Source organism: Oncorhynchus kisutch, linkage group LG3 (genome assembly GCF_002021735.2).
Source record: "Oncorhynchus kisutch isolate 150728-3 linkage group LG3, Okis_V2, whole genome shotgun sequence".
In the NCBI taxonomy this organism is placed as follows: domain Eukaryota; kingdom Metazoa; phylum Chordata; class Actinopteri; order Salmoniformes; family Salmonidae; genus Oncorhynchus; species Oncorhynchus kisutch.
This window is the reverse complement of record NC_034176.2, coordinates 44,830,419-44,944,925: the sequence shown is the minus strand read 5'-3', so window position 1 is coordinate 44,944,925 and position 114,507 is coordinate 44,830,419. Positions and strand designations below refer to the sequence as shown.

General features: G+C 42.8%; 1 protein-coding gene across 3 annotated transcripts; it reads left to right on the top strand.

Moving 5' to 3' along the window:
- The first annotated feature begins 5,896 nt into the window (after positions 1–5,896).
- Positions 5,897–114,194, top strand: taok3a (TAO kinase 3a). Of its 3 annotated transcripts, none has more exons than XM_020475689.2 (21): positions 5,897–6,037; positions 70,197–70,293; positions 81,297–81,524; positions 83,411–83,482; positions 84,116–84,217; positions 84,576–84,621; positions 85,345–85,441; positions 88,983–89,096; positions 90,790–90,881; positions 92,624–92,717; positions 95,278–95,359; positions 97,676–97,843; positions 98,346–98,540; positions 99,736–99,867; positions 103,788–104,024; positions 104,451–104,579; positions 108,293–108,496; positions 109,481–109,720; positions 110,134–110,346; positions 110,828–111,010; positions 112,670–114,194. In XM_020475689.2, exons 3-21 carry the CDS (start codon positions 81,393–81,395, stop codon positions 112,829–112,831), a joined length of 2,694 nt encoding a protein of 897 aa, XP_020331278.1. In that variant the 5' UTR covers positions 5,897–6,037; positions 70,197–70,293; positions 81,297–81,392; the 3' UTR covers positions 112,832–114,194. The 3 variants fall into 3 exon arrangements, with proteins under 3 accessions (XP_020331278.1, XP_020331284.1, XP_031662809.1); XM_020475695.2 differs by lacking the exon at positions 5,897–6,037 and adding an exon at positions 6,368–6,551; XM_031806949.1 differs by lacking the exons at positions 5,897–6,037; positions 70,197–70,293; positions 81,297–81,524; ... (9 more) ...; positions 98,346–98,540; positions 99,736–99,867 and adding an exon at positions 102,633–103,031.
- The last annotated feature ends 313 nt before the right edge of the window (positions 114,195–114,507 follow it).

The following is a 114,507-nucleotide window of genomic DNA, read 5'->3' as shown; positions in this document are numbered from 1 at the left end:
TAATTACGTAAAAATCTGGCAAATTAGTTCGCAATGCGACAGCCGGCCCAAACTGTTGCATATACCATGACTCTGCGTGCAATGAAATTCATGTTATCAGGCAATATTAACTAAATATGTAGGTTTAAAATATATACTTGTGTGTTGATTTTAAGGAAGGTGTTGATGTTTATGGTTAGGTACTCATTGGTGCAACAACTGTGCTTTTTTGCGAATGCGCTTGTTAAATAAACGTTTGGCGAAGTAGGCTATGATTCAATGATAAATTAACAGGCTCCGCATCGATTATATGCGACGCAGGACAAGCTAGATAAACTAGTGATATCATCAACCATGTGTAGTTAACTAGTGATTTATGTTAATATTAATTGTATTTTACAAGATACGTTAAATGCTAGCTAGCATCTTACCTTGGCTCCTGGCTGCACTCGCATAAATAGGTAGTCAGCCTGCCACAGTCTCCTCGTGGAGTGCGATGTAATTGGCCATAATCGGTGCCCCAAAAATGCCAATTTACTGATTGTTATGAAAACTTGAAATTGTCCCTAATTAATCGGCCTTTCTGATTAATCGGCGACCTCTATGTACGTACAGTCCCTGTGGGGATGACGTCATCAATGCACTTATTGATGAAGCCAGTGACTGATGTGGTGTACTCCTCAATGCCATCGGAAGAATCCCGGAACATATTCCAGTCTGTGCTAGCAAAACAGTCCTGTAGCTTAACATCTGCTTCATCTGACCACTTTTTTTTTTATTGACTGGTGCTTCCTGCTTTAATTTTTGCTTGTAAGCAGGAATCAGGAGGATAGATTCATGTTCAGATTTGCCTAATGGAGGGAGAGCTTTGTACATGCTCTTGTCCCCGTGCCTGGATGGGCCAACGTCCTCAACCAGTAATCATCTGTTGTCACAGTTTCAAGACCAAGAATCTTATCCTGCATGAGGCTTGAATGAGGGGTAACTTGTTACATAAAGGACATTCCTTCCGTGTCTATGATTACACGCCCGGTGTGGCAAAGCAGCTTGCTGGCTACAGGGATGTCATGACCAGTGGCGACCCGTCATTCAGGGCAAGTGGGGCAGGGCCCCACCTGTTTGAGCCCCACATTTTTAGGTAAAATAAAAACAAAATAATATTTTTGAGGTGGGTTTGCCTGTTTTGCTTGTTAATTTGGCATTAATACGTGTTACACATCAGTTTGCCCAAAAAAATACATATATTGTCACGGTCGTCATAATGAGGAGACCAGGGTGGTAAGCGTGGTAAGCGTACATAACTCTTTAATGAAAGAGAGAACACTGAACTAAACGAACCGTGAAGCTATATGGCTAGTGCAGAACAGGCAACTAAACACAGAATATAACCCACAAAATACCCAAGGAATATGGCTACCCAATCAGAGACCACGATAAACAGCTGCCTCTGATTGGGAACCAATCCAGGCAACCATAGACATATAAACACCTAGATATACCAAAACCCCTAGACAATACAAAAACTACACAAACCAACCTCGTCACACCATGACCTAACCAAAATTATAAAGAAAACAAAGATAACTAAGGTCAGGGCATTACATATATATATTTCATAAAGTTAATAAAGCCGCATACAAACATGGTCTCATTTTTGCTTTCTTGAGTAACACCGTACCCAAACTGGCCATGCGCATCCACACCAAACCTGATCACGACACGCAGGTTGAAATATCAAAACAAACTCTGAACCAATTATATTAATTTGGGGACAGGTCAAAAAGCATTAAACATTTATGGCAATTTAGTTAGCAAGCTTGCAGTTGCTAGCTAATTTGTCCTATTTAGCTAGCTTGCTGTTGCTAGCTAATTTGTCCTGGGATGTAAACGTTGAGTTGTTATTTTACCTGAAATGAAAGGCCCTCTACTGCGACAATTAATCCACACATAAAACGGTCAACCGAATCATTTCTAGTCATCTCTCCCCCTTCCAGGCTTTTTCTTCTTTGGACTTTATATGGCGATTGGCATCTAACTTTCATAGTTACCACGACGACCAAACAAACTCAGTTCATCTTTCAATCACCCATATGGGTATCTGCTTCTATAAACCAATGAGGAGGCAGGACTTGCACGGCGCTCAGCATCACAAATAGAACTGACTTCTATTTTAGCACTTGGTAACGCAGACACTCGTTGGCACACACACAAGCAAAATTGAATAACATTTATATTTAAATGTATTTTGCAACGCTCGCGCACGCGACACGAGCGGTGTGGTCAGTATGTAAGGCAGCTCCAAAATGCAAGTGTTTCAGACTAGATCAGTGTTTTCTGTAGTGGTGGTCAAGTCAGCAGAAAATACCAAGCATTGTGCCTGATTGACAGAACTGAGCCACTTATGGGACAGTATATCACTAAGTCTAAGGTTAGAGTTAGAAAATGTTAGCCCCTTGGGTTCTGCCATAGAGTTTTATTATAAGTGCCCATCCAAGAAGTTCTAAGGTCATTGGCCACAGATTGACATCAAATCACGTTATATCTACAGTAGCTTTGATAGTACTTTCAAAGTCTTAGCTAGCAATCAAACATTATTGGTCAAATACACATGGTTAGCAGATGTTAATGCAAGGGTAGCGAAATGCTTGTGCTTCTAGTACCGACCATGCAGTAATATCTAACAAGTAATCAAACAATTTCACGACTACTACCTTATACAGACACAAGTGTAAAGGAATGAAGTAAGAGGTGGACCCATAGAGTAGCTGGTGAAAGGAACAACTGCACTACTAGGTCCAGTTAGAGGGGGTGATGACTCAGTGGAAACAGGGAAAAATACAGGTTTATTGCCAGCCTCATACACCAGAATTACAGGAGAAACAGGAAGTAGTGATATAGGAAGTGTGACATGGTATCTATAGAAGACAGGAATATGTATTACACAGTGGTATAGCTAAAGATATACCAATAGTAAGAGTATTAGCAGATAACATGGAATACAATAACAAGGCTATACCAATAGAAATGTCAAGTGTACAGCAGGAGGATATTAATAGGTATGTGTAATGGCAGGCTATAAATGTGATTTAACACATAACATTGATAAAATCTAGCAAGGAATAGGAAGCAAGCTAACATGGTAAACAACTTAACATCCTATACCGTTAACAATTTAGCTTAGCATGTTATAATTCCGGATATCATGAGGGGCCGCCATCTTGGAATGGTCACATTATAATAACTGGAAGTGGCGGGTACTGTAACGCATGTTGGCCAGAGGCCATATTGAATAAGGAAAAATAACCTTGCGGCCATCTTGAACCTATAGGTTTCAATGGCAAGTATAGTAAATAATAACGCGACCATAAGGGGATAAACTGGCTATGTAACATGATATACTACAGCAACATGATATTGATATCGCTACCAACTAAGTTACATCAAGTAACAATAATGACTAGTAACAGCACATACAGAAAGTAACTATAAAAGCACTCTGGCTGCAAAGTCCATTTACTCTGGGCAGTGATACACACACACACACACACACACACACTAAAGTAGTCCAGAGGTTGTAGCACAAAAGGTGTTCACCAGTTGTAGTCCTTGGATGTGGAAGTCCAGATGTGAAGGGTGCAGTTTGGATGTGCCTGTGTCTCTAATCTCCCTGTGCAGCTGGAGTAGGCTGAGGTTAGAGCAGCCTAAACTGGTCCAAACCAGATCCCTCCTTAATGGTGATTGGTTGCATCAGTCTGATGATCTGTGATATTTTCCCGGCTAAATGGCAACCAATCAGAGGTCAGTTGACCAAGGTCAGGGGAGGTGAGAGATCTTCAGCCAGACACATCGGCACTGGAATGAGGAGAGGTGTCAATGAGGAGAGGTCTCGGTATGCATCTGGACCCTGACACCTCTTTTGATGAACATATCAAAAATATTTCAAAAGCAGCCTTTTTCCATCTTTGTAACATTGCAAAAATCTGATATTATTATTATTTTTTGTCCAACAATGATGCAGAAAAGCTAATCCATGCTTTTGTCACTTCAAGATTAGACTACTGCAATGCTCTACTCCCCAGATACCTTGACAAGGCACTACACAAGCTTTAGCTAGTGCAAAATACTGCTAGAATCTTGACTAGGACCCAAACATGTGATCATATTACTCCAGTGCTAGCCTGGCTTCCTGTTAAGACTAGGGCTGATTTCAAGGTTTTACTGCTAACCTGGTAACAAAGCATTACCTGGACTTGCTCCTAAATATCTCACCAATTTGTTCCTGCTGTACATACCTACACATACGGTATGGTCACAAGATGCAGGCCTCCTTATTGTTCCTAGAATTTCTAAGCAAACAGCTGGAGGCAGGGCTTTCTCATATAGAGCTAAATTTTTATGGAATGGTTTGCCAATCCATGTGCGAGACGCAGACTCAGTCAGTCAATAAAGCCTTTAAGTCTTTATTGAAGACTCATCTCTTCAGTACGTCCTATGATTGAGTGTAGTCTGGCACAGGGGTGCGAAGCAGCACGGGCCTGACACTAGAGTGACGAACCACCCTTGCTGTCTCTGGCAGGCTTGCGCTTCGTTCGGCGGTGGGGGCCTTCGTGGGCTATACACGGCCTTGGCTCAGGGTAGTAAGTTCATGGTTTGTTTTATATCACTTTGATGTTGTGGGGGATGTGCTTTGGCAAAGTGGGTGTGGTTATATCCTGCCTGGTTGGCCCTGTCCGGGGGTAAATTTGGACAGGGCCACAGTGTCGTCGCTTCCTCTTCACACCAAGACCTGAGCCCTAAGGACCATGACTCAGGAATACCTGGCCTGACGACTCCTGGATGTCCCCGTCCCCAGTCAACCTGGTCGTGCTGCTGATCCCGTTTCTGCTGTTCTGCCTGCGACTATGGAACCCTGACCTGTTCACGGGATTTGCTACCTGGAAGTGCTGCTGATCCAGTTTCTGCTGTTCTGCCTGCAGCTATGGAACCCTGACTTGTTCACCGGACGTGCTGCTGATCCAGTTTCTGCTGTTCTGCCTGCAGCTATGGAACCCTGACCTGTTCACCGGTTGTGCTATCTCGCCCGGGACCTGCTGTTTCGTCTCTCTCGCTAACCAAAGCATAGGTATTAGCTTGGCAGCCAATGCAAGTCTAAAGGTCCGTCAAGGAGCTTATGCAAACTTGGTTCCGAACCACCCCCAGACCATAATACACATGCACTATGGGATGCATCTCTGCCTGGTGCGCATACATTTTCACTTAAAAAAGCCTGTCAAAAAGCATCACTGCTGCCCTGGCCCCCTGGACTGCAAGGGAGCCATGAGGCATATTCATTTAATTTGTTGCCTGTTTTTGGATCTATCATTGTCAGGTATAACACCAGATGGCAGTGTCGCCTCAGATTTTATGAACACTGCCACGTGACACATTCGGTCAGAATTGACATATTTCTGTGACCGACATTCACGATTTCAGTGTTCAATTAACATGTTCGTTTGATGTGGGCATGAATAATGGACTGAGATCTCATACAGTCTGCCCAAGTATTCATGATCGTTTTTAACATTTTATATTTATTTAAAGCAAAGGAAGGATGTCTGATGATCGCCTATAGCAGATAACCGATTAAATTGTTGTCCTCTTCTGTGACTCTGAACTCGATTGTTTTGCCTTGTAATACATTGCACATAATATTATGTCAAATTGTGTCGAGTTAAATGTCAAATTTGACAAGAAGCGATCTGATCAGTGCACTTTATTGATCAATAATCAATGGACATTATCTACACAATTGTGGCACATATAGGGGAAGAAAGGTTGAATGCTTGTTTTTGTGCCAAACCATAACATTTCTGGAGGTGCATCGAACTGCTTCTTGACACAATCTACGAATTTATTTTTCAGCCTGTCAAACTAGCTGTCAGTGACGAGGGGCTGTACTCGTGTGTTAGCAGAGGACTCTCGAGCCCTCATTCAGGAAGTCCTGACAACTCTTCAGAAAGTCAAGTCATCTCCTCCGGAGTTGGACTAAATGTTATTGGAGACGTGGGATTCATCACTGGTCAGTTTTTACATTGGTTTATTCATGATGTGTATATCTTATTGATTTAAACGTTTTACTGTTGTAATTTGCTGACTTCATGCAGTACGAGAGACACTTAAGTTCCTACAACGCTGCCATCGTGCCTTAGTTTCCACAAGCTGAAGTCGAAGTATGTTACTGTGAATTGAGTATTTCCTAGTCATGCTACCAGGCTAATGTAGATTCGTCTTCATCATGACTCATAGCTTGCCAGATAACATGACTTACTGCCAAAGTTAAGATTTGAACGCATCTGTTGTATTAACGTCAGTCTGTGACCAGATAGGCAGCCAGTGGAGTGCGTATGGTAGTTAAACTGTGCAAGCCAGTTAATAACTGTTCTGTTGGTTGGTTACACCTGCTCGCAAAACAATTCTCACTATCGGTTTCATTGAATATTGTTTGTACATACAAGGCTATTTAATCGATGAAAGTATTGCTTGGCAAATGAGGAACAGAGGACGCGTTTTCATAAAAGCACCTGAGCTCATGGGTAAGTGTATTGCCAACAAATGACAAGCCAGTGTGGTACGCAAACTGAATCGCTCGATAAATAGTACACCATGTTGTCAAACCTGTATTCAGTTGCTCAAAAGCATTTAAACTTTATTTTGCTGTCAATTTTGAAAATTGTCAAATGCCATAGACGTTTTACTTGATCATTGGCGAGTTGTCACTAGACAGATGGGTCTACAGTGTAGCCAGACTGTCTGGCTGTGACAGACTGTTTTCCAGCAGACACATTGTTGCGAGTGAACGCTCTACAACCATCTACTTGATCATTTTCTGGACATTCTACGATTGATTGATTGCCATACATCGACGACGATGGCATAGCGCAATGCACATGATAGACGATGTCAATGGAATGAGCCGATATAGGCAATACAGTAACTGACAGACAGAAAAAAAAGTACAGTACGCGAGTCTAGTGCGCCTATTCTATTTGTGCTCGAAGCAAATGTTGGACTTGTGTACACTGGGTAGGCTAGTTTAATGACATTGACGGCTACATTCAAAACATTATTCTGTTTTCATTTCCCGTCTTTTGTCATTCGTTCAATGATTTCAAGCAGAGCTTAGCCACTAATACAGAGCTTTTGTTTCCGTAATCTGCATAAAAGTAAATGTAGGTTAACATGACCCGCTTGAAATGAATGATTTTAAATGGCTAAAATAGCAGCCAGTGGAACAGCCTACAAAAAGCAACCTGACTTCATGATGTCATCTCTTTATGTATACAGCTTGAGTAGCAAACTAACATATGTTTTTAATGAACATGCAATAGCTTGCAATTTCACAAGATATTGCCTTAGCCATGTGAGGTCATGAACTACCATATTTAGCATATTGGTATTCAGAGCTTGTCTTGTTTATTCTGGTTGCCAGGTGTATGTTGAAACCATAGTCTTTTAGAGGGATTTGTTTATTTTATTTATAAAAAATATAAAAAACTTGAGTTAAGGAAACAAATGAATTCATAAATAAACATATTCTTTCATTACATAAATTGCATAAGCCTATGCTTTCCCATACAGTAACCTCAAGTAGGCCATCTAGGTCATCAGTAAGTCTCTGGTTCTGAGAGAGAAGTAGCTATGAACCAAAAGTTAGTGCCAGGCCTACTTTTCGTTCCATAAGGATGCCTGCATCGCCTGGCTATCTAGCTGATAATACTGGTATCTAGGCCAGTTAAATGTTTATTGTATCAGGATGAATGTTTAATTGAAGACAATAGCCTGAAATAGGTGTGTGTGGCCAAAGTTCAACTGAACTTGCCCTTTCAAATAAAATTGTATTTGTCACATGCGCTGAATACAACTTTACCGGGAATTGTTTGCTTCAGAGCCCTTACCAACGATTCAGAGTATAAAAAAAACACACAAGGAATAAAATGCATAAGAATGAAGCTAAATATTTGTATTTTACCATTATTTAACTAGGCAAGTCAGTTAAGAACAAATTCTTATTTACAATGATGGCCAAATCCGGACGATGCTGGGCCCAATTGTGCACCGCCCTATGGGACTCCCGATCACGGCCGGATTTGATTCAGCCTGGATTCGAATTATATACAGGGAGTACCAGATCAGTGTGCAGGGGTACAAGGTATTTGAGGTAGATATGTACATTAAGGCATGGTAAAGAGACTAGGCATTAGTATGGATAATGAAAGTAAGAATTAAGAACAGAGTATATGATGAGTGTGAAAGAGTCTTGGTGGTGTGTTTTATATAGTGCCTTCAGAAAGTATTCATACCCTTGACTTGGTCCACATTTAGTTGTGTTACAGCCTGAATTCAAAATGGATTAAATATATATTTTTCTCACCCATCTACACACACAACCAAATAATGGCAACGTGAAAACAAGTTTTTATAAAATTTGGCAAATGTACAGAAATATGATTTACATAATTATTCACACTGAGTCAATACATGTTAGAATCACCTTTGGCAGCGATTACAGCTGTGACTATTTCTGGGTAAGTCTCTAAGAGCTTTGCACACCTGGATTGTACAATGTTCGCACATTATTCTTTGAAAAATTATTCATGCTCTGTCAAGTTGGTTGTTAATCATTGCTAGAGAGCCTTTTTCAAGTCTTGCCATAGATTTTCAAGCAGATTTTAAGTCCTATGTAACTAGGTCACTTAGGAACATTCAGTGTTGTCTTTGGTAAGCAACTGCAACTATATGGGTCCTTGTATTTTAGGTTATTGTCCTGCTGAAATTTGTCTCCCAGTGTCTGTTGGAAAGCCACCTGAACCAGGTTTTCCTCTAGGATTTTGCCTGTGCTTAAACTCTATTGTTTTTCTATTTATCCTAAAAAAACTCCCTAGTCCTTCCGATGACAAGCATTATCCATAACATGATGCAGCCATGCTTGAGAATATGAAGAGTGGTACTCAGTGATGTGTTGTTGGATTTGCCACAAACAATGCTTTGTATTCAGGACACAAAGTACATTTCTTTGCCACATTATTTGCATTATTACTTTAGTGCCTTATTGAAAACAGTATGCATGTTTTTGGAATATTTTTATTCATTACAGGCTTCTTTCTTTTCATAATGTCATTTAGGTTAGTTTTAGGGATGCACAATGTAGCGGTGAACATATCGGAATCGGCCGATGTCTGTTTAATTTAACGCCGATGTGCAAAACCGATGTCAAAGCTGACATGCATACCTAATAAAACGTAGGTACATGACTAATGACGCCACGTAAAATGTTGTGCAACACAGCATTCCTAACCTAGCCCACAGTCTGCTGTGTGGATCAAGCAGTCAACAAGTCAAGCAGTCATTTGAAAGAGGAAGAACATTTCAGCGAGACAACTCAAAGGTGAAATCCATTACAGCCAAGATAATGGAATTCATTGCCCTTGACAATCAACCGTTCTCTGTCGTGGATGATGTTGGCTTTCGCCGACTGGTGGAGCACCGGTACACACTACCAAGTGCGCTATTTTTCAGATGTTGCCCTACCAGAGTAACACATTAATTGCGTCACTGTTTTTAGCTTCATGACATACTGTCATATTATGGAACGCCGTTTGGATCTTTGCGTGTCAAAAAAGATACAGTAGCGCTGTGAAGCTGTACAAAACAATCTGCAAACACCAGCCACAAACGATGTGTTTACAATACCGCGTTGGTAATAAAGCATAATTTGTTCGACCGCAACTTGTAGGGTAGCTAGTTTTAGGTTAGTACCTAGCTTGCACCAATACAACTAGCCTGAAAACAATGACCAGTAGAAACTGCAGTCATTTTCATTACTCTTAGCAATGATTTAGGAATCCTTATGAGTAAGTATTTGCTTGGTTGCCACTTGGTGTTCTCCTATTGAAATGGAACTTCAGTTCATGAAAATAAATAGCTAGCCAGCTACTTAACCCTGTTGCCCAGAGCTAGCCTTATAAGCCGCCAGCTAGCTTCATCTGGCTAGTGAGGCTCAACCGGACCGGGTTATGTGTTGTGAAGCTAGCCACAATAAGGATTAGGCACAATAGTGGAATTTGTGGTTTACCTTCAAAATAAAATAACGTCATTGACAGAGATGCGAATACAATTTTATTTTGAAGGCTAAAGCTCACTGTTGTGGCTAATCCTTATTGTGGCTAGCTTCACAGATGGGTCTGACCACCATTAATCAAATAAGAACTGTCTTATAAATTAGGGTTATTTTAGATGACACCTAGCTATATAGTTTGCTAGCTAGCTATAGCTGCTGAAACAGATTTGTCGTTTTGCCATGTTTTGGGGGAAGAACATTGACAGCACTGTAGGTGCACGAGACAACATTACCAGCATCATAGCATATGTATCGGTGAATCGTTGTGACATGAAATACGAGTGATTGTGTAAGAACTATGTAAAAAATTCAAGAACGTGTTTAATTATTATGTGACGTGCAGTCATATTCAGGTCCTGATTGGTCAACAACTGTTATTTGACATGCAAAGACCCAAACGGCGTTCCATAAGTCCTGGTTGAGAATGAAACGACTGATCAAATGCACAATGAAACGGCACAGCAAGTAAGTGAAATAAATAGTTTTTGATTATGTTTTACTGGTATTGGAGACATACGTAAATGCCAACAAAATAACTTTTTTTGTGTGTGTAACCTTTTATTTAACTAGGCAAGTCGGTTAAGAACAAATTCTTATTTACAATGATGGCCTAACCCAGACAAAGCTGGGCCAATTGTGTGCTGCCCTATGGGACTCCCAATCACAGCAGGATGTGATACAGCCTGGATTTGAACCAAAGACTGTAGTGACGCCTCTTGCACTGAGATGCAGTGCCTTAGACCGCTGCGTCCGTGTGTGTGTGTGTGTTTTAACTATTTAACTGTACTAGAATGCTTAAAAGGTCCCCAAAAAACGTTTATCGATCAGTTTTTTTTTTTTTTTTTTGGCAAGGAAAATATTGGATATCGGTATCGGCCAAAAATGTAATATCGGTGCATCACTAGTTAGTATTGTGTTGTAACTACAATGTTGTTGATCCAGCCTCAGTTTTCTCCTATCACAGACATTCAACTCTGTAACTGTTTAAAGTCACCATTGGCCTCTTGGTGGGTTACTGGGTTAAGAACGCCTGTATCTTTGTGGCGACTGGGTGTATTAATACACCGTCCAAATTATAATTAATAACTTCAAAATGGTCAAAGGGATATTCAATGCGTTCTTTTTTATTTTTACCCATCTACCAATAGGTGCCCCTCTTTGTGAGGCATTGCAAAACCTGGTTTTGTGGTTGAATCTGTGTTTGAAATTCACTGCTCGACCGTACGATTGCATGTGTGGGGTACAGCGATGAGGTAGTCATTCAAAAATCATGTTAGCCACTATTATTACACACAGTGAGTCCATGCATTTTATTATGTGACTTGTTAAGCACATTTTTACTCATGAACGTATTTAGGCTTGCCATAACAAAGGGGTTGAATACTTATTGACTCAAAACATTTCAGCTTTAAATGTTTTAATAATTTGTAAACAATTCCACTGACATTATGGGGTATTGTGTGTAGGCCAGTGACACAAAATCTCAAATTAATACATTTTAAATTCAGGCTGTAATACAACAAAATTTGGAAAAAGTCAAGAGGTATGAATACTTTCTGAGCTCACTGTAGTGTGTGTGGTACCAGTCATGAGTTTGGACATCTACTCATTCAAGGGGTTATCTTTATTTGAACTATTTTCTACATTGTAGAATAATAGTGAATACATAACTTTGAAATAACACACATGAAATCATGTAGTAACCAAAAAAGTGTTAAATAAAGCAAAATACATTTGAGATTATTTAAAGTAGCCACCCTTTGCCTTTATCAGCTTTGCTCACTCTTGGTATTCTCTCAACCAGCTTCACCTGGAATGCTTTTCCAACAGTCTTGAAGGAATTCCCATATATGTGACCGACCGGCTCAAATCGGTCTTATGTAGTAACATTTGAAATTGTGTTTTTTACATTGGATAAAATTATCGACTTAGAGCTACCAAATGGTTTATCATATACTACAGTTAAGAAACAATGGGAAAGTAATTTTGCTTTTAAACTTGTAACTTTAAACTTTTGAGAAAATGTCCTCCTGACTCTTTTAGTACTACTACTGGAGAGCCCTTCTTTGTCTACAGCCATTCAACATCGTTCTCACCCTCTTAAGCTTTAGCCCCACCCATCTCTTTAAGGGTTGATCCGAGCGTTCAGTACTAACAGAAGTCAAGCACCCAAGCTAACTTGTTAGCTACTTCCAGACACAAATGACAGAACAGCTCACTGAACATTACTCGTCCTAGCAGAGCTGGTTAGGCTGTTATGTTATCCAGAGCGTTGGTGACTGCAACTGTGCTGTCAGATTGTTTGTTCATATATTCAAAATGTGTGGCTCTCGGAGCGTGCAGAGAGCACACAGGACGCTCTAACCGATGAGTTGGGTTGATCCGAAATTTCTGACCTCACAACGGCAGTCAAGCACTCAAGCTGACATTGGCTAGCTTGCTAGCTACTTACAGACACATAATGAGAGAACTCCCCACTCTGACCATTTTACTCGCCCTAGCAGAGCTGTTTAGGCATCAAGAGTGTTGGTGACTGTGCTGCTGGCAACAATTTAATAACTTTTTTTTTTGACAACGTTTACGGACACCGGCTATATTCAACGGGTGTTGTGTTCATAAATTCATCAGTTATTCTGCACTCTGGCACACTCAGAAGAGAGTGCTCTGAAGTCAGTAGATGGCCAGACTGAATTTACAAACGCACCCGAAATGGTTACTTGCATAGGAGTCTTAAGTTCTTATGGTATAAGGGATGCTTGCGTCCCACTTGGCCAAAAGCCAGGGAAAATTCAGCACGGCAAATTCAAATAAATTTATATAAAAATCGAACTTTCATTAAATCACACATGTAAGATACTAAATTAAAGCTACACTCATTGGGAATCCAGCCAACGTGTCAGATTTTAAAAAGCCTTTTCGGCGAAAGCATAAGAAGCTATTATCTGATGATTGCACAACAGTAAACAGAGGGTAGCATATTACAACCCTGCAGGCGCTACACAAAACGCAGAAATAAAATATAAAACATACCTTACCTTTTAACGAGCTTCTTTTGTTGGCACTCAATATGTCCCATAAACATCACAATTGGTCCTTTTGTTCAATTAATTCCATCCATATATATCCAAAATGTCAATTTATTTGGCGCGTTTGATCCAGAAAGAAACAGCTTCCAAATTGTGCAACGTCACTACAAAATATTTCAAACTACTTTTGTAATACAACTTTGGGTATTTTTAAACGTTAATAATCGATCAAATTGAAGACTGGTCTATCTCTGTTCAATACAGGAAGACAAACCAAGCTACTTTTCAAGTCTAGCGCAACTCTCAACAGTGTTACGCAGTTCCTAGATGGCCATACTTCATTGCACAAAGGAATAACCTCAACCAAATTCCAAAGACTGGTGACATCCAGTGGAAGCGGTAGGAACTGAAAACAAGTTCCTAAGAAATATCGTTTCCCAAAGAGAACTCACTGAACAGACGGAGACCTAAACATTTTTTTATTCTGAACAGTTAGTCCTCTGGGTTTTGCCTGCTACATAAGTCCTGTTATACTCACAGACATGATTCAAACAGTTTTAGAAACTTCAGTGTTTTCTATCCACATCTACTAATAATATGCATATATTATATTATATTCTTGGCATGAGTAGCAGGAAGTTGAAATTGGGCACGCTATTTATCCGAAAGTGAAAATGCTGCCCCCTATACCTTCAGAAGTTAAGAGAGCTAGCTAGGTAAACAAGGAACCATAATCACAACTAATGTTACTAACCTGCATGAATCTGCAGGTAGCTAACCTACCAGGTTCAATGCTAACTAGCTAACATTAGGCTATAGCTAGCTATGCACATGGCTCTTTCTGTCAAAATTAGAAATGTGTAATATCTGAAAATTTAGTTAGCTAGACTGTTTTACATCATTCATGGATGGACGTGTCTCCTGTTGCCATGGTTGCCCTTAGTTTGAAGATGTAATCCGGAGACAGGTGTTTTCTCCATCTCCTTAGTTATCATAATCTAATTCCACAGATTTTCAAAACTTGGTCCTCCAGAAAGTGGAGAGCAAAATTTATGCTGTTTTGATACACGATACATAAAACAAAAAAAGCTGCGTTAGACAGAATTACCTAGACTTACTGACCAGCTCATATAGTCAAACATGCTACATGGCAGACTGATCTCCCAGCATGTCAAGCCCACTCATGATCTCTGCCAATCATGGCTGGCTGGAAGGTTGGTGTCTTTTTATGTGGCTAAACCAACTAGGCTCGTAATACATTTTCTTTGCCTTTTTCTGCCCAATTTCATGGTATCCAAATTGGTAGTTACAGTCCTGTCCCATCGCTGCAACACCCGTATGACTGACTCGGGAGAGGCGACGGTTGAGAGCCGTGCATCCTTCGAAACACAACCCAGCCAATCCTCATGAGTCCTCACGAGAGCCAGTTTCATCATAGAGCTTGATGGTTTTTGCGACTGCACTTGAAGAAACTTTCAAAGTTCTTGAAATGTTCCGGATTGACTGACCTTCATGTCTTAAAGTAATGATGGACTGTCGTTTCTCTTTGCTTATTTGAAATGTTCTTGCCATAATATGGACTTGGTCTTTTACCAAATAGGGCTATCTTCTGTATACCTTTCCTACCTTGTCAGAACACAACTGATTGGCTCAAACGCATTAAGAAGGCACACCTGTTAATTGAAATGCAGTCCATGTGAATACCTCATAAAGCTGTATCAGAGAATGCCAAGAGTGTGCAAAGCTGTCAAAGGGTAGCTACTTTGAAGAATCTCACATTTAAATAGATTTTGATTCGTTTTACACTTTTGGTTACTACATGATTCCATATGTTATTTCACAGTTTTGATGTCTTCACTATTTTACAATGTATACAATAGTAAAAATAACGAAAAACCCTTGAATAAGTAGACGTGTCCAATCTTTTGACTGGTACTGTATGTCTTGTGAGTGTGTGTATAGTCAGTACAAGATAATTAGATGTTTACACTGACTAACAATTCAGTAGTTTTATGGCTTGGGATAGAAGCTATGTCGGAGCCTGTTCTTCCAAGAGCCAATGTTCCGTTACCGTTTGCTTGACAGTAGCAGGGTGAACAGTTTATGGCTTTGGTGGCTGAAGTCTTTGACAATTTCCTCTGACACTGCCTGATATAGAGGTCCTGGATGGCAGGGAGCTGTCCCCGTCATGTACCGGGCCGTCCGCACCACCATCTGTAGCTCTTGAAGGCGGTGCATTTGCCATACTAAGCGGTGATGCAGCCAGTCAAGATGCTCTCGATGGTGCAGCTGTAGAACTTTCTTCCATTCACCGCCCCCTGTCATCTGAACACTGTTAGTTTAGCTTGTCTGTTGAATATTCCGATGTGACATCCTCTCTGCCTCCCAAATGGCTCTGTATGTAGTGTTCTACTTTTGACAAAGGCCCATAGTGCACTACATAGGGAATAGGGTGCCATTTGGGATGCACACCCTGTCACTGACATATTGTGTATCCATGATCTTTTGGCTGGTTCAATGGTTGTGAGTATATGGTATGTGTGCATTACATACAAGTAGCTGTCGGAGAGAGGGAGAGAAAGACTGAGCTTGTGTCTCAAATGGACTACTACTGACTACTACTTTTGACCAATGCCCAAATGGAATTGGGTGCCATTTGGGACAATGGCAGGCCCAGCCTCCAGGTCTCTCTCACAGGCAGGCATACTCTATTTCAGGGGGAGGTTTATACACTGGCAACAAAAAATAAAATACAAAAAAAGTATTGCTCTGAAACTCGAAATTGAGCTAAGCATCCCGTTTCCATTGGTCATCCTTGAGATGGTTCTACAAACTGATTGGAGTCCAGCTGTGGTAAATGCAATTGAATGGACATGATTTGGAAAGGCACACACCTGTCTATATAAGCTCCCACAGTTGACAGTGCATGTCAGACCAAAAACCAATCCATGAGGTCGAGACAGGCTTGTGTCGAGGCACAGATCTGGCAAAGGGTAACACAATATTTCTGCAGCATTGAAGGTCCCCACGAACACAGTGGCCTCCATTCTTAAATAGAAGAAGTTTGGAACCACCAAGACTCACCAATCACAAAGACAACCTGACACAGCTTGAGAGAATCTGCAGAGAAGAATGGGAGAAACTCTCCAAATACTTATGTAAATGTGATATTTCTGTTTTTATTTTTTTAATGTATTTTTCCTTTGTCATTAGGGAGTATTGTGTGTAGATTGATGAGGGGAAAATAAAACAATTGAATCCATTTTATAATGAGACGAACGTAACAATGTGGAAAAAGTGAAGGGGTCTGAATTCTTTCCGAATGCACTGTATGTCAAACAGCGGTTAAGGTTAACGGCAAATCACTTTTAGTGTAATCCTGAATAGGCTAATTTAAGAGCAGTGAGCAGTCAGCCACTAAGCAGGTGAGCAGAGCTACAAGGGCCAGCATGTGGCCTGAGAGGACCTGGGCCCATTCTAATTAGCACTGATAACAGTGCTCCAAGGAAAGCTCTCTCTCTTTCTCACCTTATGTCTTTCTTTCCTCCCACTGTCACTCTACCCCACCAGGGATATACATATTCCCTTTCAAGACGATTCAATACGTATCTAGATACATGGGCTCCAATACGGTGCAGGAACGATCCATTTTAGTTTGAAACGATTCGATGCGATACTGTTTAGAGGAACGAATCGATCTGACGATTGTTCCGTTACAAATAAAAATCTGCTGCTGATGGAGCTTGTGAGCTGAATGGGCAATACAAAATATTTAAGTGCCTTTTTGAATGGGGTATGGAAGTATTAAAGTGACTATGCATAGATGGATAATAAACAGACTAGTAGCAGCAGCGTAAATGGGGGGGGGGGGTGCAAATAGTCTGGGAAGCCATTTGATTAGCTGTTCAGGAGTCTAATGGCTTGTGCATCGGTTTGAGTGTGTTAAGAACTGCAATGCTGCTGGGTTTTTCATGCTCAACAGTTTCCCGTGTGTATAAAGAAGGGTCCACCACCCAAAAGACATCCAGCCAACTTGACACGACTCCATTGCGTCCCACAGTTAACATGGGCCAGCATCCCTGTGGAACTCTTTTGACACCTTGTAGAGTCCATGCCCTGACAAATTGAGGCTGTTCTGAGGGCAAAAGGGGGTGCAACTCAATATTAGGAAGTTATTCCTAATGTTTTGTACACTCTGTGTATGTAGTCACCTGAGCTGTAATGGAGGCAGACTAGTGGTCATCTACCACCTCACTAACAGATTTTTTATAAAAAAAATTATTTCACCTTTATTTAACCAGGTAGGCTAGTTGAGAACAAGTTCTCATTTGCAACTGCGACCTGGCCAAGATAAAGCATAGCAGTGTGAACAGACAACAACACAGAGTTACACATGGAGTAAATAATTAACAAGGCAATAACACAGTAGGAAAAAAAAGGGGAGTCTATATACATTGTGTGTAAAAGGCATGAGGAGGTAGGTGAATAATTACAATTTTGCAGATTAACACTGGAGTGATAAATGATCAGATGGTCATGTACAGGTAGAGATATTGGTGTGCAAAAGAGCAGAAAAGTAAATAAATAAAAACAGTATGGGGATGAGGTAGGTAAAAATGGGTGGGCTATTTACCGATAGACTATGTACAGCTGCAGCGATCGGTTAGCTGCTCAAATAGCAGATGTTTGAAGTTGGTGAGGGAGATAAGTCTCCAACTTCAGCGATTTTTTTTTTTTTTTTTTGCAATTCGTTCCAGTCACAGGCAGCAGAGAACTGGAACGAAAGGCGGCCAAATGAGGTGTTGGCTTTAGGGATGATCAGTGAGATACACCTGCTGGAGCGTGTGCTACGGATGGGTGTTGCCATCGTGACCAGTGAACTGAGATAAGCCGGAGCTTTTTCTAGCATGGACTTGTAGATGACCTGGAGCCAGTGGGTCTGGCGACGAATATGTAGCGAGGGCCAGCCGACTAGAGCATACAAGTCGCAGTGGTGGGTGGTATAAGGTGCTTTAGTGACAAAACGGATGGCACTGTGATAAACTGCATCCAGTTTGCTGAGTAGAGTGTTGGAAGCAATTTTGTAGATGACATTGCCGAAGTCGAGGATCGGTAGGATAGTCAGTTTTACTAGGGTAAGTTTGGCGGCGTGAGTGAAGGAGGCTTTGTTGCGGAATAGAAAGCAGACGATTTGATTTTCGATTGGAGATGTTTGATATGAGTCTGGAAGGAGAGTTTACAGTCTAGCCAGACACCTAGGTACTTATAGATGTCCACATATTCAAGGTCGGAACCATCCAGGGTGGTGATGCTGGTCAGGTGTGCGGGTGCAGGCAGCGAACGGTTGAAAAGCATGCATTTGGTTTTACTAGCGTTTAAGAGCAGTTGGAGGCCACGGAAGGAGTGTTGTATGGCATTGAAGCTCGTTTGGAGGTTAGATAGGACAGTGTCCAGGGACGGGACGGAAGTATATAGAATGGTGTCGTCTGTGTAGAGGTGGATCAGGGAATCGCCCGCAGCAAGAAAAACATCATTGATATATACAGAGAAAAGAGTCAGCCCGAGGATTGAACCCTGTGGCACCCCCATAGAGACTGCCAGAGGACCGGACAGCATGCCCTCCGATTTGACACACTGAACTCTGTCTGCAAAGTAATTGGTGAACCAGGCAAGGCAGTCATCCGAAAAACCGAGGCTACTGAGTCTGCCGATAAGAATATGGTGATTGACAGAGTTGAAAGCCTTGGCAAGGTCGATGAAGACGGCTGCACAGTACTGTCTTTTATCGATGGCGGTTATGATATCGTTTAGTACCTTGAGCGTGGCTGAGATGCACCCGTGACCGGCTCGGAAACCAGATTGCACAGCGGAGAAGGTACGGTGGGATTCGAGATGTTCAGTGACCTGTTTGTTGACTTGGCTTTCGAAGACCTTAGGCAGGGCAGGATGGATATAGGTCTGTAACAGTTTCGGTCCAGGGTGTCTCCCCCTTTGAAGAGGGGGATGACTGCGGCAGCTTTCCAATCCTTGGGGATCTCAGACGATATGAAAGGGAGGTTGAACAGGCTGGTAATAGGGGTTGCGACAATGGCGGCGGATAGTTTCAGAAATAGAGGGTCCAGATTGTCAAGCGCAGCTAATTTGTACTGGTCCAGGTTTTGCAGCTCTTTCAGAACTGCTATCTGGATTTGGGTAAAGGAGAACCTGGAGAGGCTTGGGCGAGTAGCTGTGGGGGGGGGGCGGAGCTGTTGGCCGATGTTGGAGTAGCCAGGCGGAAGGCATGGCCAGCCGTTGAGAAATGCTTGTTGAAGTTTTCGATAATCATGGATTTATCGGTGGTGACCGTGTTACCTAGCCTCAGTGCAGTGGGCAGCTGGGAGGAGGTGCTCTTGTTCTCCATGGACTTCACAGTGTCCCAGAACTTTTTAGAGTTGGAGCTACAGGATGCAAATTTCTGCCGGAAGAAGCTGGCCTTAGCTTTCCTGACTGACTGCGTGTATTGGTTCCTGACTTCCCTGAACAGTTTCATATCGCGGGGACTATTCGATGCTATTGCAGTCCGCCACAGGATGTTTTTGTGCTGGTCGAGGGCAGTCAGGTCTGGAGTGAACCAAGGGCTATATCTGTTCTTAGTTCTGCATTTTTGAACGGAGTGGGTGATGGTGATTTTGGATCAAGATAAGAGGGGGGGACAAATGTAGTCTATGCTTTTTTTCTCCTCATACTTTTGATCCAAAATCACCATCACCCACTTGTCTTTTTTCCAGATGTAAGAGTTTCAACTGGTAATGTATCAATATTTACAGTGGGGCAAAAAAGTATTTAGTCAGCCACCAATTGTGCAAGTTCTCCCACTTAAAAAGATGAGGCCTGTAATTTTCATCATAAGTACACTTCAACTATGACAGACAAAAATAAAAAAATTCCAGAAAATCACATTGTAAGATTTTTTTATGAATTTATTTGCAAATTATGGTGGAAAAGGATTTGGTCAATAACAAAAGTTTATCTCAATACTTTGTTATATACCCTTTGTTGGCAATGACAGAGGTCAAACGTTTTCTGTAAGTCTTCACAAGGTTCTCACACACCGTTGCTGGTATTTTGGCCCATTCCTCCTTGCAGATCTCCTCTAGAGCAGTGATGTTTTTGGGCTGTTGCTGGGCAACACAGACTTTCAACTCCCTCCAAAGATTTTCTATAGGGTTTGAGATCTGGAGACTGGCTAGGCCACTCCAGGACCTTGAAATGCTTCTTATGAAACCACTCCTTTGTTGCCCGGGCGGTGTGTTTGGGATCATTGTCATGCTGAAAGACCCAGCCACGTTTCATCTTCAATGCCCTTGCTGATGGAAGGAGGTTTTCACTCAAAATCTCACGATACATGGCCCCATTCATTCTTTCCTTTACACGGATCAGTCGTCCTGGTCCCTTTGCAGAAAAACAGCCCCAAAGCATGATGTTTCCACCCCCATGCTTCACAGTAGGTATGGTGTTCTTTGGATGCAACTCAGCAATTCTTTGTCCACCAAACACGACGAGTTGTTTTACCAAAAAGTAATATTTTGGTTTCATCTGACCATATGACATTCTCCCAATATTCTCCTGGATCATCCAAATGCTCTCTAGCAAACTTCAGACGGGCCTGGTTCTGGGATTTTTGCTCACCGTTCTTGTGATCATTTTGACCCCACGGGGTGAGATCTTGCGTGGAGCCCCAGATCGAGGGAGATTATCAGTGGTCTTGTATGTCTTCCATTTCCTAATAATTGCTCCCACAGTTGATTTCTTCAAACCAAGCTGCTTACCTATTGCAGATTCAGTCTTCCCAGCCTGGTGCAGGTCTACAATTTTGTTTCTGGTGTCCTTTGACAGCTCTTTGGTCTTGGTCATAGTGGAGGTTGGAGTGTGACTGTTTGAGGTTGCGGACAGGTGTCTTTTATACTGATAACAAGTTCAAACAGGTGCCATTAATACAGGTAACGAGTGGTGGACAGAGGAGCCTCTTAAAGAGGAAGTTACAGGTCTGTGAGAGCCAGAAATCTTGCTTGTTTGTAGGTGACCAAATACTTATTTTCCACCATAATTTGCAAATAAATAAATAAAAAATCCTACAATGTGATTTTCTGGATTTTTTTTCTCATTTTGTCTGTCATAGTTGAAGTGTACCTATGAAAATTACAGGCCTCTCATCTTTTTAAGTGGGAGAACTTGCACAATTGGTGGCTGACTAAATACTTTTTTGCCCCACTGTGTGTGTGTATAATTTTCTCTAATTTATTATGCTGTGTTTAAGTTTAGCGCCATCGTGCTTATCTGTGTTAGACAAGGGCTGATGGAATGACCCTATACACTTTTATTAACAGTGAGAAGCACACATTTTGATAAATGAGACTCAGTATGTGCAATGCAATATAACTGGCAAAGGCCTGCCTCCCTTCCCCCATGCCTATAAACTGACATCCTGTGTACTTCCTGTGTATAGGGCACTGTAGGCCTCCCTGAGTTGGTGGCGGGGGCAACCTGTTGCGAGTGAGTCCCTGCTAGTGCATTGCATTCACATTTCCTCCTCCCCCTCTTCTGCTGATGCGCAACACAACTCTGTCATGCGTCTCAGCCTTGAACTTGTTTCTCTTCTTTCCTTCTCCGCCTCCTCCCTTCTGCCATGTGCGAGAAGCCTTACGTTTGAAAAAATATATAATAAGGGGATGGTATATAATAAGAGAATTGTCAGTTATAGCCGTGTGTGTGTGTGTGTGTGTGTGTGTGTGTGTGTGCATACAGTGCCTTCAGAAAGTATTCAGACCCCTTGACTTTTTTCACATGTTATGTTACAGCCTTATTGTAAAATTGATTACATTGAGAATAATGACAAAGCAAAAACAGGTTAGACATTTTTGCTAATTTATACAAATTAAAAACCCAAAATATCACATTTACATAAGTATTCAGACCCTTTACACAGTACTTTGTTGAATCACCTTTGGCAGTAATTACAGCATTGAGTGTTCTTGGGTATTACGCTGCAAGCTTGACACACCACATCTAGTCTCCCAGTCCCTGCCTCTGAAAAACATCCCCATAGCATTATGCTGCCACCACCGTGTGTCACTGTAGGGATGGTGCCAGGTTACCTCCAGCCGTGACCTTTGACATTAAGTCCAAAGAGTTCAATCTTGGTTTCATCAGACCAGAGAACCTTGTTTCTCATGTTCTGGGTCTTTAGGTGACTTGGCAAACTCCAAGTGGGCTGTCATATGCCTTTTACAGAGGAGAGGCTTCCATCCTGCCACTCTACCATAAAGGCCTGATTGGTGGAGTGCTGCATATATGGTTTTCCTTCTGAAAGGTTCTTCCATCTCCACAGAGAGATCTGTAGAGATCTATCAGAGTGACCATCGGGTTCTTGGTAACCTCCCTGACCAAGGCTCTTCTCCCCTGATTGCTCAGTTTTGCCTGGCAGCCAGCTCTTGATGGTTCCAAACATCTTCCATTTTGGAATGATGGAGGCCACTGTGTTCTTGCGGACTTTCAATGCTGCATAATGGTTTTTTTTGGACCCTTCCCCAGATCTGTGCCTCGACACAATCCTGTCTTGAAGAGCTACGGACAGTTTCTTCGACCTCATGCCTTGGTTTTTGCTCTAACATACACTGTCAACTGTGGGACCTTTATAAAGACAGGCGTGTGCCTTTCCAAATCATGTCCAATCAATTGAATCTACCACAGGTGGACTCCAATCAAGTTGTAGAAACATCAAGGATGATCAATGGAAACAGGATACACCTGAGCTCAATTTCGAGTCATAGCAAAGGGTCTTAATACTTATGTAAATAAGGTCATTGTTTATTTTTAATAAATTAGCAACAATTTCTAAAAACCTGTTTATGGGCATATTGTGTGTAGATTGCTGAGGCTTTTTATTTTTTATTTTTTAATCCATTTTAGAATGAGGCTGTAACATAACAAAATGTGGAAAAAGTCAAGGGGTCTGAATACTTTCCGAAGGCACTGTGTGTGTGTGTATGTATATATATATATATATATATATATATATATATATATATATATATATATATATATATATATATATATATATATATATATATATATATATATATATATATATATATATATATATATATATATATAGCTCAAAAAAATAAAGGGAACACTAAAATAATACATCCTAGATCTGAATTAAATATTTTTGTTAAATACTTTTTTCTTTACATGGTTGAATGTGCTGACAACAAATTCACATGTATCAACCCATTGAGGTCTTGATTTGGAGTCACACTCAAAATTAAAGTAGAAAACCACACTACAGGCTGATTCAACTTTGATGTAATGTCCTTAAAACAAGTCCAAATGAGGCTCAGTAGTGTGTGTGGCCTCCACGTGCCTGTATGACCTCCCTACAACGCCTGGGCATGCTCCTGATGAGGTGGCGGATGGTCTCCTGAGAGATCTCCTCCCAGACCTGGACTAAAGCATCCGCCAACTCCTGGACAGTCTGTGGTGCAACGTGGCGTTGGTGGATGGAGCGAGACATGATGTCCCAGATGTGCTCAATTGGATTCAGGTCTGGGGAACGGGCGGGCCAGTCCATAGCATCAATGCATTCCTCTTGCAGGAACTGCTGACATACTCCAGCCACATGAGGTCTAGCATTGTCTTGCATTAGGAGGAACCCAGGGCCAACCGCACCAGCATATGGTCTCACAAGGGGTCTGAGGATCTCATCTCGGTACCTAATGGCAGTCAGGCACCATGACTGACCCACCGCCAAACCGGTCATGCTGGAGGATGTTGCAGGCAGCAGAACGTTCTCCACGGCGTCTCCAGACTGTCACATGTGCTCAGTGTGAACCTGCTTTCATCTGTGAAGAGCACAGGGTGCCAGTGGCGAATTTGCCAATCTTGGTGTTCTCTGGCTAATGCCAAACGTCCTGCACCTGTGGACGTCGGGCCCTCATACCACCCTCATGAAGTCTGTTTCTGACCGTTTGAGAAGACACATGCACATTTGTGGCCTGCTGGAGATCATTTTGCAGGGCTCTGGCAGTGCTCCTCCTTGCACAAAGGCGGAGGTAGTGGTCCTGCTGCTGGGTTGTTGGCCTCCTCCACGTCTCCTGATGTACTGGCCTGTCTCCTGGTAGCGCCTCCATGCTCTGGACACTACGCTGACAGACACAGCAAACCTTCTTGCCACAGCTCGCATTGATGTGCCATCCTGGATGAGCTGCACTACCTGAGCCACTTGTGTGGGTTGTAGACTCCGTCTCATGCTACCGCTAGAGTGAAGGCACCGCCAGCATTAAAAAGTGACCAAAACATCAGCCAGGAAGCATAGGAACTGAGAAGTGGTCTGTGGTCACCACCTGCAGAACCACTCCTTTATTGGGGGTGTCTTGCTAATTGCCTATAATTTGTCTATTCCATTTGCACAACAGCATGTGACATTTATTGTCAATCGGTGTTGCTTCCTAAGTGGACAGTTTGATTTCACAGAAGTGTGATTGACTTGGAGTTACATTGTGTTGTTTAAGTGTTCACTTTAATTTTTTGAGCCGTATGTATGTATATATGTATGTATATATGTATGTATATATATATATGTATATATGTGTATATATATATGTATATATGTATATATGTATATATGTATATATGTATATATGTATTATATGTATATATATATATATATATATGTATATATATATATGTATTATATGTGTATTATATATATATATATATATATATATATAATATACATATAATACATATATATATATATATAATATACATATAATACATATATATATATATATATATATATATATATATATATATATGCCAAGACAGTAGCAAAGCACATCAAATATTAAAGCGTTGCGCTGTCAAGCTTAATGTTCTGCACTGATCTGGGCTATCTCCCAAATGGCACCATATTCCCTTTATAGTGTACTATTGTTGACCAGATTCCATAGAGCTCTGGTTTAAAGTAGTGTACTATATAGGGAATAGATTGCCATTTGGGATGTAGGTCGGGTTTAACTATAAGAATGCTTTCTCGGATGACTAGGAAAATTATGCTTCTCCAATATAAGTACCCTACTTTTTCCTTTCTTTTAACCCTCTAGGCCTCTAGAATGCTGCTGTAGATTACTAAGAGTTTAAGAACTCATTTTCTCACACATTTCAAACAGACATGGCTCAAAAACAAATGACAATTACAAGTTAACTTTGTTTTAAAGAGCACAACCTCTTCTATAATATGGCACCAAAATCATGGTAATAAGAATACCATAATTTTGCCAAAACTCACACAAAGTAGGCTATTTGATTGACAATGATTACTTCTGTAAAAATGCACAAAAAAAAATCAAATGTCTCAGGATTTAGTACAAAATATAGAAATAGTTGCCTACTTTGACAATTCAGTGAATGCAAAACGTTTTAGATGGAGAAATATTCAGAAAAACTCAATGTACCAAGTATTAGATCTGTTCAGAGACCATTTTAGTATACAATTTCCCTAATAATATATGTAGGATAAATTCATATTTCACACTCACTTTTTAGTGTTTGCATTTCACCTAAAACATGCCATGGAACTTCTGGAAGCATGGCCTTACATGATCTGCAAACCATTTCACACCATTTCACACATTTCACACTTCTCTGGAGCTTGATCTCCATAATGGCCTTGGAAGTTCTTTCGACTGGCCCTTACTGTGGCTCAATAATAGATGTTGGCGTCAAGCAAGCCTCTCACCAGAGGAATGGAGGAAAAATAGTTGTCTGCGTAAAGCTGGTGGTGTGACAATAGGTAGCCTCTTATGAGCTCCATTACAACTCTGTAGGCTAAGCTGAGCTCTTTTGCTTCATCCCCGCATGTACCTACTTAGCTGCTCAAAGCGTTTGTGTGGCATTTTGCTAGCTATATATGGAACCCTGAGGGCTGCATCAGTAGATCAGTAGCCGATGAGAGGGTAAGCAGTGGATGCCCACGAGAATATTGATGCCTATGAAGCATTTAATCTCCTCTTAAAACGTGCCAAACCATGATGGGGAGGCATTCGATGTGTTGGCGGACAGGTTTGTGTTAAGAAAAAACGGACTCCTACCACTGTTTTAAAAACAACTCCAAAACCCCTGCCACTGTCACTTTAGGCCAATGCTGTGTGGTACAAGGGTGAATGGTGGGACTTGGGGCAGAAGCACTTCATGGAAACTTAGTCTCCCCTCTGATGTGCTCTTGCTCCTCCACTTCCTGTGCTTCTTGCTCTCACTCTTCCCCCTCTCACTCTCCTTTCCCTCTCAACTCTACTCTCCCTCCTCTTCACTCTCCACTCTCCTCTCTCTCCCCTTCCTCTCTCCACCCCTCCCTGCGCCTCATCTCTAACTCCTCTTCTTCCCTGCCTTCTGCTGCTGAGCCCTGACTCTCCACATCACTTCCCTCGGTTTCACTGACCAAGGAGGAGAGAGTGGGAGGAACAAAAAGGATACAATTGTGGTCCGGATCATAATCTCTCTTTCACTCACACACACTCTCTCCTTACCTTTCTTTTTCTCAGCTGCACACATACTATCTAATAATCAACACTTAGGGCAGTGTTTCACAAACTCTGTCCACGGGACCCCAAGGGGTGCACGTTTTATTTTTTGCCCTAACACTACACAACAAAGCTTGATGATTATTTGAGTCAGCTGTGTAGTGCTAGGGCAAAAACCAAAACATGCACCCCTAGGGGTCCACAGGACCGAGTTTGGGAGACCATGTCTTAAATTGTTAGTTACAACACACCATAACACAACCATGTGGTACCCCAGGAAGAGTCGCTGCTGCATTTGCAATAGCTAATGGTAATCCTAATAAACTAAATCATGATGCTATACAGCACTTTCATTCAACCAATCAATCATCAATGAAAAATTATATTATTAAGCCCTTAGTGGCCAGATTGTTTCTCAGTTCATTGTGTGCACACAAAACGATGTTCATAGATTATAACCGTAAAGGCGATTTATATGGCACACACACTTCAAGACCCATGGTCAGATGACTTAGTTAGCTGGTTGTCTTTGTGGAGGGGAGTGAGATGATCATGTGACAGCGTTCGAGAGTGAAGCACAATGTTGCCGCCTCCACCTGACAGCCAACTACAGAGTTAGCTGATTAGTTACAAAGCTGGGACAGTTTCCAAATGAATAGCATCAGTAGAAACATGACAAAACCATCAACTTGTTAGCTGGCTATGTAAACAAATATCACTGCAACTCAATATCATTGGAGCTCCACTGCACAGGCTTCTACCATAACGCGATAGCTAATCAAGCTGTCAAATACAGTGGCTTGAGAAAGTATTCGCCCCTCCTGGCATTTTTCATATTTTGTTACCTGGAATTTAAATAAATATATATATATAAAAATATATATATAAAAATATATATATATATATATGGTACACAACCTACCTACCACTTTGAAGATCCAAATATTTTTTTATTGTGTAACAAACAAGAAATAAGACAAAAGAACTGAACTTGAGGGTGCATAACTATTCACCCCCCCCCCCCCTCCAAGTCAATACTTTGTAGATACACCTTTTGCAGCAATTACAGCTGCCAGTCTCTTGGGGTATGTCTCTAAGCTTGGCACATCTAGCCACTGGGATTTTTGCCCATTCTTCAAGGCAAAACTGCTCCAGCTCCTTCAAGTTTGATGGGTTCCACTGGTGTACAGCTATCTTTAAGTCATACCACAGATTCTCAATTGGATTGAGGTCTGGCCTTTGACTGTGCCATTCCAAGACATTTAAATGTTTCCCCTTAAACCACTAGAGTGTTGCTTTAGCCGTATGCTTAGGGTCATTGTCCTGCTGGAAGGTGAATCTCCGTCCCAGTCTCAAATCTCTGGATGACTGAAACACGTTTCCCTCAAGAATTTCCCTGTATTTAGCGCCATCCATCATTCCTTAAATTCTGACCAGTTTTCCAGTCCCTGCCAATGAAAAACGTCCCCACAGCATGATGCTGCCACCACCATGCTTCACTGTGGGGATGGTGTTCTCATGGTGATGGGAAAAGTTGGGTTTGCGCCAGACATAGCATTTCTCTTGATAGCCAAAAAGCTCAATTTTAGTCTCATCTGACCAGAGTACTTTCTTCCATATGTTTGGGGAGTCTCCCACATGCCTTTTGGCTAACACCAAATGTGTTTGCTTATTTTTTTCATTAAGCAATGTTTTTTTTCTGGCCACTCTTCTGTAAAGCCCAGATCTGTGGAGCATACGGATTAAAGTGGTCCTATGGACAGATACTCCAATCTTCGCTGTGGAGCTTTGCAGCTCCTTCAGGGTTATCTTTGGTCTCTTTGTTGCCTCTGATTAATGCCCTTTTTGCCTGGTTCGTGAGTTTTGGTAGGCGGCCCTCTCTTGGCAGGTTTGTTGTGGTGCCATATTCTTTTAATAAAAAAAAAAATGTTTAGAATATTTTTTTCTAACCCAACCCTGATCTGTACTTCTCCACAACATTGTCCCTGACCTGTTTGGAGAGCTCCTTGGTCTTCATGGTGCCGCTTGCTTAGTGGTGTTGCACCCTCTGGGGCCTTTCAGATCGGCCTTTCAGAACCGGTGTGTGTGTGTATATATACTGAGATCATGTGACACTTAAATAAAGTCCACCTGTGTGCAATCTAACTAATTATGTAACTTCTGAAGGTAATTGGTTGCACCTAATCGTATTTAGGGGCTTCATAGCAAAGTGGGTAAATACAGAAGCACACACCACTTTTCTGTTTATTTGTAATAATTTTTTGGAAACAAGTAGTTTTTTTCATTTCACTTCACCAATTTTTACTATTTTGTGTTTGTCCATTACATAAAAATCCATTTAAATTACAGGTTGTAATGCAACAAAGTAGGAAAAACGCCAAGGGGGATGAATACTTTAGCAAGGCACTGTAAAAGGAAATCAAGGCAATGTATAGATTTTATGAATGTCTGTAATTTGCAAAGATGACAAACCATCAGATAAACACATTATTCTAATCTCTATTTTTTGTCTAGTTAGCTGGTTGTCTGTATGGCTAACGTTAGGTAGGGAAAGTGACAGCTTGACACTTTGAGCGCGGCACACATTTACAGCTACACAACTTTTCTTGCTTGACAGATTATCCTGACGGTTCCCTAGCTAGTTAGCTAGCTATAGCAAGCAGCCTGGGTCGTTTCCATGTGAATTACTTTGGTAAAAACAAGACGAAACAACCAACTAGTTAACTGACTATACTGGACCTACAGCTAAACACTGTTCCACTGCTGATGTACTCACCTGTATCAACCCGGTCGGTGATTACGACAGGATTTGCTAATCTGAGTGCTACTCCCTAAATTACACAGCATCAAACATCGACAACACCAAACGCATATCTGCAGTTCACTTATTTCACTCACCTCTACGTCATCACTTCTGAAGTCCAAGGACGTGTCCAAATCATTTTCACCAACCAACATAAACACAGCATCTTGCACAGTGAATGTCGAGTCCGCTTCGGGCCTTTCAATTTGAGTAATGAAGTGGGACAAAATAGTAAAAAGTAATGACGGCATACCTTGTTTCTGGTTGATGACAACAGCCATGCGAATAAGACAGGTTGTTGGCAAGTTAATTTTGCAATATTGACCAAGATATGTTAGAAAAACCAGACCTTACGCGGCTGCTATAGTAATTTAAAGAATGTCCATCGAAGGCCGATATGGGTTCTAAAGGGTTATTAATTATGATTTGAAAAGACCGCAAACCCTGCGTACTCTGGGGGTTTGAGGCGAGAGGTCTGGTCGTGCAAAAGCAGACAGGTTGTCCCAAATGGCACCCTATTCCCTATATAGTCCACTACTTTTGACCAGGTCCCATAGGATCTGGTTAAAAATGGTTCACTGTATAGGGAATAGCCAGGGTGCCGTTTCGGATGCTGAGTGGGTACAGATGTTGGGTAACGGGTACTCTGCCAGCACCACTATATTTAATTACCAATATTGACCTCATCCTACTACCACCTCACAATAGACACCCTATTCAGAACGGGTGTTACACTAGGTCACTGTACGGGTGCCATGAAGGCAACATTTGTTTTGTAACGAGGTGATCTGCTACACACCCGACCAGTTTGTTAGGAAACGTGCAGGAGATACACAAGTGAAAAAGGTGTCTCTGAACACAGATGCAATTTCAGTATGTAATATCCAAGAGATGCAATTTCAGTCTCGCTTAAACATTTAGTCAGAATGTCTAATGACCTTCGTCGGAGCATACCCTATTGTTTGTTTGAACACCAGACCAGAAAGCTTGCCAGCCATACTGTCAGCCTAATCAAAGGGGGGTGTGTGTGTGGAAGATTGGATGCTCTGTCTGCTCTGGTTTCATGCCTAGCTTCTTCTCCGTCTCTCCTAATGTGCTGCTCCACTGTTTGTTTCAATGCCTGGAGGCCTAGCTGTCGCTCCGAGACATCCCTTCCCCTAGTTCTCTCTTCATCGTCTGGTGGAAAGTGTGCATTTGCCTCTTGGATGGATGACTGTGGAAAGAAGGAAGGAGTCACTGGGACATGTGAATGTGTCTGCTTATGGCTCATCATGGTCCACCAGTTGCCCCATTCAAACATAAATCACATGCAGGGGCTAGTTGAGCACACTCATGGGGAGAATTTCAATTGTATTTCCTTGTGTCCTCTTCTCGACTCCTCAAAAGACATTGGATGAGAAGGTTTGAGGGTGAGGAGAGTGGATGTGACTCATGCGGAATCAAATAAATACATTTGAGATTCACCCTATGGTCACTAAGGAAGGTATGGTCTGTGTCTAGTGATTGGGAATGCTGTCCCAGTGACTGTACTCCCACCCAACCCACACTCCAGAGGATCCATCCATTCTCAGTGTCTTTCTGAACTGACCATTTTAATCTGAAATACTTGGTTGGAACTTCGGGTGCAGCTGTCATCAGACAGGAACACAGAGCTGTGGAGCAGATATATTCAGTAGAGCAGCAGAGAAGCAGCCATTGAGACTCTAATGTAGGCTAACCAACGGCTATGTACATATGCCGACCTATTTGCGCCAGGCAAATGTCATAATTTTCTTCCACACCAATGTAGACTCTAGCCAGTATCCTGGCTGGCTTGACATTTAATTCACCTTACCTACCCCCTGTCTTTACAGATATAGAACAGATTTTCTGCCGGGGGAAAAGAAATGCTCTGTGAATCTGTCCCCCCTCTGCCACGAAGCTGCCTGTGACTGAGCCTACATGTGGGAATGTGCATCTCCCCCTTCATGACCGATTCGATACGCATCTAGATACATGGGCCCCAATACGATACAGGAACGATACTTTTACTTTGAAATGATTCAGTTTGATTAGGGGAGCAAATTGATACAATTCGATACACTAAAATGTTTTGCATGAACTGATTCAATTTCCATTTAAAATGAATATCTGCTGCTGATGGGAGCTCAGGAGCTGGGCCTCTCTGAGCTGGATCTGTCTGAGAACTGCTCTAAACTGTGTGTTTGTGTGTGTGCGCGCGCATGCATCAATTGTGTGTGTGTGTGTGTGTGTGTGTGTGTGTGTGTGTGTGTGTGTAGGCACCTGAGCTGAGCCATAGGGCAGACTGCACCTAACACCCCACTATCAGATTAGGAGTGGGGGCAATTTATTATTTTTGTCCCCCCACTTTTTTATCTTAAATCACCATCACCCACTAATTCACTTGTCATTTTCGCAGATTAAACCATGTTTTAAGGTACTTCCATGTCAATGTTTATATTTAGAAATTAGCATGGCATTTAGAAAATGAATATAATGCAGCTTTGGATTTGATCCCAAACTCAAAAGTGAAGGTTATGACCATTTGGAATTTTAAAGTGAGCTTCTCCCGCTCTGACCAGTGAATGAATGTGACCATGCGCAGCTGGCAAAAATGATTGCTTTAGGAAATTACCATGTTCATGTGAAAATGACTTAATACACCACTGACTGTTTAAAGCAAAACTACCTAAACTATTTATTATGGAGAACTTTAACAATTAAAATAAAATCGGAATGATTGAAAACCCCGATCAGCAGTTGGATGTGAGTTTTGTCCATTCTGGTAGATTATACAACTCTGGTAAACACAGTTTTTTAATGTGCATTTGGTAACAATAACCCAGCAAATTATATTGGTTGTCACTCAACTAATAAAGCCTATGATTTGATATTGCAAAAGTCATTTTACAAGCATTTAAATGCAAGAATAGCCTATTAAACAGTGTTCACATTAGCCATTTTGAAATTACTCCTCCTGTTTATTTGCTTATCTGTTTTAGAATCTGTTCATTTTTCCTGCAGTCTGAACAGCCAAAAACGCACATGGCATAGGATATTTCAAACCACCTGCGAAGTCGGGTTACATTTTTTAGGCTATTATTCGACATATCTTGTTGCTTGCTAGGTACTCTGACAGTTTGACAGGAACGTGTGGTAGATAACTAGCTTAATAATGTGCTAGAAAGCTAAACAGCTATCTACAGGTGAAGTCGGAAGTTTACATATGCCTTAGCCTAATATATTTAAACTCAGTTTTTCATCATTCCTGACATTTAATCAGAGTAAAAATTCACTGTCTTAGGTCAGTATCACCACTTTATTCTAAGAATGTGAAATGTCAGAATAATAGAAAATAGTGATTTATTTCAGCTTTTATTTCTTTCATAACATTGCCAGTGGGTCAGAAGTTTACATGCAGTCAATTGAATACTAGCATTGCCTTTAAATTGTTTAACTTGGGTCAAACGTTTCGGGTAGCCTTCCACAAGCTTCCCACAATAAGTTGGGTGAATTTTGGTCCATTCCTCCTGACAGAGCTGGTGTAACTGTGACTCTGTCAATCACCATATTCCATATTCTTATCGGCAGACTCAGTAGCCTCGGTTTTTCGGATGACTGCCTTGCCTGGTTCACCAATTACTTTGCAGACAGAGTTCAGTGTGTCAAATCGGAGGGCATGCTGTCCGGTCCTCTGGCAGTCTCTATGGGGGTGCCACAGGGTTCAATCCTCGGGCCGACTCTTTTCTCTGTATATATCAATGATGTTGCTCTTGCTGCGGGCGATTCCCTGATCCACCTCTACGCAGACGACACCATTCTATATACTTCCGGCCCGTCCTTGGACACTGCTATCTAACCTCCAAACGAGCTTCAATGCCATACAACACTCCTTCCGTGGCCTCCAACTGCTCTTAAACGCTAGTAAAACCAAATGCATGCTTTTCAACCGTTCGCTGCCTGCACCCGACCTTGAATATGTGGACATCTATAAGTACCTAGGTGTCTGGCTAGACTGTAAACTCTCCTTCCAGACTCATATCAAACATCTCCAATCGAAAATCAAATCAAGAGTCGGCTTTCTATTCCGCAACAAAGCCTCCTTCACTCACGCCGCCAAACTTACCCTAGTAAAACTGACTATCCTACCGATCCTTGACAATCTACAAAATTGCTTCCAACACTTTACTCACCAACCTAATGCAGTTTATCACAGTGCCATCCGTTTTGTCACTAAAGCACCTTATACCACCCACCACTGCGACTTGTATGCTCTAGTCGGCTGGCCCTCGCTACATATTCGTCGCCAGACCCACTGGCTCCAGGTCATCTACAAGTCCATGCTAGGTAAAGCTCCGCCTTATCTCAGTTCACTGGTCACGATGGCAACACCCATCCGTAGCACGCGCTCCAGCAGGTGTATCTCACTGATCATCCCTAAAACCAACACCTCATTTGGCCGCCTTTCGTTCCAGTTCTCTGCTGCCTGTGACTGGAACGAATTGCAAAAATCGCTGAAGTTGGAGACTTTTATCTCCCTCACCAACTTCAAACATCTGCTATCTGAGCAGTTAACCGATCGCTGCAGCTGTACATAGTCTATCGGTAAATAGCCCACCCATTTTTACCTACCTCATCCCCATACTGTTTTTATTTATTTACTTTTCTGCTCTTTTGCACACCAATATCTCTACCTGTACATTACCATCTGATCATTTATCACTCCAGTGTCATTAATCTGCAAAATTGTAATTATTCGCCTACCACCTCATGCCTTTTGCACACAATGTATATAGACTCCCCTTTTTTTCCTACTGTGTTTATTGACTTGTTAATTGTTTACTCCATGTGTAACTCTGTGTTGTCTGTTCACACTGCTATGCTTTATCTTGGCCAGGTCGCAGTTGCAAATGAGAACTTGTTCTCAACTAGCCTACCTGGTTAAATAAAGGTGAAATAAAAAATAAAAAAATAAAAAAATATAAAAAAAGTAACTAGGTCAGGTTTGTAGGCCTCCTTGCTCGCACACACTTTTTCAGTTCTGCCCACAAATTTACAAAGCCATTTTGCCACAACTTTGGAAGTATGCTTGGGGTCATTGTCCATTTGGAAGACCCATTTGCGACCAAGCTTTAACTTCCTGACTTATGTCTTGAGATGTTGCTTCAATATATCCACATAATTGTCCTTCCTCATCATGCCATCTATTTTGTGAAGTGCACCAGTCCCTCCAACAGCAAAGCACCCCTACAACATGATTCTACCACTCCCGTGCTTCACGGTTGGGATTGTGTTCTTCGGCTTGCAAGCCTCCGCCTTCTTCCTCCAAACATAACAATGGTCATTATGGCCAAACAGTTCTATTTTTGTATCATCAGACCAGAGGACATTTCTCCAAAAAGTACTATCTTTTCCCCCATGTGCAGTTGCAAACCGTAGTCTGGCTTTTTTATGGCGGTTTTGGAGCAGAGGCTTCTTCCTTGCTGAGCGGCCTTTCAGGTTATGTCGATTATAGGACTCATTTTACTGTGAATATAGATCCTTTTGTACCTCCAGTATCTTCACAAGGTCCTTTGCAGCACTGTTCTGGGATTAAGTTGCACTTTTCACACCAAAGTACAATCATCTCTAAGAGACAGAAAGTGTCTCCTTGAGCGGTATGACGGCTGCGTGGTCCCATGGTGTTTATACTTGCGTGCTATTGTTTGTACAGATGAACGTGGTACCTTCAGGCATTTGGAAATTGCTCCCAAGGATGAACCAGACTTGTGGAGGTCTACAACTGTTTTTTTGAGGTCTTGGCTGATTTCTTTAGATTTTCCCATGATGTCAAGCAAAGAGGCTCTGAGTTTGAAGGTAGGCTTTGAAATACATCCACAGGTACACCCCCAATTGACTCAAATGATGTCAATTAGCCTATCAGAAGCTTCTAAAGCCATGACACAATTTTCTGGAATTTTCCAAGCTGTTTAAAGGAACAGTCAACTTAGTGTATGTAAACTTCTGACTGGAATTGTGATAGTGAAATAATCTGTCTGTAAACAATTGTTAGAATAATTACTTGTGTCATGCACAAAGTAGATATCCTAACCGACTTGCCAAAACTATAGATCAAATATAGAACAAGAAATTTGTGGAGTGGTTGAAAAATGAGTTTTAATGACTCCAACCTAAGTGTATGTAAACTTCCAACTTCAACTGTAGCTAGCTAGTTTACTGCTGCGGCTAGCCACAAAGTCATGTTTGAAAGTTGGACCGTCTTATCTTTTGAGGCTCTCAAAGTGTTCTTACACATTCATTTTGAACATTCAAAGCAACTGGGAAACGTCCATGGCGTGCTACAAAACTTCTGAGTGATAGGAAGCACAAGCACCACCACCAATCAGCCGACACCACTGTACTATACCACATACTATGACAACTAGCGTAGCCTTGTCAGCAAATGACTGTGGCCTGAACACACTCAAATCCGATTTGGTCACTTGTATCTTGTTGTTTGGACAGTCAGTAGTCCAAAACGGATTTGAAAAACAGAACTGAATTGAGCATGAAGGCCTGCAGTCTGAGCAAGGCTTTAGAACAGGGATATGCCTACCTCTCGTTAGCACGAGCAGCTGTGTCTCCAGCACTGTGCGCAGTTGTTATGACAGTCCTAAGCAGTTACGTGCACAAACGTTTGATAGACTACTGAACTGAAGGAGAGGGACGCATCAATTTAATCACGAGATAAGAGGTATTTTCGGGAATAGAACAATGCGAGTTAAAAAAAATTGAAATCCCCAGTTCACTAATCTTTTGAATCGGTTTTCTGACCTATGCATGTTGGCATCTTAAACATTTGTACCGGGACTGATACACATCAGTGAATCCTTACATCTCTACTATATTGGCAGAAAAGCAGTAGGTCTAGGCTTGTCATACTGTACATCTACTGCTCTTCTCCCTGTATGTTTTCTTCGAGTGCGTAGACGTGTACAACCCGCTCAGTCATGACTCATGAGAGAGGCATTCTTGGCAAATCGGCCTACAATGACTGGGTGAGGGACGCAACGCTAGCGAGGAACTTAATTGCTACCTTTCCAGTACAAAATGCGCTGCCTCAGATTTTCTGCTGGGGGGAAAAACGCTCTGTGCGTGTTTGCATCTGTCCCCCCTCTGCCACGAAAGCTGCCTGTGACTGAGCCTACATGATGAAGCCATACTGTACTTGCTCAGTTGAATAGGCCGCCATGGTTGTCATCACCCAGAGAAAGAGGCATGGCTGACGATTGTGCTTGTCTTCTCTGCCCACTTGTAGGGTAAGGCCACTTCTTTATATGTCCACAGATTACTACATTCCAAATGAGTCTACTTCAGACATTTAGCTTCCCCCCCCCCCCCCCCCCCCCCCCCCATCGTCTAAATATCCTCTCCAGTCCTTCTCACTTACTCCTCCTCGCTTCCTCTCCTTGTTTCCTCTCCTTCATCAGTACTGGTCAGAAATAAATTTACCCGCTGACTGATCTGAAAGCCAGACAAATAATGAGCGGTCTTCCACCATATTGTTTTCCCTCATCAAGTATTTTCCCGATTAAGGGAAGGAGATGGGAATGAGAGGAGGATGAGAGCATGAGATTTTTTTGACTTTTGAAAAAGAGACATAGCTGATGGCTGTACTTGTCTCCGCTCTGCCTACTGTGCTGCTGTGCACTGCCCCTGGGCCTAGGTTTAATTTAGCTCATTAGAATAAGGCAGAAGCTCAGTATTTTCAGACCGCATATACCGTATAGAGGGCCTGTTGAAAAATGTAAGTGTCATGGCTTTTATGTGCCATGCTGCGGTTGGATTCCCCAGCAGACCAACCGAACCCACAGCGGAGTAGCTAGCAGCTACAGTACGAGCTTCTAGCTAGCTAGCATTGCAGAGAGGGGATGCCAGCTTGGTTTAGAGTAGGTGATTGTGATGGACACATTTGCTGATGTGAGTGGGAAGTGAGGTAATGCACTGCGTCGGTCGGTCGTGGCGGATGGTTGTCTATTTTTGGGCTCTCCCTCAGTCTGCCTAAAGCGCTTTGCCTCACCATCACTCCACCACTCCACAACAGAGCTACTCGCTTCTCTGGCTGACCAACATAAGCTTTTAACCTATTCTAATCTAATGAAGTGTCCTTTTTGAGAGAATCATATTTGATTATTTATTGGTTGGTATAGCTGGAGTGGCACTGTGACCAGATGGTGGCAATAATGTAGCCTTCCCTCATTTATAGTGTGCTGCTGACTTATATTATTTTAACGATAAGTTTTCTAATTTAGCGATACCTACATAAAGCTGACTCTGGGCCTGATGATGTAGGTCAAGATGCTTGATCATCATCTGTTGGAGTTTGTTTCCCAGGGCAGAAACTAGGTCCCTTTCCAAGCTCTTTCACTCTCTGTGCCCTGGTCTCTCGGTGGATGTAGCCCTATGTAATGCTGGGACTGGATATTCTCCATTGGGTCAAGTGGAGATTTGCCTGGCCTATGATGAATCTGGGGAGACTGCGTCGTGCTCAATGGGAGCCAGCAGTGAATCAGGCTAAATGTGATTTTATTTAAGTCTCTGACTCTGACTCGCTCTCTCTCGCTCTCATTTATTTATTTTTTGCCAGGAAACAACCCTGTTTGTCTGTGTGTGTGAGTTCCCTCTCTTGTATCTATAATGCACCACAATGCCAACAAATAAATTGAGTTTAACCCCCTATTTTGAACCACTGGGCCATCTACTGTTGTAGATGTTGTTTTGCAGTCTTAGTAACTGATATGTTGGACTTTAACATTAGCCCCCCCATAATTGCCACTAGGATCCTTTTTATTAAGCATTGTATTTGAATGTTGTTCTAGAATCTATTGAATGGTGTTTTCATGCTCTGAGTAAACAAACACAGTTCATATGTAAAGGGTATTATATTATTCTTTTCTTGCTTAGTAGTCCATACTGCCTAGGTTTTATATGCCTTTGTGAGTCTGAAGAGCCTGAGGTTGAACTGAACCATAGCCCAATTAAACCGTGACTCGCTGTAAACTGTGCCATCCTCTCTCTCGCTCTCACTCACTCACTCACTCACTCACTCACTCACTCACTCACTCACTCACTCACTCACTCACACACACACAACACTCTCTCCCTCTCTTGCGGACAGACAAACACACATTTTGTTCTTCTATCCTCGTGGGGACCTAAAATTAATTTCCATTCATAATTTAAAAAATCCTAACCCCTAAACGTAAACTTAACCCTTATCCTAACTACTATCCCTAAAGCTAACCACTAACCCCTTAACCTTACCCTAATTCTAACTCTAACCCTAAACCTAACCCCTAAGCTTAACATAGCCTTTGTCCTCATGGGGATGTGGGAAATGTCCCCACGAGGGAGAATTTTCCTCGTTTTACAATCCTTTTGGGGATTTTAGATCCCCACAAGGATAGAAGAACCAACACACACACACACACACGGGAATAGATATGCTGCTCCGCACAGCTGATGGGCTCTGAACCCTACATAAATTCTTCTGTAGGAAATGTGATTTTCTGAGAATCAGAGTGAAGGAAACAGAGAGCAGGCAAGACAATGAAGAGAACCAACAGACGGCCAATCTCTGCCTCATCCTTCACACTGGCCTTTATGACCTCACAGTCCGCTTAATACTTCCTGGTATTATGGCCAGATAATATAATGGACATAAATGCCCCTTTTATTAAGGAAAACCTCATCTGCATCTGAAATGGAACCCTATCCTCTAGCTTAGTGCACTACTTAGTGGTCTTTTATCCAGTCGAGACTAGTGCATTATATAGGGAATAGGGTACCATTTCGGACGCATGGAACCCTACTCCCTATATACGGTATGAAAGTATCGTCGTCCTAGGTTAGGGCTGGGCGATATATCAAATGAACTAGTTTGTTTTAAGGTGATATTCCAAATGCCTGTATCACAAGAATCAATTTCTTAGATTTTTTTTTTCATTTTTATGAGCGTTTGTCTGCTTGTTCTCGTTGTTGTTTTTTTTGGTCTTGTTTCCTTCGCTCCTTTTGCTGTGACTGTGCACCTTCCCATTTAAACACACACACACACCATACTCCTCCCCCTGCCACTCACAACAACAAATATGAAAGCACTTGTTCCTCTCTGACAAGTGGTTTCAACTCGCTATTTGCATTTGAGGTTTGGTCCAACAGAATCTCTCATATGGACATCGAAACCCATTGAGACATTATTTTACTGTAATAGATGAGAACTTAAACTTTCCAAAGATTCCCTTTTTATGTCTCAACTCCTCAAATTGTGCGACAAGCAGATCCTACTAAAATGGGAGTATCAATGAACATTGATTTTGCTAAACGAATGTGCCGTTTCTGTCGTGCGCTGGTACCGCTAGCAGCATTTTAGCCACAGACTTATACTAACTAGCTATCTAGTCTGTGTTTTTATAAATTTGAAATGAACATAAAACACAATTATATAAGTAATTGGCAACTCATTCTGAGAAATAAGGTAGGCCACTTGATTTCAACATCTGAACAAAGTGGACAAGCTAGCATGCTGTTCAAACAGTTGCAGACAGACATTGTTATATGCACACCCTTCTAACTGTTATACATTGTTAGCTAGCAAATAGGTCCAAGTTGGCTATACTTGAAATATAAAGATTAGCTGGCTATTCTCTAGCACATGGGCTTATGCTTGAGAGAGAATGCCTCCTACAAGTTGGTAATTATTAATGAATGTGCATATGCATGGTTCTGGTTCAATTTGTAACAAAAAGGACATTTTGATAAACAGACTTGAAAGAAAGATCAGTGATTATTACCAAAAAAGCAGGTTAAACTATTTTGAAAAAATAATTACATTATTGTTGGGTCTTATGGTTGTGGAAGCCTTACAGTGCATTTGGAAAGTATTCAGACCCATTTACTTTTTCCACATTTTGTAAAGTTACAGCCTTATTTTAAAATGGATCAAATAGTTTTTTTCCCCCCCTAAATAATCTACACACAATACCCCATAATGACAGAGACATTTTTTTTTAGACATTTTTTGCAAATGTTTTAAAATTAAACAACTGAAATATCATATATACATTGGGGCGGCAGGTAACCTAGTGGTTAGAGCATTGGGCCAGGTAAAAATCTGTCCTGCTCCTGAACAAGGCAGTTAACCCACTGTTCCTAGGTCATAATTGTAAATAAGAATTTGTTCTTAACTGACTTGCCTAGTTAAATATATATTTTGTAAGTATTCAGACTATTTACTCAGTACTTTATTGAAGCACCTTCGGCAGCAATTACAGCCTCGAGTCTTCTTGGGTATGACGCCAGAAGCTTGGCACACCTGTATTTGTGGAGTTTCTCCCATTATTCTCTGAAGATCCTCTCAAGCTCTGTCAGATTGGATGGGGAGCATTGCTGTACAGCTATTTTCAGGTCTCTCCAGAGATGTTAGATCAGGTTCAAGTCCGGGCTCTGGCTGGGCCACTCAAGGACATTCAGAGACTTGTCCCAAAGCCACTCCTGCGTTGTCCTGGCTGTGTGCTTAGGGTCATTGTCCTTTTGGAAGGTGAACATTCGCACCAGTCTGAGGTCCTGAGCGCTCTGGAGCAGGCTTTCATCAAGGGTCTCTCTGTACTTTCCTCCGTTCCTTCTTTGCCTCGATGCTGTCCAGTCTCCCATTCCCTGACGCTGAAAAACATCCCCACAACATGATTCTGCCACCACCATGCTTCACTGTAGGGATGGTGCCAGGTTTCCTCCAGATGTGACGTTTGGCATTCAGGCTAAAGTGTTAAAAATTGGTTTCATCAGACCATAGAATCTTGTTTCTCATGGTCTGAGAATCTTTAGGTGCCTTTTGGCAAACTCCAATTAATTTTACTGAGGAGTGGCTTCTGTCTTGCCACTCTACCATAAAGGCCTGATTGATGTATTGCTGCAGAGATGGTTGTCCTTCTGGAAGGTTCTCCCATCTTCACAGAGGAACTCTAGGGCTCTGTAAGAGTGACCATCTGGTTCTTGGTCATGTCCCTGACCAAGGCCCTTCTCCCCCTAATTGCTCAGTTTGGCTGGGCGGCCAGCTTAAGGAAGAGTCTTGGTGGTTCCAAACTTCTTCCATTTAAGAAGATGGAGGCCACTTTGTTCTTAAGGACCTTCAATGCTGCAGAAATGTTTTGGTACCCTTCCCCAGATCTGTGCCTCAACACATCCTGTGAAAGGCCGAAACACCCTAGGAACCAAAGGTACACTACTGATGATGCGCTCCCCAAATTTCACCAGGCTCACTGTTCATTAACTCTTGGAAGTGCTTGCACAAAGGATAGTAACATCTCATCCTGTGTTCTTGGAATCTGAATATCTGGACTTGTCCAGTGACTGCTGAGAAAGATCAGCTGACAACAGGGGAAAGTCCTTGTGGCGGCACGGAGAGACGGCTGACAGGAGGGAATAGACCCCACTGGGACAGTCATGGGGTAGCTTCCCATTTCTGTAGTTTCCCATGCGTCGCAGTATGTTGGAAACACCCGCTTTAGCTACAGAAAGTCAACATACGAGAATACCCCTAGAGTCTGCGAGAGCGGGGGCGGAAGATGACTCATCGGCTGACAACATGGTAACGACTGGACCGGAAACGACTACGAGTAATGAGAGCACAGCACAAGAGAACACCACAGCAACTGTCACAAGTTCTGCTGCAACAGCGGGCCACAAACAGATGCAGGTATGTGTCTGTGGTTGGAGGAAAGTTACATCACACCATGGGTTGAGGATCCACCAGGGGAAGAAGGGGTGTTTGGGTAAAGAGAGACAGAGGCCTCGCATTGATTACTTTCTGCGAAAGCGATCAAATCAGTCGAATGAAGCACAGCAACTGGACGCAAACCATAGTTTGCAGTGCATCAGTACCACTGTCATGGAGGACGTAAACTCAAGCACCGAAGTAACAACTGAGGTGGAACCAACAACAGTAGTGGAACTCACCGAGCCTCCCAGACCTGCAGTCGAGAGGAGACTACCAGGGCACAGACCATATGTGAAGTGGCCCGGCGCCAGTGACAAGAAGTTGTGGGAAACAGTGAATACTGACCTTACCTTGACCCTCGAGACACTTCGAGGCACAGTGGAGAAGAAGTTGGAGAGGATGGGGGACATTATCTATGAGTACGGGACAGAAAGATTTGGAGTGGAAGAGGCAAAAGGCGGGAGAAAGGTTCCAACCCCACCAGTTTCCAGGAGGCAACAAGAAATCAAGCGCCTCGTTCAAGAAAGGCGACAGCTTAAGAAACAGTGGAAGAAGGCCTCGGAAGTGGAGAAGGAGGGCATAGAGGCACTTCAGGCTGATATCAAAACCCGGTTGGCATCCCTCCGTAGAGCAGAGAACCTAGAAGGAAGAAGAAACAAAAGAACTCGATTCTATAAAGATCCCTTCAAGTTCCTTAAAAGTCTCTTCACGAAGGAAAAAAGTGGAGCTCTAAAAACAACAAAGAAAGACCTAGAGGAGCACCTGAGAACAACAAACTTTGACTCAAAGTGACATGAACATCTGGCCATCCCATCAGATATCCCACCCATTGAACCCCCGGAACATCATATTGAGACCAGCCCTCCGACATGGAAAGAGGTGGAAAACACAGTTCGACGGGCAAGAACAGCATCAGCCCCGGGGCCAAATGGAGTCCCGTACAAAGTGTATAAGAACGCACCAGACGTCCTGAGGTTCCTCTGGAGGCTTATGAGAACAGCTTGGAAAAATAAGATAATACCCAAAGTGTGGCGTAGGGCAGGCGGGGTCCTGATCCCTAAGGAGAAGGATGCAGTGAACATCAGCCAATTCCGCCCAATCTCCTTACTGAATGTCGAGGGTAAAATCTTCTTTAGGGTCATTGCCCAGAGGATGGCCGAGTACCTGCAAAGGAATGCGTACGTCGATACATCTGTACAGAAGGCAGGAATATCAGGGTTCTCTGGCTGCTTGGAACATTCCAGCATGATCTGGCACCAGATCCAAATGGCCAAGGTGGAGAAAAGGGACCTCCATGTAGTCTTTCTCGACCTCGCCAATGCATTTGGCTCTGTGCCCCATGAACTCCTGTGATCTGCCTTCAGATTTTTCCACATACCGGACACCATCACAACCCTGGTGAAGTCGTACTTCCAGGATCTGCAGTTCTGCTTCACCACCTCAGAGTTCACCACCTCATGGCAGTGCCTGAATGTAGGTATAATGGCAGGATGTACCATTTCTCCGTTGGCATTCATAATGGCAATTGAGGTTATCATCAGATCCTCAAAATGGGTTGCTGGTGGACAGCGAGTAGACTCTGGTTTCCGCCTCCCTCCACTCAGAGCCTACATGGACGACATTACAACATTGACTACCACTGTCCCATGCACCAGGACACTGCTCAGAAAACTCGGAGAACATCAGCTGGGCCCGTATGAAGATTAAACCATCCAAGTCACGCAGCATCTCGATTGTGAAGGGAGTACTCTCTGACCTGAAATTCTTCATCGGAGATGACCAAATCCCAACAGTGTCTGAGCAGCCGGTAAAAAAGCCTTGGAAGGTGGTATGATGCAAGCCTGAAGGACAAAGACCAGGTGCAACAGCTGCGTAAAGACATCAGTAGTAGCCTACAGTCCATCGACAACACCCAGCTACCTGGAAAGTTAAAGGCCTGGTGTCTGCAGTTTGGTCTCCTACCCCGGGTGTTGTGGCCCTTAGCAGTGTATGAGGTTCCAATCTCAACAGTGGAGAAGATGGAAAGAGGAGTCACAGGCTACTTAAAGAAGTGGCTCGGAGTTCCACGATGCCTTACCACCATCGGCCTCTATGGAGATGGTGTCCTCAAGCTGCCCCTCACCAGTCTAACAGAGGAATTCAAGTGTTCAAAAACCAGGCTCCAGATGACACTGAATGAATCTCGAGACCCAGTGGTGAGCAACAACGCGCCGACCTTGGCAACTGGGCGCAAATGGAGGCCAGGAAAAGCAGTCCAGGAGGCAACAGCAGCCCTCAGACATGCTGACATTGTGGGTCATGTTCAGCAAGGGAGAGGAGGCCTTGGGCTAACTAGCCGTGCTGCTTGGAGTAAGGCCCCACTGCACCAGAGCGGCGGAAGATGGTAGTGCAGGAAGTACGCCATCAGGAGGAGGCTGCAAGGTGGGCCAAGGCAGTCTCTCTTTCCAAACAGGGACAGTGGACTCGATGGGACAGTGTGGAGAAGAGGAAGATCAGCTGGAAGGATCTGTGGGCAATGGAAGCGAGGCGGTTGAGCTTTTCCATCAGAGCAACATATGACGTCCTTCCAACTCCAGTTAATCTTCACCAATGGTATGGTGAAGATCCGGACTGTGCCCTCTGTTCCATGCCAGCCAACCTCAGGCACATTCTCACGGGGTGTAAAACAAGCCTCACCCAAGGACGCTACACTTGGCGTCACAACCAAGTCCTTAAAAACCTTGCGTCCGCCCTGGAGGACAAGCGAGCTGCCACCAACTCCCTACCACCCCCAGCAGCATCACACCCCTTACGGACAAACTTTGTCCGCGAAGGGGCTAAACCACCGAAGCGCGGCTCGACACCATTAGAGCGAGACCAGCTGCGCTTGGCCCGCGACTGGAAAATGCTAGCTGACATTGGCCGGCAACTTGTGTTTCCTCCGGAGATTGCAACCACCACCCTAAGACCTGTCATGGTGCTCTGGTCCCGTTCGCTCAAGAAGGTCTTCATCATTGAGCTCACAGTACCCTGGGAGGACTCAGTAGATGAGGCTTATGAGCGAAAACATCTGCGCTATGCCGATCTAGCTGCCGAAGCACGGCATCATGGCTGGAACACAGAAGTCCGACCAGTGGAGGTGGGCTGCAGAGGTTTTGTGGCAACATCTACAACCAGACTGCTTAGAGACCTTGGAATTAAGGGCCAGAGCCAGCGTTCGGCAATCAAAGCTGTATCGGAGGCGGCAGAAGGCAGCAGTCAGTGGCTCTGGATGAAGAGGAAAGACCCCAGCTGGGCCCCGAAGTGAGAGGGCCAGGTGGTATGCGGTCAACAATGCTTGACTCAGGGAGGAGGACGCCCCTGCCATGCATAGTCCCATGGGATGTTGGCTATCATCAACAAGGCAACTATGACTAATTGGGAATGGGACGCAAGCGTAGGATTGATCACCCTGTCGCTGGCCGCCTTTGGGGAGGGTGTATAGTGTGAAAGGCCGAAACACCCTAGGAACCAAAGGTACACTACTGATGATGCGCTCCCCAAATTTCACCAGGCTCACTGTTCATTAACTCTTGGAAGTGCTTGCACAAAGGATAGTAACATCTCATCCTGTGTTCTTGGAATCTGTCTCTGAGCTCTTTGGACAATTGCTTCGACTTCATGGCTTGGTTTTTGCTCTGACATGCACTGTCAACTGTGGGACCTTTTTATATGTGTGTGCCTTTACAAATCATGTCCAATCAATTGAATTTACCACAGGTGGACTCCAATCAAGTTGTAGGAACTTCTCAAGTATGATCAATGGAAAAAGGATGCACCTGAGCTCAATTTCAAGTCTCCTAGCAAAGGATCTGAATACTTATGTAAATAAAGTTTTAAAAATATTTTTTTAGATATATTTGCAAAAATGTTTTAGTGAAAACAGATTATGTCATTATGGGGTATTGTGTGTAGATTGCTTAGTATCTTTATGTATTTAATCAATTTCAGAATAAGGCTGTAACTTAACAAAACGTTGAAAATGTGAAGGTCTGAATACTTTCCGAAGGCACTGTATATTTACCCTAGGTATAATTTCACAAGCCCTGAATTCATTAGATTATTGCTGACTGTTTCAAATGCAGTGCCTTTGACCTTTTTTTATTTGACAACAAAGCTTATTTAGAGACTAATTCCTGGAAGATGCTGTGTCACTTTCATAGCATATAGTGCTATACTTAGGGAATAGGGTGCCATTTCAGACACATCCCTAATCTATTATACCTCTGTGATATTCAATGGGAGAGTAAAGCCTAAACTGTGCCTTAGTGGAAATGGGAGAGCCTTAGGAGCCGTGCTCTCTGTATATTGAGCCTTCGGGGCAGTGCTCTCTGTATATTGAGCCTTCGGGGCAGTGCTCTCTGTATATTGAGCCTTCAGGGCAGTGCTCTCTGTATATTGAGCCTTCGGGGCAGTGCTCTCTGTATATTGAGCCTTCGGGGCAGTGCTCTCTGTATATTGAGCCTTGATGCTGTGCTGCTCCCTGTGATATATTTCGCTCTTCTGAATGAAGTGGCTCTCCATGACTAATTCAGGGCCTTGTATTTCTTCATGAAATATTTGCAGTACAAAGAAGATTTACCCAATGAATTATTGAAGTGAAACACAAGAGGAGATATGGTGTGTGTGTGTGGTCGTCTCCCTGGATGCTTGACCTAAGCAGAGCATGTGCTAGATCTCATGAGGATGGGAGGTTGGTTGGGGGAGATTGTGGGAGATTGTGGGGAGAGGGGCAGTGGTAAAAGTGCTGGTGATCCTCTGAGGAGGTTGTTAGCCGTGGTGGCTAGCCAGGCAGAGAAACGCTAACTAGGAGGATACACAGTTCCAGTACACAGTCGCAATTGCTAGTAGCAGTGCTGATGTGTCTAATTCTTCCAGCTTCTTCAGATATTGCTCCCCATTTGATTTCTATGAACCACTGCCAGAGTGGAGCTAAAGCACCATAACAGCATATTATATGTGGGGTATATTATTATTTGTGACCTGGCAATTTCACCTTTTAAAACCTCTTCAATGTAATGGCAAAACCGACATACCCAAAAGTAACTGCTATTCATGTATAATTACATGATTGTGACATGCAAAAACGTGGTATATTTGGAAAGAAGACATCTGGGAGATTGTGAGGAAGATAGGAGTTATAATAGTTCAGAATACACAAGATCAAGCACACACAAAATTTTCTTTTTGTTTATTTTGAAAGTAATCTTTCATTGACCAGCTATAAGTGAATTATTGATGACTAGAGCTGGAAACACATCAGATGGCTTCCACAACATATGAACAATATATAAAAAATGGGATTGATAGACCTAAAAACTAGAAATAGGCAGATATTTTACTAAGTGATGTCAGGTGTGGTCGCGGGACGTTTCCAAGTCTCTCTGAGCCAGGTAGCGATAGTTTGCATTACACATAACCGGTACTAGGCCTTGTTTTGCTTTGTCCCACCCAGGTCAACGGTATATCCCTGGAAAGCTTATGTCATTGGCTATAAGAATGTCAATGTGCATAGTAGCCAATACACTGTGTAATGGATGCCTACAGTGCGTAAGCAGGCAACATCATATTTTTGATGCTCAAAGATAGTCACTCAGGGGACGTTCGACGTTGCTATTAAGTCATACGTCATCAGGTAACATTGGCAATAGGCTAGATTTGTTCCTACCAGCCTAAGGATTCATTTGATACCCCCCCCCCCCCTTGAGCTATAGCTCAAGCACAGACCAAATCGAAGCTTACATTGTAAGATGTTTGCTATTTGGTGAAAACTTTGTATAAAATACATATTTTGACTCTCGGGCTGGTGATCAATAACGGTAGGTCACAGGCAGACAGAGATATCCTTATGATCTGTGGAGTCCCGGCTTTCGGTGTGTATCCAACGTATTTCGTGTTTATTTCGTTTATGCTTCACAACGCTACCCGGAATGTAGGTAGCAGCCATCTTGAAATGAGGTTATTGGCTCGGCCTGCCCATAAACATTCTTATGCCCATATATGGTAGTAAGTCGCAAAAGATTTTGAATGCACCAGTCAATAGCCAAGATACTCAGCTTCCGCAGACACCCTGCTTCTCATACCAGACTGAATTGATTGATTTTTTTATTTTTTTATCTAACAGGGTCCCCAAATATGGGTACTTACATTTTAAGAGGTTCACCCTTAATTTTCCATGTTGGGATAAATACAGTTGTGTTGAATTGACAGAGGAAAGGTGGAAGGTTGGCTAGGCAGAAAGGATGACACCAGAGCGGTTATAACAGATAAATATGGGCCACAGAGTGATGATAGCCGACAACAGAGAAAGGTTAATGTGTACAAGAGCTGGCACTTCACAGCTGACTGGCTTGGCTGTACACTGACCAGAAGAGAGGAGGGCTATTTAAAGATGCAACAACTAGGATGGGTTGCTACTAATGACTTGGATTTTGCCTTTTGATTCTGGACAACGTAAGAAAAACAATATAACATGAGAAATGGCATAGTGGGCCCAATAGGGAAGTAAATTGTAATAAATTTGACAATTATATAATTACTCCTGTCTATGTACTTCACCAGAAAGCATGACTTGGCCATAGAGGAGTCGAGGATCATTGGCTTCTTTAAAAAAAAAAAAAATCACAAGCTCGTAGGCCTATGCCTATTTGGCAAGCGTTCGTAGGAATAGGCCTAGCTGATTATTTTGTTGCGGCTGTTACTGAAAAGCATATAACATTTGTGTGAAGATGGTGTGTCTTGAGTATAATTCAACATTTTCAGGGGTGTGGCGAAGATATAGGCGAGTTTCTCTCCAGAATGGCTCAGCTGTCTGCCGTCAATTCTTGCGTGTTCATTGTGTGAATTGTTTGCCCTTTGATTGTTTATTTTGATCAGTTCCCCATTTACATATGTCATAAATAGTAAATGTACCGTTAATCTCCATCCTTTGGTTACATACTGCCTGTATTCATTTCTAATTTACCGTTCTCATTCTCAGAGTGGAAACTTTGTTTGCAGAGTTCACAACCTGCTACACTTGTGAGAAACACGTTTTGGTTCATTTCATAACAATCTTTTACAAATGTGTACTTTTTTTTTTTTTAGTTGTCTTTTGTTTGGATTGCTCCATGTGAGCAATGAGCATGTCTGGTGTCTCTGTCTTGATAATGTCGAGGGAGCGCGTGTGCCTGAGCACGCGTAGAAGTACCTGGCCTGCTGGCGGAAATGTATCAAAGTGCCCATTTGAGGATGTCTGATTTCTGATTGTCTTTACTCACCATGTTTTTATGCATGGGCTTTTCTGCAACAGTTTCATTTACCAGCTTTTCATTTTTTTTTGTATCTGCCGAAAGCCGGCAGTTGCTGGCTAACGGAAACCCTGACACACACACACACACATACTCACTGAGGTGAAAAGATGTTTTGACGGCTGAGCGCACAAGGAGGATTGTGTGCATGTGCCTGTTTGTGTGTGCAGTGAAGATGGGGGGGGGGGGGTTCTAGTGGTACTCACTATACCAGGAAGTCCATGCCTGTAGTGTCTTTTTATAGGCCGGTGTCACTCACTCACTGCTAATAATTTTAAAGGGATCCATCAATATTTCAGTGCCTTAGGTTTAAAGACTCCATGGTTAAATACAGTTCTACAGCTTATTGAAGCGAATTGATTTTTTAAAATGTAATGGTCCTCAGTATTACACGTCAGTAAATTACCCCTAGCATGATGTTTCCTAGCGTAAATCATTTCCAGGGAACTGCACAATTACAGCGGCACAATGCCACATTAGTAATCATACTTCAGTCAATACTACTACTACTACTACTACTACTACTACCACTGGGTGTTAGCCTACCTAGAAACCATTGTGGGTCAAATAATATGTACATTCACACGGCATCAAAGGGCTGAATTCTAACCGTTTTATTGAGAGACACGATGATGCTGGGATGAAAACGAAACAGTGCAGCTGTGAGAAAAAAGAGAATCTCCTAGCTGTAGAGTTCTGAGCTTGCATTAATTCCCAAATTAATTGCAGGCAGACTTTACAGGGATAAAAGCTGAAATCCCAGCCCTAAACCCATGGGCCTTCTCCCTCTCCTCTCTCCCCTGTAAACTCCTAACCATGATGTACATAATTTATACTGTCAGTGTATATTAAAGAAACAGGCGGCGCAGAAGAGCACGGGGGAAATGACTCAGTGGCCTAGATGCAATGTTTCCTTTTTGGCGTTTCCTCCCACCCCTCTCTCTCTCATTCTTTCATTCTGGAGCTTTTTCGTTTTCTCTCACCATCTCGCTCTCTCTCTTGAGCACGCTTTTGTCTATTTTATTCCCTCTTCATCTTTCTCTGTTCTGTCATTCTCCATTTCTGTCTTTTTTTTATGCCTGTGTTGATCATTCTCTCTTGTTCTTTATTTTTCATTCTTATATATATTTTTATAGGAGAACTAATGCAAGGATGTAGGCAAGGCTTGCTACATCGTCATGCCTAGGCCATGTCTCGATCCTTTTCATTTGCGCAACACACAACACTTGCTCCTTGCTTTCACAACCAACCACTTCAATGGTACGTTTTCTCTTCAGTTCAAACTCGTCTGTTGACTTGCGTCTTCGCTTACACGCTTGTTTGCAAATTGAATGAGAGTGCACACCACACGTATTTCCCTTGTTTGACAGACGTAAGGAGGAAGTTGCAGGGGATTTTTTGCCGGTTAAATTTTGCATGTCTACAGATAATGTTTTTTTTTTAAACCAAAATCAACTGCCTCTTTTCAAAATGTCTGCCCCCTTGTTGGAAGGGTGGCTATAAATCTACTTCATCCAGCATATTATAAAGTTGATAGAGCTGAAAATATGGTAGATGTTTGCCAATGAATCACAACCCTTCTGAGAGCTCAGTGGCTGGTCACAGCATGACATCATTACACCCACTTCAGGAACAAGGCAGAGAGCGAGAATCTGGGGCTGCGTCTCAATACTATACATTTTGCTTCCTTTCCTTCATTTGCACTTATGAAACTGACTGTAAATTCCCAATAGGTTCTAGTGCTGTCCTCCATATTGCTGTCCCATATCCTGTGTGGAAGAGAAAAAGAAGACACTATTGAGATTCACTCCTAGTATCAATGCGCTATCAAGTGTGTGTTCCGATCAGTACAGGGGAAGGTGAGGAAAGCGACATTAAACTATCTAGATGGATTCTAGGTCCAACCTTTTCTCCTACTGACCTCCATACTGTGGATCAGTCAATGAAATCCAACTCCTGTCCTCTCATCCTGCCCTAGTTACGCCACCCTCTCCACCAAACCCCAAATCACACGAACAGCTCTAGTCGTGACAGATCTAGTCGTGACAGATCTAGTCGTGACAGATCTAGTCGTGACACCTCATCTCGTTGCAGCAGGACATTGACCCCGTTAACACACTGATCTAATGTGTCGAGCCAAAGTGTAGTATCTGTTCATTTGATATTTTAAATATTTAATGGTGTAAAGCTCATGAGCGGCTCTGGGTTTGCGTGTATGCCAGAGCCTGCCCTGGGATTGTACTTTGGTGGGTTTTGTCTTTTTACGCTGCGCTTGATTCTGTGCTCGCTGTGAAACACGATTTGCATCCCAAATGGCACCCTGTTTCCTATATAGTGCATTGCATTTGACCAGAGCGCTATGGGTCCTGGACATAAATAGTGCACTATACAGGGAATATGGTGCCATTTGAGGTGCAGCCATGCAAGCAGACCGCTATTAATCTTCCTGGTTCTCTTGATTGGAAAATCCTGTTGGGCTTTAGCATCAGAGCAGCCCTCTACTCCAGTCCCCCTCCCCTTCCTCCTCCTCTCTGAAACTAGATCAGTTAGTGTGCTAGTGTGTGTTGGGACACAAGTGAAATTGTGTAGGTGTATGTTATAATATAGTGTGTACAGGAGTGTTTGTGTTTGACTGTGTGTACACAGTACTGTCCAGTGTGTGTGTGTGTGTGTTTGCTCATCCACACACTCTTCTCATGCATTTTACATGGCCTAGTGGGAGCTGTAGCAGCAACTTGACTCACTGGCTTCTGTAGACATTTCAACACAAGCACTTGTTATGGTTGTGTCAGGGGCATCCATGGGACTGTGTGTCTACTCCTCCCCCATGTACTGTATCAGCTTTGCAGTTGGTAGTTGGCAGAGCTAGGCAGGCTTGTAGCAGCCAGCCTGTCAGTCGATGCTGAAGCTGCCTGAAACCAAACCCTAGCCATGACACAGTGGGTGTAATTCATAGTTAATCCATACACAGTGACGGACTCACATGGGGCAGATTTTATACTGCACCACTCACCAGTATCTCGTTTGCAGGGCTGTTGAAAATCGATGTGGCTGGGAATTGATAGCGTCATAAACAGACCTAAGGGTCATTGCCCAGTCCTAGTCGATGGCAATACAGTTGAGCTGTTTTCCACACTGATGGGAATGAGTACTTATCAAATGGTCTGATGTTCATTTCAATGGTCTTGCTATATCTATAACTGCAAAGGCAGCCCCGTGTCAAACCATGGCTGTCAATCAGAAGACTGGGATCCAGTATGGGAATTACAATGACCTCAATATCCCCAGTATGATAGTCTTGGGTGGGGTACATCTCAGTAGTCTAAAGTTGCTTCCTCCTTGTATGGATCCTGTCAGTTAGAATGGAAAATGCAATTACCTCCATGACCCTATTAATGCAGTAGTCTCGGGTTGGCTGCGTCTCAATAGTCTGAGGTGGCTCTGTCTGCAATGATGTAGCAGAGTTGGACAGGCTGGCTAGAAGAGGTTGGTCAGTCCCAAATGTATTTAATCCCAGTCAATTCAGGAAGTGAAGCGGACATGGACTTTCAATAGCCAAAGCAAGAGAACAGCAACATGGGGTAATTTGTTCAGCTCCGAATTCCCCATCATATTTACTAAAGTCTAGTTCCTTCATTAACTGGAATTGATGTGCAAATTGAGGTCAAGTGAAGTTTCTCCCTCAACTGATCTAGGGTCAGCCATGCATTTTCTCGTATTGGTGAAGGTTAGGATTCAAGGGATAAGTAATCTGATCCTAGACCTCTTTACCCAGAGCAAAGGAATTGACTTCAATGTAGGACTTCAGTTTCTTATCCTGCTGAACTGGATTTCGAACGACTATGGCCAGCTCGTGAATTAGATCCATTGGTCTGGTTAGGATGGTGATTGAGAGATTTGGCAATTAAAGCCTAACCTCTTTTAGAATGTCATTAAGACCTACTTACCTCATGCCAACCTTTTGGCTTAATGCCCAGTCAACCCCTGATTTACAAACAGTCCATTCATCAAACCCCCCTGATCAACGGTCACTACTCCTGGGAGAGGCAATGGGGGATGTGATTGGACAGTAGGAGGAGTAAGAAGCCTGGTGTTGGCTAAACTACATGTGATAACATTTAGCCTAACTAATGGATAAATACATAGTGTGGCCTAATGGCCTCCACGCTGTATTAGGCCATAGCCAGTTACACAAAACAAGCCCACATGCATTAAGAGTTTGTCACATAGTCAGGAAAATGTCTTGGCCCGAAGAGAGAGTTTATCAGTCTAATAGTTGGGCTAGTTTATGTATGAATTATTCTTCCATTCTGTTTTGGTAAGGTCATCTTCCCAGAGAACCAAACTGTCAGTGAAAAGTTCACCGAATATTTTGGGATCTGTGACTGTGGTTCGCCCCCGTACGATGACGTGAGTTCACTCAGGCCTCGGGATCCTGTCTCTGACGAAGGGGGTGTCATGTCAGGGGACTGCTCCAACGTGTGGGTGTGTAGGCGGGCCACACAAACACTGAGCTTTTGCCTTTTTGCTGCCTCTGCTTGTTTACCAACCCGCCAGCAGCAATCATGAACAAACAGGCAGTACACACACACACACACACACACACACACACGATCATCATAGCCTACAGTTTTGACTTCATCCCAATCAGAGCCGTTTTGGAATTTTAGGTTACGGTAATTAGCCAGGCCAATGTACACAGTCATCGACATAACTGTTGGGTTAAAAATAAACACGTGGCTTTTTTTCTGCAGCTTTACAATTACTTTTACACTTTGTTAATATCAGTAGCATTTCATTATTATTCTAGTATACAAATTAAGAACTGTCAGATTTGAAGAGGAATTCTGAAAAATACAGATTCTGATTTTTTTGCGACGCACCAAGTCCGATGTGTTTTTCCCTCTACTTTTCTCATCAATTTGCATAACGCTGCTGTGGTCATTCTCTCTGGCAATATGATGTTCAAAGTGGCTAGATAGGATTCAGCAATGGGAGAAAAAACATATGCTACTGGAGAAATGTGCTTCTTAAAATATTAGTTTACAGGCTATGCATACTATAGGATGAATCATGAAAGGAGCTTGGCGACGGATCATTCAGTTGCAACCCATTTCATGAGAGCGGAAATGCAAAACTGGGCACCTGTGGTCAAAGATGAAATCCAGACAAGCTAGGCCTACTTTAGGAAGCTTTCGGAATGGCGATATTAGCAAACTCAAACACGCACACCCACCTAAAAGGACCATCCATCAATCAAAGCCGGCTCACTCAGATACATAAGAAAATCACATTTGTCCTTTCCCAAAAATGTATTAAAAACCTTGCCTTAGCTTCAAATCCTTTCTGTACGATATCCCCCAAAAATGATAGGATAATGCTAAATCAGTGTAGCCCATCATATAAATTGACGAGGACATTTTTAAGAAGGTTATATAGAGACAGCTGTGATGGGCATGAAGATGAAATTGAATCCTCACACCGGCAAGGTGCCCCTGAGCAACAACTGCACCCCGGGCACCGGTGACGTGGACATCGATTAAGGCATCCCCCCATACCTCTCTGATTCAGAGGGGTTGGGTTAAATGCGGAAGACACATTTCGGTTGAATGCATTCAGTTGCATTCAACCGAAACGACTAGGTATCCTCTTTTCCTATAGTATTTATCAGCGTTGATTAGTCTATAAATTACGAAAAGTTTCCATATCAAATTATACCATACCAGATTGGATAGGATTGGCACATTGTCCATTTGACACAACACTAGCACATTCTAGGCCTTCAAGCATGAACAACCTTGTCGACTGCTGTTGAATAATTAATGAATAGGCAGACACATCCAACATTTAAAATATCTATTTACTAGCAAGCAATGACAATCTGCATTGTATAAAAGAAAGTCTACACATCAAACTATTTGTTTTACTGAAGTGCCATAGCCTAAGCAGGGCTCTCCAACCCTGTTCCTAGAGAGCTTCCATCCTGTGGTTTTTCGCTCCAATCCTAATCTAGCGCACCTGATTTGATATAATTAGCTGGTTGATAAACTGAATCAGGTTAGTTACAACTGGGGTCGGATTGAAAACCTACAGGAGGGTAGCTCTCCAGGAACATGGTTGGAGAGCCCTGGCCTATAGGCTAGCGCTTCTACACCCCCGCACATCTAGCGGATTAGCTTCTCGAGCATCAAACGACAGTTGGAAAGACGAGGAGTTATAGACCATTTAATAGACGGACTATAGAAGCAAATCAATTGCTTATAATAATTAGTAAACACGTGGTTAGGTGAAGCTTATCTACGTGAAGATAAAGTTAATACAAATGAATAAAAGGCCTATTTAAACGGTTTTGACGGTTATTATAATTTTCAAGGCGGCCTTCATCCACAAATCAGTTACACGGTTATTCAATTACAGTCACAGCCCTAACCCCAGTCCCCAAGCACCTTTTCCAATGCTGGGTGCGTTCTAGTACTTCACTTGCGGAGTCCGAGAGAGATGTGTTTGTGTTGGCTTGATCTGTTACACCGAACTGGAATAAGTGTGTCAGTGAGTGAACAGATTAGTGTGTGTGTGTGTGTGTGTGTGTGTGTGATGCCAGTGGAAAATTACAAAGTTTAGAGGATGACCGTCAAGGCTGGCTGCATTTCTATTGTCATTTATCAGAATAACTGTTAGGCCAGATCTTTTTCCCTTCTACTTTTACAGTGCATTTACTTTTTGGTGCAAGACACACACACACACACACACACACAGTCTGAGTCTTCCTGCATCTGTGTGTGTCTGTGTCTGTTTGTGTGACTTTTGGAGCAGAGATGTGCTCCCCTTTGCCCTGCATCTGCCTCTGACTAAACTATAGTTACAGGAGCAGGGTGAGCGAGAGGGCAGGTGCAGAGAAACCATAAAGCCTCCCCTTCACATGGGGTACTTATTGTGTATATTCAAGTTGGAAAGACAAATCTAGGTTAGCTCCAGCCCTGGGGTGGAAGTAGATGTGTGTGTGTGTGTGTGTCCCCCCCTCTTGCTCTCCTGGGGAAAATGACTAGTTGTTGAAGCACACAACTCCAAGAAACACAGATTGAGTGTTTTTGCAAAAGTCATCTTCAAATCCCACGCCATCGTGTGTATGTCAGGCCAGTGATTCAGCTAAGCAGAGGTGGTAGTAGATGCTCAGAAATCAGAACTCCTATCTACTGCCTTGCCCTTGTGCAGTGTGTATGTACACCACCGTGTAGGCTGTTGATGAAATCAAAAATGGAATCAAAGTTGATTCATCATGTGCACAGGAAACAGCGGGTGTAAACGGTACAGTGAAATGCTTACCTGCCGCTCGCCATCAACAGTGCAGAATAAATGTAAAGCAGCAAAGCTAATCAAGACAGTAAGTAGATGAATAAGAAAAAAAGAACAGAACATGGAGGAGGCTATAGTAGATCTTGAAATAGATGACCCTACAGCCCACTATCAGTGCCCTATGGATTCTCTGACTGGATGCATCTCAACAATGAAATGTTGCTTCCTCTACCCAGAGAGAGGAGACGTGGAGAGGAGGTGCTACTTTGGACTTTGAGATGCACCCCCTGCTTCTCTCCCAATCCCAAATCTTGCATCACTCCTTTCTCTCTCCCTCCTCCTCCTTAACTCTATTCCTATCCCATCCTTCCAACTCCCCCTTTCCTTCCCTCTCTTCTTCTCTCTCTCACTCTTTCCTTCTCTCTCTCACTCTTTCCTTCTCAGTCTTTCCTGTCTTTCCTTCTTTCTTTTCCCTCCTATCCTCACTCTCCTCTATCCTCCCTCTTCTCCTCTCTCACTTTCTTTTCCCTCCTAAAGATACTTTTACTTGAGTCATTTTCTACTAAGATAGATCACCCAGTAAAATTCTACTTGCGTAAAAGTCTAAAAGTATTAGGTTTAAAATATACTTAAGTATCAAAAGTAGAAGTAGAAATAATTTCTAAATCCTTATATTATGCAAACCAGATGGCACCGTTTTTAGAAAAATGACGGAAAGCCACGGGCACACTCCAACATTTAGACAAAATTTACAAACAAAGCATGTATGTTTAGTGAGTCCCCCAGAACAGAGGCAATACGAGATGTTCGGTTGAGAAGTGTGTGAATTGAACTATTCTCCTGTCCTGCTAAGCATTCAAAATGTAACGAGTACTTTTGGGTGTCATGGAAAATCTATGGAGTAAAAAGTACAACATTTTCTTGAGTCTAGTGAAGTAAAGGTAGTCAAAAATATAAATAGTAAATTAAAGTACAGATACCCAAAAAAACGACTTACAGTTGAAGTCGGAAGTTTACATACACTTATGTTGGAGTGATTAAAACTTTTACAAATACAAATCAATCCCAGAACAACAGCAAAAGACCTTCTGAAGATGCTGGAGGAAGCAGGTACAAAAGTATCTATATCCACAGTAAAACGAGTCCTATATCAACACAACCTGAAAGGCCGCTCAGCAAGGAAGGAGCCACTGCTCCAAAACCTCCATAAAAAAGCCAGACTAAGGTTTGCAACTGCACATGCGGACAAAGATCATACTTTTTGAAGAAATGTCCTCTGGTCTGATGAAACAAAAATAGTACTGTTTGGCCATAATGACCATTGTTATGTTTGGAGGAAAAAGGGGAGTCAGTGCAACATGTTTTTTTTAAAGGAGGTCAATGCAAATAGTCCAGGTAGCTGTTTGATGAACTGTATGCAGTCTTATGGCTTGGGGGTAGAAGCTGATCAGGAGCCTTTTGGTACCAGACTTGGTGCTCCGGTACCGCTGCTGTGTGTTAGCAGAGAGAACAATCTATGACTTAGATGGCTGGAGTCTTTGACAATTTTTAGGGCCTTCCTCTGACACCGCCTGGTATAGAGGTTCTGGATGGGAGGAAGCTCTTCCCCAGTGATGTACTGGGCTGTGTACACACCATTTGTAGCGCCTTACTCTGGTGATGCAGCCAGTCAAGATGCTGTCAATGGTGCATCTGTAGATCTTTTTGAGGATCTGAGGGCCAATGCCAAATCTTTTCAGCCTCCTGAGGGGTACGAGCGTTGTCATGCCCTCTTCACGACTGGGTTGGTGTGTTTGGACCATGATTGTACCAAAGGCCAATTGTACCGATGGCAGATTAGCTACTGGTCGCCGGATCCTTACAAGGCACCCCAATCTCTTTCCGCAATATCTCTCTCTTTTTCTCCTGCGAATGACGGGGATGAGGGCCTCGTCAGATGTCTGGAGTAAATCCCTCTCGGCCGACTCATTAAAGATATATTCTTCATCCACTTCAAGGTGAGCAGTCGCTGTTCTCATGTCAATAAGCTCTTTTCGGTCATAAGAGAGGTGCAAAATAAGTTAAAAACAAAACAGCATAGTTGGGTAAGAGCCCATAAAACGGCAGCTATTCCCTCCAGCGCCATTCTCTCAATAGGTTGTGTATGTGAGTGTGTGTATACAGTGCCTTAGGAAAGTGTTCAGACCCCTTGACTTTTTCCAAATAATGTTATAGCCTTATTCTAAAATGGATAAAAACAATTGATAAAAAAAAAATCCTCAGCTTATCTACACACAATACCCCATAATGACAAAGCGATAACAGTTTTTTTTAGAGATTTTACCAGATTTTATTCAGACCCTTTGCTAGGAGACTCTAAATAAATTGAGCTCATGTGCATCCTGTTTCTGTTGATCATCCTTGAGATGTTTCTACAACTTGATTGGAGTCCACCTGTGGTAAATTCAATTGATTGGACATGATTTGGAAGGCCACACAACTGTCTAGAAAAGGCCCCACAGTTGACAGTGGATGTCACAGCATAAGCCATGAGGTCGAAGGAATTGTCCGTAGAGCTCCGAGACAGGATTGTGTTGATGCACAGATCTGGGTAAGGGTACCCAAAATTGTATGTGGCAATGAAGGTCCCCAAATACACAGTGTGGCCTCCATCATTCTTAAATGGAAGAAGTTTGGAACCACCAAGACTCTTCTTAGAGCTGGCCGCCCTGCCAAACTGAGCAATTGGGTCGGAAGGGACGTGGTCAGCAAGGTGACCAAGAACCTGATGGTCATTTTGACAGAGCTCCAGAGTTCCTCTGTGGAGATGGGAGAACCTTCCAGAAGAACAACCATCTCTGCAGCATTCCACCAATCAGGCCTTTATGGTAGAGTGCCCAGACGAAAGCTACTCCTCAGTAAAAGGCACAACAGCTCGCTTGGATTTTCCGAAAGACACCTAAAGATTCTCAGACCATGAGAAAAAAAATATTCTCTGGTCTGATGAAACCAAGATTGAACTCTTTGGCATGAATGCCAATTAACACACCTGGAGGAAATCTGGCACCATCCCTACGGTGAAGCATGGTGGTGGCAGCATCATGCTATGGGGATGTTTTTCTGCGGCAGGGAATGGGAGGCTAGCCAGGATCGAGGGAATGATGAACAGAGCAAAGTACAGAGAGCTCCTTGATGAAAACCTGCTCAGGACTTCAGACTGGGGGCTCAGGTTCACCTTCCAACAGGACAATGACCCTAATCACACAGCCAAGTCTCAATGTCCTTGCATAGCCCAGCCGGAGTCCGGACTTGAACCCGATCGAACTTCTCTGAAGAGACCTGAAAATAGCTGTGCAGCAATGCTCCCCATCCAGCCTGAGAGAGCTTGACCGGATCTTCAGAGAAGAATGGGAGAAACTACCAAAATATGTCATACCCAAGAAGACTCCAGGCTGTAATCACTGCCAAAGGTGTTTTCAACAAAGTACTGAGTAAAGGCTCTGAATAGTAATGTAAATGTGACATTTCCTGTTTTTTTTATGGTAAGTTAGCTAACATTTCTAAAAACCTTCTTTTGCTTTGTCATGATTAGGTATTGTGTGTGTCGATAAGGGAGAAAAAAACAATTTAATCAATGTTACAATAAGGCTGTTACGAAACAATATGTGGAAAAGGTCAAGGGATCTGAATACTTCCTGAAGTCACTGTATGTATGATAAAAATGTAAAAATCATGCCAATAAATTGTGAGTTAAGCCAAATTTGACTTTTGAACTAATTTAGACTTGCCTAAAAAAGGGAGTGAATACTTATGCAGCTATTTTATTAGTTATATTTTTATTCATTTGTATAATTGGGATTTTATTTTCACTTTGACATTATGGAGTATTTTGTGTAGATCAATGACAAAAGATTACAATTACGTCTAATTCAACCGCACTTTGTAACACAACAATGTGAAAAAAGTTCAAAGGGGTGTAGACTTTATAGGCACTGTATGTCTAAAAGACACATCTGGATTCCGAATTTGTCGGGATATGGTGCACATTCACAAAACTGCAACTATGGAAATGTTCTGTATTCTCATTAATGGGTATTCAACTCCACGAGGTCCAGAGCCTGCTGGTTTTCTGTTCTAATTGCACACACCTGTCCCAGGTCTAAATCAGTCCCTGATAAGAGGGGAACAATGGAAAATGCAGTGGAGCTGGCTTCGAGGTCCAGAGTTGAGTTTGAAGGCTCTAGAATATAAAAAATGTGTCATGTAAAGATATCCCCCGATATGGACCCCTTTCACCCAGTGTGTCCTGACACTAAGGTTAGGCTACCGTTTTTAGATTAGACACAGATCAAATGGGTCTAGACCAGCGTAAGGGTCAATGTATTTTTAGTACTCTATGAGGAGCAGCAGTACTGTAGTAGCACTGTAATTATAGTAGCACCCCGCCTCACACGTCACTCCCTATTGACTCAGCTGTTTACGGCTGCCTGCCTGTCATAGGTGCTTGATCAGGTATGATGGCGTGGTCTTTTTTTCTCTTTCTGCCTCCTTTTCATCCATATCGCTCTCTCTCTCGCTTCCTCCACTTTCTCCCTCTGCCTTCCATCTGTCCATACCCCTCCCCTTCTCTCTCTCTCTCTAAATCCCTCTCTCCTCCATCCCTTCTCGCCCTCCCTGATTCTTTAAATGTGTAATGATCCACTGTGAATGGCACTGGGACACATTCTCAACTGAATGTGTAAAACTAGCTGTGAGTGATTGTTTAAATATTTACTCCATTGGGTGTGGAGTGATAGGGCACTTTGCTTGTTTGTTTCATTCATGTTGTGTGTGTACTCTACGTTTGAGGACATGTCTTGCACTTACTCACACACACTAAAACACTACACACTCACACACACACAAACCCTGCACACACCGCATTCAGCCAATCACATTGTTGTATGTGGGTGTACTGTGTATCCGTTTGACTAGTCTTGCACTTATTCACACATGCAAACACACACAGCACAAGCACAGGATAACACCCTGTATTCCAAAATGATGACCACAGCCATATTGATCTCAACAAACGACCTCAACTTGGAATTGAGAGGTCATCTTTTCTCTGACCCTAAATAAGCTCTATGGCTTTAATATCCAACTACACTTTGCTCAGGGTGAGAGATGGAGGGGGATAGTGGCCCGGTAAGTTTAACGTTTGTGTGAGTGAGACCGTGTGTGTTTATTATTGAGTGTGTGAGTGCCTATGCTCCCAGAGACGAGGTGTTGCATGGGAGGTGTTAAAGAACATGGAGCAGTCCCTAGAGCCTTGCCAGAGCAGCTACGTTTTTAAGCTGGGCCAGGACTGAATATTGCATATTGCCACTTAGATGGATCATATATGTGACCGACCGCCTTGATTTGGTCTTATGTAGGAACATTTGCAATATTTATTTGTATTTTTACATTGGATAAAAGTAGAGACTCAAAGTTAGAAAGTTACATGTCATACACTGCAGTTGAGGAACAATGGGAAAGTAATTCTGCTTTGAATGTTGATAAACTTGTCACACTACATTTGAGAAAATGGCCCTTGAATATTTTGGAACACCTACTGGAGAGCTCTTTTTTTTGTCTACACCCATTCAGCATCGTTTACACCCTCTTAAGCCTTAACCCCACCCATCTATTTAAGGATTCACATGAGGCCATGTGGTAAACACATGCTATATCAAATCAAATTAGTTTATCTGTCACATACATAGGATACAGAAGGTATAAACGGTACAGTGAAATGGGTTGCAATATCAAAAACATAAAGTGTCCAGATATAAATTATTGATCATTATTAGATTACGCTTACCCGACAACACACTTGTCGAAATTGATGGGTGAAGAAAATGCTATAACCCCCCTCCAGCTCAATCTAGCTTAGTGGATGGGTCACTATTGTCTAGACATGTACACACGTTCATGAAGTACAATCGAAAATCCTTAATCACCACCAGACACACCTGGCAAATTTGATGGGTCATGTAATAATCTGGCCAAAGTGGAGTCTTGTTTAGACATGTAGCTAGCTAGCTAAACAATGAACCGGCATAATCCCAACTCATACTACTACCAATACAAACGGTTTGTCATAGCTGTTGTGTGAATTTGCATGTAGCTAAAGCTAACAAACTAGGTTCAATATTAGCTAGCTAACATTGGGCTATAACTAGCAATGCAAATGGATTTCTGATTAGAATAATATTACTACACAGATCATACATGTAACGTTAGCTAGCAAGCCAGCAAGCTATCGTTTGCTAGTTAACTAACAGTACTGTTTTACATTGAAATAAAAATGACTTTCTGACAAAATTAGTAACTTCTAACTGAAAATGTAGCTCGACTCTTACCTGTATACATGGATGAACGCTTCACGGCAGACTAACCATTTAACTGTTTTGTTTGTAGCTACATCTTGTTTGGCCAGCGTTGTGTCAAGTCACTCCGGTTCACACTGAATGTAGCAAAACTTTTGTCGTTCTCGATGGCTAATGTTATACCTTTCAAAAACGCCGTGGTTGAAAGGACTGGCAACACATACTGAACAGCTCACGTTACAAAAGCATTCTACATGCTTAACCAACCAGGTTTGCAATTTAACAATTGTATTAGTATTTATGGATGGAATACACGTTTGTTATTAAGATTCATGAAAGTTCACGTTCCAGAAGGGATTTCTGCCTAAAAAAGCATTTTGATAGAAAAATTTATGTTAACGTTAAAATGCCTCTCCTGTGAAGTAGTGACGTGCGGCATACGCCTAGTTTCTTGAAACGAGTCACACACACACACACACACACACACACACACACACACACACACACACACACACACACACACACACACACACACACACACACACTCTATTAGTAGCTATATTAACCCCTGGTGAAGCGGTCATTCATAGTATAGGTATATTACTGTAAAGGGAAAGTGAACTGTAGAGGTGGGCCTTTATTGGGTAGAAGTCGTGGGGCAGTGCCTGTATTCATAAATGCAGTGCTTCAGAGTAGTAGTGCTGATCTAGGATCAGGTCCTCCGTGTATTCATCATGATCTAAAAGGCTAAACTGATCCTAGAGCGTTTAATGAGATCTATTTTAGCCTAACCCCCATGATTTGTAGTGAATCTTCATAGAGTAGGCATATTATGTTCACAGTGTCACTAAGCTGTTGAGATGTGAGCTGCTCAGACTGCTCTGAAAATCTAAAATATTCTGCTTTGTAGCAGGAGACTGTGTGTGTTATTATTCACCCTATCTGAGATGAGTCACTTCTATAAAATCCCAGCTGGCACCAAAACAGGACTGAGTTAACTGCCATGTTTGTACATGCTGTAATCAACTGTAGGCCTACATCATGTGTTGGTACAGGTGTGTCAAAAAGCAAGCATTGGTCAAAACAAGCTTTGTGATTGGTTGAGACGCATTTTAAGACTTGATTTAAAACATCCAGCGTCGAGCAATCCCATATCCGGGAGCGTAATCATAGCCTCAAGCACATTACCATAACGCAATGTTTCCTATTCATGAAAATCGCAAATGAAATTAAATAAATATATTGAAACACAAGCTTTTTGTTAACAACACTGTCATCTCAGATTTTCAAAATATGCGTTACAGCCAACGCTAGACAAGCATTTGTGTAAGTTCAGCATGGCATAATGCTATGCTAGCTCTGCTGGCAGCAGGCAACATTTTCACAAAAATAAGAAAAGCAACCAAATTAAATCATTTACCTTTTGAAGAACTTCAGATGCTTTCACTCAGGAGACTCCCAGTTAGATAGCAAATGTTCCTTTTTTCCAAAAATATTATTTTTGGAGGCGAAAAACGTCACGTTTGTTCATCCTGCTTGGCTGAGAAATCGACCGAAAATACTTCCAACTATAACGCCAAACTTTTTTCAAAATTTGCTCCATAATATCGACAAACACGGCAAACGTTGTTTAGGATCCATCCTCAAAGTGTTTTTAACATATGTTATTCAATAATATATCCGCGGAGGCAGTTGGTTTCTCATAAACTATTGGAAAAATGGCTACCTCAGTATTTTACGCAACGTTTTCTCCGGGAGACACCATGTGTCCACCCGCCCTATATGGTCTCTAACAGCCATTCTCCAATGGAAATGCCTAAAAAGACGTCACAATGCTGCAGACACCTTGGGGAAAACGTGGAAAACGTAAGCTGACTCCTAGCTGCTTCACGGCCATATAAGGAGTCATTGGCATGAGGCTGTTTAAAAAAATGCGGCACTTCCTGATTGGATTTTTATCTGGGTTTCGCCTGTAACATCAGTTCTGTGGCACTCACAGACAATATCTTTGCAGTTTTGGAAACGTCAGAGTGTTTTCTTTCCAAAGCTGTCAATTATATGCATAGTTGAGCATCTTTTCGTGACAAAATATCTTGTTTAAAACGGGAACGTTTTTCACCCAAAAATTTAAATAGCGCCCCCTATATCCAAGAAGTTAAATAAAAAGCTATTTTACAACAGGTATCTCACGCCCTGGTCTAAGTATTTTGTGTTTTTCTTCATGTATTGGGTCAGGCCAGGGTGTGGCATGGAGTTTTTGTATTGTGGTGTGTTTTGTCTTGGGGTTTTGGTGTGTGTGTGTATTTGGGATTGTAGCTAGTGGGGTTATCTAGCAAAGTCTATGGCTGTCTGGAGTGGTTCTCAATCAGAGGCAGGTGCTTATCGTTGTCTCTGATTGGGAACCATATTTAGGCAGCCATATTCTTTGAGTTTGTCGTGGGTGATTGTCCTTAGTGTCTTTGTTCCTGTCTCTGTTAGTTTACACTAGTATAGGCTGTTTCGGTTTTCATTACGTTAAGTTTGTTGTTTTGTAGTGCATTTGTATTGATTCGAGTTTTACGTTTTCATTAAACATGGATCGCAATCTACACGCTGCGTTTTGGTCCGACTCTCCTTCACCACACTTAGAAAACCGTTACAAGGTAGGCCTTCAACACAAAAATAGGCTACTTGTTTTCTGTTCTGAGTATGATCCCTGTGCATCCACTGTCCCATCAGCCCAGCCAGGCAATTTGTTAACTTGATCTCAACTGTGAAAAGCATTATTTCTCCTCACTTCTAGCCTAACATTTTGGTTTGCAACAACGTGGGCTTGTACAAATGTTGCTGTTTGCCTCCTCACCTTTGCATCATTGTTTCAATTTTGAATAGCGATCTCCACTGGCCCATATGAACGTGTCAGGACAGACAGCTTTTCTGATGCTGGCAAAATAATGCTTTAGCATACTATATATATATATATATATATATATATATATATATATATATTATTATTGACTGTATTACTCTTATTGACTGTATGTTTGTTTATTCCATGTTTAACTCTGTGTTGTTGTATGTGTCGAACCGCTTTACTTTATTCTTGTCCAGGTTGCAGTTGTAAATGAGAACTTGTTCTCAACTAGCCTACCTGGGTAAATAAAGGTGAAATAAAATTTTAAAAAATGCAAAGACGTGTCAATCGAATAACAATTCAAACTAAACGAAATGCAACTGGTTTGGTGTCTCTCCAGCTAGCAAAATGGAAGAGCTTGCATAGCATCATCTAGTGGGTGATTGAAATAAATAAATTGTCAGTGTTATGATTACAATAATAGCCTTTTCTGTAAAATGGCCTGGCAGTAGGCTACAAGTGTAGACTGTATTTCTGCTTGATGAGTATCGATGATTGACGCACTATATTCAGCACCATTGACAGCACTATCACTGTCAGCAGCAGCACTAGCAGTGCCTGCCTGCCCATAGCAACCTGCCCAAACGGACATTGCCAATCGAACTAACTACACAGAGGGCTTGGATGACAACGATGCCAATCAAACGAACGACCTGTCGGTTTGAATGATAGTAAATCAAACTAATGACCAGTTGGCCCTAGATTTGTGTTGGGTCTATATTCTCATGATGAAATAGTAGCCTGTGAATACATTTGATCAAAATAGTGTTTTTTTTTATTTAAATGGTAACTCATTGTAAAAAAAAAAGCAGTTTCCTAAACACATTTTTTATCACTGTTAAATAACATTTTTTGCACAGCTGTGCTGTGGTCTTAGATGCAAGGTGCCAGCAAAAAAATGTGTAACAAGCCATCTCGTGAACAATTGCTTCAATTCACATAGTAGGCCATGCCAAAAACAAATCACTGTCTCTGTGGCCTTACTGAAGACACTGACACACACACACACACACACACACCAACCATCCTTCTTTCCTATCTGTCCTCATGTAACTGTATAACTTTATACCGTCCCCTCGCCCATACCCGGGCGCGAACCAGGGACCCTCTGCACACATCAACAACAGTCCCCCACGAAGCATCGTTACCCATCGCTCCATAAATGCCTCGGCCCTTGCAGAGCAAGGGGAACTACTACTTCAAGGTCTCAGAGCAAGTGACGTCACCGATTGAAACGCTATTTAGCGCGCACCACCGCTAACTAAGCTAGCTGTTTCACATCCGTTACACTCAGACACATTCAGCCAGGCTGTGTCTCTGTTAGCCAATAAGTGTCTGAAAGACGTCTGTGCGGGTACACTGTCTGTCCTGCTCATAGATCACTCGCGCGCACACACACACACACACACTAATAACCAATAACAGTGTCTGAAGGCCATCTCCTGCCATTGGCTACGAGGCCTTCTCTGACCTAGCTCTGTTAGTTACATCACCCAATATAGGACCCCCTCTCTTTCCCTCGTTCCCTCTCTTGCCACTTTGACCACTATCCTCCTCTCCTCTTCTCCCCTCTATCTCTCTTTCTCTCTCACTGTCTCTGAGGAGAAGAGTTGAGGACTTAACTTTCCCGAGGCTCCTGCCTCCTGCGTCAGTTTTTGTTATAAATCATGCAGCAACACTCACAAGAAGCACAATACAATTTTATCACTTTCCTTTATTTTTCAATCTTTTTATACCAAACCTTATCCTGAGGCTTGTGGTATCGAACAGGTAATAAGTCGTTTGGAGAAAAGAGGAACTAGTTCTCTGAGTAAGAGGTCAGGGGTCCTTGGTTGAATAATAGTCTATTTTCTCTTGGCTGATGTTGTCTGGGTGGGTGTTCATAACGTGTTGTTGTGGTGTTTGGCCACTGACAACATGACCAGACTCTAGCTTGGTGCCAGAACGGGGTTGTTCTTGTGTCTTTGTGGATGAGGATGTTCCCACCACCTGTCAACTCAGTGTATGATAGGACTGCACTATAATCTAGTCTGATTTAGTACTTTTTGAGGTCGTTTCGGTTCCATTCTTATTTTTTTTAAATCATGGTTTTCGGTTGCGAGTTAAAAAATATATTTTTTATGCTGTAACAACGCAGAATAAAACCAGTGTTTCCCCTATGTGCAGGAATAGTTTGCTTTAACAACTTGAGAAAATCAGATCTGGGTTAAAATAGATTATTTACTTTACTGTGTCGTCTGGGTATGCCGTCGTTGGAAATAAGAATTTTGTTCTCAACTAACTTGCCTAGTTTAATAAAGGTAAAAAAATATATAAATCTATACAATGCTCAAAAAAAAGGGGGAACACTTAAACAACACAATGTAACTCCAAGTCAATCACACTGTGAAATCAAACTGTCCACTTAGGATTGATTAGACAATAAATGTCACATGCTGTTGTGCAAATGGAATAGACAACAGGTGGAAATTATAGGCAATTAGCAAGACACCCCCAATAAAGGAGTGGTTCTGCAGGTGGTGACCACAGACCACTTCTCAGTTCCTATGCTTCCTGGCTGATGTTTTGGTCACTTTTGAATGCTGGCGGTGCTTTCACTCTAGTGGTAGCATGAGGCGGAGTCTACAACCCACACAAGTGGCTCAGGTAGTGCAGCTCATCCAGGATGGCACATCAATGCAAGCTGTGGCAAGAAGGTTTGCTGTGTCTGTCAGCATAGTGTCCAGAGCATGGAGGTGCTACCAGGAGACAGGCCAGTACATCAGGAGACGTGGAGGAGGCCGTAGGAGGGCAACAACTCAGCAGGACCGCTACCTCCGCCTTTGTGCAAGGAGGAGCAGGAGGAGCACTGCCAGAGCCCTGCAAAATGACCTCCAACAGGCCACAAATGTGCATGTGTCTGCTCAAACGGTCAGAAACAGACTCCACGAGGGTGGTATGAGGGACCGACGTCCACAGGTGGGGGACTGTGCAGGACGTTTGGCATTTTCCAGAGAACACCAAGATTGGCAAATTCGCCACTGGCGCCCTGTGCCCTTCACAGATGAAAGCAGGTTCACACTGAGCACATGTGACAGACGTGACAGTCTGGAGACGCCGTGGAGAATGTTCTGCTGCCTGCAACATCCTCCAGCATGACCGGTTTGGCGGTGGGTCAGTCATGGTGTGGGGTGGCATTTCTTTGCTCGCCAGAGGTAGCCTGACTGCCATTAGGTACCGAGATGAGATCCTCAGACCCCTTGTGAGACCATATGCTGGTGCGGTTGGCCCTGGGTTCCTCCTAATGCAAGACAATGCTAGACCTCATGTGGCTGGAGTGTGTCAGCAGTTCCTGCAAGAGGAAGGCATTGATGCTATGGACTGGCACGCCCGTTCCCCAGACCTGAATCCAATTGAGCACATCTGGGACATCATGTCTCTCTCCATCCACCAACGCCACGTTGCACCACAGACTGTCCAGGAGTTGGCGGATGCTTTAGTCCAGGTCTGGGAGGAGATCCCTCAGGAGACCATCCGCCACCTCATCAGGAGCATGCCCAGGCGTTGTAGGGAGGTCATACAGGCACGTGGAGGCCACACACACTACTGAGACTACTGAGACTGACTTGTTTTAAGGACATTTTAAGGACATTACATCAAAGTTGGATCAACCTGTAGTGTGGTTTTCCACTTTAATTTTGAGTGTGACTCCAAATCCAGACTTCTATGGGTTGATAAATTTGATTTCCATTGATAATTTTTGTGTGATTTTGTTGTCAGCACATTCAACTATGTAATGAAAAAAGTATTTAATAAGAATATTTCATTCATTCAGATCTAGCATGTGTTATTTTAGTGTTCCCTTTATTTTTTTGAGCAGTGTATATCCAAATGCATTCAAATATTCATTGAACGCAGGTCTGTGGAGAATCACAACTAGGCTATACAGCCAACTCCTTGATAAGTGCGCATTGGATAAGTGCAAACAATTTCACAACATTTCGAAGCACCAATGCATTTATCAGGAGTCTGACTGTATTTAAGCTATGTGATATGTAAAGTGTTTTTTGACCACATTCTTTAAGCATATCCTCTCCCATTCTGTGTTCCCTCAGGTTTTCCCCCATCTGTTCCGGTCATGGAGCAGCGGAGTGGGCTGTAGACCCACTCTGAGCCCAGAGAACAGCAGCAGCCCCTCATACACTTTCTAAGGTAATGTGGTCGTCTAGCACTAGTAGAACATTTTTGTCCAATGCCACCTCCAGGTAACCTATATTCAGACTAGTCTGTACTGTATGCTTTCTGTGCCAGAATCATCAGAACATGTCCTCAAAATCAATATTCAATCCATCCTGATCGATAAATGTATTCACTTTGAACCATTTAGTCCTTTGTCAATAAAGCCTGCTCCCTCCATATTGTATTGCAAACAAGCAGGCGACTGTAATGGTTGCTCATCTCTTGCTGCTCTACATACGAGAGCCGGTGTGATGCTGCCTTCGTGAACCAATCAATCAGAATTCAACTCTTCTCTGGGAGAAAAGAAGCACGCTTTCTCTTGCCACAGCTTGCTCCAGTTTCTCTCCCCCCACACACACCAATATCGCTCGGAGGAAAGCTGGCTGCTGAGTCAGAGTAGTGCAGATCGCTGGGGGGGGGTCCTGGGGAGGGAAGGAGTGGGAGGGAGTGTCCCTATGTGTGTCTGTGTGAGATTGAATGACCTAACCCCTGTATTAAAGTGTGTTATTTTCAAGAACACATGTACTCATTTTACATTTCAGTCATTTAAACATTCTCTCTAATCCAGAGTGACTTGCTCAAGATATTTCAACTAGTTGGCTTGGGGATTCGAGCCAGCAACCTTTTGGTTACTGGAATGACACTTAGCTGCTAGTCCACCTGCCACCAGGGCTGATGAGTCCAAGGCTGTCTGTCTTGATTAGTATGGCTTTAATAAAGTGAAGTGATTCTCTATGGGAATAAATACCATAGTAGAATACCCTATGAAAAGCCCTAATTCTACTCTGTTATGTCATGGTATCATGAAGTAATTTTCACTCTTTCTCTCCTTCCTTCCTCCTCTCTCCTCTCTCTCGCTATCTATCCCACCATATATTATCTCAACACACAATTTGCCAAGTTTATCTTTTTCTTTTATTACAAGTCCCCGGCTGCATTTGAATCCGTTAAGAATTCCCACAGTCTGTATAATTCCTGATTCCTTAATGCGGAGGGCCGTGAGCCGCTAAACCCGCTGCCTTCGCATTCAACTCACTCGTAGGAGTTCAAATGGAATACACAATCATTGGGAGAGATGGAGAGAGAAACAGAGGAGAAGAGAGGGATAGAGTGAGTGAGAAAGAGCCATTGCATCCTCCTCAGAGTGTTCATGTTTGGCCGAGTGTAAGAGATGAGACGGAGAGAGCGAGAGAGAGAGAGAGAGAGAACTCCTCAGTGTGTTTTCACCCAGTCCATCTACATCAATCTCACTGTACCAGGCAGCTATCAGCGGAGTAGAGCTCTGGCATATGTGTTACTGCATGTGTGTGAGTAGCCATGCATGGGTGCATGTGTATGTGCACGCACATCCATGCGTGTGTGCATGTCAGAGCAGAGCTATAGAATATAATATTCAGCAGCCTGATGGTGGTCTTTCATAGCAACACGTTTAGAGATGAATTAGTAATGGCAGTGCAGGGACCTCAGGGAACTCACAGCGTGAGAAACAACTGTGTGCGTGTTTGCATGTGTATTTGGGCAAGAGGAGATGTGAGGGCATATCTGTTTATGAATATTCGTAATGGGAGGGGTGTGTGCGTGCGTGCGCCCGATCATCATTATAGCTCTAATAAACTAGTCCATCGCAATTACATTACCTCCCCCCTCTCGCTCTTTACCCACACGCCTACCCACGCACACATAAAGTGCCTTCAAAAAGTATTTCTCCCCTTGACCTTTTCTACATTTTGTTTTTACAAAGTGGGATTTTTGTTTTAATTTTTGGACAACGATATACACAAAATATGTCTATGTCAATGTTTACTAAAAATGAATGAAAAATCAAACACGAATATTTCTTGATTAGATGGGTATTCACACCCCTGAGGCAATACATGTTAGACACCTTTGGCAGCGATTACAGCTGGGAGTCTTTCTGGGTAAGTCTCAGAGCTTTGCACACCTGGATTGTACAATATTTCCCAATTATTATTATTTTTTAAATCTTCAAGCTCTGTGAAGTTGGTTGTTGATCATTGCAAGAAAGCCATTTTCAAGTCTTGCCATAGATTTTCATGCCAATTTAAGTCAAAACTTTAGGTCACTCAGGAATATTCAATGTTGTCATGGTATGCATCTCCAGTGTTGATTTGGCCTTGTGTTTTACGTTATTGTCCTGCTGAAAGGTGAATTTGTCTCCCAGTGTCGATTAAAAATAAGACTGTAGCAGGTTTTCCTCTCGGATTTTGCCTGTGCTTAGCTGTCTTCCGTTTCTTTTTATCTAGGCTACCCGGGGCGCCAGGGTAACCTAGTAGTTAGAGCGTTGGACTAGTAACCGAAAGGTTGCAAGTTCAAATCCCCGGGCTGACAAGGTACAAATCCCCGGGCTGACAAGGTCGTTCTGCCCCTGAACAGGCAGTTAACCCCTAGGCCGTCATTGAAAATAAGAATTTGTTCTTAACTGACTTGCCTAGTTAAATAAAGGTACAATAAAATATTTTAAAAACTCCCTAGTCCTTGCCGATGACAAGCCACATGTTTTTCAGTATTACTTAAGTGCCTTGTTGCAAACAGGATGCATGTTTTGGAATATTTATATTCTGTACAGGATTATGTCTTTTCACTCTGTCATTTAGGTTAGTATTGTTGAGTAACTACAATGTTGTTGATCCTAGGGCTGTTGCAGTGACCGTATTACCGCCACACCGGCAATTCTAAATGACTGTTGAGTCACGGTAATCTCCTTTTATGCACTCTGGACACGTGTTAGTAGTATCCAACTCGCTAACGATCATCAGGTAACTAATGGCCTGGTACTCAGGGCTTGATTGTCCCTCTAACCACTCTGACCTCAATGCAATTGAAAATCACATCAAACACTTATCATTAAAACAGTATGTGCTTTTAAAACTCACCTCACTGTGATTTGATCAATTTGAAGAAAGAAGTTCAACAGCAGATTGAAACTGAGTGTAAAACATGGTTGTTGTGGATGTTATTTCAAAGCCTAGCACATGAAATGGACAGAGCTTTTTAAGGTGATAATTAATTCAAAACTACTATATGCATATTATAGTTTTTGCATAATCATAGGCCTATATATAAGCCCAAGTCTAAAATCAAATCTGAATTAAAATAATGATTGTGCTGTTACACAATGCAAAGCCAAGACACATTACGCATGGCAGAAAAACATTTAAAAAATGATTTGAAGTCTTTGGTACATAATTGGTAGCTTAATGTCACGCCCTGGTCGAAGTATTTTGTGTTTATCTTCATGTATTTGGTCAGGTCAGGGTGTGGCATGGGTTTTTGTATGTGGTGTGTATGTATGGGGATTTTAGCTAGTGGGGTGTTCTAGTTAAGTCTATGGCTGTCTGAAGTGGTTCTCAATCAGAGGCAGGTGTTTATCGTTGTCTCTGATTGGGAACCATATTTAGGCAGCCATATTCTTTGAGTTTGTCATGGGTGATTGTCCTTAGTGTCCTTGTTCCTGTCTCTGTGTTAGTTTACACAAGTATAGGCTGTTTCGGTTTTCGTTACGTTCTTTGTTTTGTAGTGTTTGTAATTAATTCGTGTTTTACGTTTGTTAAATATGGATCGCAATCTACACGCCGCATTTTGGTCCGACTCTCCTTCACCACAAGAGAACCGTTACACTTAAATTAAACAAATTCAGAGTTGGCCTACAATTAAAGTGAATTTGTATTTTGTTTTGAATAGCCTAGTAAAAGGGCATTTTTTTTATATTTTCATTTATATGCTGACACATTACCTTTTAGCTTCCTTTCTAAAGCGGGCAGAAAGAGGGCTGTCAACAGTTTAATGAAATATGTTTGTTGTGAAAACATGTTACTGTTGATGTTCCTGGACAGATTTAACTTGGTTTCCCAAATGAAGGACTGGGTAGCTGTAGGAACAGGGTTCGAGAGCCTATGGAAGGCTGCATGGTCCTCAAACAGTGCTTGATGCATTGAGTGAATTAACCAGAATAGACGTCCAGACATGAGTGAAACATTTAAAAATGGCCGCCATTCCAGTGCATACAGATGACTTGTATTTTGTCTCCTGCCCATTTGGTAATGAGCCATTCTAAATCAAAACTATTTTTACAAATGAGTAAAGACTAGATTAAATTGAGAGTAGGTGATGGGTGAAAATGTGATCACTTGAAAAGGGAACAGTGGGTGCAGCCTATAGCCCCATCATATAACCCATATCATATATCCTTTTGATTTCTAAGGCATTCTAAGGTTTGTATCATTCACAGCTAAAGTTGCCAAATAACTCTAAATCTAGCGTATAAGAGCTGTTTCAAATGACCACTTTTACGCTCAACATAGCCACTTCATATGTGCACTCGCACAAATATCCTTTCTATTTTATTCAGCTAACCTCAATTATAAGTCGTCTTAATATAAAACCACATGATATAAAAGAATGGCACGGGACTTAAGCATATCTTGTCTGCTAAGTGAGCAAGCCTATGGCATGGTGCACAGCCAGATAACATTCAGTAGGCCAACTCATATTCTGTTCTTCCTGAAATACATTTTTTTCATATCATGTTTCTTTAGACCTGCCTAAAATAAAGTTGATTTATTTTGATGGTGTATATTCAATTGATTTATTATACTTTTTTTTAAATTTAATGTTCCAAAGGCTATGCGCCTTTGGAACATTACATTTTTAAAAAAGTATGCTGCTTGCATGCATGGATGCTAAACATGTTTGTTAATTAACGGTGAATTACCATGTTACCGACCAGTCTTTTGCATGACATTAACCGGCTTACAAAATGTCGTGACCGCCACTGCCCTTGTTGAGCCAGCCTCAGTTTTCGCATATCACGACCATTAAACTCAGTAACTGTTTTAAAATCACCATTGGCCTCATGGTGAAATCCCTCTCCAGCATCTGATTTGGGAAGGACGCCTGCATCTTTGTAGTGACTGGGTGTATTGATATATCATCCAAAGCCTAATTAATAGCTTCACCATGCTCAAAGGGATAGTCGGCGTCTGCTTAAATTTTTTTTTTTACACATCTACCAATCGGTGCCCTTCTTTGCGAGGCATTTAAAAACGTCTTTGTGGTTGAATCTGTGCTTGAAAATCACTACTCAATTGGGGGACCTTGTAATTATCTGTTTGTGTTTATTTATTTATTTTACCTTTATGTGTGGGGTACAGAGATGGGGTAGTCATTCAAAAATCATGTTAACCCCTATAATTGCACACACAGTGATTCCATGCAGCTTATTATGTGATTTGTTAAGCAAATCTTTACTCCTGAACTTATTTAGGTACGCCATAACAAAGGGGTTGAATACTTATTCACTCTAGACATTTCAGCTTAATTTTTTTAATGAATTTCAAATGTTCTACAAACAGATTTCTACTGACATTATGCGGTATTGTGTGTAGATCAATGACACAAAATCTAAATGTAATCAATTTTAAATTCAGACTAATGCAACAAATGTGGAACAAGTAAGGGGGTGTGAATACTTTCTGAAGGCTCTGTACTATATGCACCCACTCATTCATTCATGCGGACCCAAATGCATGCTTGTGCACTCCCCCATACACACGTGAGCATATTTACACACACACACACTAATCTAAACCGCTTCCCTAAACACCTCCCTTAGCACAACGGCATTCATAGATCCTCAAATTATTCCCGAACACACACCAAACGGTGTAAGTGGGTAGAGGGAGGACAGGGAAGCAATTGTTGAACCAACCCAACAGCACTGTTACAACCTGTTGTTGCCTCGTTGCGTCATATCACACATTTCTACTGAGAAGGAAAGGAGCAGGAGGAGAGCAAAAAAAGAGGGAAGAGAGGGAAGAGAAGTGTCCCTTGAGTGAGCATATGGCTTATTAATTTTCTCCATTTCTATCTCGGACCCTCTCTCCTTCTATCACACTCATTTACACTGAATGGACAAAACATTAGTACTGACTGGGTGAATCCAGGTGAAAGCTATGATCACTTATTCATGTCACTTGTTAAATCTGTCTAAAAGACCAGTTAAAGAAGGAAGTCTTGAGACAATTGAGACATGGATTGTGTGAATGGGCAAGACAAAAGATTTAAATACCTTGGAACGGGGTATGGTAGTGGGTGCCAGGTGCACTGGTTTGAGTGTGTCAAGAACTGCAACGCTGCTGGGATCCTCACCCTCCACAGTTTCTTGTGTGTATCAAGAATGCTCCACCACCCAAAGGACATTCAGGCAACATGACACACTGTGGGAAGAATTTGAGTCAACATAGGCCAGCATCCCTGTTGAACACTTTCAACACTTTGTAGAGTCTATGCCCCGACTGAGGCTGTTCTGAGTGCAAAAGGGGGTGCATCTCAATATTAGGAAGGTGTTCAGAATGTTTTGTGCACTCAGTGGCTTTGAAACCTTTTGAAACCCCTACCACGTGGGTAAAATCACTGATGCTCTCTCTCTCGTGCACTCTTCTCTCTCCTTTATTTTCTCTCTTTATCTCACCTCTCTCTCTCTCTCTGTCTCTGTCTCTCTGTGTTCTTTTATCTGGCGGAAGCTGTCTATCCAGATTGAGCGGGGGGCTTACGTCAGGTTTTATTTGAAGCTCTTACTGGAGAGGTTTGAGCTCAACAGGAGGAGAGGGGAGACCGACCAGGATGATGCAATGAAGAGACACACACACACACACACACACACACACATTTGGAATAGTTTATTTGGATTCACTGTCAAGCCTATAATCATGGAAACAAAAACACGGTCTCCGCACTCACACTCTCTCTCTCACTCACACACACACACACACACACAGTGTGTTTTCCCTGTTGGCATGTCGGAAGGGCCAGTGACCGATTGCAGGATGTTTGAATACATTATGATTTTCTATAGCTAAAGGGTGTATTTATCGTTCTATGTAAGGTCTATAACAGCAGAGGCCAGTAAGAAACATGGCGCCTATTTCATTCAGAACAATCTGACCATGAACTGAGAAGTTGCCAGTAGTTTACCCATTCCTAACTCTGATATCAGTGGTGGAATGAATCAATGTTTTTAAAAACGTCTAACCCATATTTTTCACAGGTTTTGCAAAGCAGTAATTATGTAAGTTGTATGTGTGAACTGAACTTTAGTTTAACAGAGTAACGCTTCATTCTAAAAAGCAACGGTTCCTTGTGTATCCTTTGGGGGTTCTTCAAATTGAAACTGTGGGGGAACCCCTATAAGTTCTTCGAAGAACCCTTTTAATGGGTCCTCAAAGAACCTTTTGAATAACCTTTTGCGGTTCATTTTTGAACTAGCCCCTTCACCTAATTATTATTGTTATTATTATTATTCATAGTAATATGCATAACACTAATATCAATAACACAATATTTTAGTTGTCCGTGTTTAATGATTTCAGTGGCAAAGTAGAATAAAAAATCCAAGTATGAGGTTAACTCCCACCTTTGCCCCAAGTCCAATGGGTATATCCACTGGTGTGTTGCTATTGATGTTCTCCGCATCCATAGCCAGAATGATTTTTGCAGTGCATGGTGAATCGAACAGGCTTCCTGTTATATTCATCAGAGGCGTAGGGATGTTGAAGTCTGTGAATCCCCAAAAATAGTAATTATACAGATCATTAACAAAATATGCACACGACAGCATTCATACCTTGTGAATGAAAAAATAATAATGTTTTGATGATGTTTTTCACCTTGTCCATAATGTAGAGGCCTATGGGATGAGGTAAATGTGATCTGCATAACATACCAATAGACATACCTCTTGTATGCCTCGTCTGTATACCTACAGACACAAAAGTGAGCAGTTCAGTCATTCTCACCCAATACAGCTAGCATTCAACACATTCTTATAGCCTACATATTCTTACCTCTGTTGGTTGATATCCATTGAATTGTGTCCCTTTTCAATTTTTTATAAAGATTGGCACAAATATAAAAAGATAGATGGTATCATCATAAAACAATATCAATTTAGACATACATGGGACAAACCTTAAATTGAGGAGATCTTACAAATGTTCAGTTAAGTGCCTGCGCCTGTTCTTTCAACTTCAAATCCAAATATTTCAGTTGAGCAGTTCGGTTCCTGTAAGAACCCCCACCAACTAAGGAGGTTCCTTGATGAACCCCACCTCCTATAGGGTTCTTGGAATAACCTTTTTGGGGGCAATTTTCAGTGCCAAGAACCCTAAGGTTCTTCAAAAAACTGAGAGGATCTTTTTGAACCCATCATGTTTTGAGTGTATAGCAAGAATCTAACACAATGCACAGTATTGTAATGTACACATTAGAACCCTTGTACCCAGGCTGTCATGCATCGAGAAGAGGGCACAACAAAGCCTATTCCCCCTCAGGAGACTGAAAAGATTTGGCATGGGTCCCTCAGATCCTCAAATGGTTCTACAGCTGCACCATCGGGAGGATCCTGGTTGCATCACCACCTGGTATGGCAACTGCTCGGCCTCCGACCGTGTACGGCCAAGCTTCCTGCCATCCAGGACCTCTATACCAGGCGGTGTCAGAGGAAGGCCCAAAACATCGCCAAGGACTCCAGCCACACTAGTCATAGACTGTTCTCTCTGATACCACACGGCAAGCGGTACCGGAGCGCCAAGTCGAGGTCAAAAAGGCTTCTTAACAGCTTCTACCCCCACGCCATAAGACTCTTGAACAGTTAATCAAATGGCAATCTTGACTATTTTCATTGTCACCCCCCCATTTTTATGCAGCTGCTTCTCTCTGTTTATTAACCATGCATAGTCACTTTAGCTCTACTTACATGTACATATTACCTCAATTACCTCGACTAACCGGTGCCCCCGCACATTGACTCTGTTCCGGAACCCCCTGAATATAGCCTCACTACTGTTGTTTTATTGTTGCTCCTTAATTATTTATTATTTCATTTTTTCTTTCTTATCTGCATTGCTGGTTAAGGGCTTGTAAGTAAGCGTTTCACTGTAAGTATTCCACGGATGTGACAAATACAATTTGATTTTATTATGGATACTTCCTACATGTCCTATCTGTTTTTCACACCGTAACGCCCTCAAACTCAACTCTGGACCTCGAAGACCGTTTCACTGCATTTTTTCATTGTTCCTCTCTAATCAGGACTGATTTTGACTTGGGACACCAGGTGTTTGCAATTGTCCATTTAATACCCATTTAAAAATGAAATTCAAATAATAATAAAGGAGGCAACAAGGACAAAACAATATAACTTGAAACTAACGTAAACCTCCTACAGTGGTTACACAAGGTTTTTGATATATTTTTGTATCTGGAAAGAAGACTTAACTCTTTAGTAAGAAGAAACTCGTGAGAATTATGATGAAGATGTTGAGTGTCTGTGTGTGTTCCTGTCTCAGCCTGTGTACACCGTGTTTTTCTGCCTGTGTAAAAAAAGAAAAAGAAAAAAAAGTGTATGTGCGTAATCATGTGGCCCTCTGCTCTCTCTGTCTGTGTGTCCGTCCCTCCAATGAGATTAGGGGTTCTCCCATGGAAGTCATGGATGTTGAAGGCTGACCGCAGTACTGCAGGCATTGTTAGCAGAAAACAGGATCCCCAATTATTGTGAATGCAAAAAAGTAAATCTTTCGTGTAAATTAAAACAATTAATTGAATACAATCATGGTACCAATAATTGCTTTAAATACTCCAGGTGTATGTCCTTTAACCGATTATTTTAAAATTGAAATGATAAGGATAATTTAGTTGCAAATACCAGCCTGCAGTACCCCAGTCGGCCTTCAACTTTAGTTACTCAATGAGAGGGGGCAGCAGTGAGCTAGCCTGCAACGTCACTTCCTGGAGTAGCTCAAACTGCGCATGTTAAGTCTCCATGAGATGCCATCTTAACTGACTTAATTTGGCTTCAATGCGCTATTGAGTCTTCACATGGGAGGAATGGTGTCACGTGATCGATGGCATTGTTCATTTATATATACAGTCATTGGTGTGTCACTAACTGGAACAAAGCTCAGGCTATATGTCACATGTTTGATGGCCCAGCTGCAGTCTGGTGACTCACAACAGCCATACCTGCTGCTGCTAGCCTGTGCATCCGAGTGTGTCAGTGTGTGTGCGCATGTGTGGAAGTGTGTCTGATCTTCTGCTTGGATGAGCAACAGGAGCAGACAGTGAGCAGTCCATGCCTTACCATCTTCTTCTGCCCCCTCTACCCTGCCAACTGTTCATGTGACACACACACATTCAGCTTGTAATTCCTAGAAAGAATCAGGTTATATGGGGATGAGTAGGATATGGGAGCAGACAAGGTTGTACCAATTCAGTCTCTTGATCAGACTGTGTGTATGTGCATGTTTGTGTTGGTCTTTAGGTCCTGATTGTAAATGTAATCTCTATGTTGTGTGTAGGCGTCCAGTAACTCCATCATACACGTGTGTGTGTGTGTGTGTCTGCTACATGGATCGTGCCTTTCCTGACAAGCTGCTTAAATACCAGCCCCTCATGTCACGCCTCGGCTATCAGTGCAAGCTCGCTGTCCCGGCCATGTTCACAGGCTGATAGTACGTGGCCTTCAGATAGCAGGCCTGCATAAGACAAAGCAGCTAGCAAGTTACTACTCGGTGTCAGCAGTTATGGGCAGCATTGCTGTGTGGAGACGGTGCTATCTGTTTCCTTAGGTGTCCAGATATCCCTGTTCTGAAATGTTTGAATTCTTATTGTATGAATTATGATTTGTGGATTCATAAACTATTTAAAATTGTGTTTGTGTGTGTGTCTTCCATCCAGGTAGTGATCATAAATGCTGTCTGTCCGCACTGTTACGTCCTAACTTATTACCATCTCTCTCTCTACTTTTTGGCATGGGAAATGTGTACATTGCCAAAGCAAGTGAAATAGATAATAAACAAAAGTGAAATAAATAATAACATTTTTACAGTAAACATTAGTCACAAACATTGCAGATTCTAGTAACTCTCTCTCTTGCTCTCTGTATGTTTCCTCTCGTCCAGGTGGGTATGGTAAATGCCCGGCGCGTGGATGAGGAGCAGCAGCTGCAGTGAGGTGGAACATCGCGGTAACCGCGGTACCGTCTAGCCCCGCCCACCATGCCCTCGTCCACGCGGAAGGGAGCGCTGAAGGACCCCGAGCTGGCCGACCTCTTCTTCAAAGATGATCCCGAGGAAGTCTTCTGTGACCTGCACGAGATCGGCCATGGCAGCTTTGGGGCCGTCTACTTTGTGAGTAGTACCTCAGGGCTGGATACTAAATTGAGATATGTCTAACTCAGAAATTTACATTTCGTAAATTTTTATTAAAACATTAATTTTTTTTATGTAATCTTCATTTAGCTAAGCAAGTCATTTTAACTAGGCATTACTGAAATAATTTTCACAATACATTCAGTACTTAGATAGTATTTGAAGTTATTGGCCAACTATTGAACAGGGCCTATTTCATTTCAATTTCTCAACCAATGGAAATGCTTTCATGGCGATTGTCAATTGAAAGTGCTATTTAGTCCAGGACTGGCCCTGGTCAGTGTGTGTGTTTATATGCATTGGGTGAGTGCAATCCCTACTATTAACTGTCAGGATCATGTTAGACACCCAGTCTAGCTGTCTGTGGCTATAGATGTCCAGGGACAAGATCACTCGCTCTCTCAAGGTTGTCTAATATTAACTCTGCTGCCATTTCTGTTAAATTCTGTCTCTGCCGCATTTCTTAATCTGGTCGTCACTAATGGCAGAAGGCCTTTAAATCTAAATCAACGCAGAGCGGGAGAGAGGGGAGGATGAATCTGCTAGCACCAATCCCTCCATCCTCTCCTCCCTTCACCCCTCTCATCTCTCCCTCTAGCCCTCTCCTCCTTTTCCTCCTCCCCTCCCTCCATCCTCTTTCTTTCAAACCTCCATCCATCCTTTTCCCCCACCCCTTTCTTTCCACCTCCAACATCCCCCCCCCCCCTCCATCCCCCAGCCTGTCCATATGTAAGGCTGGGGGGAGAGGGATAAACGGAAGCCTTTCCTCCTAAGACAGCTGGTGATGGATGGATGGATGGATGGATGGATGGATGGATAGATAGATAGTAGGGCAGGCAGGAGATTTTACCTGGCCTGGTTGACTGACATTAGTCCTCCTCTAAGTCCAGTCATCTACCGGACAAGGCTACATTCATAGAAATATACTTATTAGAATGGGAAATGGTTTTAAAGGGGCAATCTTGATTCGAGGTCAATGGCTGTGTATCAATAATTTAACATTCCAAAATGGATATACCAATCCCAGAGTAGCCCTTTAAAATGTTCCAGTCAAATTGCCATAGTCTGAAGGGATTTGCCCATTTTAGTAATTCTATTTATATGGCTATGGTACTGTATGTCAGCATGCCACATGATGAGGCCATCAGTCTTGTCTGGCTGATTTGGCTGGCTAGTATGAAATCCTGGTGCCTTTTTGGTCATTGATACACTTCTTTACCCGCTGTGAGCTACTAGGATAGCTATCTGCAAGTGTTTGCTAGCTGCTGTGGCTAGCTCATAGCACTACTATGCATTCACATTCCTTCTGACCAAAGGCATGTGTATGGGGGGAAATTACTGAAATGGAATGAGGCACCATCAACGTTTGTATGAGGAAGCCATCCATGTGTTCTAAAAGCCTTAGGGGTTTTAACACGGCAATGTGCTAATTACTGCGTGGTTAAGTATCTAGCTAGCTAGCTTCTCTGTTGAGTTGCTTGTTTCCTCTATGCTTGTTTTCGTCTATGCTCATATTTGTAACTACAGGGAGTTTCCTACATATGTTTAGTATTGCCATCTTTTGAGGAGACAGTTGATTCTTGTTTCCCATTTACCCTCATTTGACTCAGAGCCATATATAGAGAGTGGCTACATCTCAGTCATATGACCCACTTGTACCAGTTTTTGGCTACCAACTGGATTCTAGCCAGCTGTTAAATATAGGCCTATATCATGTATCCAGACTACAGCTGTGTGTTTCTATTAGAAATGCCTGTTCTCACATTCACCTTTCTCTCTCGCTCTACATTTCTTTTCCCTCCTCTCACTCACTCCCCTCCTCTCTTCTCTCTTGCCTACTCTCACTGCCCTCTACTCCTCCTCAGGCCAGAAACTCCTACTCCAACGAGGTGGTGGCAATCAAGAAAATGTCCTACAATGGCAAACAGACCACCGAGGTGAGAGGACTGCAGCCTTTTACTCACTTTAAACACAAGTTGAACTAATTTAGCACTCTGTCTGCTTTATCAGTCACACCTCAGGCCTTGAAACAGAGGCTAAACAAGATGAGAGGACAACTAATACAAATGTTTTGAACTCCCTCTCAAACTCTTCCCTCTATGGCCAATGGGACGGTTACAACTCAGGACTTGAAATGGAGGTTCAACATTCCATGGGCAGTCCCTTCCTCTTTCCGCTATGATGGTCACAACTCGGTATCTTTGAAATCACAACCTGGCCACTGGAATGGTCACAACTTAGGCCTTGTAGCAGAGGTCAAATGAGACGAGAACAACTAACACAAACACTTTGAAATTACACACTGTTCCCACTCTGGCCACAGTATGGTCACACCTAAGGGCTTTAAACAGAGGTTCAACATTCCCTGCGATCCACAAGGCCTTGGGTTCCGTTCAAGGGTTGGGTTCAAACTCCTCTCTTGTGTAAATGGAACTGACCTATCCATAAACCCACTGCCCTGGCCAATATGTCAGGGCCAACATGCTGTGAATAGGGCTCTTTGCAGATGTGTTGATGTTGTTGACTCTTACACACTCTCTCTCTCATTCTCTCCCTCCTTCTCTCCTCAGAAATGGCAGGACATCATTAAGGAGGTCAAGTTTTTGGAACAGCTGCGCCATCCAAACACCATTGAGTACAAAGGCTGCTACTTGAAGGATAACACTGCCTGGGTCAGTGGAGTGTGGCAGAGCTGCCTGGGAAACCACTTTTTCCACCCTCTTCATCAGGCTGCTTCTATCTTTCAACGCTCTTTCTCTCTGTCTCACCATTTTCTATCTTTCCCATTTTTGTCTCTCTCTCATCCCTCTTTTGCATAGTTTCTCTGATTCTCTGTCTTTCACCATTTGTCTCCTTCTCTAAAACCTCCCTTTGATTGTAATAAATGAGGCCTTCCTTGTTTTTGTCTGAGTCATTATATAATAGAGATTTGGGGTTGTTGGCCATTTGTTTAAAGAGGCAACTCTCAATCTTGTGTGTGTTTTTGGGTGTCCACTTGTCTCTGACCTATGACCTTTCTGTCTCTTCCAGCTGGTGATGGAGTACTGCCTAGGCTCCGCATCAGATTTACTAGAGGGTGAGTAGTAAACACACATCCAGCGCGCGCACACACACACAAACATACTTATTCACCTAAACACACACAGTTCATTCAAAGAGAAGTTACAAAATCGCAATGAGAATATCAGTGTTCTTTTTGAGCATGTGCTTTATAAACCCATTAGTAATGCAACATTCATGGTAAGCAAGGAACCTTTTATCTCTAAACAGGGTGTGTAATATTCCACTGTGAATGTTCCTGTTCAGGGTCTCCAAATATTCCGCACCTTGGCCTACGTGATATATTTAGCACTTCTGTTTGTGTCCCGTCCTGGCTGTCATGGAAACTGTTTTAAACAGCCATGACAGTTGGCTGGTTTTGACCTATTTTTGTGTGTGTGTAGCACTTCTGAAATTCCTCCACTGTAGTTCTGCTTCCTTTGACTCTAAGGCAAGGCGTCGCTCTGCTAGCCTGGTCCCAGATTTGTTCGTGCTGTCTTGCCAACTCATATTGTCATCAAGTTGGTAAGACCGCACAAACAGATCTGGGGCCAGGCTTTCAGAGCAGCAATCCACCCACCGGGAATGTGTTTTATAACCCTTTTATCCCAACCCTGTTAGACTTTACACATTTAACAGATGCTTCTGGGGTTTGTTGTTGTGTGTCATATCAGGAAGGGCAGATTGCTTGTGTCTCTAGATAGCACTGACGGTTTTCCCCCTTGATGTATTTTCCTCTTCTTTGTACCCTCCATTCCAGTTCATAAGAAACCGCTCCAAGAGGTTGAAATTGCTGCCATAACCCACGGTGCCTTGCTAGGACTGGCTTACCTCCATTCCCATAATATGATTCACAGGTGAGCTTCCGGTCTACCTGTCTTCCATCTTCCCCCTCGTTAAAATGTTTGTCAGACAGCTTATGTTCTGAAAGAGCTGAAAAATCTGGATCACTACAAATCAACTGGGCTAGACAGTATGGACCCTCTCTTTCTAAAACTATCAGCCGAAATTGTTGCAACCCCTGTTACTAGCCTGTTCAACCTCTCTTTCGTATCGCGATCCCTAAAGATTAGAAAGCTGCCGTGGACACTAGACCCAAACTGTTACAGACCTATATCCATCCTGCTCTGCCTTTCTAAAGTCTTCGAAAGCCAAGTTAACCTCTAGCGACGAGCAATCCCGTATCCGGGAGCGTAATCATAGCCTCAAGCGCATTACCATAACGCAACTTTTCCTATTCATGAAAATCGCAAATGAAATGAAATAAATATATTCAAACACAAGCTTAGCCTTTTGTTAACAACACTGTCATCATATGCGTTACAGCCAACGCTAGACAAGCATTTGTGTAAGTTTATCATGGTATAATGCTATGCTAGCTCTGCTGGCAGCAGGCAACATTTTCACGAAAATAAGAAAAGCAACCAAATTAAATAATTTACCTTTGAAGAACTTCGGATGCTTTCACTCAGAAGACTCCCAGTTAGATAGCAAATGTTCCTTTTTTCCAAAAATATTATTTTTCTTGGCGAAATATCTCCCGTTTGTTCATCATGCTTGGCTGAGAAATCGACCGGAAAATGCTACCATTACAACGCCGAACTTTTTTCAAAATGAACTCCATAATATCGTCAGAAACATGGCAAACGTTGTTTAGGATCCATCCTCAAGGTGTTTTTAACATATGTATTCGATAATATATGCGTCGAGGCAGTTGGTTTCTCATAAGAAACGATTGGAAAAATGGCTACCTCAGTATTTTACGCAAGGTTTTCTCCGGGAGACACCTTGCGACCACTCGCCCTATATGGTCTCTTACAGCCATTCTCCAATGGAAATGCCTAAAAAGACGTCACAATGCTGTAGACACCTTGGGGAAAACGTGGAAAACGTAAGCTGACTCCTAGCTCCTTCACAGCCATATAAGGAGTCATTGGCATGAGGCGGTTTAAAAAAATGCGGCACTTCCTGATTGGATTTTTATCTGGGTTTCGCCTGTAACATCAGTTCTGTGGCACTCACAGACAATATCTTTGCAGTTTTGGAAATGTCAGAGTGTTTTCTTTCCATAGTCAAGCATCTTTTCGTGACAAAATATCTTGTTTAAAACGGGAACGTTTTTCATCCAAAAATGAAAAGAGCGCCCCCTATATCCAACTAGTTAACAAACAGTTCACCGACCATTTCGAATCCCACCGTACCTTCTCCACTGCAATCTGGTTTTCAAGCTGATCATGGGTGCACCTCAGCCACGCTCAAGGTCCTAAATGATATCATAACCGTCATAGATAAAAGACAGTACTGTGCAGCAGTTTTCATCGACCTGGCCAAGGCTTTCGACTCTATCACCGCGTTCTTATCGGCAGACTCAATAGCCTTGGTTTCTCAAATGACTGACTCGCCTGGTTCACCAACTACTTCTCAGATAGAGCTCAGTGTTGTCCAGACCTCTGGCAGTCTCTATGGGGGTGCCACAGGGTTCAATTCTCTGGCCTATTCTTCTCTCTGTATATCAATGATATCACTCTTGCTGCTGGTGATTCTCTGATCCACCTCCTACGCAGACGACACCATTCTGTATACATATGACCCTTCCTTGGACACTGTGTTAACAAACTTCTAAACGAGCTTCAACGCCATACAACACTCCTTCCGTGGCCTCCAACTGCTTTTAAATGCTAGTAAAAGTAAATGCATGCTCTTCAACGATTGCTGCCCGCACCCTCCTGCTCGCCTAGCATCCCTACTCTGGATGGTTCTGACTTAGAATATGTGGACAACTACAAATACCTAGGTGTCTGGCTAGACTGTAAACTCTCTTTCCAGACTCACATTAAGCATCTCCAATCCAAAATTAAATCTAGAATTGGCTTCCTATTTCGCAACAAAGCCTCCTTCACTCATGCTGCCAAACATACCCTCGTAAAACGGACTATCCTACTGATCCTTGACTTTGGCGATGTCATTTACAAAATAGACTCCAACACTCTACTCAGCAAATTGGATGTAGTCTATCACAGTGCCGTCCGTTTTGTCACCGAAGCCCCATATACTACCCACCACTGCGACTTTTATGCTCTCGTTGGCTGGCCCTTGCTACATATTTGTCGCCAAACCCACTGGTCATCTATAAGTCTTTGCTTATAATAATCCCCACCTTATCCCACCTTATCTCAGCTCACTGGTCTCCATAGCAACACCCACCCATTGCACACGCTCCAGCAGGTTTATTTCACTGTTCATCCTCAAAGCCATCACCTCCTTTGGCCACCTTTCCTTCCAGTTCTCTGCTGCCAATGACTGGAATTGAATTACAAAAATCACTGAACCTGGAGTCTTATATCTCCCTCTCTATCTTGAAGTATCAGCTGTCAGAGCAGCTTACCGATGGCTATGTACAGGTACAGTGAATCTGTAAATAGCACACCCACCTACGGCATCCCCATATTATTACTTACCCTCTTGCACCCCAGTATCTCTACTTGCACGTCATCATCTGCACATCCATCATTCCAGTGTTAATGCTAAATTGTAATTATTTCGCCACTATGGCCTATTTATTGCCTTACCTCCCTAACCTTACTACATTTGCACAATCTGTACATATATTTTTCTATTGTGTTTTTGACCGTACGTTTGTTTATCCCGTGTGTAACTCTGTTGTTTTTGTCTCACTGCTTTGCTTTATCTTGGCCAGGTCGCAGTTGTAAATGAGAACTTGTTCTCAACTGGCCTACCTGGTTAAATAAAGGTGGGGGAAAAAAAAAAAAAAAAATACATTTAAACACGTTTGAGCTCTTGCTGAGACGAGATATGTGGTGCCTCTGGTCTCATTGTTAAGTAATAATGAACTCATCAGAGAGAACATTCTTAGAGTTGTCATCTGCCAACCCTAATCTGTATTTCAATGTGCATTCCTACAGGCCCTTTTCTTGAACATCACTTACGGAGAATGTTATGTGAAACCTTTATCATTTTACCACCATGGCCCATAAAGACAAACATTACTGTTTTATCATGTTAAAAGTTCTGAAACCGAAAGTAAAGAATTTTTTTTTTTTATTCACCACATAAATTAATTGTGAGATTGTATGCCTCCCCAAGTACAGGCCTAAATAAATGTCTGCTCCTCTCACTGTTCAGCTGAGCTCAAGGAAAGGCGCCTAAATAAATGTGTGCTCCTCTCACTGTTCAGCTGAGCTCAAGGAAAGGCCTAAATAAATGTGTGCTCCTCTCACTCTTCAGCTGAGCTTAAGTACAGGCCTAAATAAATGTGTGCTCCTCTCACTGTTCAGCTGAGCTCAAGGAAAGGCCTAAATAAATGTGTGCTCTGAACCATATCCCACCACCCTATTCTAACCCTGTTTGACGTGTCATCGCTTTTTTTTTTCTCTCCAGAGATGTGAAAGCTGGAAACATCCTGCTAACTGAGCCAGGCCTGGTCAAACTGGCAGACTTCGGCTCTGCCTCAATCGCCTCTCCCGCCAACTCCTTTGTAGGAACACCTTACTGGTCAGTACCTACCATTTTGAAGGTAGAGTCAGCGATATGACGTAGATGCATAAAGTAAACAGCATAGTGGGTCAATTTCCGCAAACAACGAAGAGCGCTGAAGCGCGAGGCTCAACTTCTCTGCTGTTTTGGTCCTGTGGCTACCATGTTGTAAAAGTGTGAAGAGAGCCCGTGTGCATGCGCAGATCCTGTGTTTGATTGTGGGAGCGAAGTCTTGCTTCTTGCTCATCGTAATATGTCCGGTGCTGCTCTTGGCAACATCATTTCACTGAGTCTACCTTTAACAATACCTCAACACTACACTTTACTGGTCAGTACCTCAACACAGACACAAACAACGTACTGCTCAGTATCACCACACTAACATAATATATAGCTAGCCTAGTAGTATATAACATAGCTTTGCCTCTATAGTCTCTCCTGACAACTCTTTCGTAGGGACACCTTATTGGCCAATATCTTAAATTCTTGAGGTATGAGGTAGTAATCATGTAGGAATACACTGAGTGTACAAAACATTAAGAACACTTTCCTAATATTGAGTTGCACCCCCCCCATGTAGACTCCAATGCTCCCCACAGTTGTGTCAAGTTGGCTGGATGTCCTTTGGGTAGTGGACCACTCTTGATACACACGGGAAATTGTTGATTGTGAAAAACCCAGCAGCGTTGCAGTTCTTGACACAAACCAGTGTGCCTGGCACCTACTACCATACCCCGTTCAAAGGCACTTCAATATTTTCTCTTGCCCATTCACCCTCTGAATGGCACACATACACAATCCATGTCACGATTTTCTCAAAGCTTAAAAATCCTCCCCTTCATCTACTGAAGTGAATTTAACAAGTGATCATAGTTTTCACCTGGATTCACCTGGTCAGTCTATATCATGGAAAGAGTAGGTGTTCTTCATGTTTTGTACACCATGTACATTGTGCCAATGTTAGTGGTCAATATCTTAACACTGATGCAGTGTAAAGCTATATCTTGTGTTGTATTTGTATACTCTTGTATGTTCTTGTAGCTGTTATTTGCCTAGGTTCATCTCATTGAGACCTAGTCCAAAACATCTCCTTTGTGGGAATTCTGTAACATACTTGTCAGTACCTAACACACTACAATAGGGCATTTCCACACCAGTCCTGGGGCCTCCCCAGAATGCACATTTTTGTTCCAGCCCACCAATATCCCATTTGATTCAACTACTCGAGGCCTTGACGATTAGTTGATTAATTTAATCACATGTTCAGCTGGAACACGAATGCGGGACGCACTGGGACCAGATGGCTATGCATCATAATTTACAACTATTTATTATGTTAAAAAAACAATGGTCATTCACAAACCCTCATAGTAACGCTGGAGACAAACAAGAAAACAAACAAAACATAGGGTGAACTCCCAGAACACTGTGTCGATTCTCCTGATACTCTCTATTCATGATACTCTAAGCTCACAGTGTGCTACTTGTATCCAGCCAGGCTGTTAATTCGACACATAACGTACACCCTCTAGTCTTCCAGCAGCACATTACTCAGACCTGAGCTTCTAGCTAGGCTATCACTGCATACCAAAGGGACTTTAAGATATCCAGGCTTAACAGATTATGAATTTCCACAAATTTAACACTGGTGGTTAATTACTGACACGTGTGTGTGTGTGTGTGTGTGTGTGTGTGTGTGTGTGTGTCCCAGGATGGCCCCGGAAGTGATCCTAGCAATGGACGAGGGCCAGTATGAGGGGAAGGTGGACATCTGGTCCCTGGGAATCACCTGTATTGAACTGGGTTAGTGTCCATCTGTTTTTACTGTAACAGGCTTTTCTCTGTTTTTATTGGCTTATTTACATTTCAGTCATTGAGCAGGCACTTTATCCAGAGCAACTTAGTCAGTGCATTGGTACGTACAGTGCCTTCAGGAAGTACTCGCAAACCCTTGACTTTTTCCACATTTTGTTGTGTTACAGCATGAATTTAAAATTGATTACGTTTAGATTTTGTCACTGGCCTACACACAATACCCCATAGTGTCAAAGTAGAATTATGTTTTTAGAAATGCTTACAAGTTAATAAAACATGAAAAGCTGATATGTCTTGAGTCAAAAAGTGTTCAACCCCTTTGTTTTGGCAAGCCTAAATAAGTTCACAAGTAAAAATATGCTTAACAAGTCACATAATAAGTATTGGACTCTGTGTGCAATAATAGTGTTTAACATGATTTTTGAATGACTACCCCAGACATACAATTATCTGTAAGGTCCCTCAGTCGAGCAGTGAATTTCAAACACAGATTCAACCACAAAGATCAATGCCTCGCAAAGAAGGGCACTTATTGGTGGGTAAAAAAAAAAATAATAATTGAATATCCCTTTTAGCATGATGAAGTTATTAATTATACATTGGATGGTGTGTCAATACACCCAGTCACTACAAAGATACAGGGGTTCTTCATAACTCAGTTGCTTGAGAGGAAGGTAACTGTTCAGGGATTTTACCATGAGGCAAACAGTTAATTGAGGATGGATCCACAACATTGTAGTTACTCCACAATACTAACCTACATGACAGAGTGAAAAGTAGGAAGCCTGTACAGAATAAAAATATTCCAAAAGCAGGACAATAAACGTAAAACACAAGGCCAAATCTAAACTGGAGTTGCTTAACAAGAGGACATTGAATGTTCCCGAGTGGCCTAGTTACACTTTGACTTAAATTGGCAAAGAAAGTCTATGGCAAGTCTTGAAAATGGCTTTCTAGCAATGATTAACAACCAACTTGACAGAGCTTGAATAATCTTTAAAAGAATAATGTGCAAACATTCTACAATCCAGGTGTACAAAGCTCTTAGAGACCTACCCAGAAAGACTCACAGCTGTAATCGCTGCCAAAGGTGATTCTAACATGTATTGACTCGGGTGTGAATACTTATGTAAATAAATATTTCTGTATTTAATACATTTGTTTTCACTTTGTCATTATGGGATATTGTGTGTAGATGGGTGAGAAAATAAATCTATTTAAGCCATTTTGAATTCGGGCTGTAACACAACAAAATGTGAAATACGTCAAGGGGCACTGTGCCACTACTGTAGTTCGCTCCCTGTCGAGCATTGTCCTGCAACTAGTGTACATCTCAGAAGGCATCGTTACTTGTTAGGAAAATGTACTTTTTATGGCCTTCCTCAGAATGTCAAAGAAACAAACAGACATAGCTAGACCATCTTGGACTTCCCCATCTAGAGAGAGCAGTGACACACTCCTGACTGACACATGACAGTTGATTCACAATGTTGCTCAATCATGTGTTTGTCATGTGATTACCATGGCCCCTTGTGTGCTACATGTACACACACACACACACACACACACACACAGATAGAATAACATTGTCAAGGTCAAAATAATATATTATCTTTCCTCATGTTCAACCAGATATGATAACCCCCTCCCTTTCTCTCTCTTCCTCTTTCTTTCTCTACTCCCCCTTTCCATATCTTTCTCCTTCTCTCGACCTCTCTTCCTCTTCATAGCGGAGCGTAAGCCTCCCCTGTTCAACATGAACGCTATGAGTGCCTTATATCACATCGCCCAGAACGACTCTCCCACGCTGCAGTCCAACGAGTGGTAAGTCCTCACCATCCCTCTGCTGAGCTGTGTGACCACACACGCACACACACACACACACATATACACACACACACACACACACCCTCTCATTTCCCTGGAAGTCCCAGTCTGTCTCTTGTGTAATTACCTGAGGGGCCGTGCTAAGGCCTTTCCTATTTAAAGAACCAAGCCTCAGGCTAAACTCACAGGCTACTACTGTACTGTACCATACACCAAACCACACTCTGCGGGAGGGAGGGATGAAGGTAGGGCGAGAGGGAGGAATGAGAGTGGGAGGGTGAGACCGATAGATGGGAGGTAGGCAGAGAGAGGCCTGTCTCCCTGGATGGAGACAGACAGCTAGACAAATGCAGGTTTGGAGGGAGCGAGGCAGAGAGTGAGGGGAGGAAGAGGGAGACTGTTGATGCCCTTTGAATTTATGGTGTGATGACTGCCAGTCAAGAGGAGGATCCAGTCAAACATGACTCTGTCAACATTTACAATGTCATGATACTACAGCCAGTGTATGTTTATTGGGGGGGGGGGGGGGGGTTGTACTCTACTTGACCCAAATAATGATGGATATAGAACTTTTAAATGTTTTAATTGAACCATTTAACCTTTATTTAACTAGGCAAGGCAACTAGACTTATATGGCTCTAGGAGTACATTCCTTTCAACAAATAAAGAATCTATAACACAGCTAAAACAAGTTGCAGCATTTGCATGAAGGTGTAAGTGTTGTTTATTTTCATAGTCCACGTTCCTTACTGAGAAAATCGATTTGTGTGATTCCAGAAACCCAAAGCAAACAGATTCACAAGTAGCACATTCCAATAAATAAATATTTGATTGTCTTTACAGTATGCAAAGACAAATTAGCATTAAAAGCAAGCCTTAGTCTTGTACTGAAGAGAGTGTGTGTGTGTGTGTGTGTGTGTGTGTGTGTGTGTGAAGCAAGGTTATGGTCCTCCCATAGAGATACAATATGATTTAGTGTTCTATTACACACACACACACACACAGTAGTCAGTGTATTGTTGGAGGTGCTCCAAATAGGCCTCTGGCATGAACCTCTCTCTCATTAGCTGAGACTAGTTCAAAATGTATACCACTATGTAGACTGCATGGCATCGCCACACAGAGCGTTTGAAGATGGACTTTCAATAACACAGACAAATCAAATGTTATTTGTCACATGCGCCGAATACAACAGGTGTAGATCTTACAGTGAAATGCTTACTTACAAGCCCCTAACCAACATGATGAATAGCTATAGAAGCACCCTGGCTTTACCCTGACTGAAAGGTGGGGAAGTGGATATACATTCCCCTATGTATGTGTTTGGACAGTGAAGCTAAAACTTTTAATTTGGCTCTATACACCAATAAGCATTTTGGATTTGAGATCAAATGTTTTACCCATTTTGAAAAGAAAGCACTTTGTGGTCCCACCATTTGATGGTATCATACGTATTTGGACAAATTCACTTCGTGTATTGAATGTAGTCCAACGTTTAGTATCTGGTCCCCTATTCCTAGCACACAATGACTACATTAAGCTTGTGACTTCTCAAACTTGTTGGATGCATTTGCAGTTTGTTTTAGTTGTGTTTCGGATTATGTTATGCCCAGTAGAATTGAATGGTAAATCATGTATTGTCATTTTGGTGTCCTTTATATTATAAATAAGAATATAATATGTTTCTGAACACTTCTAAATTAATGTGGACCCAACTATGATTACGCATAATCATTAATGAATCATGAATAATGATGAGTGATACATTTTAGAGGTATAAATGTCACCCCCCCCCCCCCTCCCTTTTATTGGTAATGGTGAAAGGTTAGCATGTTTTGGAGGCATGATCTTTATGCCTCTAAATGTACCACTCATCATTATTCACGATTCATTCAGGATTATCTGTAATCATGGTAGCATCCACATGTAGAAGTGTTCAGAAACATACTTTTATTGTAAATAACAATAGAATGACTCTAAAATGACACTACATTATTTACCATTCATTTCTACACAACCAAAACAGACTCCAAATGCATCCAACAAGTTTGTATAGTCACAAGCTTGATGTAATCACTGCATGCTAGGAATATGGGACCAAATACTCAACTTTTGATTAGATTGAAAGGGCTACAAGTGAATTTGTCCAAATGCTTATGACATCTTCAAATGGAGGGACTAGATAAATAGTCTTCACTTATAAAAGGTCAAATGGATATGTTTGAAAATACTATCAAACAAAAGGTGACATTCTGTACTGTCAGTCACCTCATTAACGTTTTAGCTTCACTGTACAAATAAATATGTAGGGGAGTGTATATATTTTTACATTTGAGTAATTTAGCATACACTCTTATCCAGAGCGACTTAGTTAGTTAATGCATTCATCTTAAGATAGCAAGGTGAGACAGCTATTGCCTTTTATTCCTGTCTAATCATGGTTGTATTCTGTTTTCTTCCAAATCCTTCCACCTCTTCACCTCTACTCCATCTCTCCTTCCCTCATCCTTCCACCTCTCCATCGCTCCACCTGTCCATCCCTCTATCTTTCTACAAGGTCGGACCCCTTCCGGAGCTTCGTTGACTACTGCCTACTCAAAATTCCTCAGGACAGACTCTCGTCGGGGGAGCTGCTGCGAGTGAGTGCACTTCCTGTTATCTCTGACAGAGGCTGTGGCCTCACTTCCTGTGTCCAGTCTCTCAAAGACCATCTGGATGAATGCTTCCAAAATGGCACCCTATTCCCTAGTGAGAGAGTTAGACTCACAAATATCAACCACCCCCAGCTATGCTACATACGTTTGGAGTGTAGAGCTGATAGAATAAAAAATGCTTCACTGTCCCAATAATTACAGAGGGCACTGTAATGCACTACTTTTGACCAGTACCCAATGGGACCTGGTCAAAAGTAGCACACTCTGTAGGGAGTAGGGTGCCATTCAGATACAGCTGATGATTCACTGCCTCCCACAGCTGTAGAGAAAATAGGAATGAAAGATTCCACAGGGGTTAAGATTTGTTGTTCACATATGCATGCACACACACACACACACACACACTGATCCCACAAGGGTTAGGGTTTTGTTGTTAAGCATTTTTGAACCCTCTTTTTGTTTTTGTTTTTATCTTGCGCTGTAGTACACCTTGTGTTGGAGGTTCATAAGACATCCATAGTGTGTGTGTGTGACCATATCCCCTTGACGCACAATGAAAGCTAAAGTCAGACTGACTGCCCCCACAGACCCATGTGTTACAGTACAAGATCAGTCAAGTGTGTCAAGGTATTCTGCTAGCTAGCCTTTGTTTGTACATCCTGATTGGCCAATCCACTGTGTGTGCGTGTGTGTGTGCGTGTGTGTGACCATGTAATGTAGAGTTGATCTTTTTGTTTGTTTGGCTGAGAAGTAATCCTATTGGCCTGCTAAGAGTTTTATGTTCTTGATTGGTTGTCACACTCTCTCACTGGCCTGTCGGTCTTACCTGGCTGCCCAAGGAGGGGTTAGTGGGCTAGAGGGAATGAGATGGTGGGGGCTTGTCTGGAGCTCTGGGTAGAAGTAACCCTTATCCCTTAGGTGCAGATCTAGGATAAGCTTTCCCTCTCCCAAATCCTAACCTTAATTATTAGTGGGGAAAAGGCTAAACTGACCATAGATCAGTGCCTAGTAGGCAACTTGCTCCTAATCTGAGTCGGGGCAGGGGGCATCCAGATCACTGCCCCTCAAGCCCCTGATTAATACAAACACACACACACTCATTGCCCTCTGCCCCTCTTTGAGCTCTTTAGGAGAAATCAGGTCACTAATCTCTTTCCCTTCAGGTTCCACTTCCTCAATATAGAGTCAAACTTCGCTTCCCATACTCCTTTACTCCTACACCCAACCAAAACTATACTACCACACTGTTCCCATGATCTTTGGAGAATCGCATGGTTGGGTGCATGCATCGAAAAAATGGGTAAGGAAAATGTAATGGAGTGAAGGGAAAGGAAGACAAGAATCCGAACCATCGGTCCGACTCCGTTCATGGTCCCCAGGATATTTTTTTTTTTCGGGAAGGGATTACTCTGAAGATTAGTCCTCTCTCTCTCTCTCTCTCTCTGTCTCTCTCTCTTTTCTATCACTCTCTCTCTCTCCCAGCCCCCTGGTACATGGCAGCTCTGGTTTTCTAACACACTTTCGCTCCCTCTGTCTGTCTGTTTGTTTGAAAACGGGAATATGTTTCCTCTCTATTTCCAGACGATGATGTCATCCTTCTGAATCAGAGAGTCCATTACATTACTCCAGCCAGCATCTGTCAGATAGAAGGGAAGGTGTGTAGGGCGAGACATACATGGCCGTTTCAGCCCCCAAGTGGTTGCATACATTGCATTTCCACTAAGCAGGCATTTAGCAAGAAAAGATGTGTGTGTGTGTGTGAGCGCGTGTGCGTGCGCTATACCGGTCAGTCCCATATGAACACTATTGGATGGAGTATTTTCTTTTTACACATTTTTTTTCTTTTCTTTTTCTGGTAAGCCTCTATCTAGGTTGAATAACCCACAGGCGCCCTCTAGTGACCAATGGGAAAAGAGCGAGAGAGAAATAATTATCTGAAATAATAATCACATGGAGTATTGATATATTATTGATATAGAAAACATGTTTATAATACCATGGATTTATAGGGGCTGTGTTATATCAGATGAAACTTTTAAAAGAGGTCTTCCCCCATTTTGTGGACCTGTTTCTACACTTACCCTGACTGCCCTGTCAACACCCTTAGACTATTTATTTGGTACAAATCTTCCATATGTACATACTTTATAATCAGACAGTCAATCAGACAGACACTGTGTATAACTTCTGCCCTCTTTTGCTCCTGTCCACCTGCAGCATGACTTTGTGTATCAGAATCGCCTCCTGCGGATCCTCATGAATCCTAACCTCTAAGCCCTCCGCCCTCTCTCCTCTACCCAGCATGATTTCGTCCGTCGGGAGCGTCCCCCACGGGTCCTCACGGAGCTCATCCAGAGGACCAAGGATGCGGTGCGGGAGCTCGACAACCTGCAGTACCGCAAAATGAAGAAGATCCTCTACCAGGAGAAACACAACGGACCCATGGGGGAGAGCCAGGAGGAGGAGGAGGTGGGCTTAACACCACTTAAACAAACCATGTTCACCAAAGATAAAATGAGTAGCATATGTGTGAGGATAGATTTAGCTTCTTGAGTCAAGAAAGGCTTAAACCTCAACTGAACTCCTATTCCTGTATGGCACAAAAAAAGATAACTGTCACAGAGGAGAAATATGTGTCTCAGAGGTCAGCAAAGGTTGACATGGAGAAGATACCTATTCTTCTGTTTACAGGTCTTGAACCAGGCCCACGGGTAAAGTAGTACTCACACATTCGAAATCATGTCAAATTGACCATTAACATCCATTTGTCTCAAACGAGGCCATTTCAGACAGTCAGACAGACAGACAAGACGGTAGCTATGTCCTACAGTCATGTGTGTCTGGCCTAACCGGGGCATTATGCTTGAGTGTGTCACACAAATAGGAGAGTGTGGCACAAAAGTGTTTGTGTGTTTCCCACAATTCCCTTACTGAATACTGATCCCCATCTCCTGCTTCTGTCTGTCTCCAGGAATCTGAGCAGGCCAGCTGTAAGATGAACAGCCTGGGCAGTAATCACTCCATCCCCAGCACCTCGGTCAGTACAGGTAGCCAGAGTAGCAGCATTAACAGCATGCAGGAGGTCCTAGACGAGAGCTGCTCCGACATGACCATGATGCACCATGACTACGACAGCACCCTCGAGTCCTCCGCACACACCAAGAAGGTAACACTGACAGAGCGAGAGGGAGAGAAACACACACACACACACGCTAGCAGACACACACGTGTGTACACAGGAAGAAGGTAAGACTCATCTATCACTATCAGTGAACCGCCAGGTAGTCACCCACTCCAAACCTACTCACGTCCTCAAGGATAGCACAAACAAACAGGAACACACATGCCAATAAGCTACTGCTCATCTAGTACCCTCAGCCAGCAGCCACCTACACCAAACTTCAACCCACGTCCTCAAGATTGACAGCTCTCAGGGGTGCATCAACACACAAACAGGAAGACTCGCACTAACGAGTGAGCTTCCACACTATCACTCCAATCCACGTCCAAAGAAACACACAAACACACACAACCAACCTCTGAGGTTGATCATATGATCGTACTGTTCACAAACAAACCTAGCGCTGTTAAACATTGACACCATGGAAACCAGACACATTTTTCTCCCGTTCCAAAATCCTGCTTAGCTTGATTCCTATAAATATGCTCTTGATAGACACACACACACACACACACACGGAGATACACAGAGCCGGAGTTCATCAGTGCTGTGAATCACACCCTCAGAACAAAGATGCCCTCTCTTCTCCTCTCCTTTGGCGTCTCCATGCAGGCTGAGGTTGACACACTGCTGAATGCCTGACATTCACTCTGAATACTCTTTGTCTCGGGCATCGTAGCACAACACACACACACACACACACACACGTGCTTCAAACAGCAGCAGATTATGAGATGCCTGTCATTCCTCATCTTCAGCCACATCTTGTTCCTCGTCTTTGTCCATTCATCTGCCTGCAATGACGGACTGTTATTAAAAATGTCACTTGGTGTCTAGGTTGACGATGTGTCACGACAACCGTGGGTGTAGCAGAACATGAGGAGGTGACAGACTACTGTCTTGTCTATAGATTATAGTTCCGTTTCTTATGTAACTGGTCATGAACTATGTACTGTAGTGAAGTGCAGTATTGGCATTATGGCAATAAAAGATTACTAAAGCTCTGGGTTTATACTATAACCATCACACTTCGGGTTGAGTTTAATCCAAGACCTGTTCAGTACCATCCAAAAGTGCCCCTGGATTTTGCCATTTTCTCATCTGGTTCTGTACACAGTGAAAGTTATACTATTGTAGTGACAGGCCATGAAACTCAAAAGTGTATCTTCTCTTTCGTCAGGACCACGGGTATAACTGGGATGATGGTGTGAAACGTGACCACAGGCCCGAGCTGAGACCAGCCTCCTCAGACAAGAGCCAGGCACACAACTACCGCCACAACAACTTTTCTACCATCAAATCAGCATCGCTGGTAAGGGTTGACACACCTTTGTCTCTCTAGCTTCATCTGTCTCACTCTGTGTCCACTATCCACCATCAAATCAGCATTGTGTGTAAGGGCTAACATCATAGTTTCGCTCTCCCTTTTTTTCACCCCTTTGTCCGTCTCTATTTCCCTTTGCGTGTCTTGCTCGCTATCCTTCTCTCTCTCTAGCGTCCTCCTTCTCTCCCCTTCCTCATTCTTCTCATTCTCTTCCTATTGTTTTCTCTCTCCTCTCTGTACTTTCCTTCCTGTCCTCCCCCCCTGCTCTTTAATATTGCTCTCGCCCCTCCCTCCCTCTCACTAGACCCCTTTGTCTTCTCCCGGTCCTTCACTATCCTTCCGTTTGCCTTCACCTCCTCTTCCCCTCCCTCCCTCTCTTCTCTCCTGTACTTTTCCCCTCACTAATATCAGTCTCATACCCCCTCTATGGTTGGGGGGGGGGGGGGGGGCAGGCAGTATGGAGTTATATTACCATCCTTGCCTTTCTCTTTCTCTCGCCCTCTCCATGTCTGTTGTCATGGTTACAGGGCTCCAGTAAGCAGCTATCTAGAGTGGTAATGGTGTCTAAGGTCTGTCTACCACTGGTTTTAATTGTGGTATTTGTTTCCTTCCGATCTCCTGGTTTCTGCACTAGCTATAGCACTGGGGGAACTGGGAGGAAACAGGGTTTCTGTGTGTCTATGTCCTTAACATGCCATGTGTTACAGAGCTTTACTGACTGATAGTGGAGTGTTTTCCACTGTTTTAGTGCTTTCTTTATCATTTGTCAATACGGATCCTTTCTTTGTTGTTGACTGTGTTCATCAGTTAATCCGAGTGAATTGGCTGTTTTAGTTCTTCTCCAAAAGAGGCAGGTTATAGTTGCATTCAGACAGTGTGTCGTCTGTTGCTGCTGCGACGACTCGATGACATCATCTCTTTCTGGCTGGCGCGAGGCGAGCACACGGCCCCAGATGGACCCTGCACGGCTCCCGCTCAGACTGGAAAGAGCAGGTGGAGGGAGGAAGGGAGAGGGGGGAGGGAGGAAGGGAGAGGGGGGAGGGAGGATAAGCAATATATAATGACAAAGAAAAAGGGAGGGAGAAGAGATGAGCGGATGGGTTGAACAGAAAAGAGGAGAGAGAAACAGGCAGACAGACGGACAAGAGAGACAGATGGAGAGCGAGGGAGAAAGACTGAAGAAGAAAGGAAGCGAGAAAGAGCGGGAGAGAGGAGAGACCGACACAGACAGACAAATGGACAAGAGAGCGAGTCAAGTAGGCAGAGAGGAATGAGACTGAAGGCAAGATAGAAAGTGAGAAAAAGCGGGAGAGGAGAGTGTGGTGTGCTCTGTCTGGTCTCACTGAATGAAGTGTTAGATGGCGGTTAAGAGGAGACAGCAATGGGGGGGGGGGGGGATGGAGAGGGAAAGAGAAGAGCGAGATAGTGAGCCCCATCTGGAGGAGAGAGGGATGAATGGGGTTATTACAGGTCAGCCAGACTGGGGAGACAGAGATGTTAATATAACATAGCATGTATTAACACTTTTTATGCCCATCTGAGATCTGTATATGTTTTGGTTTAGTCCACATATACAGTACTTCAGTTTGTTTATTTACATTAGAATATCTATGGCTCTATTCTATAGACAATGCTGACAGTTTCAATCCAACCATGCTTTGCTAAATGTTGCACATGTCAGTTACGTTTGGGTGCTGCACCAGTCATACACTAACAAGAGTTTAGATATGGGCAAAGGAAGGCCTTTTGTCGACCGGAACGTTGGTTGGCAGTTTGAAGACTGATGAATCTCAAAGGTTTTGGTTCTAAGTAACAATCCCCTGTTTAGGATGTCAGTCTATCTAGTGGTCTTCTATAGGGACAGAGACTGAGAGGAATCTAGAGAGAGGGGGAGTGAGAGAAAAAGAGAGGGGGGGTCCTCTCTATGGGGACAGACTGAGAGGGACAGACAGAGAGAGAGAGAGAGAGAGAGAGAGAGGAGGAGCAAGGTCCTCTCTATGGGGACAGACGGAGATGTAGAGGCCCCAAGCTTATCCACAGGAAGAGAGGACTACTGTCTGACGGGGGCATTCTGAGGCCGCTGTTTCTTCTCTTCATCCTGATCACTTCACCATATGTCACTTAAGCTCTGTTTCCCCCATCCACTCCTCAAACACTCTTTGGCCTTTATTTATTTTTCCAAAATTCTAAAAACCTGTTTTTGCTCTGTCATTATGGGGTATTGTGTGTAGATTGATGAGAAAAGGGCTGTAAACGTAACAAAGTGGGAAAAGTATAGGTCTAAATACTTTCCGAATGTTAACACAGAATAAACACTAAATAAATCTAACTTTACACACAAGACTCCCTTGATTAACCAGGTCATTGACTTAGTGGCTGACCTGACAAACAAATAAAACAAACAAATAAACCAACCAAAAGGTCCTTCCACCATTGTGTCCCAATGTCTTAATAACCTTTGACCTGGAAGTGTTCCCTCTGGAGCGTGATTCCCTCCTTTGAGCCAGGCTGTGTGAATGGCGGTCACATGACGTGACTTGGCCCTTGGTGGCAGCGTGGCAGAAAGCAAGTGACTAGGATTGGCTCTGCATTACAGTAGGGGTATTGATTCAGATAGATTAGGAGGGGATCTCCCTCTTTCTCACCCTCTCTCCCTCTCCTTTTCTCAGCCCCCCCCTCTCTGTCTTCGTTTCTGACAACACTTCTCCTCACCCTCTCTCTCTCCCTCCTCTCCCTCTCTCAATGAGGCTTTCATGTGACCCACCTGCTGAACGAGCGCCGCTCGGCCCCCAAAGAGCCCCCTCTGTTCTGCCTTCCCATGGAGCCCGCTCCCTCTCCCTCCCTCATTCACAGTTCACACGCCTGCCCCTGTGTTGCTGCCCCTGTGTAGCTGCCCCTGTGTAGCCCACAGCCGCCGTGTTTGTCCAACATCGTTTGTCTAAACGTAAACCAACCAGCGCAGTTCTTGCCGATTTGTTGCTGGGTTGGGTAAAGCTGAGCTGAGGAGTTTGGGTGTAGGAAATGCCACACAGGGTTTCTGGATGCTCGCACGGTTGTTGAACATGAACGTCGCCATGATGCTTGGCCTTAAGAAGATGAGTTATGAGAAGATGAACGACTACTATGGGGACCTGGATAGTCCCTTTTGTCAGGTTTGGTTTGTTTGTCCTCAACTCTTTATATGGTTGTGATTTTGATTTACTTGGCTTAAGCCCTTGGCACCTATGAGGAACATAGGCCATTGACAAATGTCTTCCATCTCACTCGGTTTTTGGCTAGTTTTTACAGGTTGCACCTGTTAGATTGTTGTGAGGCTGGTAATAATGCAGTGGTCAAGAGCATTGGTGTTGGTTGGCTTTGTACTGTATAGGGGGATTGATCAGTCGGCAGGGCGGTGTTATAAGCTAAGCGGTCGGTGTGACTTCGTTAAAGCCTCTCAAACCTCTTTAACCAGCTCTGTCGTATTGAGTGTTTACAATGTACATATTTGACTGCCAGATTAAGATGTTTTTTGTTGCGTTGTCCTGTTTCTTACAGTATTAACTCCATGCTCTCTAGCTTGGTGTTGCTTTGATGTTTCCCAATGTTGATCCGGGCTTTGGTAATGCAGTTAATGTCACTTCATTCATGGTTCACATTACATCTTAGTCCACTCATAAGGTAAATCTATGCTGAGTAACCAGTTAGAATGAAATCAAATCTGCATGAACAGGGAACTGCTAAACCTCCCAAATGTGGAGGTTCTCCTAGCGTAGCATGATATACCTGCTAGGGCTCCGTTCCAGTGTCTCCACTAGTGGTTGCCTGCATACCATCCATTTCCTGTATACCACTCCTGGCTGTACACCTTCACTCTTGACCTCTGATCTCTGCCCTCATTGGCCTCACTGAACCTTTCCTTTCGCCAGGTGACCAAGCAGATCCATGAGCATGAGCAAGAGAATGAGCTGCGGGAGCAGATGTCGGGGTATAAACGTATGAGACGGCAGCACCAGAAGCAGCTGATAGCTCTGGAAAACAAGCTGAAGGCTGAGATGGATGAACACAGACTGAAGCTGCAGAAGGAGGTGGAGACCCAGGCCAACAATGCCTACATAGAGCTGGAGAAACTGGCTAAGAGACACACCGTCCACTGTGACAAAGAGGTAGGTTTGGTTGGGGGGGGGGGGGGTCCAGGGAGGGGAGTGGTTGGGGGTCCTGACCTAGAGAATCTGTCCTGTCCTAGAGAAGTGCCATGCCGTCTTCACAGAGAAGGTGTCTGGGGAGGGGGTGTTACCCTTCTTACTTTGGGGAGAGGGCAACTCACTCATGTTATGGGTTGGGCATTGCTGCCACCCAATGTCGAGTAGAAGTTAAAAAGCTAACTAGGTCATCTGTAACTCTGCAGACAAGGCTAACATCCATGATCCAGCATGCCCTCCTTGTCATACAAGAACACCTGGAGGAATATAAGCCATAACAACATTAGGCATGTGTTTTCTCGCTCTGTTCCTCTCTCCCATATGAGGCCCCTTCACAGCTAACTAACATCTCTGCCTATCTCTTCCCCCTGCCATCTTATCTCCCCTCAGATGAAGATGACGTCAGCAGACGAGAAGAAGTTCCAGCAGCAGATAGTGGCCCAGCAGAAGAAGGAACTCACCACCTTCCTAGATAACCAGAAGAAGCAGTACAAGCTCTGCAAGGAGAAGATTAAAGAGGTCCGCAACGCTATGTTTGTTTATGTCCTCTAGCCAGCCCCTGTTTCCTGCCTCTAGCTGTGTGTCTGTTTGTGTCCGCTAGCTAGTACTGTACCCCCTCTTCCCCTGTATAGTATGACTGATCTTAGCACCCTGAATCACAACAGACTATAGAATGATACATTTGATACGCTGTGTTTTGTGCTGGATGGAATCAGCCCTCCAAATACATACATACATACATACATACATACATACATACATACATACATACATACACACACAAACCTGCAAATACACAAACATACACAAGTACAGTATTTCCGTCATGCCTTTTACTGAGAAGGAGCTGAGTTTGGGCCTCCCGAGTGGCCCAGCGGTCTAAGGCACTGTATCACAGTGCTAGAGGTGTCACTACAGATTCGGGTACGATCCCGGACTGTGTCACAGCCGGCCGCGACCGGGAAACTCATGAGGCAGCGGGTCAGGGGAGGGTTTGGCCGGCCTGGATGCCCTTGTCCCATCGTGCTCTAGCGACTCCTGTGGTGCACCGGGCGCATGCATGCTGACACGGTCGCCAGTTGTGTTTTCTCCGACACAGCTGGCTTCCGTTTTTAAAAATGTATTTACATTTTATTTCACCTTTATTTAACCAGGTAGGCCAGTTGAGAACAAGTTCTCATGTACAACTGCGACCTGGCCAAGATAAAGCAAAGCAGTGAGACAAAAAACAACACAGAGTTACACATGGGATGAACAAAAGTACAGTCAATAACACAATAGAAAAATCTATATACAGTGTTTAAAAATGGAATAAGGAGGTAAGGCAATTAATAGGCCATAGTAGCGAAGTAATTACAATTTAGCAAATTAACACTGGAGTGGTAGATGTGCAGATGAAGATGTGCAAGTAGAAATACTGGTGTGCAAAAGAGCAAAAAGTCAATAAAAACAATATGGGGATGAGGTAGGTAATTTGGTGGGCTATTTACAGCTGCAGAGATCGGTAAGCTGCTCAGATAGCTGATGCTTAAAGTTAAGCGAGCAGTGTGTCAAGAAGCAGAGTGGCTTGGCAGGGTCGTGTTTCGGAGGACACACAGCTCTCGACCTTTGCCTCTGCCGAGTCTGTACGAGAGTTGCAGCAATGGGACAAGACTGTAACTACTACTTGGATATCACGAAAAGGCCGTTTTAAAAAAAAAAAGGGGGAAAAAAGAAGACCTTAGTCACCCCTCCTACTCACTACGCGCGCACACACACACACAAGTTGTGTTTTTGTTTCTAAGAACATTGACACACTATTTCTCAAAACTGGAGCCATTGTTGTGGATTGTTAGATACATCATGTTTCGTTTAGTGACAGGAACTAGGCCATCTCCGTTAGCAGGCATTGTTGGCCTGGACTGATATATATCCCAACAAACTGTAGGTAGAGATGAGTCATTCCACACAGAAAGATCAGGGATCTAATACACTTAACAAAGTGTTTTAGCTTGAGAGTGTATTAAGACATGGATTCCCTATATAGTGCACTACTTTTCACCAGAGTCCAAAAGTAGTGCAATAAAAATGTAATAGGGTACAATTTGGGATACAACAATGGATTTATCATAACATCCATGAAACCGAATGGGGATAGACACTAACTGTAGCAGTGCAGGATACTGAGGGGAGGATGGCTCATAGTAATGGCTGGAATGGGATCAATGGAATGGTGTCAACCATTGGAAACCACATGTTTGACACCATTCCATTGACTCCATTCATCCTACCCTCAGCAACCTCCACTGATCTGCAGGGATCAAAAACTGAATTTCTGTGATGCAGCCTGAGTCTGAATATGGTGACAGAGGGACTTCTGGCTTCTCCGACAGCTACTGATATTTTTTTTTACTCTGTTTTCTATTTTACTCTGTTTTCTACACTACTATACATTTAGATAGTTCACCCCAAAATGTAAAATATGTCTGTATTTACACCTCAAAAGTGTTTGAGTGAGTGTGTCTATAATTCCCACTATCTATTGCTGTATTTTTGCCTGAAATACATTCTTAGATAATGAGATGACCTGCTGCACACCTGACCATTAGTCCAAATAAAGATGTAGGAACAAAGTACAGTGCTGTGAAAAAGTATTTGCCCCCTTTCTGATTTACTCTATTTTTGCATAGTTTTGATACTGAATGTTATCAGATCTTCAACCAAAACCAAATATTAGATAGAGAACCTGAGTTGACAAATAGCAAAACATATTTATACTTTTTAAATTTGTTAAATTTCTTTAATTAACATAGTTATGCAACACTCAAGTCCCCTGTGTGAAAAATGAATTGCCTCCTTACGCTCAATAACTGGTTGTGCCACCTGTAGCTGCAATGACTGCAACCACCTGCTTCCTGTAGTTGTTGATTAGTCTCTCACATTGCTATGGAGGAATATTGGCCCACTGCATTGAATCAGAGACATTTGTGGGTTTTCAAGCATGAACTGCTCATTTCAAGTACTGCCACAACATCTCAACTGGGATTAGGTCTGGACTTTAACTAGGTAATTCCAAAACAGTTACTTTTTAGCTATTTTGATGTAGACTTGATTGTGTGTTTTGGATCATTGTCTTGCTGCATGACCTGGCTGTGCTTCAGCTCACAGACGGATGGCCTGACATTCTCCTGTAGAATTCTCTGATACAGAGCAGAAAGGATGGTTCTTTCTATTAAGGCAAGTCGTCCAGGTCCTGAGGCAGCAAAGCATCCTCAAACTATCACACTACCACCACCACCATGCTTTTAGCCATTTTGATGCAGACTTGATTGTGTGTTTTGGATCATTGGTCCTATTATAACTGGCGAAAACCAAACATTACATTCCACAATAAAAACCTCATACCAATGGTCAAGCATGGTGGTGGTAGTATGACGGTTTGGGGATGCTTTGCTGCCTCAGGACCTGGATGACTTGCCTTAATAGAAGGAACCATGAATTCTGCTCTGTCAGATAATTATTTTTATTTTTTCATGTATTTTTTATTTAGCTAGGCAACTCAGTCAAGAACAAATTCTTGTTTACAATGACGGCTTACCCCAGCCATACCCAGACAACGCTGGGCCAATTGGGAGTCCCATACTGATACTGCAGTGATGCCTCTTGCACTGAGATGCAGTGTCTTAGACTACAGGAGAATGTCAGGCCATCCATCTGTGAGCTGAAGCTGAAGCGCAGCTGGGTCATGCAGCAAGATAATGATCCAAAACACACAATCACGTCTACACGAAAATGGCTAAAAAGCAACAAATTTGAAGTTTTTGAAATGCCTAGTCAAAGTTCAGACCTAATCCCAATTGAGATGATGTGGCAGGACTTGAAACGAGCAGTTAATTCTTGAAAACCCACAGCAGTTCTGCATGGAAGAGTGGGCGAAAATTCCTCCACAGCAACATGAGACTGATCAACAACTACAGGAAGAGTTTGGTTGGAGTCGTTGCAGCTAAAGGTGGCACAATTATTTATTGAGTGTAAGGGGCAATTACTTTTTAACACAGGGGCATTGGGTGTTATTAATAAATTAAATAAGTATGGCATTGTGTTATTTGTTCATTCAGGTTCCCTTTATCTAATAATACGTTTTGGTTAAAGATCTGATAATATTCAGCATAAAAAAAATATGAAAAAGTTGAGAAAATTGTGTATATATATATTTATTAACCTTAATCTGTCTTCAATCTCCATCCCTTCAGGAGATGAACGAAGACCACCACACCCCTAAGAAGGAGAAGCAGGAGCGTTTGTCGAAGCACAAGGAGAACTTGCAGCACAGCCAGGCTGAGGAGGAGGCCCATCTCCTCGGCCAACAGAGAGTCTTCTACGACAGGAACTGCAGAGGCTTCAAACGCAAAGTCATGATCAAGAGGCATGAGTTTGAACAGGAGCAGATACGAGAGGTACAGTGTATAGATGTACAGATAGATATTTCAAACGAGAGGCGAGGAGGAGTGGATGACGTGTGGAGAATCAGTGGGATGTGTGTTGTTTTTGGATGTACACACGTTTTAGTTCAAGTTCAGTCTGTAGTGATGTGCAGTGAACACTATTTAATCCAATAGGGATATGAATGTCACATGTCCAACTCCAACTGATTATCGATAACATTCACATGGTCAATGTTGTAACATGAAAAGCAATGTTGTTGCCAAATTGTAAACTTCTTTGACCAATACCAGTATTCCAATTGTTTTGTGAAAAACACAGAGAATGGGTTTTGCATCTCGTGGAAAGCAGATTAGAAAGTATAAGCAAGGCAACAATGCAGTAATCTCCTAATCTGCTCTGTAAATCAGGAGGGGGGGAGTAGGACAATATTAGGAGGTCTGAGACCTTATATGGGCGTCCACCCGTAACCTAGGGACACATTGGATGATACCCTAAAGCTAGCCTGGTCCAAGATCTGCTTGTACTGTCTTGTCCACTCAGCACAAACAGCCCTGGGACCAGGCTACCAAAACCCAGCCAGCCCTGAAACTGCTCCTCTCATATGCTTGAAGGATAGAAATAAGGGAGATTTTTAGGAGTATTTGGATATAGTGTCTGTGTGTTATTGCCAATTGTATGGTGGCACTGTTGTGCTTGAGATGTTATTTACCTAGTGACATTGTCATAGCATAGTAGAACAATAGGAACCTTGAAAAAGCAGAAAACAAATGCACAAAGAATTGAAGTGTAGTCTTGTGTCTGCAATGTCCATAAGGGCAACACCACGTGACACCTGATGCTCCAGTCCTTTCTCATACAAAAGCAAAGTTTGTGTCATGGATGACCATTATAATTCCCATCTCTTCCTCCCTCTCCTCTCCTCCCCTTCCCACTTTCTCTCTCCATTTATCCCTCCCTATCTCTCTATCTCTCGCTCTCTCTCCCACTCTGATCAGGAGCTGAACAAGAAGAAGACCCAGAAGGAGATGGAGCATGCCATGCTGATCAGACACGATGAATCGACCCAGGAGCTGGAGTATCGTCAGCTGAAGACCCTTCAGAAGCTCCGCATGGACCTGATCCGCCTTCAGCACCAGACAGAACTGGAGAACCAGATAGAGTACAACAACCGCCGCGAGAGAGAGCTCCACCGCAAACACGTCCTGGAGCTACGGCAGCAGCCCAAGAACCTCAAGGTGCGGGTGAGGCCAGGAACAGATTGCAAATGCAACCCTGGGAATGTGATGGCTACATTGGTAGCTACATTAGGTGTTCTCCATGATCAGGCTCTGATCTAAACAGGTAGCAGATTATATAGAGCAAGACACAGTGAAATAGCAGACCATTAACCTCAAGGTGAGGGTTAGGGGTGTGCAGCCAGTGCACTCAGTCCTGGAAAAGGGGAAATCCTAACTGTTGGCTACAAAATACTTAAATGTAACAAACCATTGCATTCATCAGAAGTTGAACCATATTACGACAGGCAAAGAACATACAGTAGAAACGGAATGTAATGGGTCAACAGGATGCCTCAAATCCATCTGTGTGTGTGCTTGTGTTTAACACTCTCCTCATTCACCTCACCTGTTCAAATCTCCATCTCCACCAGGCCATGGAGCTGCAGATTAAGAAGCAGTTCCAGGACACGTGTAAGGTCCAGACCAAGCAGTACAAGGCCCTGAGACACCACCAGATGGAGGTTACGCCCAAGAGCGAGCACAAGACGGTGCTCAAGGCCCTGAAGGAGGAGCAGACCAGGAAACTGGCCATCCTGGCTGAGCAGTACGAACAGAGCATCAACGAGATGATGGCATCGCAGGCGGTGAGTCGGCACAAAATGGTTTTGATGACCGAGTTGGGATTACTAACTACGTTTTTTTTGTAACTAAGAAAGTTCATATTTGATCATTTCCTTTGACAATCTCAAAGAACTAATTCATATAAATGTCACAGATCTTATTCATTAATATCTGACATTAAGAATAGTTCCATATGGGAATGAAATAATCTTAGGCCCCAAGACATAGGAGATTTAGGTCGTTGTAGGAGTTTGTAACCCTCTTTGCTTCTCTTATTCCCATCACTCGTCCGGTCACTTCTTCTATTTCCTTTTCTCCTCACTTCTTCCTCTCTTTTCTCTTCTCTTCATTGCCCCCTCTCCCTTCATCTCTTTCACCACTCTTATTCTATTCTCTCTCCCACCCTCTTTCCTCCCCCTCCCCTCCCCCTGTGTTTCCTTTTCTCTCACACTCTTTATTCCCCCTTTCCTCTGTTGGGTTCTTCTCTTTATTTCTCCCCGTCAGCTGCGTCTGGACGAGGCCCAGGAAGCCGAGTGCCAGGCTCTGAGGCAGCAGCTGCAGCAGGAGATGGAGCTGCTGAATGCCTACCAGAGTAAGATCAAGATGCAGACCGAGGCCCAGCACGACAGAGAGCAGCAGAAGCTGGAGCAGAAGGTTTCGCTGCGCAGAGCCCACCTCGAACAAAAGGTAGAGGTGTCGAGGGGGGAGTGACAGACTGATATGGAGAGAGAGACAGACCTATACGGACGGGGACACACGCATACACACACACACACACACACACAGAGCCCACCTCGAACAAAAGGTAGAGGTGTCGAGGGGGGAGTGACATACTGATATGAAGAGAGAGACAGACCTATACGGACGGGGACACACGCATACACACACACAGAGCCCACCTAGAACAAAAGGTTGAGGGCTAGGGAGGAGCAAAAACAGGCACAGATACCCAGACAGATGCGCAGAATGCAGACAGACACAGATATACACACATACTCACACTCATGCAGGCAGAGCCTTTGCGGAGCACAATGTGCTGGAAGCAGAATCAACATGCACCCACAGAGACAGACTTCACTTTCATTTGACACACATTTCACTCTACTAATTTATAACTGAGGCCCAGAAAATGTGTCATGCACTCAGTTTTGGTTGCAAAATCCTATCATGTTAGTGTTGTATTATTCTTACAACATACTCTATATTTGAATCCTACCCAGTGTGTTAAAAATGAATAATTGATTTATGATATTAGATATCATATTATGGTCCTCCATAACAATAAGACTTTACTTAATCTTGTATTAATTGAGTCATTGAGTCATGCACTCCTTTCTGTGTTCTTCAGTCTGGTGTCACAACACCTTCTCTTTCACCTCTTCTCCCCACTCAATACTTCTTCTGTACACCGCTGTTGACAATTTACATCTGAACAGTGGATGCTGATGGCCTGGCATTGCATACATTCAAATCACTGTAGGCCACTTTATCAGTCAGAATAGATTTTTTTTATTTATTCTTGAATAATATGTTTTTCCAAGGCAATGATGTCATCGCTATATCGCTCCTTGATAACAAAGGAACATGCAGCCCTGATCCAGTTTCTGTTGCCCAGGCAGTAGCCTACAGTAGTATCATTACAGTATTATGCAACCAGTGGTGGTGTGGCGCCATCTGGTGACTATCTGTTGCCCTGCAGGCTTTCTGGATCAGGTGACGTCATTGTTAACCCTGTATCAGGGTTGTATTCATCAGGACACACAACTGAAGATGTTTTAAATTGTTATGCAACGGAAAACAAAAATTTGCATTTCTTATTGGACCAGTTCAGGTGGTCCCTCCCTGTTTCAGTTAGTCTTTTTCCATTTGGTTCCTAATGAAGACACCCCAGACTTATATGCTTCCAGAGAAGTGCTCACTGCTGATTTCGATCCACTGTCTAGATAGCGTGTCTCAGGGGCCAGATGTAATCTGTATCTAGATGCTTTATGGAATGGAATCAATCTGTACCAAACGCTGAAAATGAAAGATGAACAGATAATATTTATTGATTTAAGATGCAGACAACGGCTGTAATGGATTGATTGACCGTACATTGTGTCTGGCTCTACTCATGGCTAGTGCAGGCATATTTCTGTCTGTAGTTAGTTGACGGAGTGGTTACAGAATTATGCTGAATTTCAAATCAACGCTGACCCAAAAATCTAAGCTAAGCAAAAAACTGAAAAGGCCTGGACACACACTACAGTGGCCCTTGCACAGGTCGAACTCTGCAATACTCATACCTTACTGGTTCCAAATGCTCTTGCTTCCACTAGTTTAATTAACTAAGTTGTGGTTTTGTAGATTGAAGAGGAGCTGGCTTCCCTTCAGAAGGAGCGTACAGAGAGGATCAAGCACCTGCTGGATCGCCAGGAGAGAGAGATCGACACGTTCGACATGGAGAGCCTCCGACTGGGCTTTGGTAATCTGGGGGCCCTGGACCCCCCCAAGGATGACTACAGATGACTAGGTCAGCCCTGGTGACCTCGTCTTCGTCGTCTGGTGTGACGACCCTCCTGTTCCTCCTCAGCCTCGTGACCTGATGTGACCTGGTCTGGTTTTGGTTGGACCGGGCAGTTAGGGTCTTTAGCTACTGATTCCCACACACACACCGCTACACACATAAATGTGTGTACACACACACACACCAGCCACATACAAACCAGCCCAGTGCCTGCGCTGGTCTATAGCCAACGGGCCCCCCTCTCTCGTGGTGTCCGTCACAAGATGACAAAAAAATGCTGGATAACTTCCGAGGTTGTCTTTGTTTTAAAGAGTAACATTACATTGTCACGGTGTTCCTGTTTCTTGTGCAATGATGACACTTTTGGTGTAACTGAAAGTGGAAACCAGAGGGAGAGAATAAGAGGACAATAGGAGTGAATAGTATTGTGTTGCTCAATGATCATGCATTAGAGGTTAATAATTTGTTCAAGCTGTGCAAAAACCTAAAGCCGAAAAACTAAAAACAAACTGGTCCTCCTTCTGCAGCCTTATTGTCTTCTTGTCCCTGCTTCCAGTTCCTTCAACTCTTTTTGCTTTTTATATTCATCAGGAAATTTTTATGGAAAATTTAAAGCAATTTGATAGGTTGAGAACATGTTTAAAGTCATAGTCTACGTAATGGTACAGTAAATAAATGTGAGTCCTCCTTTGGAGAGAATTTGATTTTTGACTTTAACATGAGACACTGAAGAGGGAGACTTGCAATGCACCCTGATACCACTGTATCATACTGATTCTCTGCACTGGCAGGTAATGTGAATACCACATGGTTGAGTCATGACACACTATTCCCTATGTCGTGCAGTACTTTTGGGGCTCTGGTTAGTGCACTATATAGTATATAAAATAGTGCGCTATGTAGGGAATAGGGTGTCATTCCAGACACAGACACATGTGAATCCCTACTCCCAGGTAGCACAAAGGGCTTTGTCGGGGCTTGGGGAGGGACATGTATTTTGTGTATAGAAGGATTTTTTTTGGAGAGCTTTTACTTATTTTCGTATTGTACTATTTTAACTGTTACTCAAATCGATTTAAAATAATAATAATGACATTTTTCTCCTTCCTCTTCGTTCAGTATTTGAAAGTCGAATCAATCGGGCAATGGGTTTCTTGCTCTGACATTTCCAACTGAAATGAATCCTTATTTTTGCTGTAACCTCCACACTCTACAAGCTGTGTATTTTCTTATAAACCAGATGAGTAAAATAAATGCTTTATTATTGCATGCACTTTAATTGAGTTTTTCAGGATTAAGAGAGAGCATGAGTCTGTCATCCAAGCTTTTAATTATATTTGTAAATAAAGTGCTCATCACACAAAGGTTTGACCTCATTGGATGTTTATTTTATTTTAATATTTTCCTTATCCGCACATGGTAGAGAGACTCCTCACACTGCAATCTATGCTCCCATGTGGTTTATTACTATGGGTATTTAATAGATGATCATTTATTCGATCCGACTGGTTACAGTTTTAATAGATCAACAGCACCTCAATGCTCAAAGTGCAAGGCAGTAAATATGTATTTTTTTTTTTCACATATACTGTCAGCTGACATTGATTGTTCTTTTACAGATACAGGTCAGCTTGGCCACATTCAAGGTCCACTACTGAATGCATTTTCTATTTTTGGA

Bases quoted from the DNA above. Each gene is read 5' to 3' on its own strand.
- taok3a (XM_020475689.2), top strand. From the start codon at position 81,393: ATGCCCTCGTCCACGCGGAAGGGAGCGCTGAAGGACCCCGAGCTGGCC. The intron at 83,483-84,115 runs GTGAGAGGACTG...TTCTCTCCTCAG, and splicing joins ATGGCAAACAGACCACCGAG to AAATGGCAGGACATCATTAA. The intron at 84,218-84,575 runs GTCAGTGGAGTG...TGTCTCTTCCAG, and splicing joins TGAAGGATAACACTGCCTGG to CTGGTGATGGAGTACTGCCT.